Source organism: Ostrinia furnacalis, unplaced genomic scaffold, assembly GCF_004193835.3.
Source record: "Ostrinia furnacalis isolate ACB-3 unplaced genomic scaffold, ASM419383v2 OfSCF6844, whole genome shotgun sequence".
Classification (NCBI taxonomy): Eukaryota; Metazoa; Arthropoda; class Insecta; order Lepidoptera; family Crambidae; genus Ostrinia; species Ostrinia furnacalis.
Window position 1 is genome coordinate 124,454 of NW_021137083.1, and position 119,669 is coordinate 244,122.

At 37.7% G+C, this 119,669-nt stretch overlaps 1 protein-coding gene across 1 annotated transcript; it reads right to left on the reverse strand.

The window, feature by feature from the left end:
• Positions 1-3,937: 3,937 nt before the first annotated feature.
• Positions 3,938-108,945, reverse strand: Dg (Dystroglycan). The gene is made up of 28 exons (XM_028318430.1): positions 108,787-108,945; positions 94,365-94,424; positions 52,483-52,524; positions 35,187-35,258; positions 34,923-35,009; positions 33,976-34,122; positions 31,388-31,555; positions 29,451-29,615; positions 28,416-28,535; positions 27,447-27,602; positions 26,267-26,398; positions 24,068-24,328; positions 22,451-22,603; positions 21,459-21,698; positions 20,557-20,717; positions 19,346-19,486; positions 18,673-19,024; positions 18,020-18,241; positions 16,663-16,833; positions 15,501-15,661; positions 13,291-13,431; positions 12,495-12,846; positions 11,871-12,092; positions 8,455-8,625; positions 6,518-6,759; positions 5,866-6,092; positions 5,305-5,451; positions 3,938-4,283 (listed from the first exon to the last, which is right to left on the reverse strand). Exons 4-28 carry the CDS (start codon positions 35,217-35,219, stop codon positions 3,997-3,999), a joined length of 4,659 nt encoding a protein of 1,552 aa, XP_028174231.1. The 5' UTR covers positions 35,220-35,258; positions 52,483-52,524; positions 94,365-94,424; positions 108,787-108,945; the 3' UTR covers positions 3,938-3,996.
• Between the last annotated feature and the right edge of the window lie 10,724 nt (positions 108,946-119,669).

The window sequence follows — 119,669 nt, forward strand, 5'->3', positions numbered from 1 at the left end:
AAGTATCTTATGGATAATACGGCACTGGCCATAGGAACTCCTAAATGAAACGGCGGAATCGGATCGAATTTGGGTTCGTTGGATTTGTCTTTTCGAGCACTTTAGTGCTAGATGATGTCCAGGGTCCTGATGATGGAGTCAGGAGGTGGCCATAGGAATACCTAAACGAAACTTATCGTGTTTGGGTTTGTTGGATTTGTCTTTTCGAGCACTTTGGTGCTAAATTGTAATTGAACCAAGGCTCTGAGATTGCGATACCTACTAATAATAAAAAGAGTAAAATAAAATTATAATATTAAAAACCTTTTTTTAAAACAAGCTTTTTTATTCTGAAATGCAGTTGTACTAAAACGAAAAAAATAATTGTACTTAATATTATGCAAAGTTCAAATAAATTCGAAAGCTTGTAGCGCAAACTTATAAGAGGAATAAATTCCATGCGCGATACAAGCTTTCGAAACTACACTCGGCATCAAATAAATCACACCTCCCGCGACAAGCACTTATCAAACGTATGCATCCCCACTTCCCACCAACATTGGTACCATTTGAAAGCCTAGTTCTAAACTTTATTTCATTAAAGGAAAGGTTTTTACCCCAAAAATGTGTCTTTACAAGGATCCAGAGTCACTTCTTCAAAAAATAGGTAGTTACGCTATAGTCATTTTTCATGACTATAAAACTGTATATAAACTGACTATAAAAAAGTTGGGATTAATCGCAATCCATCTGTTAAAGAGGACACGTGAGATCTTTATTTGCATTTATAACCATAAAAATTGGTCTAATTGATCCCAGAGGTGAGCCCAAAGTGAGGTCTATTTTCAAGTCACATTTATGGTATATGTTAATCATTTATTTAGAAATGAAATGTATTTTTCTTTAAGGATATTTATTGGGCTTTCAAATAACACCAATATTGTTGGGGTACCATGATTGTGTCAGAAGAAAATCTTTAAAGTTCGCGTCGCAGAAGGTGCGGTTTATTTGATGTTGAGTGTATTTGAACCTTGCATACAATGATTTTTTTCGTTTTATTATCATGTGTTAACTAGGGCTTGCAATATCGGATAGTTTTCAACTCCGGAACTGATTTCCGATATTGGGCACTCAACTCCGGAATTCCGGTTCTAGTTCCGGAGTTGGTTAAAAAAAGAAAGCGCCTCCCAATAAACACGTACACGTATGTGGCCTCCACTTTAGAACCTTGCCCTATCGGCCGTCTGTTCTACGTACTATATGTGCCCTGCCCATTGCCACTTTAGCTTGGTAATCCGATCGCTATATGTCTGGCAACTTTAGTTCGTTTACGAATCTCCTCATTTCTGGTTTGATCTCGAAAAGAAACACCGAGCATTAGCACTCTCCATACCATGGTGTGCAACTTTGAGCTTATTATAAGGCCTTATAGTAAAAGGCCACGTTTCCGAACCGTGTGTCATCACTACTTGTTCGTTCGTTTCAGCCNAATGTAGAAAAAAATACATCCAAATGAAAAAAGATTTTAGCTCATTTCGTTCAGTAGTCCCTATAGTTTACATTTGTTAACCTTACAACTATGGTAATAATTAATTAGACAAGTACAAAATGATATTTCATTCTTAAAAATATCTATTCATAGCCTATAACTAGAGTCAGTTGTATAATTCAATACGATATTAAGTTAATTGTATTTTAATAGTGTACACATCAGCTAATCATTTCGAATAAACCATGCATAGTAAACAGCGATTCGATCCAAACGTCGGCGCTTTGAGAGCCCGCTGGGGACGCTTCTGTACCCAATAACATTATTTATGGAATTTAATAAATGTTTACCACCCCTGAAAAAATATCGTTAGAAACAAGAGACGAGCGAAGCATTTAACAACATATTAATTTGTCAATTGTTTCTTAAGGAGTCGAAATTAGTTATAAAAAAGTTTTAATGGAAATTCGTGTAATTATTGCGTGATTCAAAATTCTTAATAATACTAAAATTCCCACACCAGGCTCTCAAGTATCAAGACTAGCACCTCCCACTACTTATTAACCTTTACACCGCATACACACACGCACTACCTAAACATACATCTCGTATGGAAGATCTACGCTAAAGGCTAACATGTTACATCTTCGATATGTTTAATTTTAAATTATATTAAATAACAATTTTCAAACAATGGCACACGTTTAGCCAAACATCATTATAATTACCTGTTATTTTGGTCTGTTAGGGCTTCACTAGTTATAGAAAGAATACACTACGTTCAGAGTGAAAGAAAATACATGTGGTTAGAATAAGAAATACAGTTCGATAATATTAATATAGAAAATTGTAATTGACAAACATGTCAACATTTACATTATGACAAAATCGTGATTACCATATCTGGTATCTATGTAACCTTAGGACTTTAATTTTGGTGTAATTTGTTAGCATCGTTGGCAGTGGACTTAAGCTGCTATTACTATCAAAAATAAAATATGTAATTAATTGAATATTACGTTTTAAACACTATTTTAACAACTGTGCCTGTAGACAATGTGACATTAGTCGATTTGGGTTCGATAAAGTCACATACATTACTAATATAGGTTGCAGCGAAGCGATCATGAAACCGAATCTGTCGATGTCACATTGTCTAGAGGCTTTCATGCGTTTACCAATCGACTGAACACGAATCATCGTAATATATTGAAATTACGAAGAGGTAAATGCAACATGTAGGTATGTGTCGCCCTCTTTATTATTTTATGTATTGCCGATTTCGCGAATACATAACCTACACTAAAGTAACATCATCTACTTCAACAATAACACTAGGTAGTTATTTCATCGCGAACTCTTCAGTTTGACGTAATTGAATCGACCAACATCTAATCGTACGTTGTTACTAGTTACGAGCTATTTCGTGACAAATACCTTAATAAGAAATTCGTGGTCACTTACCGTGAACAATTCCTTGTTTCGACGAGGTTACTTATTTAATACATTTTCCCTTAATAAATGCACGCTATGTTATTTACGTATGTCTAACAAAAAGCGCCTTGTCTATTTCGAATGCAAGGCTAATACGTTTTGTTTCAATTAAATGCTGCCATAATAAATACAGAATCAAGCGGGTAATAAATTAGGTGATGAGACAAGCTGTAAATGAACTTTACGACTAGTAAGTGGATTTCGTAGATAAAATACAAAACTAAATTTTTAAACGAATTTGTGGACCGGTTTCTCGGTGTCGTTTATATTAGGTTAATGCGACCATTTCCATGTTTTCGAACACCTTAAAAATACATGAAACGACAGCGACAAGTTAGTTGAAGACGCTAAAATTACACATCAGAAAAGGCAAACGTGTAACGCATAGAAATATTTAACATCTATACGTTTTAATAAGAGCAATGATCGCAAAAACATCACAAATGCCTTCCATACGGAGGGAGCACTCGATCTCGGTTTACTCGATCGCAAACGGACCGAGGGGACATCGATACCGAGTTGAAAATTTGAACAATCGAAGCCGGAGGCCGGCGGTTAGGCCTCACTCCTCAGCCTCGAACTTAGCGGGCAGCGGGGCGGGAGCGGCGGCGGCGCGGGAGCGGGGCGGGCAACGCAGACCCGTTCTCGAAACAAGCGGGCAGCTCGCGCGGCGCTTTAGCGGCGAAGTGTTGTGTTCGGGGTTGTGTTGTCGAGATATTTGTTTTTATTCGCAAACGAAATGTCTGAACAACGGCAACAATCTTATTTCGATTCAAAATTCCTAACGCTCGATTTATTGTGAGCAAAAGAAGGAGTGCGGTGCCCGCTCGTTGCCCGCTCCCTCGCCGCTGCCCGCTCGTTCCCCGCTGCCGCGCCGCTCTTTTCGAGAACCGGTCTATTTGATTTTACGCATAAGATCCTGCCGCTCCCGCGCCGCCGCCCCGCTGCCCGCTAAGTTCGAGGCTGGGGCCTTAGGTTCGAACCTCGAAACGCGGTCGTTCTACTTGCTATACTTAATTAAGTGAGGCAGTGTCTTAAGGCGGTACGTACGGGGGAGGTTTCCTGTAAGTGGGCGTGGCCTTGGGCCGAGGGGGCGTGCGGGTGGCGGCGAAGGGCGGCGGGGGGCGGTATGGCGCGTCGTCCCCGGCGCGGTAGTCGGGCGCCGGCGGCAGCAGAGGAGGCTTCTCTTCCCGCATGATGACGGGGCTCTTATGAACGGGTTCGGTGTCCCCACGCTCCTCCAGCTCGTCCTGGAATATCACGGGGATGCCCTTGGAGCGGAAGGCCTGCCTCTCCTCCTCGTCGCCGACGCTCATCTTGCCTGCAAGCGGAACTGTCGTTGTTACATGTTGTAGTATCTGCCAGTGAGTTCTCGTATCGGTGAACGTGCAATGTTACTCGCGCCCAGTAAGGTGACATTTAGCAGGTGTTCAGTTTCGGACAAAATATAAAGGGAACTTTTTCTTGGATTTTAGGAGAAGTATAATGAAGTTTTAATCTAATAGTTTTGTGCAAGATTTAAGTGAATAAATTCTACAATTAAATAGACTTTACGATAGATCGATTCTGATATTTTAGCGCTATTATTATTTCAGTACCTATTTCGTCTTGATCGAATCGTCTTGTGAAGAGCTGAGTGCATTTGTACTTCGACTAGTACAGGTTAAAAGTTACGAATAGCGTTTTAACTGCGCAGGTTAAAATACATAGCGGTGCTTTTTATGGCACACCCAAATAGCGTCTGCGTCTACCACCAATTGATGTTTTTAAAAAGCACTTGTGTTTTAATTAATTCTTTGAATTCACCTTTTTTCAGGGATATTCGCCCCCTACAGAATTAAAACTAATGTTAGTTGTTACTTAACATTTTGTGATTTTTATTGTTTGATCAGCTCACACTTTTTATTGAAAATAATAATAAAGTGGATACCAAACAGCAATACTTTACAATGCTAATAAAAATATAGTAGGTACATGGTTAATAAAATATAGCTTGGTATTTTTTTTATCAAATAATCAACTCATAACGTTGTCTTGCGTTTACAGGATCCAAGCTACATTTTACAATACGAAATATAAGCATAACTCTTTACATCACTGACATAAAATACTAAAAGCAGTTTAAACGCATAGCATAAAATACAGGATGTATTCTGATTGGCATGAATCGACATTATGTCACGGCGACCGAGCTTGAATCAGAATTTAGGCCTTTTAGGGCGTTGTTTTAAAATAGATAATGCTCTGTCCTCTTTTAGTTAGTAAATAAGACGTAGGTCTTATTAAAGCGATCGTAAGCGTGTATCAGAATCAACTGATTATTAAAACAAAAGATATCTCACCTGTACGCCGCCGTCGGTATAGCACGCACGCTATGACGCCAGCCACCAGTATCATACACACGATCACCACCGCTGGTATGATGAACGTCACTAGGTATCCGTTGTCGGCACTCGCTGTTTTACTTCCTTGCTGGTTAGAAGACGACCCTGGAAATTGATTATTTGTCAGAAACAGGTAACAAACAGTAACTGCGCACCTGACGGCCGTGATGTCACCAGAGGTACGGACGGGGCGAATTCGGGGAAGTGCAAGGTAGAGTCGCATTTCAGCGAGTTGCAGTTATGGTCACATTTACATAAAATAGAGTCCATGTTTCGCTCGATTCATCTTAGCAGGCAGGCATTATAAAGGAAACAAGATTACAAGATATTACAATCTTAATTTTGATATTCGGTTACAGAGTAAAACGTTTCTTGAAGCAACCAAGCCTATGTAAATCCTTCTTAAACTGATTTAATAAAAAGCACTTAAGGTTACGTGGCAACCTGATAGACATTTTATGCCTATATAGTAACAATTTTTGGATTAATGTTGTTCTCGTCGCCTAAGCAAATACTAACCTGGATGTACTTGTATAGTCGTCTTGGGTACTTTGGTGCTCTGTTCCGCGCACAGGCCGAGTGGAATGAGCCTTATGGACATGACCTTAAGGTCCTTATCGAAGACGTGGTCGACGTTCTCTTTGAGCGCGCCGCCGGCGGAACCGCGGTAGTCGACGATTATCATCTTTCGGAGTTCCTCGATCTCTTTCTTGGGACACCTGTCCATTGGTAGGCTGGTGTTGTACCTGATGAATGAATGAAATATGTTAGTTGGTTTCCCATTATACAACACTGATTTCATAAGCACTAAGATCTGGAACCTAGGGAAACTGAGACGAAATCTTTAGAAAAAATAAGGAACAAAAAAAAGCAATAAAAATCTTTTTGCTTTTGCATTTCAACAGCATTATAACTATCAGCCGACCTGGGATGCGCGCAACGATATAATCTTATCGTTGATTTTAGACGACAAATAAACGTGTGAGCTTATCTTCAAGTATAAATGTCTCGATAAAACGATATAATGCGCATCCTAGGCTAGCATGGTGTACGGGTTACCGTACACATGTTAATGTATAACTTTGTCTAATGAAATCATGGCATTTGTGTTTAAAGAGCCTAAGATTATCTTGGTATTTTAAATGGTTACACGAAGCTTCAAAACACTCACCAAATAATAGTAGTAGGGTTATTCGTGATGCTGTGTATCCTAATGTTCTCAGTCTCCTTCTGACCAAAGAGCGCTGCCAATTTCTCCACCACCTTCCTCTTGTTATTCGCGTCATACGCTAGCAGCGGGAACGGGTAGTCCATGGTCATTTGGAACTCGACTGTAGGGCGAATGGCTGGTGCTTTCACCACTTCTACTACTAAGCTGTCGTAGGCGCTCTTCTTGCTTGAATCTTCAGCAATCTGTTGAAAGGATTTTGGAGTTAGATCTATGGTTTTATAACATGTTGTAGATTAAAATGTTTAGTTATGGCATTTACATTTCTATGCCAGATCCATTAGTTTGGAGTGGAAAGATGTTCGATTCAAAAGAGATAAGGCCACCACCAGTCAACTTTCACTCAACATTCTTGTGAGCAGTTAATTTAAGTATGACAATGGAAACCTATAAAGTCATAATCTTCTTTACCATCTCAATTAACACAATATTTAATTAATTGAAATCTTATTGGGTTTTGAGGTGAAGAATAAAATATTCTTAAAAAAAATATATTTTCGAGTAGTTGTCTTGGATCATTGATTCAAGGTGTCAACTACCCAATCCGATTTATGAATATCAAAACCAACCAGTTGGTAGTGCACGCGGCCTTCATCGCCCGGCGCGGGTAGTCCGTAGAACTCCTGGTTGCGCGAGTCAAACTGCAGCCAGTGGCCGGCCGGCAGCTCTGAGCGGTCGTTGTAGCATAGACAGGTCTAGCCTTATAGAGGTAGCTACGAGATACACATGGCAACACTGACCAGTTGGTAGTGCACTCGGCCTTCGTCGCCCGGCGCGGGTAGTCCATAGAACTCCTGGTTGCACGAGTCGAATTGCAGCTCTGAGCGGTCGTTGTAGCATAGACAGGTGTAGCCTTATCGAGTTAAGAATAAGATACACATGGCAACACTGACCAGTTGGTAGTGCACGCGGCCTTCATCACCCGGCGCGGGAAGTCCATAGAACTCCTGGTTGCGCGAGTCGAACTGCAGCTCTGAGCGGTCGTTATAGCGGGGACAAGTGTATCTTTATTAAGGTAACAATAATATACACATGGCAACACTGACCAGTTGGTAGTGCACGCGGCCTTCATCGCCCGGCGCGGGTAGTCCGTAGAACTCCAGGTTGCGCGAGTCGAACTGCAGCCAGTGGCCGGCCGGCAGTTAGAGCGGTCGTTGTAGCATAGACAGGTCTAGCCTTATAGAGGTAGCTACGAGATACACATGGCAACACTGACCAGTTAGTCCATAGAAGTCCATAGAACTCCTGGTTGCGCGAGTCGAACGGCAGCTCTGAGCGGTCGTTATAGCGGGGACAAGTGTAGCTTTATTAAGGTAACAATAAGATATAGCAACACTGACCAGTTGGTAGTGCACGCGGCCTTCATCGCCCGGCGCGGGAAGTCCATAGAACTCCTGGTTGCGCGAGTCGAACGGCAGCTCTGAGCGGTCATTATAGCGGGGACAAGTGTAGCTTTATTAAGGTAACAATAATATACACATGGCAACACTGACCAGTTGGTAGTGCACGCGGCCTTCATCGCCCGGCACGGGTAGTCCGTAGAACTCTTGGTTGCGCGAGTCGAACGGCAGCTTTGAGCGGTCGTTGTAGTATAGACAGGTCTAGCCTTATCGAGGTAACAATAAGATACACATTCGAACTGCAGCTCTGAACGGTCGTTATAGCGGGGACAAGTGTAGTTTTATTAAGGTAACAATAATATACACAATACACATGGCAACACTGACCAGTTGGTAGTGCACGCGGCCTTCGTCGCCCGGCGCGGGTAGTCCATAGAACTCCTGGTTGCGCGAGTCGAACGGCAGCTTTGAGCGGTCGTTGTAGTTTAGACAGGTTTAGCCTTATTAAGGTAACAATAAGATACACATGGCAACACTGACCAGTTGGTAGTGCACGCGGCCTTCGTCGCCCGGCGCGGGTAGTCCATAGAACTCCTGGTTGCGCGAGTCGAACTGCAGCCAGTGGCCGGCCGGCAGTTCCGAGCGGTCGTTGTAGCGGAGAGATAGGTGCAGGTTGCGGGTTCCCCCGTCTTCTGGGTCGAAGAATGTGTCCTGGAAAGAGAAAATTATATGTTAATTAAGGTTTTGCGATTAGACATTTGTTTTATTTGTCAATTTTGTGTGATGTGCACAGATTTGTCTGTGATCCGTCTTTGGAAGAGTAAAAAAAGGACCACCCATACTTTCCCGTGGATGTCGAAAGAGACCACTTTTGAGAAATAAGCCAACGCCACGTGAGGAGTGTAGGTCAAGTCCTCCCTTACCTTCTTGTCAATTAAACAGGAACCTCAGTAGAATGGTCACCACACGCCGCTCACCTTTATTTAGCTCAGCTTCAGGTTTTGATTCGGATTTCCTGCTGTACCTAGTTACAAGTATACTGGTGGGCTTACCTCAGGCACTTTATACAGCAGCAGATGGCCAGCGGTCGCCGTGAGGTGGTCGACCTGGTTCGCGAGCTAGACTGGCTGAGCGACTTTCTAAGCTAGCCGATGGACTCTCTAAGATATCTGACGGACTCTCTAAGCTAGCCGACGGATTCTCTAAGCTAGCGACGGTCTCTGGGCGCGTGGGCTTACCTCAGGAACTTTATACAGCAGCAGGTGCCCGGCGGTCGCCGTGAGGTGGTCGACCTGGTTCCTGGTGACCGGCGGGTAGGTGTCGGGCGCGTGGGTGGCGGGCACGCCCGGCGCGCACGGGCCCACGCCGCGCCACGCCACGCCGCTCACTTTGAGCTCGGGAGACATGGCGCGGGCTAGGCTGGCTGAGAGACTGTCTAAGCTAGCTGACAGACTACCTAAGGTAGCTGACTGTCTTCCTAAGCTAGCTGATGATGGACTTTCTAAGCTAGCTGACCGACTCTCTAAGATATCTGATGGACTCTCTAAGCTACCGGTATAGCACGCACGCTATAACACCAGCCACCAGTATCATACACACGATCACCACCGCTGGTATGATGAACGTCACTAGGTATCCGTTGTCGGCACTCGCCGTTTTACTTCCTTGCTGGTTAGAAGACGACCCTGGAAATTGAAATTTATTTAGTTGCCAGGAACAGCTAACATAAATATAGTCACAAAAGGCCCGGTTTCCACAAACGTGGAGCGGAAAAATGTTTTGAATAACCAATCAGATTTCATTCCTCAATAATGAATGAATGCATCAAATCAGAATGGTTATTCAAAATATCCGCTCCGTTGCGCCTTGGTGAAAAACGGGCCTAATGTTACCTAAAATAAAGTCAATGTTTCCCTAAATATATCTTAGCAGGCATGCATTATAAAGGAGACAAGATTACAAGATATTACAATCATCATTGAATCCTTCCTCTTGAATCATTAATTCAAAGTGTCTAAGCAAATTTTGATATTCGGTTACAGAATAAAACGTTTCTTGAAGCAACCAAGTATGTAAATCCTTCTTAAACTGATTTAATGGAAGGAAGTTAATGTTAGGTGGCAACCTATTACACATTTTATGCCTATAGAGTAACAATTTTTGGAATAATATTGTTCTCATCGCCTAAACAAATACTAACCTGGATGTACTTGTATAGTCGTCTTGGGTACTTTGGTGCTCTGTTCCGCGCACAGGCCGAGTGGAATGAGCCTTATGGACATGACCTTAAGGTCCTTATCGAAGACGTGGTCGACGTTCTCTTTGAGCGCGCCGCCGGCTGAACCGCGGTAGTCGACGATTATCATCTTTCGGAGTTCCTCGATCTCTTTCTTGGGACACCTGTCCATTGGTAGGCTGGTGTTGTACCTGATGAATGAATGAAATATGTTAGTTGGTTTCCCATTATACAACACTGATTTCATAAGCACTAAGATCTAGAACCTAGGGAAACTGAGACGAAATCTTTAGAAAAAATAAGGAACAAAAAAAGCAATAAAAATCTTTTTGCTTTTGCATTTCAACAGCATTATAACTATCAGCCGATCTGGGATGCGCGCCACGATATAATCTTATCGTTGATTTTAGACGACAAATAAACGTGTGAGCTTATCTTCAAGATTAAATGTCTCGATAAAACCATATAATGCGCATCTTAGGTTAGCATAGATAGAATGTACTTATAACATAGCTTACTGAAATTATGTAGGGATTTGTGTTTATAAGAGCCTAAGATTATCTTGGTATTTAAATCATGACACGAAGCTCCAATCATAGCCCAATACACTCACCAAATAATAGTAGTAGGGTTATTCGTGATGCTGTGTATCCTAATGTTCTCTGTCTCCTTTTGACCAAAGAGCGCTGCCAATTTCTCCACCACCTTTCTCTTGTTGTTCGCGTCATACGCTAGCAGCGGAAACGGGTAGTCCATGGTCATTTGGAACTCGACTGTAGGCCGGATGGCTGGCGCCTTCACCACTTCGACTACTAAGCTGTCGTAGGCGCTCTTCTTGCTTGAATCTTCAGCAATCTGTTGAAAGGATTTGAGTTAGATCTTTGGTTTTGTAACATGTTGTAGATATAAAATGTTTAGTTATGGCATTTACATTTATACGCAAGCTTCCAAAGCATACAGTGGAAACATGTTCGCTTCGAAAGAGATACGGCAGTTCAGACATTCTTACAGACAGTTAATTTAAGATGATAACCTATTATGTCATATCCTCTTTACCATCTCAATTAAAACAACATTTAAATCATTAGATTAAAAAAATCATATTATACGTAATTGAAATTTTATTGGCTTTTGAGGGCAAGAATAAAATATTCTTTTGGAGCAGTTGTCTTGGATCATTGATTCAAGGTGTCAACTACCCAATCCGATTTAAACTATACTACGAAAACCTAAAAGTTGCTTTTTGAATATCAAAACCAACCAGTTGGTAGTGCACGCGGCCTTCATCACCCGGCGCGGGAAGTCCATAGAACTCCTGGTTGAGCGAGTAGAACGGCAGCTCTGAGCGGTCGTTATAGCGGGGACAAGTGTAGCTTTATTAAGGTAACAATAATATACACATGGCAACACTGACCAGTTAGTCCATAGAAGTCCATAGAACTCCTGGTTGCGCGAGTCGAACGGCAGCTCTGAGCGGTCGTTATAGCGGGGACAAGTGTAGCTTTATAAAGGTAACAATAATATACACATGGCAACACTGACCAGTTAGTCCATATAAGTCCATAGAACTTTGGTTGCGCGAGTCGAACGGCAGCTCTGACCGGTCGTTATAGCGGGGACAAGTGTATCTTTATTAAGGTAACAAAATATACACATGGCAACACTGNCTGGTTGACGGAATCCCTAAGCTAGCTGACGGTCTCTGGGCGCATGGACTTACCTCAGGCACTTTATACAGCAGCAGATGGCCAGCGGTCGCCGTGAGGTGGTCGACCTGGTTCCTGGTGACCGGCGGGTAGGTGTCGGGCGCGTGGGTGGCGGGCACGCCCGGCGCGCACGGGCCCACGCCGCGCCACGCCACGCCGCTCACTTTGAGCTCGGGAGACATGGCGCGAGCTAGGCTGGCTGAGGGACTGCCGGGTTCCGAGTCGGATTCCATGATCTGTAACAATGGCGGTAATGCTGTAGATTCGGGGTACACAGGAGTTGCAGCAGTAGGAACAAGCCGCCAAAAGCCTGTTCAGGACTCGGTCAGGACCCAGGACTTTGTGATTGCTTCGCTAGGTACGTCAAGATCATCAAAGACTCTGGCACCTTATACAGTAAATGCATGTGCTGTCGACTGGATCTCTTCGATCCAAAATCAAGAGCAATGCGACATCATTTTTTAAAAGCTTCTTTGGTCCAGAAAAAGTACACGTGTGTCCGTACTTTTATAGAGCAAATGACCACTGTGATGAATAAGTAATGCCTTTATTCCTAGCCTTAAAAGGTTTTATTGTTATAGCAACATTAGAATGTGCTGTCGTCTTACAATATTAAGAAGAACAAGATACAAACAAACCTTCATAAGCCGCTTGATGTCATCCATCGGACACGCAGGGTCTTTCGGGAGCGTATCATTGGTCCAAACGAATTCGCACGTATCCCCATTCTGGGTCGCGTTCAGAACCGTCAAATGATCCATATCCGTATCTCGGAATAGATTGACCAGTCCTTCCAAAGCCTTGATCTGCCAGTCGATGGTGTTATTATAGTCGCGGAGAAGCTTGAAGGTGATGATGAACTGGTGGTTCACTGTTCGACCACTCTTGTGTTGCTGGACGGTGATGTCGAGAGGACCTCGGGCTAGCAGACCTTCGGAGTCTTGCGCCTCGACTATGAAGTTCCAGCGGGAGACGTGCGATTCCAGCGGCCTGGGAATTGGAACGTATTCTTATGTATCGCATTGCATTTAAATATAATGGCCCGGCTTGGTGTTTATCGTACCAAGCTACAGTGTTGCTGGTTCGATTTCGCGAGTTTGAAAATTGCTTAGTTTGAGGAGCGAAAGAGATTATGATGCCCGTTTTCACCATCTAATTTTTAAGTTACCCCTATGAAAACAAAATTCATAATATGTGTTACCATAAGGGTTTCTTAAAAATTAGGGACTGATGGTGAAAACGGGCATGAGTCTACTTTATAACTTGATATCATGTTTTCAAATGAAGGCAGAAATAAACTCAACCAGATTGATTTCATCCATTCAAAAGTGGTTATGATTTCCCTTGATATGATTTGAAACTTTTACTTTCGAAGTAGGTATATGATTCACTTATTTGAACTTCTAGCTAATTCCAAAGTGTAACCAAACTTACAATCCATAGACTTCCCGTCCCGAGGGAATGAACTGTATCCACGAAGTCTTGCTTAGCGGCACATTCTCTGCCTCGTACATAGTGAACGTGAGATTGCTACCTTCCTCCGGATCCGTGAATAAGTCTGCTGGGATGATGTATCTAGAAATAAGATAATGCCATTTTTATGCAATATTCTGAATTGCATTCAAGGAAGTCTCCATGGCAGTCTAGGGGCAGTTTTTCCAAATTTTAACATACAAAACAATCTGAAAACTATGATATATCCTTGTTTAGGTATTAAAACATGGGGCAGTAGGACAAACTATTTGGTCACAAAAGACGAGCCAAAAAGGGGTGAAACAAAGATTATGTAGTAGAAATCTAAAGTCTCCAATCTCCCTGTCCGAAATATCCAGAAGATATAAATGTCGCAGTCGGATTGTATAATCCGCCGTTTTACATTACCACTAGGCATTTTACATTACAGCTCTGTTTTGTAATACGGCGGTTCAACGTTTAGGCGGATTGTCATTGCGATACGTTCTTCAATACGGCGGCCCACGTTTAGCCGCATCGTACTACTATTTAGATTGTAGGGTGACCAAACTTACAAAATAAAACAATGTTTAAAGAAAATAAATTTTAATAACGCAGATTTCTTCTCACGATATTCCTTAGTTATTTTTGTTACAGTAAATAATACAGTACTTATTATTATTCTGTGGTAATACTAAATTATATATTTGGCTACAGTCATTTTTTTGTATTTTTATATATCACAGGGGACAGCCATCTCAAAACAAATAAACTTTTTTAAAAAGTTAATAATAAATAAAATATTATTTTGGCTTTAGTCATTGTTAAACATAATGAGTAATCACAAGGTAAAAATATCTTAAAAGATATCTCAAAATCTTCACCGGCCACTGTCATAATATCATACTTTTTGCATCAATAATATTGAGTAGGATTCCACCGAACACCAGAATCCATAGCCACTTTAGCGGTTTTAATGTGGGCTATAACCTCCAAAACTCGGTCCCTTGTCCACGGTTTTTTGACTGTTCCACATTTTGAAGAATAGAAATTCTACAATTGCAAGTTAAAATTGTTCTTAAACTCACTGTCGACACACATATTTATAAAGTTTTCTTTATTAAATTCAGAAATAACTTCGTAATTTAGCAACATATTTTCTGCATCCGATGCCATTGTTGTTGTTATGTCAGGCAGCGTCACGGTATTGAAAATGGGAACTAAAAATTGTCAAAGCGGCGGGTAATGACACGCTGTTTTACATTGCGGCTAGCCGTATTGAAGAACGTTTGGCGCCGAATACATTCCGGCGGATTTTCATTCAGCCGTATTCAATCCGCCTAAACGTTGAACCGCTGTATTACAAAACAGAGCTGTAATGTAAAATGCCTAGTGGTAATGTAAAACGGCGGATTATACAATCCGACTGCGACATAAATATACCACAAACAAGTTATTTAAAAAAATATGTATAAATAAATTATGCATACCTGGCAATCAGATACTAGAATCAACCAGAAGAGAGATTATAGACTGTCTAAAACCAGTACACCAGGGACGGTGACCGGCATGGGGTAAGTGACTGTCTCAGTCGTGCGACCGTACGATCGTGCTCAACCTTTCGCTTGAGGATACTGTCCTGGTATTATACGGTGTGTACGTACCTGAAAGCCTTGCCGGCAGTGATGGCGAGCTTCTTCATGTGGTGCTTGAGGGTCGGCGGCTGGTTGACCGGCAGCGGGACGGTGACTTGCATGGAGAAAGTCACCGTCTCAGTCGTGCGACCTACGATCGTGCTCGACCCTGAGATTATTTATATAGTGTGTACCTGAAAGCCTTGCCGGCAGTGATGGCGAGCTTCTTCATGTGGTGCTTGAGGGTCGGCGGCTGGTTGACCGGTAGCGGGACGGTGACTGGCATGGAGAAAGTCACCGTCTCAGTCGTGCGACCCACGATCGTGCTCGACCCTTCACTTGAGGGTAGTCCTGAGATTATTTATATAGTGTGTACCTGAAGGCCTTGCCGGCAGTGATGGCGAGCTTCTTCATGTGGTGCTTGAGGGTCGGCGGCTGGTTGACGGGCAGCGGGACGGTGACCGGCATAGGGAAGGTCACCGTCTCAGTCGTGCGACCTACGATCGTGCTCGACCCTTCACTTGAGGGTAGTCCTGAGATTATTTATATAGTGTGTACCTGAAGGCCTTGCCGGCAGTGATGGCGAGCTTCTTCATGTGGTGCTTGAGGGTCGGCGGCTGGTTGACCGGCAGCGGGACGGTGACCGGCATGGGGAAGGTCACCGTCTCAGTCGTGCGACCTACGATCGTGCTCGACCTTTCGCTTGAAGGTACTATGTCCTGGAAATACGAGTATATTATGATTTTGTTAATTTCTAGCTTTACTAACGAGTAAATAAAACAAATGAATCGTGAGTTTATAATCGTAAAATTTATGTAATATTTCTTTTGACAAAATAGGACTTCTAGATTTTAAACAAACTTGTCAAACCAACTTGGGTTGATACGAGAACGACTTTACCCGGTGCGACCTAAGCCGCGGCGGCGTATTTATGTTGTGTTCGTTAATTTCATTATGTGGTAAAAATATATCTGAATACATGTTTATAATTTTATTTTACTGAATTATGATAGATAATTTTGGAAGCAGAATCACTGCCTTAGAAAATTTATACACAAGATATCTTAAATTGTTACAAAAGAAAAGGTGAAAAGAGTAAAGCCAATTTTTTTAAACAAATATTTTTAATAGCCAAATCCCCAAAAGTATGAATAGATGTTTTATGATAGAAGAAAGATTATGAATTTTCCCTTTTTAGTGTTTTGAAAAACCCGTGAAAGAAAACTTAACTCAATTTCACCACCACATAAATCTAATAAAGAAAAAAATGAAAATATACGGTGAAGCGTGACGAAATCCTGTTAATAAGTGTTTTCTTAAAATAAAGAAACTTTTAGTAAATAACATTAACTTTTTTTAAGTATAAAATGTTAAATCTTTTATGAAAACACTTATGTCACGGAAACACATTGTTTCTGTCACATACAATTTTCCNAAGTCCATAGAACTCCTGGTTGCGCGAGTCGAACGGCAGCTCTGACCGGTCGTTATAGCGGGGACAAGTGTATCTTTATTAAGGTAACAATAATATACACATGGCAACACTGACCAGTTGGTAGTGCACGCGGCCTTCATCGCCCGGCGCGGGTAGTCCGTAGAACTCCTGGTTGCGCGAGTCGAACTGCAGTCAGTGGCCGGCCGGCAGTTCCGAGCGGTCGTTGTAGCATAGACAGGTCTAGCCTTATCGAGGTAACAATAAGATACACATGGCAACACTGACCAGTTGGTAGTGCACGCGGCCTTCATCGCCCGGCGCGGGTAGTCCGTAGAACTCCTGGTTGCGCGAGTCGAACTGCAGCCAGTGGCCGGCCGGCAGTTCCGACCGGTCGTTGTAGCGGAGAGATAGGTGCAGGTTGCGGGTACCGCCGTCTTCTGGGTCGAAGAATGTGTCCTGGAAAGAGAAAATCATATTATGTTAATTAAGATTTTGTGATTAGACATTTGTTTTATTTGTCAATTTTGTGTGATGTGCACAGATTTGTCTGTGAGCCGTCTTTGGAAGAGTAAAAAAAGGACCACCCATACTTTCCCGTGGATGTCGAAAGAGACCACTTTTGAAAAATAACCCAACGTCACCCCTTCATTTGGTCAGCGTGAGGAGTGTAGGTCAAGTCTTCCTTTCCCTCTTGTAAATTAAAGGAGGATCGTCCTCCTGCAGTGGAGTGGCCAGGCCACGCCGGCTCACCTTCAGCGCAACTTCAGGATTTTGAGTCAGGTTCCATTGACGTTAGAAGTATACCGCACACGTGGGCTTACCTCAGGCACTTTATACAGCAGCAGATGACCAGCGGTCGCCGTGAGGTGGTCGACCTGGTTCCTGGTGACCGGCGGGTAGGTGTCGGGCGCGTGGGTGGCGGGCACGCCCGGCGCGCACGGGCCCACGCCGCGCCACGCCACGCCGCTCACTTTGAGCTCGGGCGACATGGCGCGGGCTAGGCTAGCTGAAGGACTGTCTTAGCTAGCTGACAGACTACTAAGGTAGCTGACGGACTCCCTAATCTAGCTGATGGACTCCCTAAGCTAGTTGATGGACTCTCTAAGCTAGTTGATGGACTCTATAAGCCAGCTGGCGGAATCCCTAAGCTAGTTGACGGAGTCTCTAAGCTAGTTGAGGGACTTAGGGCGCGTGGGCTTACCTCAGGCACTTTATACAGCAGCAGGTGCCCAGCGGTGGCCGTGAGGTGGTCGACCTGGTTCCTGGTGACCGGCGGGTAGGTGTCGGGCGCGTGGGTGGCGGGCACGCCCGGCGCGCACGGGCCCACGCCGCGCCACGCCACGCCGCTCACTTTGAGCTCGGGAGACATGGCGCGGGCTAGGCTGGCTGAGGGACTTCCTAAGCTAGCTGATGGACTCCCTAAGCTAGCTGACCGACTCCCTAAGCTAGTTGATGGACTCTCTAAGATATCTGACGGACTCTAAGCTAGCTGATGGACTCTCTAAGCTAGCTGATGGACTCTCTAAGATATCTGATGGACTCTCTAAGCTAGCTGATGGACTCTCTAAGATATCTGACGGACTCTCTAAGCTAGCCGACGGATTCTCTAAGCTAGCGACGGTCTCTGGGCGCGTGGGCTTACCTCAGGCACTTTATACAGCAGCAGATGTCCAGCGGTGGCCGTGAGGTGGTCGACCTGGTTCCTGGTGACCGGCGGGTAGGTGTCGGGCGCGTGGGTGGCGGGCACGCCCGGCGCGCACGGGCCCACGCCGCGCCACGCCACGCCGCTCACTTTGAGCTCGGGCGACATGGCGCGGGCTAGGCTGGCTGAGGGACTGCCGGGTTCTGAGTCGGATTCCATGATCTGTAACAATGGCGGTAATGCTGTAGATTCGGGGTACACAGGATTCGAAGCGGTGAACGAAAGGTGGTTCAGGTCTCAGGACTCATGAGTTTTTGATTTTGTGATCGCTTCGTTGCGTCCGTAAATGTTACACGTGAATATCAACAAAAACTCTGGCTTACAGTTAAAGCATGTCATGTCAACTGGATCTTATAAGAAATCGATAACATTTTTTAAAGTTCTCAAAGCAATGCAGCATATTTTTTACAATCATATCTTTGGCCAAGAAAAGTACACGTACGTTTATTGAATAAATCACCACTATGTTTCAGCCAAATCATAACTGTGATGAATGACTAATGCCTGTATCCCTAGCCTTAAAATGTTTTATTGTTATAGCAACATTAGAATGTTCCATGTTTTACTATATTAAAAACAAGATCCAAACAAACCTTCATAAGCCGCTTGATGTCATCCATCGGACACGCAGGGTCTTTCGGGAGCGTATCGTTGGTCCAAACAAATTCGCACGTATCCCCATTCTGGGTCGCGTTCAGAACCGTCAAATGATCCATATCCGTATCTCTGAAGAGATTAACCAGTCCTTCCAAAGCCTTGATCTGCCAGTCGATGGTGTTATTGTAGTCGCGGAGAAGCTTGAAAGTGATGATGAACTGGTGGTTCACTGTTCTACCACTCTTGTGTTGTTGGACGGTGATGTCGAGAGGACCTCGGGCTAGCAGACCTTCGGAGTCTTGAGCCTCGACTATGAAGTTCCAGCGGGAGACGTGCGATTCCAGCGGCCTGGAAAATGGAATGTATTCTTAAGTATAATTTAAATATAATGGCCTGGCTTGGTGTTTATCGTACTAAGCTATAGTGTAAAAGTTGTGGTTTCTGGTTTGATTTAACGGGATTGAAAATTGAGTAAGTTGGAGAGTGAAACCGATTCTGAGTGTACTTTATGATTTAGGTACCTATAATGTGTTCTAATGCAGAAATAAACTCAACCAGATGGATTTACTCCATTCAAAAGTGGCTATGATTTCCCTTGACTTTTTGAAACTTTGGAAGTATATGATTGAACTTCTAGCTAAATTCCATAGTTGTATGTAACAAACTTACAATCCATAGACTTCCCGTCCCGAGGGAATGAACTGTATCCACGAAGTCTTGCTGAGCGGCACATTCTCTGCCTCGTACATCGTGAACGTGAGATTGCTACCTTCCTCCGGATCGGTGAATAAGTCTGCTGGGATGATGTATCTGGAAATAAGAAGATGCCGTTTTTAATATTCTGAGTTGCGTTATAGGAGCATTGGCGTATCTAGGGTACTTTTCCAGGGCGCGATTAGAAAGAAAGATACATTTATTACAATGCAGCAATGGACATCACACAAATACAGGTAAAAACATAGATACGACGGTGGCACATAATAATGGAAGAAGAAAAAATAAAATACAAGAGTAAACTGAGCAGTGCCACCCATTCACAAACAAGATGCCCACCGCAACGGGACCCCACTCAGCATATGTCGTGGCCCACGCGAAGGCCACGGCGCTGGTTTTCAGTGTGCCCCATTGTGCCCCTTGATTAGTATCATAGCTCATGAGTTAGTACTATCAACTAACATCTTTGAATCAGTAGCCAAGTCCAACATAGAGAGGATCTTGTTCTTATAGTGGAGACTAAATGACCTGACGATACAAAAAAAAACATCCAGCACTTGATCACCAGAACCCCATTCAGACCGAAGAGAGAATTTTTGTATCATATTACATTCTGTATACCTGAAAGCCTTGCCGGCAGTGATGGCGAGCTTCTTCATGTGGTGCTTGAGGGTCGGCGGCTGGTTGACCGGCAGCGGGACGGTGACCGGCATGGGGAAAGTCACCGTCTCAGTCATGCGACCTACGATCGTGCTCGACCCTTCACTTGAGGGTAGTCCTGGGATTATTTATATAGTGTGTACCTGAAGGCCTTGCCGGCAGTGATGGCGAGCTTCTTCATGTGGTGCTTGAGGGTCGGCGGCTGGTTGACCGGCAGCGGGACGGTGACCGGCATGGGGAAGGTCACCGTCTCAGTCGTGCGACCTACGATCGTGCTCGACCCTTCACTTGAGGGTAGTCCTGGGATTATTTATATAGTGTGTACCTGAAGGCCTTTCCGGCAGTGATGGCGAGCTTCTTCATGTGGTGCTTGAGTGTCGGCGGCTGGTTGACCGGCAGCGGGACGGTGACCGGCATAGGGAAGGTCACCGTCTCAGTCGTGCGACCTACGATCGTGCTCGACCCTTAACTTGAGGGTAGTCCTGAGATTATTTATATAGTTCTACCTGAAGGCCTTGCCGGCAGTGATGGCGAGCTTCTTCATGTGGTGCTTGAGGGTCGGCGGCTGGTTGACCGGCAGCGGGACGGTGACCGGCATAGGGAAGGTCACCGTTTCTGTCGTGCGACCTACGATCGTGCTCGACCTTTCGCTTGAAGGTACTATGTCCTGGAAATATTTTTTGATATTGTTAATTTCTAGCTTTAGTAACGAGAAAAAATTCAAATGAATCGTGAGTTTATAATCGTAAAATTTATGTAATACCTATTTCTTTCGACAAAATAGGACTTCTAGATTTTAAACAAACTTGTCAAATCGGTTCCACCATTTTCAACTTGGAGTAGTGATACGAGGAACACTTTACCCGGTGCGCTACCTAGACGGCGGCGTATTTATGTACATGTTCCTTAATTTCATTTTGCGGTAAATATATCTCTGAATATAATATTGTTTTTAATTTTATTTTTCTGAATTTATTATGGTAGATAATTTTGGAAGCAGAATCACTGCCTTAGAAAATGTATACACAAGGTAACTTAAATTATGTTACAAAAGAAAAGGTGAAAAGAGTAAAGCCTACTTTTTGAAATAAATATTTTTAATAGCCAAATCCCCAAAAGTTTGAATAGATGTTTTATGATAGAAGAAAGATTATGAATTTTCCCTTTTTAGTGTTTTGAAAAACCCGTGAAATAAAACTTAACTCAATTTCACCACCACATAAATCTAATAAAGAAAAAATAGGATGAAGCGTGACGAACTCCTGTTAAGTGTTTTCATAAAATAAAGAAACTTTTAGTAAATAACATTAACTTTCTTTTAAGAATAAATGTTAAATCTTTTATGAAAACACTTTACATAATATGTCACAGAAACACATTGTTTTTGTCACATAATTTTCCAACAAACCTGTGTCGTAGTCTCCTGAACGGTAGTGGGCGGGGCAGTGGGCGTGGTCGACGCTTCCGTTGTAGTGGTGGGCACCGTGGTATTAGCCACCGGTGGTATCGGTACCGGTATCGGCACCGTAGTCGGTACCGGTGTGGATGACACCGGTACAGTGGGTACGTCTGGTGACGTCTCCGTGACCGGTAGTTCGGATGAGGAAGGCGGCGGCAGTTTGAACGTCTCGCGAATTGTTATTGTTTGCTGAAAGTGCCATGCGACGCTCACGAAGGTGTTGTGTTACGCGAAGACAACGAGTTTACGACAGTGAAGAGAGCGTGCGATTCGATCGCAGTATTTACATATTTACAAGTAAACTTGAGATAGGTTAAAGATTACTAAGAAATGGCAGGCATAGTTAAGAAAGATGCTATTATCATTTCAAATCATTCAAGTGCTCATATTTTTACATTCTTTCCATTTATCATTATGTATCTTCAATGTTGTAAAATTTAATTAAGTCGTTGTCTTTACGTTAGTGATACATTAGTAAAATGTTTTTATAGCCCAAAAAGGAATAAATCAAAATTGTATCAATTGATCACTATAACATCTTTATAAACAGCAATATTTAACTACAGCAAGTATTTTACTGCCATCACCTCTGAGTAAAGATTGAAGACTAGGGTGGCAATCCAGGATTGAGTTACTTTATGGCGTTAAGTATACCCAGGAATATTTACAAATCTATGTCTTCATAAGTAATTTTTTGATTCCAATTTTAAAGTTGGAAAGCTTTGAAGCTGTATCAATAATTTAAGTTCCAAATCAGGCTATATTCGATCAAGACTTTGTAAAATATGGATGATCTATTCTATATTAGAGTGGTCCACTCCACTAAACTATCCCAGTTAATGTCAAACCCACACTATGAACATTAGTATTAACTCCTCTATCATCTACATGAGTGAGTCAGAAGGTAAGAAGAAGAAAGTAAGTAGAGTAGACATACATACCGTATCAAGTTCTGTGGTAGTTTGAATTATTTCTGGAATCAAGTTGGACGATATACCAATAAGCCTTGGGCTGACAGGCAGTTCTTGAGTATAATTGACATTGTTATTCTCCGATGAGGTTTCCGAGTAAGGAGTTATCTTCACTGGGTGGTCCTGGAAAATGGGAGAAGAAAGCATGATATTATGGACAGTAGTTGAAAATTCGCATCTAGCAAAAACTATGGTGAGAACACATGCTAAGAATCATTCTTAGTTATTCGTAATTTATTGTAATTTCTTCCATGTTCTAAAGTGCAGTAATAACGAGCATTCCAGATCTAGTAAAAGTGGAAGTTATTCAATGTTGTAATTTATTGAAGTGAGCAATTAAATGAATTTTAACAAATAAATCACATGACAATTCTATTTGAGGAACGAGCAAACTACAAAAGTAAATAAATATTGAATCTTAACTACTAGATAGATTCAATCAAAGTTAACAACAACAAGTTTAATCTAAGTCATACATGCAGTAATATTTTATGGAAATATTAATCAAGTGGGTAATATGTAAGAGCAGTAATGTTGGCTACTTTGGCTCTGTTATTTATTTATGTACAAAATGTTTTTAATCATTTATTTTACCAAATCGAATAAAGAAGTACGAAAATAAAAGATAGGTAAATGTAACTAGGTATTTTACCCGGCTATACTTTTCTACGTACATAATGTTATGTATTTTAATGTGAATGTATTGAAGTAACGTAGTCTTGGATAATGGTAGACAATACAAAGTCCGCGGCATTGAAACTGTTCATCCTTTTATACATTTGCAGATGATTATGCACACCAATTTATACACCCTGTATAATCAGTGAATAGTTCCAATACCGAGGATATTATAAATAAAAAAAACATTCAATCATTAGCACACTACACACCGAAAAGTAACACTCAAAGCCGGATAGCTNCTATTCGTAATTTATTGTAATTTCTTCCAAGTTCTAAAGTGCAGTAATAACGAGCATTCCAGATATTTAGTAAAAGTAAAAAGTTATTCAATATTGTAATTTATTGAAGTGAGTAATTAAATTAATTTTAACAAATAAATCACATGACATTTCTATTTGAGGAACGAGCAAACTACAAAACTAATTAAAGTATTGAATTTTAACTACTAGACAGATTCAATTAAAGTAAAAACAATAAGTTCAATCTAAGTCATACATGCAGTAATATTTTATGGAAATATTAATCAAATGGGTAATAGGTATGTAAGAGCAGTGACATTTTACCAAATCGAATAAAGAAGTATGAAAATAAAAGATAAATGTAACTAGGTATTTTACCCGGCTATACTTTTCTATGTATATAATGTTATGTATTTTAATGTGAATGTATTGAAGTAACGTTGTCTTGGATAATGGTAGATAATATAAAGTCCGTGGCATTGAAACTGTTCATCCTTTTATACATTTGCAGATGATTATACACACCAATTTATACACCATGTATAATCAGTGAACAATTCCAATACCGAGGATATTATAAATAAAAAAAACATTCAATCATTAGCACACTACACACCGAAACATGCGACAAGTAACACTCAAAGCCGGATAGCTGGTTACGACAAACCTCCGTGGTATACATATTAGTAGAGGCGACCTCGGGAGTGGTTTCCTCGCGCGCGGTGGTTTCTTCGAGGGTTGTTGGGGGTGGGGGGGTTGTGGGCGTGGTTTGGGTGGTGAGGAGAGGGGTAGAAGAGGGCGGGGCGGGGGTGGGAGTGTCAGTAGTCTTAGTCGTAGTCTCCCGGGGCTCGGTCTGAAACGTGTCGGTGGTGGTGTGTGGCGGCTCGCCGTGGTGGTGGCGGTGTGGATGCGAGGAGGGAGGGGCCACCTGGGCGCGCGGCCGCGACATACACACTAGGTTAGTACTGCCACCCGATGTGCGTTACCCTAGCGAGCATTGTCTGTGGTTATTAGGCGACGGCGGTTAGGTTTAGGCGATGGTAAGTATTTTGGGTAGTTTCCGATTTAGAAAAACCCCTCGTGTGTTAAATGTCATTAAAAAATTCGTCAAATGTAAGGGGATTGCGAATAGCGTCTTTGCTCACACAGTACGAAGTGAGCAAGAGGTTTTACAATTTGCATTTTTGTTTTTTTTTGCGCAAGTTAGGTAAGTATACATATTTGTCCTTGTCAGTTGTTTGTAGATTTGTAGTTAATGTGTACTGTCTTTGACGAAATAATTAACATTACGAGGTAATCATCAAGTATGTGCAGTGTAGGCAAACTCAGATGTTATTTGGCAAACAGTGCGCCGTTAAAACCATATTTACAGATGCACTAAGCAGTTCCGAAGCACAATGTTGAATAACCACACACAAAGCTCACATTTTAAAAACATTATTCCTTTATTTGTAAAGGCTTGATGAGAACGTGACCGAGGGATGAGCTCGAGTGACATGGATGTAGAATGTCATGAATATTGTTAATTTAGCGGCAAATTGATGTTTTGTTCCCATATTTATGATAAGTTACTTGATTTTTGAATTTGATAATTCTCCCTAAGTTTGATATGGGGTGTCTGGTAGGTATATTGAGGTATTCTGATAGTGGAAATAGTATACACAGAATATACAATCATAAAAAACAATTAGAGCTTTTTCACATTTGAAAGTGAAATGTTTTATTTAGCGACTCAAAACAAGATTTAACTTTGTTACAAAGTGTTAAGGATTAAAATAAAATAAGCTATTTTATGACTTCTTTTGCGGATTCTGTGTACACTATTAGCTAGTGAAGGTAGGTAGAGAAACCAACCCTTTAATAGACATAGATGAGTATACGAGATCATTCGCATTCCATGCTATATGTGGTCCCCAACAAATGCTGCTATGACGAGACAAGTGCAAGATATGCATTCCATGTCGATGGGATGGCTATGGTATTCTTTCATTGGAAACAGATATCATATCTTCATAAGCCTTAAAGAAACGAATGAGGAAGCCAAAAACCCCATATTATTAAGGCACTAAAATATACATTTATCATGAAGATTCAATGTTGAATTGAATCCATTTGTGAGCGCTATTTTATATTTTACGGGCTTAAAAGTTTCTTTACTATGATGTTGATCTATTTCCAATGAATGAAAAGATGAGAAGGTTCTAAGATTGCAATGGGTGATTTCATAGCAGGGCGACATGATACCGATATTTATCCTACGCATAGCTACTGTGACAAAAATATTAGATCATCAGTAAAAAAATAACTCAAAGGAATAAAGAACTTGTTGTAGTAATAACTATGTTTGTCTCAGTAACTAGCGCAGGCACACATTATATTTTATATGTTTGAATTTGCAAGACGACAATTACCTATGAACTGAAAGGTACTTTTAGATTTTTAGTTTGGAAACCTTTTAATAAAGAGTAGACTACCAACGAAACGAAGTGACATTTTAATAGTTTTTAATGAAATTATTATGATTTAATGATGTAATGTGTCGTCATCGTTGTTTTCAATTACAAAGTGAGTCAACTAATAAAAAGATCGCGCGGACCAATTGACTTAAAAATAAGTCGACTTATTAAAAAAACACGCTCTTATTTTTTTATGAAACATGACTCAGTTAACAAAGCTCGTTTACACATCTCGTGGCGTCGTATTTTAGTCGTGATCGTCTACTTATAAAACAAGTACGCCTTTTATTTTCAATGAGACATTAGTCAATTATCAAAGCCCGTTTACAAATAACGCGTCGTATCGTGAATCGGTTATTAAAGCCCGTTTACACATCGCGTCGTGTCGCATAGAGATCGTGTGCACTCACCAGGTCGGGCACGGGTCCGATGTCGATATGGCTGTAGTCGTCGTCGTCGGCATCCTCGTCGTAGCCGCTGTAGTCGCCGTCGTCTTCGTCGTCGTAGGTGTCGTCGATGCCGGAGCCTTCGTCGAGGTTCGACTGGCGGATAATAAAGAAAGTAGTTTATTAAACTTCAAAAATTCCGTTGCCTCAGGTAGGAATGTTTGAGCTTTACGTCTTTGAAGCCTCAATGAGACCGGTGGTTTAATACCGATACAAGGGGCTAGAGTGACTCATGATTGTCGCCACCAGAACCTCATGCCTCGTTCAGGTTCTCTTGGCAGTTAGTACACAAGGTCAAAAGGTTAGGAGACCGTAATTTTATAGTTACACATCGGAGTATCTAAGCTTGGGTTACATAGCATAACTACTAAACTATTCTTCTAAGACCTTATGCCACGCTCAGAGCTGCTTACAGCACGAGTCTGCCACCAGGAAATTTCACCTCACAATAGAGATAGCAGCATCCACTAATGCAGTGTGCACTCCCTCTTACATGTTTCGCCTGGGCAGCGGTTTAACAGCATTTGCCACTAGGATCTTGTATCTTCTCACAACAGAGCAGCAATATCAGCCAGTGACGTCATACAGTGTGTGCTCTCTCACCTGTCTCTTAAGCCTGGGCAGCGGTTTAACAGCAGTCAGACGCCAGCCAAGGACCGGCAGCCGTAGTACGTGAGCCAGGGTCCCGTCGCGCGACTGCTCGCGGATGCCTGCCATAAGGACCTTTCTCCTCACAATAGATAGCAGTATTGGCTGGTGACGTCATACAGTGTGTGCTCTCTCACCTGTCTCTTAAGCCTGGGCAGCGGTTTAACAGCAGTCAGGCGCCAGCCAAGGACTGGCAGCCTTAGTACGTGAGCCAGGGTCCCGTCGCGCGACTGCTCGCGGATGTCTGCCACCAGGACCTTTCTCCTCACAATAGAGACAGCAGTATCGGCTAGTGACGTCATATAGTGTCTCTCACCTGTCTCTTAAGCCTGGGCAGCGGTTTAACAGCAGTCAGGCGCCAGCCAAGGACCGGCAGCCTTAGTACGTGAGCCAGGGTCCCGTCGCGCGACTGCTCGCGGATGCCTGCCATAAGGACCTTTCTCCTCACAATAGATAGCAGTATTGGCTGGTGACGTCATACAGTGTGTACTCTCACCTGTCTCTTAAGCCTGGGCAGCGGTTTAACAGCAGTCAGCCGCCAGCCGAGGACCGGCAGCCTTAGTACGTGAGCCAGGGTCCCGTCGCGCGACTGTTCGCGGATGCCTGCTACCAGGACCTTGTGTCGGGCCCAGAGCTTCTCTTCACAACCAACCTGGAAAGAAAAAGAAGCATTTAAATCAAATTTAAATTCATTATTAGTATGCAGTGACTTTTCAGTGTTAAGGATGCGCGGTTAGTTTATAGGCCAGGGTTTCCCAAACTATGAGTCGCGACCCAATGGTGGGTCGCGAGCAAACATTGAGTGGGCCTTGCCTGTAGAACGACACACCACCTTACCGATCCAACCACTGGGCAGCGAGCGACTGTCAGCCGCCCGGACGGATTGTAAATTGAAAAGTCCTTTATTCAGTTAGGTATATTGGTAACGGTTAATTAAATTATCCTTTAGGTGGGTCCCGAGTTTGGGAACTTGTATTTGATGAGTCGTAGCCCAGACAACTTTGGGAACCACTGTTATAGGCTATTTATGAAGCACTAATACACTTCCCAAAAACTTTCATACGAAGTGCTAGTCGGGACAACAAGTATTGCCCTACCGCTACTTCGGAACTTAAGAGAAGTGGCAAAGGAAACCTTAGTCACCTCTGTCATCTTTTTGTTTATCTTATTCCAGGAAACACAATTTACAAGTAGGTAAGTGAGAGCTACTTTCCCTTATCTTAATTTGAAACCTCATTACTTGCTAAGAACAATAATTCCGAGCTTCTAAAGACATGTTAAGACCTGTTCCGTCCAAGCATAATATTGTCATACTGTAAATCTTGGCTAAACAGGAGTTGCAGCAGTGGGAACGAGAGATGGGAATAGTAAAAACATTGACATTTTCATCAGCTATCTTCAGACCTAATAAGGTCGTAATAGTAGAATATAATAGGTCTAATAGAAGAATTCAAGATTCACTTACATTCAGATAAATAGCAGTAGTTGCGTCTCCACGCCTCCTCTGAGTTGTTCCCGGGCCCGTCATGAGCGTGGTCTGGGTCTGTGCCAACTCTGTCTTGTATGGCTCCATCCAGAATTCGTCCTGAAAACAAACAATATAAATGTTAGTATGTAGTAGCTTTCGTAAAACACCGTTTTATTTTCCCTTCACAAGAAAATTTAAGTATTTGACTGGCTTTTAACTACATTCTTAGGTTATTAGGACGTAATGTTTTTGGAACCCACATTTTGTGGATTAGGTTCGTGCTAGACTTTAGCCTTATTAACCTGTGGCTGTGGGTAAATCAGGCCCTGCTCACAAAAAATATTTTAAGATCCTATTTGACAAAACCAAGAAGGAGCAGTAAGGCGACGCATTAGCGTATTTTATTTAGTGATTTATTAATTTTTGCTTTATTATTAATTTGTCATAATAGTCTATAACCGCTAGACAGGGTCAATCAATCTGGAGATTGCGTATTACTCAACAAGTGTCTGTGATAGATAGTATGCGATCGAGCGAGTGATCGACGGCGGGCAGCAGCCGCTGGAATATTAATGACTTCAGTAAATGATATTCTATACCAGCGGTGAGTCATGATTAATGAGAGTCTTAAGACGAACATTGAAGAGCGTTTACTCACTTAAGGCCATAAAATTAACGAGTTCGCTACCGCATTGCAATCTGCTGTACTGTAAGCTACATCAATAGCTAGGTCCATCGCAATCCGATTGCGCGAAGAACTTAAGACTCGATCCAATGCGGACACCACGTGTCCGGTGCGAATACTAGCTGGATTGGGTCACAAGGACCAGTCGCTTGTTGTTGCTGTGGCTAATACATTTCCATGTGAAGAGCCTTATTCCTCCGGCTATGAATACAGGGCCATGACGTTTGCGAGTTCCAAACATCACGCGTCCTTTGATGTTGCGCGTTTGCTAGAAGACATGGTCGATCAGGATCATAAGTACCAGTAGCTTTGTATTCCGTGGTCATCATAACTCCTTGAAGACTCACCCAGTCAAGGGCCATGAAGTTGGCGAGCTCCATGAGCGCGCGTATCCGCTGCCGCGGCGCGATCTGGTGGAAGGCGCCGTCGATGAGGATCACGAGGACCAGGCGCCTCTCGTTGCCTTTACACGTGCCGTATTTGGAGTGGGGCTTGTCTTCCGCTTTCTTCACCTAGAAATTCATGGAATGCCATTAATACAAAAGTCTATAGATAATGTAAATCGAGCCATGGATGTAGCCAAACACTGGGTAAAATCAATTTGAGTTTGTTAAAGGTAACTTGTTTGCTAAAAATTTGCCATTTGCCAACATAAACTTCCTTAAAATAATTGTATTGATACAATGAAACCTAAAACAATAGCCTGTATTAATTGCCGAAAATTAGAGGATAATGAAATGCCGGTCGCATTACATAAATCTTCCCCAATTTTGTGCTACAATTAATTTCCGAGACACAATAAATTGCCATAAGCCTGAATCTTATTTGTTTCAACTAAGACCTTTAAAACTTCCGTTCTAAAGGAATCTTATGGCGTTTCGACGAAAATCTCCATTTACATCCTAAAATTATGTATATCCCATTGAAAATTTCATTCGAGAACGTAATAACTTCATTCGCTTCTATAACGAGCCTAATTTGTAATCTGATTTTATATGATTTGAAGCTGAATTTTTAACAAGGTGCTTAATATATGAGCTTCAGCGTCAATTTGTTTACCGCTCACAGACAGTCTGGTTTCATCTCACTAAATCAATTAGCGGTTGATGTGGAACTATCACAAATTGAGTTCAATTGATATGCGATGTTTTGTCCCTGGTGACTGACATACTGTAGGTATACTCGTAGTATGATGAATAAATAACATGCAAATATTATTGAAATGTGCCTATTGTTTTCGTGCATATGTAAGAACAACGGTATTATCGCTTACACTCAGGTTTTTTGAGTCACATGCTGGGTTACTTATCAGTATTGTCTAATGTCAAGGGTAGCGATAGTTCTGCGTTGCTGCAAACCTGGTGACTTACTTACATGCATTTAGTACCTAATAGATACGAGACCAACCAACGACGATTTGTGAAGGTCATCTAAAGCACCTGGATGCGGGCAGCGCAGGATCAGTCGTTTTGGAAATCCTTGGGGAAGGCTTTTGTCCAGCAGTGGACGTCATTTGGTGGAAACGAACGTTCTCCTGCAGTGGAACTGGAAACCAGATGACATTATGATGAATCCGACCTCGATGGCAGCGAGGCCTCTGGTGATCAGGCCGTGCTTCGAGTCCACGGCCAGCCAGGGTCGTTCTCCTGCAGTGGAGACTAAGTGACCTGATGATGATGAACAGTAAGTTTTCCTACCTCGATGGTAAACGCGTCAGTAGCAGTAAGGCCTCTGGTGCGGCCGTGCGCGGTGACGGTGAAGGAGTGCGGGCCGAGGTCCGTCTGCTGCGGAATGCCGCTGATCAGGCGGAACTTTGAGTCCACGAACTACCAGGTTCTTTCTCCTGCAGTGGAGACTAAGTGATCTGATGATGATGAGTATAAAGTGCTCGTACCTCGATGGTAAACGCGTCAGTAGCAGTAAGGCCTCTGGTGCGGCCGTGGGCGGTGACGGTGAAGGAATGCGGGCCGAGGTCCGTCTGCTGCGGAATGCCGCTGATCAGGCGGAACTTTGAGTCCACGTACTACCAGATTCTTTCTCCTGCAGTGGAGACTAAGTGTTCTGATGATGATGAGTATAAAGTGCTCGTACCTCGATGGTAAACGCGTCGGTGGCGGTAAGGCCTCTGGTGCGGCCGTGCGCGGTGACGGTGAAGGAGTGCGGGCCGAGGTCCGTCTGCTGCGGAATGCCGCTGATCAGGCCGTGCTTCGAGTCCAAGGCCAGTAAGGGTCGTTCTCCAGTAGTGGAAACTAAGTGACTTGATGATGATGATAAGTTTTCCTACCTCGATGGTGAACGCGTCGGTGGCGGTAAGGCCTCTGGTGCGGCCGTGCGCGGTGACGGTGAAGGAGTGCGGTCCGAGGTCCGTCTGCTGCGGAATGCCGCTGATCAGGCCGTGCTTCGAGTCCACGGCCAGCCAGGTCGGCATGCGTCGGCCATCCTCGCGGCGGACCTGTGGAAATAATGATAGATAAGAACAGGGAAACAGACTCCATTCTCAGATGGTCTACCATTAACGATGTGGCGAAATAGACCTGGTATTTTACAGCAACAGACCAGTCTGATGAATCAAGATGTATCCGGGGGTTTGCGTCGCAATCTTGAAGTCAGGCATAAATGTCACCGTCTGACATTGCACTATTACGTTCTCCAAAGCAAGGAATCGATATTTAGAGGCATATTACTTTACTGAAATCAGTGGGTCTAGACAAAGTGCAAATTATAATCGCAAACCAGTCGAAAAGTGGTCGAAAAGCCCCTTTTTTGTATGGAGTTTTGACGGATTCGATTTTCGATTCGATCAAAAAGTGCGTTTTGTCTAAGGGGGCAGGTCGATTCAAGCTTGTCATTAGGTAGGTACATGTACCATCTAGAAATCTAATTACACTTTCAATCTAGTCCAGAACCCGTAAAAGGAGTGAAGAATAAGGAAACAAGTAGAAAATATAAACATATCTTGAATTAGAAATTGTGTTTACAATATTGCTTTCTATATTCTACGTAATTTAGATTTACATAGTGAGTATGACCGTGATTCAAGGATTTCCAAGAATAATCTTTTACAGAAATCGCAAACAAACTTCAAAATTCGTATTGACTCATTTGCGCCAACAAACATTATTTGTGTAAACTGGCATAAGCAAAAAGTTGGAGCTTGCAACGAAATTCATGAGTGAAAAAGGAATAGGAAATGTGACCGGCTCTATTGATTTCACTGACAACTTTAACCATTCAACTTTACCCATATCGGGGAGAAACGGGAAGTTTAAAATAGAGAGGTTAGTTTTCCATAAGTAAAATAGGGAGTAACTTCATTGGCATTGATCAATGAGGGCTATCGTTTTTGCGCTCACCAGTTGGCGCCACTGTTGAGTAAGGTCTTGTCACTTGCTAGTGGCGAAGACAGTGGCACCAACTTGTGAGCGCTAAAGTGGTAGGAGGACTATCGCATTTGCACTCATCAAGATGGCGCCACTGTAGAGTAAGGTCCTGTCAATCGCCAGTGGTGCCAACTGTTAAGTATAAATACGATAGCCCTCATTGCAGACGATTATTTTTTATTGGGTAAATAACAATACCTTGGACTTTGCATCTTCAATAAGTAAACAGCTGCACATCTAAAGCGTCAACAAGTTCAATGAGCACCAATACCATTGCATTTGGGAAAACATTTTTACAAGCTTTTTTAACTCGCAATGTAACTATGCAAGTTTACGCGAGTAGCTTTGCTTTTAGTCATATAAATTGAGTAAATTAATGAGTTTGATAGAATTTATTTTATTTTCGTCTTTTTAGAACATTAAAAGCTTGTTCTTACTTTTTTTTCTTTTAATATAATTGGGAATTCAGCGTATAATTTTATTACGACTATTTCGTCCATTACTCTCCTTGCCTCCCCCTTTTATGTACGCGGAACCAATTGTGCTCTTACTCGGAAAAGGGTAGACGTGCGATTTCATGGAGATTAGCCGAACAGTTCAGACGTGAAAGTGGAACAAGAAAACAAAGGAATAAACAAACAAAAGAAGTCACTTTCGCAGGCTGTATATAGCAGGGGTTCTCAAGCAGTGGTCCTCGGACCACCGGTTGTCCGCAGGAGTTGAAATATGATCCGCGAACGATTTTAAATTTCGCGAGCGATTGACTTTCTCGTGTCATGAGAATATACTGAACTTGTACAGAAGAATGCACGCTTAAAAAATATTACATCATTAATACGAATGTATCGTATTTGATTTTCTAAATCAAGATGTCTTCTTTTAAATGATGCTTATTTTAGACAGACTTTTTTTTTCACTTTAATTACCTACGGATTTTAAATGGTTCCTGCAAACATCAATAATAATCAAAGTGGTCCTTAGTCCAGAAAAGGTTGGCAACCACTGGTATATAGAAATAAAACGGCTTTGTATAGGTACACGTCCATTACTTAAGCCACTACGGTGACAGCGCCACAACCCCTTTCAACGGTCTGCTTCAATTTAGTCGCAAACCAAAATCACGACAGATGCGCCCTGAACTTTAAATTGGGTCGGTCCGCAAATAGAACAATGTCCTTATTGTAAGAATACATTTTAATATAAAATTCAGCGTGGAAATGTAGCCTGTCTTTTGAGTACTATGTCTATAATTTTAGTCAGTATTTGGGTCATTTAGCTATTGTAAATATTTATTATAAAGATACTTATTTCTTACTTCATTGTTAAGTTTGTAAAGGTTTGGAATTAATATTTGAAAAGAGGTAGAGGTGTATAAAATTTACACAGGTATTCATACTTATAACGTACGTACGTCGTATAACAAGACCTTACTCGTAATACGAAGTAAGTAATACTTGTAGTCGCTTTAATTCTGCGAAAGTAAGAGCTTTACCTTATAAGCCGATACTTCGCCGGAGAACGCCTCCTTAGGTATCTCCATGCGGAACAGATGTCCCACGTAGGCCGATGTGTCAGGAACACCCCATAACCTTCTTAGGCCGTTTTTTGCTATTTCTGAATGGTTTGCTGTTAGCTCGACCTGAAAGAAAATAATACAAATCAGTAATTTGTTAGCTGAAAGGAATGAAAACCTTTGGGCTTACATTTATAGGAATTTATGAAGGCGAATTACTACGAGTACCTATTACGTGGAAGGTAAAAATAATTTCTTCATATACCGAATAGGTAACATTATGGGCATAGAATTCCTTTTAGTTTTCTTTACATTCTAGACGAGCGTAAATGTACTTCGAAAGAAATACAAGATTGATTGGAAAAATGTTCATAGCGTTTCGCAAATTACTACGTCTTATTATAGCTATAATTTATATGTAACAAAGAAATGCTTTGCGTGTCGAATTGTCCACTCTACTAACCTATTCTCTTCACCGTGGTGTCGTGTCGAAGCGTTAGTAGTTTGGCACGCGTCGTATGTCACGGATAAAGCGATTGAAACTATACAAACGTACATAGTAGTTTCGGATTGGATTTAAGATGCAATATTTACGTAAAATTTTGCATTAGTTGAACGGTAAATCCAAGTTTCATACGAAGGTAGGTGGCCACAATCGCAATAAGGAGGAATGTCAACCTCGTTCTCCTCACGGCTTTCCTTACCGCCTCTCTCGTAATTAGCAACAGTCTAAATACTGGCCTGAAGGTTTACTGTCATTGAAAGCGAAGTTGTTAGCATATCGATACCGTAGAGTCAACTATCACAGAATCAATAGGGACTAGGGAGCACGTTATGTACTGCACGCGCTCAATAGTCGCCGCTCCCATAGTTGGCAACAACTTTCACTCATATTAGAAGTACAGATGAACACAAACTCTACTGACCTGAAACTCCTCGCTGTTGTCGAAGGCGAAGTCGTCATCGTGCCGACTGAGCGCCAGAGGACACAGTAGCAGCAGCGCGCACGTTATGTACCGTGCGCGCTCCATAGTCGCCTCTCCCATAGTTGGCAACAACTGTCACTCACTTTAAAAGTACAGATGAACACAAACTCTACTGACCTGAAACTCCTCGCTGTTGTCGAAGGCGAAGTCGTCATCGTGCCGACTGAGCGCCAGAGGACACAGTAGCAGCAGCGCGCACGTTATGTACCGCGCGCGCTCCATAGTCGCCACTCCCATAGTTGGCAACTGGCGGTCTCATAAGCTCATCATATTCATCTGAGGACAATGGGAAGGGATTGTTTAGCAAACATCATGTAAATTGTATTGGATGACCCGCAAACATGTCTGTGGTGATTGAACAAACAACAATAATGATGCCATTGGTTTTGTTTGGCTCATGATTGTGGTTTAATTAAGTCATTGTCTAATATTAAGTATTTAATGTCATTGTTTGATGTTTTATTAATAAGATTTAAAATACAAAATACTTCAACTTTAATGGAGTTCCTTAATGCAATTTCAGCGTTCATTAAATTAAAAAAGAACAGTATAAAAGTAATTACGGAAAGTAGAAAATTCAGCGCACCTAATAGAATGAATATTTGCACAAATTTGTAAGATACAAAGCGGAGGCACACGAGAGGAGGCTAAATGAGATGAGACCGTTAATTTAGTCATTGTTCCTTCCCCTTTGAGCCCGTGAGAACACGTGTAAATATAGGCAGAAATTTGTTACGATACGAATACGATACGATGCTATAGCGGGACGACAGACGGAAATGGGCACTGTTACACAGTTAGCGGCGCGTGCTGCCGCATAACGATTGGACTCGAATAAAATAGCTTTCGAGCTGCCTCTTTTGGACTGTCGCGAAAACCACTTGGGGGATAGCATTATGCTCCTTTTGGATAGTGTGCCAATATAACGTAGCCGCTTGAGTTGTTACTCTTTGAGAAAATGCATAAAATAGTTTTCGAACCCGTTTCGACACCAATATAGCTGAGAGAAATAGACACGTATTCAAAGACCAATCGTCGTAGTATTAATCTATCCAAAACTTTAAACTCATAATAGCAAATCATTCAAGATTGTTGTTAATGATAATACACGTACAAGGCTTTACAAGTATATTGGAAATCGGTAGAGTTGATTTGGTGCGTACTTTTTTTTACAAAAAGAGCAAATTTAAATACGATGATATAAAAATATATTCAAAGGACTTTTAAGCGTGATTAATGAGGTGGGATGAAGAAGGGAATGATAAGAATTCGAGTGATTTGCACTTACAGCCTCCGAGAGTAAACTCTAACGCAACATTAATTTCCTGACAAAATATTTTTAGTCGTTTAGGAAGAAATACGTCCGTCTGGAATGTTGTGATGCAAATTGTTTAACACAGCATAGGTAACATGTAAATTTTATCGTTTGGTCTTTATAATGTCTACTGTAATTTTGAAATTATACGAGTAGTATACTATCAACTAGTAAATTATGTTAGATCAATCTAAGCATTTTGATCAACAAGACAACGGAAATATTAAATAAATAAATGAAACACAAAGATTTCACATCTGAAAACGTTCTGTGAATGACTTAGCATAATTCCATAAATTCCGGGCACAGTTGAACCTCTCCAATTATTTTCAAGACGCAAGACGAGAAACATTAAGAACAAAGTACCTACTCGAGAATAAACGGCTTCCTAGGCGCTATAAGGAAAACTGGTACTAAGTATAATTTTTGTAGGTAGGCTGGGAGAGCCACGTTCCACTTATTTTTCTAGTTTATTACGAAAAGTTTACCTCTATAGCCTAGCGTACGGCTATAAGGATTTTATTAGTCGTAAAAACAGTTCCTGGGGGCTATAGCCAGGGCAGCCAGGGTCTAATCTACCGCTATGTGGGCACGCCCATCATAATAGCAATTACACTGGTCAACAGTGGTTTTGGTGCCAAGGAACTGTATATATTTTTTGATTGAGGACCTTTTGCTGGTTGCTTTAGTAGCAAATTTGTTGATTTCTTACGTGTGGTTTTCAAGATTTTGACGTGTATAGAAAAATACAAAATTTGACCAAAATCAGCGTTTTAATATTTTTAAATGCTTAAAAACTTTATTTTCCACGACTTTTGTGAATGAGGTGTAATGGAACTATCACGTTACATCCTCCAGCAGTAATCAGCCATCATAAACCGATCCCATCTGCCTTGGTACCTCTCTTCCAATGGTTTTTAGGTCTTGATAGCATCGCTCTCCCTATTCTTAGCTATAGCATGCTATAGTGACCCAAGATTCTCTGGGAATTGGTCAAGATGACTGTAGAGGTAGTGCTCTTTGATGAAAATTATGACATCCTGAGTTTTTAAGGAATGTCTCACAATTTCAGAGTAGTTACTGGGCTAGTGATTTCCGAAAAAAAAATTGTAATTTTAATTAACAAAATCTATGCAAATCGTTCCAAATAGTCCATGGAACTTAAGAAATCAGTACCTTGATTTTTATAGACCATTAAAAATTAGTTACTTTATAAATTAATTTAAAAAAAAAATATGCTTAAACTAGGATTTTTTTTTGTTCTTTCCTCACTTTCTCCACTCTGAACTTCATGTTACGGCTTCTTTGACCATTGTAATATGGCCTTAAGTGTTCACAGCAGATTATACAAACAATTTTGGGTATCCACGACTTGAATACAACCACAATTTCCGACTTAAAGTAAGAAAAATAAGCACTTTTAATAAAATATTGCCTGAATTTTTGAACTTTTTAACTGTGTACACACCACAAATGTAACAAAAGTACATTTTGATTATTGAGACAACTTCTTGGCAATGTAGACATGATATTAAAATAAATGCATTTATAAAAATGTACCGATAACACTACAAACTGTGCAACCAAAGTACCAATTAAAGCTAAATTTTAAAACTGAGGGTAGATCCAAAACTACACGTAGGAAAAAAAAAAGAAAAATATTTTTATTATTACTAATACACACCTAATAATAAACTATCAACAGAATCTCGGCACCATTTTCATTTTGATTTTTTGTTGACCAGTGTTATTACACAGGCGTGTATCGGTTTACAAGTCAAATATGACCTCGGCGGAATGTAAACTTGGTGAAATTTGGAATGCTTCTCGGATATTACGGAAAATGTTTTAACTTTAGGGGCGTTACCGGGTAACTTGCGCATTCCAATCAAGTTATTTTGCAGGTCATTGTCGAAAGTTCGCGATTCTGCGGCATCAAACGAACCGGTAAATATATCATCCGATGTAGCGGTAACGTGTTAACTAATTTCAATAGTTGTAATTTATTCATACCACGCCTCTTATGAGATAATACTACACACACTTGCTACAGCACTTGTATCTAAGATTGGAACTAAATAATGGTTCCAGTTGTACACAGGACAATGTGCCTACTTGAATAACAAATGTCAAATACACCTTGAGTAATAGTTCTATTATACGGAATCGAAAGCCATAAAAAAGGTAATTTTTCATGGACACCTCATTGATAGCTTATGGATAAAGCATTTTATCTACGTAATAGGCTTGTCCCACCTTGTGTTTGATAGCATATTATAAGATAATGAAGTACAATGTTTTATAGGCTTTTGTTTTTATGATGATAGGAAAGGGGAAACCATGCATCCATGATGATTAAGCTATAATCGAGTGACCGCTGCTTATTTATTTAGGCAATTTATTTGACATTTATGACTATTTTCAAACCGATAAAAGCTTCAGATACAAGAAGTGAAATGGCAATGCAAATCTAGGCCGCGCACTCGCACAGTTTTTTCAAACAAACGACATTTTCATTGTGAGGTTGCGTAAAAATAGGCAGAATCTTTTTTCGCAAGTGACTTTGACGTTAGTCATAAACGTTTATTTTGGGTCCTCTGCGTCCTGATTTACCTACGTAAAGAAAATAGTGTGGTTTCCAGTGACAGTATTTTCTAGTATGTAGTTGCCATATTGTGAGAAATTAATTTCGGTAGCTTTGGCTAAAACTTTTTGAAAAGTCACTAAGGACGTATCCTATATCTCTCGTTCGCATTTACAAGTTACTTTAAAAGACAACCTAGCTCCGTGTACAAGTTCATTTCTTTCCTCGGCATATTTTGTTTTTTTATTATCAATATCGATTTTATGTATTAAGCAGAACTAACTACATTTTATTACAATACATCACGCTAGAAGTATTGTTATTTAATTCACGTAACTCGAATCACTTTGCTGAATTAGAATATTTTTATTATGTAATTTACATTGCATTGTTTGTTACGTTGAATCGATTGATTACAATAGCCAATATACTAACAACCAAATAAGCGAAGGTAATAAAGCCATACCAGGCGTGATCCCAACTATCCCAACTAATCCCAACTAATATTATAAATGCGAAAGTAACTCTGTCTGTCTGTCTGTCTGTCTGTCTGTTACGCTTTCCCGCTTAAACCTCGCAACCGATTTTGATGAAATTTGGCATAGAGATAGTTTGAGTCCCGAGAAAGAACATAGGATAGTTTTTATCCCGGTTTTTGAAACAGGGACGCGCGCGATAAAGTTTTTCTGTGACAGACAAAATTCCACGCGGGCGAAGCCGCGGGCGGAAAGCTAGTTAAATATAAAGTTATGTTAAGCAGCACTCAGTTGGCAAGTTTGTAAGCGAGTTAGACGCTAACCGCTCCAGCTTACCCTTGGTTGGAGGGGCGGTAAGAGGGTTAGCACAATGGAGCCTTCCCTCGGCGAAATCTCGGCTATACAATCGCGTACTATCTACATAGGCTTACTGTTCTATCATAATATTGCGACGGAAAAACCTACACTTCGGCTTTTTATTTGGCCACGCAGCGAAATGGTTTACGCCAGTTTTATTTGCTGGGAAGTTTGTTTTGTCCCGACGCACACTAAAAGTAGAAAAATAACGCGTAGAAACTAAAATTCTGACTTCGTAGAACAGGAACCCAATGTGCTTGGAACTCAGCCCCTAATTTTAATTGTGTGTAAATTTGTTTTCTTAGTTCGCACAACAAAACCAATCTAGAAGTTAATTTAGTTTCTATTTACATAATTACAAATTGTTTGTAAGATAAACAAAGAAAAAATATGGGAACGAAGGGATCAGTCGAGTGGGGTGGAGAGGTTATAATTGAAATTCGCTCAAAGGCAGCTCAGGGCCCCTGTATTCGCGAAGCAAATAACCTATTGAAACTTGGCAAAAGTAATTTAGGCAAAGTCAAAGGACTGAAGTACGAATAAAATGTTATGAGAACATACGTTATTTAGTATTTAATAAGACCCCCTGCTGCTAGAGGTACATTTGTTATTTTATTTCTACACGCAATGCGGTACAGCAACCCTCGAATAAAGTCAACATAATAATGTATTCCCGTAATCTTTTATAAGTTTTCTAGTTTTACATTTTACGCAGCACAAAAAAGGCTAGAAGAATCCATGGTTGACTGCTTATAAAATAAAAACTCAAGTGTCTACCGTCAGGGCGTCAAATGTCGATCAATAACTATCCCAGCTTTAGAGTACTCTACTTTTTTCCCCTCACTTTTCCACTTTCATAAAGCTAGGGGGCGAAAGCCATGGTGCAAATGTATCTTCATCTCTTTTTAATGCTTGCTGTTTTTCAACCTGTCAGGTTAAACAAATTATTTCTTTACGCAGGCACGTGGCATAGTCACATTTTAATGTAGTTTGCATTGCATTGCTAGGTAATTTAACTAATGCAGTTAATGTTTCATATTGTAGGCTTCAACCATTTCGTAAGATTGTGCTAGGAATTTTGGTTGATTAAACAGCCTATGCAAAACGACATGGGCCATGAGCGCAGAACAGAGTACAGAACAACCACCAACAACACAATACAGCAAAGTTTCCAATGGATTTTGAACTCTGTTCCTTCAAAATACAGTTCATAAATCAATTGAGGTTTGTCATTTGGGAGCTCGATGTGCTTTCGACTGTACATTGGCCAGTAAACACGCATGGCGGTACCAGCGGTTCAGCCGTATTTGGGTCACCCGGCAATCAGGCTCGTCATAAACCAGAATAATTCACGACCCACCAGTGAAACTTGACGCTGATTTCGTTTATATGGACGACATTGTGTACGGACAGTCACAATGTTGATCGTAACTTGTGAATATAATAATCTTGTTGGATTTTAGTGCATTGTAAAATGACTGACCTGAATGTAGGGGATCTAAATGGGTAGCAGGTGGGTATAATAAATAACTAAGTCATTCCTGAACACAGTCATCCTGGCTACAATATTTGAAGAAAAGTTATCTCGTGATCGTGAATGAAAATCTCTTATGGGAAAATAAAGCATGGTATGGCATAATGGTGTGACTTTTAAGCCCGCTGCCGAACATTTGGGAAACTTAATATTGCGGATGAAATGTATACTTCCGCGATGGAAAGGACACATTCTGTGAAGGCATTTAAAAGCCTTGACTAATATTTTAGACTCCCTTCAAAGTAATTTTCATACAATGTACTTGAAACACAAAATATGAAGTCTTAGAACTTCGCTCCAGATAAGTTACCGTTAGGTTTAGTCCCTGGGGGAGATGAAAGAGTACAGGAGTACAGTAATTTCAACTCCCAGTAAGATTACTCACAGTTCTTGCGAGATTGCAAAAGCTACAAAACAATGTTAAACAAATCCCTCGTAAACTTGCGAGACTCAGCGACATGTCTAGTACCCAACTCGTTAGGAAGTTCATTTGAAGCTTCAGTGTGTAAGTAAATGATAGTTTTCGAAGTAGCTGTAGCAAAATTTCATAAGCTTGTGTTTTGAAGACTTGCATCAGAATTAGAAGGAAAACTAGCTTTTGCTTTATAAATTAAAGTAGGCTGCCCTCAACTCAATATTGATCGGTTATTATGGATACTACCGAAATAGAACAGAGATAAAACAGTTCTTACCATTCTCAAGTGAATAACAAAGGATCCGATCGTTGAAACCTCTAGTAGGAAGTGCCCCTGTCAATCTATTTCAACGTCGGAAATAGATACGAATGTCCTTTGTACTATTGATAAAATGACATTTTATATAGAAGGTTTTTGAGTGTTTTAAAGTATCGCCACATTTTTATTTCTTGCATTTACCTACGTAGGTATCGCTTTACGAGGTCGTGCAATGGTAGTATCGATGTCATTCAATTTGTTTTTCACTCGGAAAGAAAGTTGTTAGGAAAGAGACAAGAACGTGCAATGTACATAGGTGAAGATGCAAATAAAAATAATGATCTTCTATTCTATTCATCTGAAGAACACATAAAATGGAATAGGGATTCATGTCGGTAATTTTCAAGTACGGCAACATGAACACTATTCTATTTTGACGTTTAATGATGATTGCGTGCGCTCTTTACGACAATCGAGATCTCAAGAGAATCGAGTCAAGATTCTTCTCGGTGTAGTGAGGCGGCGTGCACACTGCGTCTATTTCGACAGCGGAAGTCACGTGCAGCGCGTGCGCCGGTGTGTGCATACATGTCATACTCAGTTCGTGGTACTAGGATATAAATATCCATGGGTCGTCGATCACGGCGCGCATAGATGCAGACATTAGCTTTTGTTTCTGTGCAACTGATTGCTTTACGGTATTTTCAAAGTTAAAATATTCTTTAAGGTCAGAGTTCGCCAAATTGTTGACGTCATTTCATGAGGTGATCGCAGTGACTTTGCAAGCTTTATGTTTTTAGTAAACGACAGCATTAAAATTAATTCATTTTATATGTGAAGATGACTTCACGCGTCTACAAAATAAATTAAAGTCCTTACGTCTTCAAATTGGGCGGAGTTTTCATTTTATTAGTTCTAGGTTTTGTTACATATTTACGTATGTAGACCGTTTTAGACTCAACTTTTGCCTGTAGGTACATTAAGTACGTACCTACATTGATACGTCAGTCCAGAAGAATAAAATTTTGTATAAAATACATTAACTTCTACTTGCCTATAAGAAAACTAGGTCATAATCACAACCTACTTGATAGTGTGGGCTGTTAGAACGTGGTGCTTATGGCCGGCATAATTTTAGAGCCATTTAGGCCCACATATTTGTTTAACTACTTATCATGGCTGGAAAGTCGTTAAAGCAATGCATACATGTGAAGTTCTGTTGCTAAGCACTAACTAATGTGAAGTAAAGTAATTCAGCTGCAAGTATAACAAAATCAGTTATTTTCGAACTTCACTTGTTTTTGTAATCGACGGAAATCTGTGTAGATTTTTGAAGTGTTCGTTGTTTCTAGTCATTGATCGATGCAGTAGTAGCATTGGCCAGCTGTACCTATTGTCAGGGTTATTACAATTTCTCCTTGTCACGTTGACGCCGAGTCCCCTCTATCTCCATAGGTTAAGTCCGCAGTCGATAGGGGCCACCCATGCAGGCATTGTGTGTAATGTTAGGACTCACACGACACAGTAAGAATAAATTAGTCAGACCACTCGGAATTCAGTGTTTGCCAAGAGTCCAAGAGTAAAAGAATGAAAATCTGACACAGTATACCGGTGCTCAACAGCAAAGTTTTGTAGCAAAAAAATAATGTCCAGCGCACTAGGGACTTAATATTTTCAATCTCAATTCATTAAAATAATTCCCTAATGAAGGATCCATCATTCATTATGTAACGCTTTCATTAGCGAGACTAAATAGATATGACCGTAAATGAGGAAAGCACTTCGAGGAGTAGACCCACTGTAATCAGGCTGGCTGTCATCGTTATTAATTAAAGCTTCAATTTCACAATATATCAAATCAAAGCATAGTAACGTTACACAGCGAGATGTTTGTTATAATTGGGCTATGATGAAATGTCGGAGCAAAAAGGGCAAGGACTTGGTCAATTGGTCACATGCTGTGGAGAGCAATTTCGCCGTGCAAGTGACGTTAAATATGTAGGTCTGGACCCTGGGGGAACGGGAATAAATCGAATTTATATGTAAAATGGAATGCTTTATGGACAAAAGAAGCAGTACGATTATACACACTCGTACATATTATAGTTATCTACATTGCAAAACGATCAGATTTTTTAACTTCACTAATATGTATGAAAAGATGTATTTAGCAACTTCGTTTCAGCCGAAAGACGTCCACTGCTGGACAAAGGCCTCCCCAAAGGTTTTCTACAAAGAGCGGTCCTGCGCAATTTAGCAACTTACTGTTTGTAAAACTAACGTGTTGTAGATCTCATAAATGGAACAAACTATAATAAAGTTGTTGGCGTGACATTTAGGTCCCAGGAGTGAAAGTCACACCTATGGCAGTAGTATAGGTCCCAGGAGTGAAAGTCACACCTATGGCAGTAGTACATTGAGCCTATTTTACCCGAAGTTGGGTACCTAATCATAGTATACAGTATACAGGTTTCTTTAGTTAGAACCAGCGGAGGGGCTAAAAGGGGAAACTTCTTTACGGGTCCCCCGAGCCTGCGTCTAGACAGGCCCAAGTAGAGCAATTTTCAGAATTAAAAACTTTTTTACCGCAATGGTGAATTAAAAAGTAACTTGCGATTTTAATTCACTTTTTAATGTATGAAACATCTCTCCGAGGAGTTAATTTACACTAGTTTTCAGTAATTGGACAACTTTTTATTTATTTTATTATTAACTTTTTTGTAGTGACAAACCTCTTTCAAACAACAATCTAATGAGACTCCACAACTTATTTACAGGAAAAGGAATGCCTATTGTGGAAAAATTATTTTATCAAAATACCGATTAGCTACTTTTATACAGAAGATTAATGTGGTGAGTGAACCACCAAACACAAATGTTAAGGAAGTTGAGGAACACATACGTGACAGAAGCAAACTGTTTTGTAACATTAGTAAATCGTCAAGGTATTGAAACTGATCCTATTTGGTATAGAGGCTTAGATGTCAATTTGAGCGAGTTTAATTCTCACGCCTGAAGTCTTTAAGTTTGATAACGCGGCCTACCTACAGATTGGCGGTCGCGGCAGTCAAGGCTGGCACGCTTTACGATCGCACTTAATTGAGTTTGGGAAGACGAGCCCGTCGACTATTACGTCAGGTAATATGGGATTAGTAAACGTGCGTCTGGAAGGCGACGGTAACGTGTCAAAATTATACATAGTTACATTACGAGACACTCATGTTAGAGCTTGATTTATTGTGTATTGTTAAGATACTGAAGCTAGGGTTGTGACTTTGCATAATGAGACGCGCGTAGTAATGACTCTGGTAGCCTTGACCTCTGCTAAGATGGAGTCTGAACAATATTAGGCATGCTTTTTCATATCATTATATAAAAGTTCAAAAATTTTAAAAAGTGACAATACCGGATGAAAACCCGACCACCAACTTGCATGCGGAGAAAGTACTTTCCAGTTTCTTCGGTACAATATAATTATGAGTGACAGGGATTCACTATCACTCAAAATTGTAATAACAAATATGTAGAGTCAATCATGCGTTACAGGCCTCTGGTGGAATGCAGATTTCCTGAATATTTAGATGTATTAACCGAGCGTTGAATAGACAGGAGGAATTTAATTAAAATCTTCGATGCAGCAGTTAGCGATGTTTTATGAGAAAAAACTTCGTTGCGAGAGAAAAATATTATTATGAGTAGAAAGCGTGCTTTGCGCATTGCGTAGCGACAATAAAACTGATGCAACACAGATATAATTATTATGGATCACAGATTAATTGCTCGTGATCGCGCATAATTGTACATTATGTGCTGTTACGACAAAGTTGTTCCTTAAGAAAAAGTTGTTTTATTGGTTGTCCATTCGCTGTGACGGTGGTTGACTCTTACCCGTACTAGAGTTGTAAGTGTAGACAGAGGGGTGGGACTGAAAATTTGAATCGGCTGTTCCAGAAAGTATCTACTGGGCATATTTTGATACTAGCTGACCCAGCAAATTTCGTACCGCCTATATTCAACAGAGATAATGTAGTTAAAGAATTTTTCAAATCAGTCCAGTAGTTTCGGAGCCTATTCAATATACAACAACAATGAAATATTTCCTATATTAGAGTCAGATAACTAGGTATTTGGCTATTTAACTTACATAATATAAAACGTTTCATAAAATTACTTGTCAATACAAGACAAGAACATCTATTTCTACACCGTGTTTACCGTTCGTCGTAAATTATCTCCGTTGTATTGGTTTTACGACCGTTTTCCGAATCGCCTCCGGTAAATGTATGAAATAACATTAGGCACAAGCACGTGAATTACAATGAAAAACAAAGCTTTGTTTTCAGACAAAAGTTTATTTACATTTCTTGGTATTTTGAGGCAAAACACTTCCAATTCATTATAATTTTCCTACCTTCGTTTATTTAAATTTATTGTTTGAAGCTTCGTGTGTAGAAATCATTTTACAAAGTAGAGCTTTTATATTCACGGTTGCATTACTTTTCAGTCAACAAATCTTTCATTTTTATAGAAGTTAGTGCTGAAGAGGTGCTATAAGTGGAATAGGTGCTCTTCGTGCAAGTGCTATTTGGCTCTAAGTGGAATACCTCCGTCCTGAAGAGGAGTTCGAGTGCTTAAATTTTTTTACAACTTTACTTTCTTAATACAAAATTTAATATAATAAAGCTTATATAGTAGTTTTTAAGTAAGTAGGTTATAAACATACTGCTTATCTCATTTCTATAATAAAACTATATTTTATGGACTTCCCTGCATTAAATTGGTCCCTGCCACATTTTTTTTATTCGTCTAGCAAAAATCCATGAATAACAAACTACTTGCTATGTGTAAAGTTACTCGGCACGGCAAATACGAGCACTTTTTCAATCATAGTTGATGTATTCGCCGTATAACTAAGTAAACTAGTGTGGCTGTTTGAGTTGCTCACAAAAACCGGCCAAGTGCGAGTCGGACTCGCGCAAGAAGGGTTCCGTACGACGCTTTTGTTGCCCCCTTTAAATATTTGTTTTATTGAAATTTTTAAAGAGAAGATTATACAAGTAAATATTCTGTGAACATTTCTAACGTTTACCTGTTGCCGTTATTAATATCGAGAAAAAAAACAGCAAAAACACGTTTGTTGTTTCGGAGCCTCCCTTAAATATTTATTTTATTCAGTTTAGTATTTGTTGTTATACAGCAACAGAAATACATCGTCTGTAAAAATTGTCTATCTGTCACGATTCATGAGATACAGCCTGGTGACAGACTGGCAGCGAAGTCTTAGTAATAGGGTCCCGTTTTTACCGTTTTTTTGGGGTAGAGAACCCTAAACACGGGCGGCGCAAAGAGCTCGACATAAATATGAGAGCAGTTCACTGGCTCTAACGTAAGTACGCCAGAACGACCAATGTTCTAGACGCGGCACACTTCGGGGAGTTTTATGTCATGTGTAATGCTGAAATATGTATGTGTTCCTGTTGGCGACTTCGCCAACGTAAATACGTGGTGTTGAGATTTAGTAGCCTAATTTGACTGGGTCAAAAATCTTCATATCATTACAGTTGAGGCCCTGTTAACAATTTTCAAGGGAGCCGACCCTCATCGTCATCACCAACATGCACTCCGATTTAGTAGCTTAGTTTGACTAGGTCAAACACGGTCAAAGGTCATCCTAACAATAATGAAATTCTTATAACAATCTTGTAGTTAGCCGATCCTCATCAGTCATCACATCATTATGGTCTCAGATTTAGTAGCTTATTTTGACTAGGTCAAAAACCATCCATACACGTCTTCTTTTAATTTAAAAATCTTATTGCGAGTCGATCATTATCCATGCACTGTTATTAATTTAGTAGGTAGCATAATTTAACTAAATCTTAACATCTGCAGTCTACACAGTCAAATTATTGTCTTAACCATCTTGAACCGAGCGGATCCATATTTCTGGCTACAGCAAAACGTAAAACGAAACATTTTTTAATTCAATGCAAACCGGGAATTTATGTGTCGCAATAAAGTCAGCGGCGCATGTTCTTTTTCTCCATATTCGCGTACACAAATTGGAGGAATGGCAAGAGAGAGAATTTTGGTCGGTCATTGCCACCATGTGCACTGTAAAGCATGGCGTATTTGAATAAACGTTTGTGATGGCTCAAGGCATGAGAGTGCTACTACAAACTTTGTTTTAGGATTTGCCACACTGCTGCACTGGATGCGGTTAGGTCAAAGTGAACGCAGCCCGCATGATGTATTGTCGGTCTCTATACTCTCTATACATTTTGTATTGATAGAATCTGACAGTGAAGGCACGAGCAAAGAACACAAACTGGCAGGTGCGGGCTGCGTTCATTTGACCTGACCGCAGACCGCATTTAGAGTGACAAATTCAGGCAAACTGTTCGCAATGATAGATACTAGGACTATTGAAATAGAACAGCTGGTCAATAAAAAAATGGGAGTGCTGTAATAAACTATGTTAAAACAACTAGTACTATTGGGTTTAATTACTCTTTTATCGAGGTTAATTAGAATATAGTAGGTACTATTAAACAAGATGAGAAAAGAAATGGCTTCAAGCTTTTTAATCATGCGAGAACGCGCGGACAAACCCTTGACACGGTTTTTTCTCCTTGAAAAAGTAATCTTTGTCTCAATATAAAGCAACCATAGTAGCTACCAGTCCAGTTTTAATTATAGATAGTAAATTGACATTTAATCTAAAGACAACGATCAATAGATATCGTCGAAGATTTAAGTTAATCGAAATCGTAGTTTAGGTGACCTAGAAATTTATTAAAAACTATACTAAAGGTTTAGTTTCTTTCAAAAGGTTATTTCTTTCTATGCCTTTGACAAGTTACGATACAAGGGCCGATAAAGCTTGCTATGTAAATGTTAATTGGTGCAATTTCCTGGCCATTAGCGTACATTACTTACCTTACATAGGTAATAATTTGTTAATTCATTGCTCCGTGGTGTGACTTACGCTATTAATGAATGTCGCTAACCCGATTTGTACTGTGTGACCTATAAGGGGTTAAAACGCCAGGTGACAGTATTGGTGTTAGAATATGAGACCTATGTCTTTTAGATAAGGTCCAAATATGTATTTAGAGATATGACAGCTGTACGTCCCATAAGTGGCGTGGTGTTTAATAAAGTACGGATTAGTATCGGGACGCTGTTATTAGGGTCTGTAGCAGTTTTATTGCTGCGGATTTCTTTGTCAGAATCGTGTTTTGTATTACGATATTTTCTGGTTTTACGAATGTCATTTTTATGTTCAATAACAATACAAATACGAAATTAGCATTTTCCACGTAATAATATGATATCATGTAGGTAGAGTCAAGGTAATAGTTTTCAAAGAACAGTGTACCTATTTAAGTGTGTATTTATTTATAAATTTTACAGTAAAAAATTAAGGATATTTTCATCTAGTAAGTACCAAAGAAAAATTTCCGCTCGACAAAAAATCCAACTCCGGTGAAAGAGGTCCTATAGCTAGAGCATCTCTGCAGAGTCCTTTTATTTTCTTTGACTTCTCTCATTCGCTTTTAACAGCACTCCCAGCGTTCACGTTGAAAAGCGAATCTTCGCTCATCGATTGTGGCACAACCACTCACGATATTGTATCGATACATCGACCGTGATATATCTACGCGCGGCGCGACACACCTCCCGAGTCCCGACGCATTTCGGGGCCTGCAATTTATCTGTCTGCGTTTGAAACGATTATTGTTAACGAATGTTGAGGGGTTGCCAACTCTGGTGATAATTGCCGCAAATTGAGCTTGCTGTAGCACTTCAAATTTTGGTTATGTTTCAACGGGAACAAGGTGAATTTTAGCTAGTCTATGAAAATTGCCTTTAGCTTTCTAAGTTCGCTTTGTCTTAGTGGCGTTAAATATCTTCGCTGATGGATGTACGTCTAGTGTTGATTGATAAGTAAGGGGTATTTGAAACTTCAAACCTTAATGGCTTCTTAATCACCGCTACACTGCTTGATCCCTAACTTTTCACTTTCAGTCAGACACGTTAGGTTAGTTTGAAACTAGAACGAACCAAGTAAATGAGAACGGAAGGTGTTATGCTAGCTATGGATTCACGACCTACGCAGTACCTTGTAGATTAAACTATAGTAGGTTACGCTGCGGTGTCCAAAGTTAACGCATAGTTAATATTATGACGTTGCTAATCATTTGTTTCATTGAAATTCCATATATTGCAATAAGACCAATAAATATGTATTATTTATCAGATGTTCCGCCAAAAGGAAGTAGCTCGCTAAGTGCGATACCATTAATCTCAGGGGCAGAAAATGAGTCACATCTTCGGGGAATTTGCTAACAAGAACGGAAGTACAATCCCTCATAAATGTAACATATAATATATGTATTTATTATTATAAGTCCTGCCTCAGTCTGTCTAGACGGGTCGGTAAACTCTGTGCAGACTGCAGATTGCGTTTAGTGGTTCTAAGAAGATGGGTTATAATAGTCTGTGCTTTGCGTGAACAATGTACGAGATCGTCGGAGATTAGTCCTACATAATGGTATTAAAATGTATTGAGTCCGACAGTTAGAAGGATGGTGTTAAATGAAATCGTGCCGTGTGCAATACCATTGTGGACCGCTGAATGAATACTTTGAATCTTTAAGGAGCTAGGCTGAAATCTTGAATTAAACATAAGAACACGAGCATTTTCTACGCATTCTGAACAGCGTTTAGCGATTCTTACTTAATAGATATTGGACAATGGAAAACATCTACCGAAAAACATTTATGTACTTACACTGCTCTGCGTGTGTCACTTTATTCAGAATTATTATCTCTTCTCTGTTAATAGGTATTTATTTATAGAAAATTACTCGTAATTTCTATTTCTGGATATGGCTCGGGCATTTCGCTAAAATATTTTTTTTCTCATTTAATAAAGCAAAAAGTTATGACAACTTGACTGCTGTACCATAATTATAATTAGCTTTATGCCTTCCTTCTCTCTTTTGCTTGGAATAAACATCATTATTTCGGAATTAAGGTCTGCAGATTTTTTTGATATCACGTAGGAGTTGAAATATTTGAATATTTTATACAACTTACGGCACATCAAATTCAACACAATGACATCTTACTTGTAGTTCTGTTTGGAGCAATTTTGCAGTAAGTAGGAACCTAGAGTCGACATAATTTATTGATTTTTCAATCTCACCTAATACTAATAACTCATAAATATGTACTAGTAAAATTGGCATGCAGATGGGGATGGTATTAATTGAGAACTTTAGTTTTACTAAAAAAAAGAGTTTTGTGTAACAATCTTTTGCAATTTGTTTATCACTTTATTAACATTCTCATAATCCATTGCAATGTGGAATTTAGCTTTAATCATTTCTCGTAATGAGTCTGAATAAAAAATACCGTGAATACCTACATTTACATGGAGTAGGAAATTAAAAGTTGGCAGCTTTTCAAATGAGTAGGATACGGCGTCGAGTACCGAGTGTATACAGCCATAGTGCCAGATATTGCTTTGATATTCCTATATCGAGTTGGTATTGGGCGTTGAATTGCCCACTTTTTTTCGTTGATGGTTTTCCAGTTCTGCTGGCAAAATCACACCTATTAAAACAACTGCCTTAAAGCAGTAATAGAGCGGTAGTGAAGCTAAACCGACGACTGTATTATTATTATAACTATTTTAGCTTTAGATTTGCCTGCATTTTTTCGTACAATTGATTCTTAATTGTATCAGCAGAAACGTCGCGTCTCTTGTAAAAGATTTTTAAACAAACAAAACTGGCCAATTAGAAAATAACACGGTTTTCATTAATATATTAATAAATTCGAGTTAATTTGGCGGCTGTGTTAATTAATGAGCATTTATTTGCTGTGAACATGACAGTAGTTATGAAAGCGGATCACATTTAGAAAGTTATTACTATTTTTGCTTAGAAATGTACGAAGTTTAAGTGCACGCTTAATAATTTTATGTTAAACAGTTGCGCAATAGAAAGTTAATTATTTAATTATCTTTATTATCTAATGTATTTGCTGTACTTTTATATTTATTTACATCAAAAGGCGTAGATCTACGTTACATCTATGTTACTTAATGTTATAACATTGAAAATACAGTTATACATATTTGCGTATACATTTATGTATAAAATTTATGTTAATTTATTAGGTAATTTTAGGTAACGGACCATAAACTATATTTGCATCGCCTACTCTAATGACGTTCTGCTTGGCTTACAGGTTGACTGGAGGTGATTGCCATATAGCAACATGTTCGCCTTTTGCACCTTGAATTGTTGAATGTGCAAGATTTAAATAAATTAACAATCAGTTTAGGATACAAAAGGATAAAAAAAAATAGCTCCTAGTAAAGTGTTTTTCAATAACAATACTTTAATTAAACGTAAACTAGGTGTAATTCATGTACCTTGTCAAGTACCTAATTTTATTATGAATTTTAAATACTTACACATGTTATAACTATCATTAAGCCTAAAATCGCGTGTTTGATTTTTTAAATGACAAATAGATACTCACTTGTTTTATTAATAAGCCGCGTAGGACGGCAGGAACTTCCACCTGAAACAGAGAGATAGCAAAGTTAGTTTGAATCACACAAAATTCTTTATGACAAAGTTGTAATCAGGATTTTATTAATGAACCTTTAAAAAAAGACTGAACTAATTGGTCCACATTAATAAACCTTTTAACATTTATTGACATTAAAAATAGGTAATAGAGCATTTTCTAAGTTTCTTTTTATTGCTTTATTTTTGTAATTTGTTGTTCTTATTGGTAAATGTAAAGCAGTTCACGGACACGAAATTAAAACTGAACTTCATGTGACGTACTTATGTTACAAAAGGGCGTATTTAACGAATAAGTAAATCTCTTGTCTAAGATTTTAACAATGTATCCTGTTTTGTTAATTGATGCATAATAATAAGGAAGGATACAATGACGCATTCATGATCGTTATTACACGCGTAGTACAATCATTTATTGATGCTAAATTCCTATTATAAAGCGCCCTCTAAGCGCCTGCCGAGTGATGTCACCGTAGACTTGAACAATCCAACGTTCAACAAAGCCGTTCATTATTACCACTCATAATTCCATTATCCCTCGTTTCTAGCTTTGTTCGACTCCGAGGTTTGTTCGATTATCCACGTTTGTTCGAACCGGTCGACTTCAGCCCACATCCGTGGTAACTTTATCCTTGCTCTGACTATCTGACCCACTTCGCCAGCCACGGGATAAATGTTTGTAATACTGTTCTAGTCACGTACGTTTCTATTATAAAAGTTGTTGCGTCATGTTTAGACGTATCTCCCATTGTGTTATAGATTTCGATACTGTGAAACGTTTGATTTACTCACGAGCTTTTTGGTGATAAGTGATAACTGAAACATTTTCCAGGCAACCGCTTGTTTACAATAGAATAGCCCGATAAAAAAAGGTATTATGATGACATAATTGGATAACCAACAATACAAATAGCTGTATTGTACCAGACCTTGTTATGCCATACACATAATAACATTCGTACTAATTAGTTCTGCTTTCCCTAGAGAGCTATAAAATCGTTTCCGAACCGTACATTCATATCATACTCTGGGTAAGGCTGAGGTCAAATATTGGCCTTACACAATTTTAGACCTTAATTGAAGGAAGGAACTAGTACTTGGAAAAGCGTTCCAGAAAGTCCTTACCAGAAACACCTTATGCAGATGAAGACTAGTTTCGCTTAGCAGTTTTATCTTGAGTGCGTCCGCCGGAATTCAAGTGCAGTCTTTTCACTTTTGACGCGATTCGAAAGCGCTCTTCTCTTTCGCATGTTATGCAAAAGCGGCGTGTAAGAAAGAGATAGATCTTGAGATACATTTAGTGCAGCAGATATGGCCTGGGAATCTGGATTAACATAATGCACGTACTCACTGTTTAAGGTGAATCACCCCGCTTATCGCTTACGCCCGAACTACCGTTTAAAAGCTTTTCGCATATTCATTTGCAAACTTTCGCAAACTTTCGTTGGCAGTCTCGTGAAATTTATGTTAAACGCTTTCTAGTTTCAGTAGCAGTTTTTCAAGCATAATAATTATACAGTTTTAAAAGTATGTATTGATTGAAAAAGGGCTGAAAGAGTAGGTACGGGAAATATTTTGATCGGAGCCGGGTTTAGGGACAGCTACTTATCCGAATTCGTTTGGAGAGGGTATTATAATTCAAAGGGAGGTTTAAAATAACACCATTAACATCAAATAACAATGTGAGTGCTTGCAAATTTTTATCTTCTATGTAGGTAAGTATAAGTCTGTGCTTAAACACACAACTTGTTTGAATAATTTTTGAGTTTTTTTAGTGAAGATAGTCCAAATGATAATGGCTTACGCAACAAGAAGGTATATTGTAGGTACTCTATTACTGCACTTTCTTGAAAGTTAAAGAACATAATTAATAGTCCATGCTTGGGCAACAGTGAATGTTAGGAAGGAACTGTCCAAGTTAATGAAGTATAACTTTACCAATAAAATGTAATGAATAAAGGTAAATGCAACTTTAATTTAAAAGGTTTTATTTTATAATATTGCAAGCGGACGTAAACTATAATTACCGTACATCGTTGGATATCTGCAAAATAAAAGCGGATCATCTGGATATTTTATAAATATAAAATATTTGCAGCTTATTTTCAACTCCAGTTGCAGAATAACCATAAATTAATTGATACAATTAATTTCAGTAGATTGCTTTAATTATTCCGGGCGATCGGGCAACCGTTATCGAAATGAATTTAACAGGCCATTAGAAAGAAATTGAATAGGGATATATTATGAGGGTCCTTTGATGTCCTATGGGTCCCTAATAAAATAGAGCAATAACTAAACTTAATGGACATAATTTTATACCCCTCTCTTATTGATTTTAAATAGATATAGCTCCTTAAAAATAGTTTAGATTATATGAGGGAAGTTTTTTTTATGTTATTACACAAGATGGTACCTACCTAATTAATTACCGCCAATCTGAATAATTTGTACTCTTATGTAATATGCAATTGGAATAGTACTACTATTGGCGGCCATTGGACATGGAAATACGAGTACCTACATATAAGAAAGCCGCTTACTTCAAAAGACATTTATGATTTTGTTCCCAGAAAATATGTTAAGATTAGCAAAAAATTAAGTATTTTATTTTTATTAATTAGGGTTTACAAAGTTACATTCAAAGGTTTCGTTCCAGGAATTCGCAACGATGTTAAAAGGAAACCGACGATACGCCCGACTCTTAAATTAATAAAGACGCCGCGTTATTTATACTTCTTACATATTATAACTGGACCATTTTAAATGGGTTTTTATGGTTACTTGTTTGTCAACAATACCCTAACTAAAGCAAATTCTAATAGCGCACGAATCCCACAATTGAATTTCAAAGCAATTGCATCATACTGATCATTATGCTGACTATTCCGCCAAATTGGTGTAGAGAGCTATTAATTAATACCATCCCATTGCAATTGTGGTTTCCTCGAGATATTGCTACAATACAGAATAGATTACCTAGGTACGGTATTCTGTGTATTTCATTAGTTGATTTTATTCGTCTTATCACGTTTGATAAATGGTGGTAGAGTTTTGTTCCCATAATTTTATCCCATTACCATTTACGATTTCGGCACTAGTGGCCTGTAACAGAACTGTGTGGTGGTCAGTGGAGTCAAACAATATACCCGCAACACGCAGTGATGTCATCTGGGTCGGCGGTCACTTGTCACTACGAGTTTGCGTAATGGGTAAACTAATATGACACTGCCTTTCACACAACTATGAAATGACATCTATTCATTCAAAATTACATTTTCAGTTTTATGTTTTAAGCAAATAACATTTTCATTTCTTTTTAGGATAAATAAAGGAGCAATAAGTTACGAACTCTAGAACAGATGGCAACAACTTTGCATGTTGATTTAAATTATGAGCATTTTAAACAATTTCACATTTATTTCAGGAACCAGTAAATGGCCTCTCTCTAGTTACTCTCAAAGGAAGAATACCCACATTAGATCCATCATTTACGTACATCGTAAGTTTGGGAAAGTTATAGGAGTTTTTGGCTTAAGTGTCAAAAGAATTACAAACTGTTTCATACCTCTTCCATATTGATCAACGATAGATGACACTGTTCAAGCAATTTTGTTTCCGCCACTCCTTGCTTAAAAGAAGCCCTAACGACGAATTTGCTAAATCAATAGACTTATTATTGAAAGAATTGCTGTTTGATCTTTAAATCAATACAGTTAAGATTGTATTTTAAACATGATCTTAAATGCTGTTTTTGGCCTACATATTAGATATCCGAGATTTACTTCAATGCCACTGTTGACAAAGAGCCGAAGTAATATGAACTCAACGTAAAATTAGACGGAGGTAAGGCTATTGGCAGACGTTGATTGACAGAATGGGAATATGTATATGAACAAAACAAGAGCAAGATGAAATGTGATTTCAAAGGGCATAATATGAAAAAATAGAACCTTGTGATATTCAGAAGTAGAGAAGCACAAGTATAACTGTATAACTAAATTGGGTATTTCTTATCTATCACTTAATATCGGGAATAAAAGAGCTTTTCTTAGTAGCATTACGCTCAACTCCAATTGTTCAGAGCAGTAATGTCTGTTTCCTGCGTATTATAATAATATAATAACGGTATTAATAAAACAAAATACGGACATGGGTATATGAATGGCGAAGTTTTATCGCCGCTCAATATTCATGCAGTCGTTCGAGGGACTAAGCGGAGTCGTGTTATTGTTATTGCGACTTGGCACAGGATAAGAACTGGTCCCTTCACATCACCGGCCGGGGCAAGTCATACGTGGGTGTGCGTGGTCACGAAGATTGCTCGATATACCCGTCTCTAAGACGCACACATACATAAAGGAACCACTACAGATTTTAGAATTAGTATCAATGACTATGAATTACATTTAAAACATTGCAACAAATATTACGCAAACAAACAGGCTAAAGTTATTAATTTCAGCATTCCTAGTAATCCTATTAATTCAAAACTGTTTCAATTGAGTCGCTAACTGAAGTGGGCGTCTTAACTGACCTACTTTAAATTATATCTCCTAGTTGGATCAACAAACGCCTAAAAGGAATTTGAATTCCTTTGATAATGGGACAGTGAATTGCCAGACACAAGTGGAGCAAAAAGTGCTTATTGAACAACTTTCCCGTCGTAACTCCAGTGTGTATTTCATAGTTAATCAGTAGGTGGCGCGGAAGGCACGGCGCCGTCACGCATCGATGGTTCGCTGGTCTCCCGTGCGTTAACTTGTGTCCAGGGCCACTGTTGCTTTCCTCACTTAGTAATTGACAGCTTGACAGATTTATTTGAAGCTTATGAGTCAGAACAAAAATATTTCTGTAAATAAATGGACCAAGCTGGATCTTGCGGTAAAAAACGATCAAGTAAGCTCACAGTGTATATTGAGGTGAGTTAGAGATTATGGATGCAAAACTATTCGAAAGCTGCAGTGTACAAAGTCAATAATAAAACATAGTTTAACAAAGACACAGATGTGAGTAGCCCTGCGGTGGGTGGGACTGTCTTGGTGATTCGTCACATATAATGCATTAAGCCGTCCCTAACTGTCTCCGACCTCTTTACGACGCTTTGTTAACTTTAGTTATGGCATATGACGGACTCAGTTGATGCTTCATAATCGCGTTATCTACTTTATTAACCGTTTATATGACTTCCATCACTTCAAAAATACTTGGTCCAAGTCTTAGTTTGTCACGAGTTCGTAAATTATGTTTCTCATTACCTCGCATGTCTTCGCGACTGTTCGTTCAAACAAATATTTGGTTTTTAACGCCATTTTGTACACAAGAAGACATCTAACGTACACTTTACGTGGGCAAACGTTTCTTCCAACATTACGTTTATAGAGGCATGTCACGACAAAGATCGTTAAGGCACATTACTAAAGTGCATAGCGAATGGTAAAGTTTATAAGATAATTAAACTTCAGTTCATGGAGGTTAATCGGGTTAGCGTGCTCGTGATACCATTGTAACGTGGGGCAAATGGTGCGTGGAAGTATAATGCACCATCTATCTATATGTACCTAACTACCAATCAGACAGCTTATAACACAAACTTATACTCGTACAATATTGGGCTAATAAGTTTTCTTGATTTTATCATACTTTTTGATGACCTAAATAAATTAAGTGTTTGGTGTCTAGTCTGAAGTGATAATAAGACGTAAACTATTTTTCATACCCCTAGGTGCAATAAAGTTTGCCGGGTCAGCTAGTAACGTTTAAAATGCCTTGGTCTAAAAGTAGTTAGAATATGATATCGTTAAATAGTTAATGCTTTATTTAATTTAAATCGTGATTCGCTTCAAAAGGCGCTAATGCTTATTTCATTAAATATTTTTTATTGATAATTGTTTAATATATTATTCCTAATTGTTTTGACACGAAATAATAACTTTGTTAAGCAGTCTTAAACGAATTAGAAATTGAAATATTAGGATATAAATTATACATTTATGTAATTAATTAATTTGTAGGTCGGTTAACAACTAATTCTTTGACAGTTTTAATTAAATATTGGATAATTATAAAGAATAATGAAACCTAAGCTGCAATGAAAATTTAAAATTATTCGTATACTCATGTGTGAATGTGAATCGTGGGAATTTGATTGTTTAAACTCACTAGACTGTTAAAATCAATTTTGCAAAAGTTATGTCTAGAGTAAAGTTAAATGAGTAAAGGCTGGCTATTGAAAAAAATAACGAGAAGATAAAATAATATTTGAAATAGCAGGAATCTGCTTCGATATTTGTTTTCATTTGCACCGTTATCAGACGAATGCAGGCTGCAGACAATTTTTCATAGTATTTATTGAAACTACCGTATAGTTTAGACTTTAGACTTATCAATCCGTCATTTATTCTCTACAGATTACCTACCATGGTTTTTTCTGTCACGTAATTTACTGTTGACTCATGTATAGCCAAGAATAGGTATAATGACGGTCGCACCGAAATTATGCAGTCGTCTAGACGGGGTAATGTCGCACATAGTCGAGATGTAATTAGTATGTTGCGACAACGTTCTCGGGATAATGCGATTACATCTAACCTGTTTAGCGGATAACATGGACTAGACGTGGCACTAAGTAATTATTTTCATTTATGCATTACTGTTCTTCCGTGGTTTTGTTGTGGCATGTTAGATATCTATACCAGGGGTCGCGAACCTTTATCAATGTTCAATTTCTTCTTAAAAAACAATACGTTGGTTCGCCATCTCTGATCTCTACTAGTAATGACTTCACGAAACAATGACGCTTCATATCTTTTAAGTCATCAGTCTATTAGTCATGCGGACTTCACACATGTCATTTTATGAGCTTATATTATTTATTTTGTTAGTGCCAATGTCTACAAGGAAAAAATCAACGCAAAATAAGTTTGACCATTTTAAAGAACTGCGACTTATTCACACTTTGACACGTTCTTATAAATCAACTTATTAATATCAAGATGTCAGTTGTCAATGTCGATAGCAAATTATGTAACTTATATTCCTGTGATAGCAATATTGTTTTCGGCATATTGGCATATTTACGATACAATAATAAGCCAATAAATCACCACATAACATTTTAATGAGTTCCAACACGTTTAAAAACAAACAAATTAAGTAATGTGCGATTACAGTTACGGATACGATTAATTTAATAACCAGTTAATTGTTATTGTTCGATACTTTTAACTGGCGTCGCTAACGAAATTGCCAATTAAGATAAAAACTGTGTTCGCGCTTTATGTTCGGACTGTTTGATAATAACATTGTTCTGGCAACACCAATAACTGTATTCGGATTTCGGCCAGAAAAAATGGAACATTTCTGCATTTTGAATCAATAATACTGAAACTGAAAATGAACCCCGGATTACTTAACGTTAAAACTTTTTCATTCACTTCTATTCATTTAATAGTTCAGACGGCTGTTCAAATCTTGTACGCTGGCCGAGAGTCCTAAGATTTCATCCCAAGATATCAATTTTTATATCAATCAAAAGCGTCTAGACAGTGTACCTACTCAATAGAATACTTTCTTCAGCTAAACAGCTGGTCTTGATGATGCATTTAGTTTTTATTTCGATTTGGAGTTCATATCTTATGGTCCACTCTGATAATCTGCGTAATTGATTGTTAATTATACTTTAAGACACTTGAGTATCTCTTTCTGTATGTATCTATGTCTAGCCTACTTGTATACCTTTCTTTCAAATAAAAAGTTTTCTAGTCTATATTACTTACTAAGTAGTCTAGTTATAAAGCGCACTGCACAGGAGAAATTTTAAGGAAGACGGTCGCATATGATTACAACACAACGTATCGCGTGCTCACAAAACTTGTATGTGTACGCAGATTGGGCACTCTACTTTTTCAGTTTCGAATCGAAAACAAAGTTTAATCGAGTTCACAAACAATCGGAACATCGCGATGTTTTGTGAAGAAATCGCCGACGGGCCACGTACGAATCGTGGATCCTTTGTGGCGCGGACCGTGAATAAACAAGCAAGGCCACCTGTTCCGAAATAAAATAGAATATTTAGCCGGGCACAATCGATACTGCCGCGTATATGCGCACCTCCCAGGGATGCCGGTTTCAGAAACATTTATGGAATTTATACAAACTTCTGGATTCCAAAATCCTCGAAAGATTCATCTAAAGATATGAAATTACTCTTTATGTCTAAAATTTAAATCAAAAATAACTCCATTTACCAGATTTATTCCAGTTATGCTGATTGCCCTCGTAGCCCCCGTTGTTAATAAAAATCGAAACAATTCTGAGTCAAGTAAATTACGTTCTTAGAATTTGTAGGTACCACCAAAACCTCACAATGGCTTGATTCGATTCCTGAGGGGAATGCCGAGTGCTCCACTTTAAAATTTGCCGGGAGGAAATTTTAAAAGAAGAGCTCGAAGACTAGTTCGAGAAATCCCGGGAGACTGTGGCCTAAATGCAATTAGGTACCTTTAACCTGTCTGCGCCATGATGGTAATATCAGATGATAAGTCAGGACGAAGGATAATGAAAAAAAAAAGAAGATAGCGACAGTGATTGAGGATGCAGGTTAGGTAGCGGCTTGGCACAATATTTGTTTGTATTGATCGGGATATAAATTACGCTAATATTAAAAAGAATGGAACCCCAAGAGTTGGTAGCCCTGTTACCGGTTTTACGTGCCGGAAGACGTCCAGATTTTTACGGAGCTCCCATTAATGTGATGTGGATATGTTTCACTATCGGACGTTCGTTTGTACAATAAACGATGCCAGGTAATAAACATACAACAGTACAGTCCAAAACATAATTTTCCATTTTATGAATCATTTCTATTCAGGTATTTGGATAGACTTAGGACCAGTTTGGATTAAATTAGTTTTTACAGGCAGCAACTTCTTCAGAATTCGACTCACTCCAAATTAAAAGAAAAAGCATATAATTTATAGCTCGCTTAAGTAAAAGAACGGATTTGAAAGAAAATTTATGCCAAACGAGTGTAGACCATACACAATGAGAAATTAGCATTACAATCGCTCCATGCGATTGCGTTGGCAGCTAACGCGAGTCCCTAATTCAAAGGATATTACATTCTAAGTAATCGATTTGTCACCAAATATACGAAATAAATCTCAGACATACTGTAAACAGACAAATGAAAACAGACGGCTCGTGGCAATCCTTAATACTATTTACAGTTCGACTGTTTGTCCAAAATAAATGAATGTTATCATTGTGTTTGTAAATATTTGTACAATGTAATGAAATGAAATCGTGCAAAATGATATGTTTGTTATTTTATCAAGAGACTGATCAAAAAGATTTCCTTTCCAATAAGTGTCTGCCAAAGCGCCCGGAGCGGGAGGAATTGTTGATATTCAATAACCTGCTTTGTTGCCCCGTGTCGACAAAATGGTGAAATTCACTTTTACTTTTATATTTTCCAAGTACCTAGATGGAATCTTTGCGACTACTTTTATTATAGGTAGTCTGAAGCATAAAACTATATTAGAAATTCCAGAGCACTTTACTAACTGTAACTATTTCGTTTGGTATTACATAAATATAAGTTTGCATACGTAAAGTAGAAGCTTGGCGCGTCGACTTTAACAAGAAACGTGATGCCGAGGAAAAATGCAAGTGAAAATGTATGGGCCTTAAAAATTTCCTCATAACGTTGGTGCAGAATGTTAAACATTCATTCATAAGCATTACGTTCCCCGTTTATGTCGCAGATTAAAATCATTCATGAATCAATCTTCTAGTGAAATCGAATGAAAATGGACATTATCGATCAGAGCAATTAACACATTCACGTCTCATAAACGAGTAAGTTACAGGAGATGGTGTGTTACTGACTGACATGTTTATGACAGCAAAAACAATGCAATAAGCACTGTAAGGTAATGCAACATTGTAAATGCTACACGCATAAAGTGCGTAAAATACAAAGAATTTCTCGGATGTGTGTCCGTTTTACATTATGGTATTAAATATTAAAGCACGAAAAGAACTTCTTGAATAGATAGACTTGGAGACGCAAATGCGACTGAAGAATCAGAAACAGTGCTCTGTTATTTATGCGTGGATATGTAAAATCCATCAGTTAAAGAGTTACAATTTGAATACGTGTAACACGCTAGTAATGAGAAATAGCTACTTGGCATTCCCCATGAAAGTATCGCAGTGCTATGCGGTTAGTGTTTTATACATTAATGATTTGTCTAAAATTATATTCATACGTATCACTTGATATGAACTTACAAGTTGTTAGTTTAATAGCTTTCCATCTGCGGGAACTCTCAAAAACAATCTTGAGTAAAGTGAATTTGCCTTGAAAAAAACAATTGTTTTTCCAAATAAATTGGTCTCTAGTTAAGACGTTTTCTCGAAGAGAATAAACAAGTACTAACCCCTAACCAATTACCATAAGTTTAAAGGCACAACTGCGCCAGGCTGTAGCTAAGGTGGTCTTAGATATTACTACATAGGTATTGTGGGACTTAAATGTTGATAAATATTTATTGCAGTTTAACTTTTATTACTTACGTGAATAGAAAGTAAGCTTTTTAAAGCTACATAATATTATTTATATTAGCTGGCTAATACAAAATTTCGAATTAATGCTATGTGGGTCTACCTACACAGCAGTTGGTTTTGCAGAACTATAGTATTTGCGTGTCCAAATATCTACTCACTTAAAGTACGACTACAAAGGCGCCCTTGCAGGTTTTCATGTCACGTCAACCCTTTGAATATGGATTTTCGAACCCTTTCGTGGCAGTGCACGAAACAATTTTCTTCCCTTTTCCAGACTGGATAGTGGGTTTGGCAAAGACTGTATTCCCCCTCGGGTGCTTATAGTGAGTGACGAGGAGTGAGGAGGGCTTACAAGAATTCTAGCTGGAGTGGCTTGACGATTCGAGTCGAGTTTAGAAACATTCGGTTTCGATTCGAGATCGTAATCTCTTCGACTTTATTTATCGGATATAAATCTATAAGGATTGTCAAATCCTACAGACATTTGGGCGACAGACAGGTGGATAAACAAGCGTTAAAAAGTGTATGGTGTTAGCGGGACATTTTTATGAAAATGCGGAAAGGCCCAAACATGCATGGGTCCATGTTTCATACAAAATTACAAATGCGACATTTGTGTAACTTTGGATAGGTTGTTTCATACAAATGTCACAGTCCCCGCACGCCACATAAATGTTAAATATAGCTTTAGTCACTGAAAAAGCGGCAGTGTCACCAGTGACAAAAATGCGCGTGCACGCAGAAGCGTTGGACACAATTCCTTTTGTTTTTAATATCACTGAATATGGATGATGCCGCAATTGATTTATTCATTAGGTTAATTTGAGGTTCATAGCGTGAATTAGCCAAGCCATGTTATCCATTTTGCTTCCTTTAAATTTGAATAATTATGGTAATATGCGTTCCTGGCATGCGAAGTTCCTTGTCTTACATGCCCATAGAATATGAAGTTGATCATATTATGTTTTCCTGCATATTAATATAATGTAAACTAAAAGTTTTGTTATAGGGAATTGTTTTGTCATGCAACGGTAGGCATTTTAGCATGTTCTGTAAGCGAACGGAAATGCCTAGCTGGCAAAACGATAATGGCGAATGGGAACATGCAAGACGTGCTTTGAACTCAGGCCGGCAGTTACTAAGCAGTTCAATATGTTACATATTAAATCACCGGAGTAAGATTTAGTGCGGGGTTATTAAGATAATTTACATCGATGACATTTTAATACTTGTAAAACTAGGTTAATATTCTTATAGTGGAGATAGTACAGTCACGGAATGAAAAGGTTCGTCAGTTTTCAAATTGATTCCTTCAACGAATCGCGAGCACATATTACCTTTTGAAACTATGTTACAGAATAATCTCGAGTTAGAGAAAATGATATTTAACTGTTCGTCAGTAAAGTTCAAAATTATTCAGATCAAAGTTGTTTGACGATTCATCTTGTCAAGAAGATTATTATGATTGATAAACTAAAACCTTCTTGTTGGTTCAACAGGCCATTATTATTTCTATTAAATAAAATAAAAAACTACATTTTGTGACATTGCACTGTTGGGATAGAAAAATAAACAAGCAAAAACCTTATTCGTTAGCAAACGTCATAGTTATTTATTTCAATGTTAGCAGCACTGTTTCTTGCACGCTTATGTTGGCAGGTTTGATTCTTACAGTACCTAGTGCAAGCGAAAACCGACACTAAGGTGACGAACCTTTTCATTCCGCGACTGTACATTGTTATATCAATTCAATAATGTTTTCTAATTCTGAAAAGGTAATGTTAATATTAGTAACATAGAACGATTCCAATATAAGAATCGGCCAATCAGCGATGAATCCGAGATTTGAAAATTAAAGGACCTTCCATTTAAATCTATTCAGATATTCTATTGGAGTAAACAGGTTGGATGTCAAAGGTTCGGGCATTATTTCAATAGCGTCCTACGGGAATAAATCTATTGAATTTGTTATTCATGTAGGCAGAGTACGATAAAATATCATTAATTAATATGACCATCCAATGCAGACTCCAAACTTCAATCACACCGTCTCTATAATTTTTCATGACTACACAAGATAATTGGAAACAATACCACTTAAACCTTGACAACTGGAGCAAAACCTCATAACTTTTTCTAACGCGCGAAGAATTCGTGATTGGCAGTGAAATTTTGGCGTAGAGATTCCTGAATTCTTATGAGGAAACGCATGTGAAAATGCTTCAGCGACGCGGAAGCGTAAATGAAGTAGTTTTAACATTGGCGCTTCTCTTAGCAATTGGTCTTGGTGCAACAGAACTCGGTGGCGCCGGAGCATGACCGGTTGCGTGCTCTGTGATGTTGATACCTTCTCGACGGTTTCTAACGCACTCTTCACGCTGCGGTACGTAAAGGATTAATGCCCGAGCTATATTTAAATTGATGCTGTCTGTTTAGATGGCATCCTTATCGTATTATGCCGATCTGTTTAGACAAGCCAGTGGTGTGGATAGCTTCTGGGTATCACTGAGACACATTAGTGATTTTAAGATAATCGTCATTAGGTTAAGATACTGTAACGGATAGTTAAAATTACCAAATCTATATTACTAGCAAGATTATCAAGTCATTAAGCCTGTTCCACCTTTTTTCCCAGCAATGAGATTTTTCGCGGAAGATTCATCAAACTAAACACTTTGGCATATCAAGTAGTTATAAAGGGGCTATTTTGCAACAAAAATGTGTAGTCTAACTGTGCTGTCGACTGTTCTTTTATTTATATCGTCTAGTGTTTATCCCAAAGCTTTTTCCCAACAATAATGTAGATTTATCCAATAGTCGATTCGAAATAACGATAACGTGCGTGAACTGCGTCACGTATTTCCGTGAAGTGGTAGTCGGTGCCTATTCTAATGCCCGATTGATATTCCGTTTCCGAACGTTCACCGGCTACCATAAGATTTTATGGTACTGACGTGACATATTTGATTTCATTTCCATTTACATATTGATTATATTATCGCCATCTTAAGAGTATATTGTTTTCCATAGACATTACGGATAATGTTCGGAAGTCCACTTGTCTAAAGTACGTTTTTTTTGTAAAAGGGGAGAATCGGGAGTGTGGATCCATAGAATTTGGCGCTTTAGTTTTTGTATAAATTTATGGGTACTTACAAAGTATTGATATAGGTCAGTTCCCCTAGCACATAGTTAAGATATTTGTTTACATAGACGCTACATAGTTTATCAGCGTCAATATTACTCAATGTTTGATTGAGATAGCGTTGCGGGAGTCATTTTATCTACTTTATATTGTATGCGATGTGATGCAATGTCAAAGTTAAGGTAATTTTAAGTTCTACTTGGGAATGTAATAAGAAGTAAGTTGGTGATTCCACTCTTGTGAAACTATTGAGGCGGTTAAAACTAGATATTGATCAAAGTTATAATAATGTTATGATGATTATAGCTGGCCAGCTGTGCATATCATGCGTGATCACATGAATCCAAGCCATGGTATTTTAACTGTGGAATGTAATGTACTTATACTCTATGTTTAACGTTGTTTATGGCCACTTTGTCCAGTTTTCTTAAGGTGCTGTTTACGTTTCATGAGACAGTTGATTTGTTAATTTCGCTTTTTTTTATTATGAGTTCCTCCTACATAGTCATTGGCTGCATTATGGAAACTAGAATGTCTTTTTATATGTTTAAACTTTAATTAGGGGCTACAGAATCACATCTCTATGATGTAGGGGAGTTTGGGGTTACATGAAACTGTAAAAAATATTATTTTTGTCTTATTGGGTAGTTGTTTATTTTGAGTAATAAGTAGTAGATCACGAATAGTTTGATTCATATATTAGTAATACGAATAAGCATTAGACAGGATTAACAGAATCTTATCTATGTACTATATCTGGTACCACTGAAAAAATTTTTTTACTCGAATCATTCTCCTATACCCACGTGATCTATGAGAAACCAATCCCATTATCGTTTACTATCAACTTGTGGAATAAAAATGATGTTAGACGAGTCAAAATCAATATCCCATAATATCCTGCCCCTAGATTGACTGATCTCACTTTTCTCCCCTAGGTAAGTACAGCGATCCCTTTCGCCATATTATACCATCTCGCAACACGCGAATTTTATTGGGGTTGCGAATCAATACACTGGCAGACAGATATGGGCCCCTTTTAATGTTTATAAAACCATATATGACCACTTTCTTGCTGATGTAGTAAAGTTTTAAGAAACAAAAAACAAACTACTTACTGTTGGTCTAGAATTCCGAAATGTAAACGTTAACGGTGCAAAGGCCTAGATTTCTCTACATGTCTTTTCCAAATTATTTCAATCAAACTTGCTCCAGTAACAAAACCGCATCGAGATCAACGCAGCGATATCAAACGATGCGTAAAACTGACACACAAAACGTTGTTTTGATTACTAAGCAATACAAAAGAGACCCTGCCTATGTATTGAATTCATAAAAACATAGGGGTCCATACATGAACAGGTTTGGTCCAAAACTCCGAAAGTAATATCACGCATGTTATTTTTCGTTAGCGTCGCTTGTTGGATTACTTCAAATATTTATTTAATCATCTCAAAATTAACCGAACGCGTGACTGTTCTCAAAACAACGTTGTTTTCTTATTCGCTACTTGACGTTTACAATAGCTCTTCAATTTACCTTTGAGCCAGCCGGCAAGGTCCTTTTTCAAAAATTAAATTTCGAACACAGAACACTTTCAAATCCAATGAGAATCACAGAGTAGCTGTCACTTGATCACTTTTTTAATAAGTTAGGCAAAGGCGCGAGAGAGCGTGGCGTCAACCGGAGGCGGTGACGCGGCGTTGCCGACTGCAGGCCGAGTTTCGGCGTCGGAGCGCGCTCGCTGGAGCCAACCCGCCCCTCGGTGCACATCTGGACTTCAGACGCAAGATCAGCTGACGTTTGTTGCATTTGAGATGAATTGGACTCGTGTTATTTTGAATATTATGTAATACATAGTTAGTAACAAGACAGTATGTTTGATTTTGAAAGAGTAGTTCACGGAATTAATATTACTATATCAGGTCAAGAAAGTTTACTACTCTTATCTACTAATCAAAGCTTAAAAAATGATGTTGAAATTATAACAAATTATTGTTTTTGAAATCCGAATAATGTTTAAACTTACAAACAACGATATTGTTTACAACAATGATTTAATTTTAACAATGAATCATTATAAGGTATGGTTATAAGGCAGTTAGGAAGCCTAAACTTCCTGCATTTGCAATTTCGTCAATGCACGTTCGAAATTCAAATCATGAACAGTTCATTGAATCCATTTATTCAAATACAATAGGCAGAACGACATGACAGGGCAGTAAAGAATGATGTAGTACAGCTACAATTTAACATAACAGTGGTCTTATGAATAGAAGAGGTGCAATGCGATTACAAAGGACTTTCGGGAATAACAAAGAGAATATTCCTTGATGACTTCCTTCGGTGAATTGTACAATGAAAATTGGAAAGGTGGTTTTGGTACGATTCCTGTGTCGCACACTTCAATAGCCTAACGAGGACAGACAGCGCTCGTGAAATTTCAGGACTTTACACACACAATTCTGAGGGTGATCAGAAAATGTAATACCGCTTGTAGCTACGAGTAAGTCAGAAATGGTCTTATTGTCAAATGAATTGACCCGAGCGACTCATGATGATTCATACAATTGGAACGCATTGTCAATAAAAGTGGTATTAACATTTTTAAAAAGTTCCTAAATTGGTTTGTTTGATAACCAAACCATGTTGAATGCAGTCGTGCAAATAACATTATATTAGTTTTGTGGTTTGGTTTGGCCGTTAAATTTTGTATTTTTGGTGTGTCATCAATCACTGACACCAAAGCACCGACTCAGGGGACGGACCTTCGAATAAAAAATATGGCCACGGTCATTATGGATTTTGTTTTATTTCAATGGCTGCGTTTTGTGTGGTTTTGTTTTATGACTAAAAATGAGGTGGACGACGTCTAGCGGTTAATTTTGGAAGTTACAAATTTTCAAGAATCTATTTACTGTAACTAGTAACCATGCTATTCAAGAAATACGTCATCGCCCAAAAGAAGGACCCCATGTTCCACGCAATCATAGCCTCGCCTAAATTGCACCATCATTAGTAGAAAAGGCCCAAATTGAAGCGAATGTAGAGACGAAAACACGAAACAGACGAGCCGGGGCTTTCGTGTGTAATCGTATGAGGCAACGCTTTTCATTATCTCGACGCGAAAATTTTGAAAGGCAACGCAAACAAGCACTGTCTGAAGATACTTTTTTGTGAGGACCTCGTAATTTCACTTTGAGATGACATGATTAAGCTGCAAAGAAATGCGTGTCTTGTTCGAAATACACATCAAAGTAAATGACAGCGCGGCCACTGCAAGCGTTATTGAATGGATGAATAAAAACTTATATTTGACACACAACACATCTCTTAGCCGTTCTGTTTCTACGTCACACTGTGTGTAGTGCTCTCTAATAATATGTATCCTTTGATGTTTTGAACTATTTCTTGGAATAACATGCGTACAAATCGAATAATTTGCAAAACAAGCATAAAATTTACAACGGTGAGAATAGCTCACAAATAAATGACACAATACTGGCGAAATAAGGAATGATTAAAGGGAAAAGAAGGCAAAACAAAACACTGCCAGAGATTTGGCAATTGACACGTCTTGGAATTGATAGACAAGCCAACACTGTGAGTACAAATATCAAGTTTTGCAAACAGTATTACGGCAGGGTGCAACAGGTCGTAAATGTTGCGGTTGGAACTGAAATTACATCTCTTTGTTTTCTTAATACGTAACTCAATATGTTTGGTTTGAGCAGGTCAGAATCAACCATAGAAGCACAAGGGGAATGGCAAGCTCTTTATTACGAGTTATCAAGACAAAAGACATACGCAGTATTACGCAGACATACTTATTATTATACTAATAGGTGAAGTCGTTGCACTCAAACACAAATGTTTAGACAATCATGATGTCACATTTGAGTGTTTTATTCTTTGTGATCTAACAATGCGTGCCGTATCATCGTCACCGCGAAAATATTGCGTTTAATCTTCAGTAAGTAATGCACGAACATTACCAATAACAATAATTCAATTACCGCAGTGCTGACAGTATCAACATATGTTAATTATAAAAGCAAAAAAGTATATAAAAATAAGCCAATTTAAATTATCATCAATGTCGCATGCAGTGAGGGCAAAGTTTAATAAACATGCCAGATACGGGAATGCGATTTACGTTTCAAATATGTATTCAAAAGATTGGGATTTAATACTGATCTCCAAAGTCAATTAAAGTAAGTGGGTAATAATTTGAGGAACTAATATCAAAACTAGAGGAACGCTATCGTCCAATTTGCGAGTTGCGAAGTTGTTTACAATGTCAAAGAGCTCATTGCCGTTCAGGTGTTGAATAAACAGAGAGGCATCTCAGACGCCTAATAATCAGCTCGCAAAGTTTGCAAGGAAAATTAATTTGTCTGTTTGACAAGGTACGGAGATCCGTAGACATTCATAGTTTCCAGTGAAATCCAATTAACAGAATAATATTCAATTTGTGAATTTGAGAGAGCAGCTGCATTGTGAGCGTTTGAGCACGGTTGGCTTAGCTTCATTCGGAATGTCTCGGTCGTTATTAATTGTGTTTGCTATGACAATTGCTTCTGATTTGTTTTATTTCAGCTCCAATATGTTGGCTTTAAAGTAATCATCAAGGGAAAGGGAAATAATGTTTAAACATAAGAGCGAAGATAGATTCTATTAGTATTTTTTTGATAAGATTAATTTTTAAATCAGCTCATTTGTTTACACCTAGTTCTAATCAATGTGACAACGTTCAACTAAAATATAGCTATCGGTTTCAACAGTTCACGGAATTATAACTCTATCATCAAACAACGATAGAAAGCTCCGATTTCGTTCATCCGAATTTCCAATTATTAACAATGTGCTAGTAAAACAATTTCCTCATAATCAATCAAAAACAACCTAGAATCTTTGAAACCGTTCAAATAAACCGTTCCTTCACGCTTCAAAGATCAAAGACGCTGCGGAAATTAGAGATAGTTTTAATTAATTCTGCTTTCGTAGGATCAGTCGAGTTCAAGGAATTTTTCGGAACTTATTTTTTACTTGAGATAAAAGGATTTAGGTCAAGTATTTCATCGATAGTTGGTTTCTTTCAACCCTAACGCAATATGATTACACAGAGTAGAGTTTACTGTTAATGCAACAGATAATTATATTATTCTCATTAATGGGTGAGACGGTCAAAGTTCAGTAGTGGCTCAGATGAATTTGATAAGCCCTATTGCTGGTAGATGAAGGTGTGGCGCCTAGTGCACGATGACGGTTTTGGTTACCAACATACAGGGTAAATTCAGAGCTATGTGAGCCTCGAGTTACTACTTCAGTCAGACGTCTGTAAGTACAGACCTCTGAAATGTACTCATATTTTGAATTCTGAGTGGTCTAAATACACAATACAGGCTCGAATCTTCGATGCTTGAGTCTGAATCGAGTTAATTCGAGTTGTAACGGTAGTTTCATAATACGACACCCAGTATTCGTAAACTTGGTTATGTAGTAGTATTCCATCCAAGTAATATTTATTTTGTTTTACAATTTACTCATTAGATGTTTGATATTTGTTTCTCATTAGATTCGTGTTTAAGAACGTTCATTAAATTAAAATAAAGATAAACTTGTTCATGATGAAAAACCTTTCCACATATAAACAGACAGGTAAAACAGAAATGATGTCTGTTGAAATGCCTTGGGCATGTGCGAAACATACGGGGTGCGTTACAAAAGGATAATAATATCTAAAAAGTTGGATTTATTACTCTGAATACGGAGAGACTTTGTATTATAATAGAAATTTCTCTGCCTCGAGGTAAATCAATACTCGTGCGGGAACGCCGAACCAAAAGCAGTCCGCTTTTAGGGCTGCCAAATCTAATATGTACCAGGAAAATACGAATCTCAAATTAGATGTTTACGCAATTAGACGTATTATTTGCCGCTCAAAGAGTATCTTTTACGTTTATATTTTTCTTTTTGGAAAAGATTGAACGCAAATAAGAAATGTCAGATGATTATGAATAAGAATATTTGTATAAAAACGGGTTTTTAAATAACAATCATAAGCAAAGTTACTGAACATGATGAGGTCAAGTAAGTATTAAAGTATCCACAGCCCTACATACATTTCAAAAGTAAGAATAAACTGACGGCTTTCCCAAACATTGTCGGCTCGTTCACCAACGCCGACAAATTCAAACTTGGTTATTAAATGATTTGGGGAAACAACTTTGGATCCAATGAGAAAGCTGGAAAATAGCTTCGCACGTCCATTTATTGATACAGTTCACGTATCTTTACAAACACACTCTGCATCTGAGCATTCTAGGTTTTATGAAATTAAAATATTAAAACAAGTTGTGTAAACGTCAAATATTGCATAATTAACATTGTTAGAAATAGTGATATAATTAACACGACATGTGTCGAAATAGAAACGAACTCTAAAATCACCATCAAAAATATGGCCCGCTTAGAAGCCATAAATTGTCCCCACGAACAATTGCAGATGGAGCATATTGTGTCCAAACAATAGACACATGGGTCCCGGGCCGACCTCTGACGGATGAAACGCTTTTGTATCCAAACAAACTGTGACATATATGGCACGCAATAACGAAAATACGGAGAACGAGATACATTACATCCGAGAAGATTCAGAGAAAGTCAATACACAATACCGCTCCTGCATCGATGCAAAGGAGCAGGTCAACGTCTTCAACCAGAAATAGATCGTGGCGAGAGATCCGCCCCTGGCCCATGTCTGTCATCACAACCGCTTAGCGATTCGTTCCGACATCTCATCAATATGTCAACAAGGTTATCGGTGTACAATATCCACGGTCTCCCACTGAACTACTGTTTACATTTGATATAGTTGAGGGTACATTTAACTCATCGCTTTTGCTTCAGTGGACACAATAGGCGTGGGTCGTCGACCGACTGATGGCGACCTATTTTTACAAATTAAATAGGCGGTAACAATCGACTCGTCAACCCATTTGCCTCCGATGATATTCAGTGCGCTGCGCATTCCTTTCAGCTATCTTTTATTATGAAACTAAGCCTGCAGTGTTTTCCACGATACACAATTGAAACTGAAAACTAACTGGATCAAACAAATATTAACAACGTTGACACTTGACAGTTACATCAAGTTATAATTGCGTGTTTTTCTATTTATTTTCATCGCCCCACGTATCTTAGACGGCTTAGAGCACAGAATAAGTAATAGTACAGGTACAGAAGGATTACTCCGCACGACGATTTAAATAAATGCGAGTCTTGCTGCGACGCGATACAGTGGAATTCAGCTCGCACAGCACTACGTACCTACAATTTTATTCACCTACAAGTTTTGTCTCTTTCTATCGCGTGCCTCTGAACTCTTCTTACGCTGTTAGGGTTGCTGTCTAGTGAAAAAATAATTAATCTACTTATTTGTAATGAGGTACTATCGGGGACTCTTCCGCCTGACCACTTTGTAGAAATTTTAGCGTAAGCGCATCGCTCCGGTCACGTGCTCACCCCGTCTCTAATTGGTTACGCATTTTACTATATTTTTACTACGACCAATAAGAGACAATCAGGGCTTAGGTTGCAATACGAAATACCATTGTGCACTTTATTGTCATACGGTTAAGGTTTAAAACGAAATGTTTCTTTTTCTTCAATCTTTCTTAGTTTTAGGCTGAGTTGCACCACCTAACTTTGACCGTAGCTGATATGTGCCCCGCCCACTGCCACTTCATTTTAGCGATTCTGTGGGCTATGTCAGTCACTTTGTCCTCCTGCGTCTTTCGTCCTCAATTAGCGTAGTAGGAATCAATCTTCTACTTTGAACTTGAGGAGGGTAAGCGGAAACATGGCGGTCAATTCCTCAGATAGTCAAGTACAAAGATATCCAGAAGCAGCATACGAAAAGATGCAAAATGAGCCCTCTCAAATCACAATGGGAAGGTTTGGCAGCACAGCACCCTAGAATGGCGGGAGATTGTGTTGTGTAGAGGCGAGTCCGCGAATTCAACAAGCAGCGCACAACTGAACTCGACGCAAAACGCGATGATGTAAATCCCGTCCATCTGCCGTCATTCACTATAAATCTATAAGTATATTGGCGGCGGGTAATTACTCTCAATGTGTGAGGAGTTTGCCGCGAAGATCGGCTATGTAAGCCATCTTCGGGCGCACCAGCGCCGCTAAGACAGCTAAGTCGAAGTGGTCACCATGACCGAAATCGGTCGGATGAATCGTCATCATCAGTAGGAATCAAAGGCAGGTATAGCTGCAAGTCTCGGATCAAGTCCAATGCTTGATCTTATTTTTTTATTGAATTGTGGATTTTTTGGATTATCCGTGTCAATGGGTTTAAATAAACCGGCAAGGTCTAAGATTTTTCTTGTCAGTTCGCACTCATGTATAACCGGACCTAATAAGTGGTGAACACTTTGAGGGAGGTACTTTGTTACCTTCCAGAGGTTGTGGTTCCCATTTGCATTCCGAGACATATTTGCCAATCTCTGTGTGAGTGATTCGCTTAAAGTATAGTCCAATAGTGTGGGTTATCTGCCAGATGAAGGCGGGGATTTTTTTCTTGACAGCAAGAGGGACCGGCGCCTCTCGCGATCAATTATTTATTAGACGAAGCAGTAACTTGAATAATGTACTTGATTAACTGTTAATATAGTTAGTATTAAGTTATTCAATCAATTTTTAGTATATCAACGGCAGTAAGTTCGCCTTGTGTACCAATTTATATGGCATTAAAGAATAAATATTATAGTTAGTTCTTCTGTTATATGGTTTACTGATGGGTCAAAAATGGGCCCTAACGTAGGCTTTGGCGTGTATGGAGAGCAGCCGAAGCTTAGGCTATCTCAAAGCCTGGGTAAATTTGCCTCTATCTTTTAGAAGTCTACGCCATTATTGAATGTGCGGAAGCTATTCTGCGAAAAAATTATGCCAACCACTTAATTTACATTAACTCAGACAGTCAGGCCGCGCTGATGGCCTTAAACTCCAACTTAATCACCTCAAAGTTGGTAGAAAACTGCATGAGTCGACTGAGTACCCTAGGAAAACGTAACAGTAACGCTGAGATGGGTTGCAGGTCACGCGGGAATCGTGGACAATGAAAATGCCGACGAACTGGCCAGAGCGAGAGCGGAGGGAACACAATATGGTCCAGAACCCTTTTGTGGCATTCCCAAAAGTCTCGCTCGAATGACCCTGAATCCTTTAAGGCATGGTCAGACACGCTAGGATTAACTCATTCCAAAGCTCTTATAAAAGCCTATGACCGAAAATGCTCTAAGCAGATCATAGGACTGAGTAGGATCAAAATGCGCATCTTAGTTCGAGCCTTCACTGGACACAGCAGCTTAAACAAGCACTTGTCGTCCACCATGGGACTGTCCGAATCAAGAACGTGCAGGATGTGCCAAGAGGCAGATGAAACGCCACTACACATTCTCACGGACTGCGGACCTTTGATGCGCAAGCAGAGCTTACACCTGGGCAAACACATCCTAAGCCCACAAGATGTAAAACATATCGCCCCCCCCAAAAGATACTGCAATTCCTAATGGATGCAGGACTCGGAGGCGAACTGTAAGGAAAATAGCGGCGATCACAATAGATCGGTACCGGTCGCAGTGATACTAGGACTTTATTGAACTAGAATAGCCGCTCAACTCAATAAAAAAATAGTTATTCTGCGTTTGAAACACAAATTAGTACAGTATAGGAGAGGAATAAATTTAAAATAGTTTGTACAGTATCAGTATCGGCGCGCCGACAGCTGGTCGTCGGCGGCGGCGGCGTGAAAAAATTCGCGGCGGCGGCGGCGCGCCGGCGTGGCGCCCACCTCTACGCTTTATTAATGAAAACTACAGATTGTTACAGCGCGCGAATTCGAATGGGGGCGGGGCGACTGTCCCGAATTTTTAACAAAATATGTATGCAAACCAATGATATTATATAAAAACAAAAGCAGATATGTTATAAGCGCTCGCGCTGTGAATACTCAAATACGTCCCAATTGGGACGTCTTGTGTTTAGTCTTCGTGTGGCCTGCGTCGTGCGCAATCGCGTGCGTACCACACCGTAAGTTCCTGTATTATTACCAAAATAAATAAAAAATGCCATCGTGTGTGTTTCGAAAGTGTACCAATTATGACTCTAAAGTAAACAAAATACAAGGGATCTCTTACCACATGTGATTATGCAAAATTATTTAGTATTTATATTTTCAATTATTTATGCAAACAATCAAGACGCCATGCGCCATGTTCAAGTTAAGAAAGAGAAAGCGATCTTGTTTTGACGTTAGAGCGATAAGGATGGGTGCGCTGCGGACATAGATTAGTTAGTGCAGAATCGTTAAAACTATAGCTATCTCTTTCATTTGCGTGCTATTTCGTATCTTTTGTTTCACTTATCAGTTACATTCGTCAATGTGTGCAATTTGGAATAGCTCGGCACGGATTAAAATCGTAATTTCTATGAACGTAACATATCTATAGTTCTGTAATATCATTGATGCAAACACGTTTTGGGTCTAGCAATTCAGCTCAAACTAACAACACCGCCACACTGGAAGCAAAACTGATACCTATTGGACAAAAAAGAAAATGAGGCCGGCCCGCTAAGTCCAAGCCAGCACTTATCATACAGTGACGATGAGTAGGTAGAGCTCCTCAATCCTCATAGGTACCAATCAATGAACCTTATTAATAAGATTACTTTTTTTGGGTTGACAGAAGCGACTTATTTTATTTTGTTTTTTTTTGTTGATTCGATTTAAGAAAATACAAAATTTCATTTTTCGTAATACATTGTTTCATTTGATTACCTACCCTTAAATTTTAATGATTTATTTTTTTCGCTACTAGAATAGTGTTCCGTCAAATATTTATTTCATAAGATAATTTTTTATTTAAATTTGGGCTCATAATACGCTGCTCATAATAGTATTTTTCAAAGTAGTTTTTGCATTCGAAACACTTCATTAAAGTTAAAAATACCGCTCAGTATAAAAAAAGCATTTGCCAATTATTGAAAAAAATGCAGGACCTAACGTTGACACTCAATCAAATATTAGGTCGCTCAAATATTATGAAGCTTCTCATTTTGTATTTTAAGGAACTCAATTTTTTTTTTGTAAGTTGCTGTTATTTTGATTTTTCGTCACTCGCACTCAGTCGCTCACTTGGTAATTCTTTAGCCCACATTAATTATTTTTGACACTTACAACATAAAGGACAATGTTCGTTCTCCATACATTGTTCGCCTAAAGAACCAACAATTTTGACATATTACTACCCGAAAGCGAAATAATACGATTCTGTGTGTAAGAACAATGATTCCTGATGGACACTTGCCATAAAATTAATGATTAAGAATATTAAATCACAGCGATTTTATAATATGTCGTTTATGACAACATGGCGTCTAATGTATTGTGTGAATGTATGAACACCGATTCGCGAAAAATGTTTTGTATTGTCGTCACGCCGAGTCGCAGCCAAATAGTATAAAATAATAGAACAAGTTTTAGAAATACAACTCGGCATTCCACTTTTACAATATGCCCACATATTGCACGTAAATAAACAACATGAATCGTAGGTTGTTTCCACCCTTGTCATCTGACACATGAAATAAACTCCTATTGTATTATAGATATCGAAGCCGAATCGTATATAATAATAGAATGGGTTTTGGAGATCACTCGGGGTTCCACTTTTATAAAATACCTACATATTACATAAAAATACCACGAATCATGAGTTTTCTTTTCACCATTTACATCTGACACGAGATAACAAACTCCTATCTCCATGACTACCATCGTAGTCTATGCCAAAGACTACAATATTTTAAGCAAGAAGTTTCAAACCTTAGCGGCTACAAAAAAAAAGAATCCTATACTATCCTAAGAATTTTATTATTGATTACCTACATGGCCAACATACCTTTCAGCATCTTTGGGAAGCGAAAAAAAAAGATAAATCCGGTAATTTCTTTTCGAATTTAAACACCCGAACGCCGCACAATATTTCTTTCTCTTTATGTCCATTTTTAAATAATACTTCGATCATAGAATTATAATCATACTAAAACGCACGCCAGCGTCCTGACGGGCGAGCGCGTGACACTCGACTGATATAATACCCGCCGGCGGGGCGCTTCGCTGTAGGTAATTATCGGATGTACCGCGTGGAGTGAGCCAGGCCTGCTTAGAGTAAATACCTAATGTCAAGTGTGTGAGTGAGCTTTTAGAGGTTAAATTGTGCCCGGGACAAAGAATACCCTCTGGGTGTTACAACTGGACATGGTTGATGGTGTAAAAACGAATACTAGTTACTTCCAGCCAACAAGAACAAATCTCATTCGGTTTTTGTTTAGTAAAAGGGTACAAACAAAACATTTGAAATGTGTTGTTTGTCTGTTGTTTCAGAGAAGTTGAGCTATTAATCTCATTAGTAGAGATTAAAGATTTAAAGGAATGCTTGATCTACTGAAGTTTTACGTTGAAAGCTAAGCTTAAGCCGAAGAACAGAAATACTTAGCAAATCTCGTATTAAAACAAATAAGTGAAACAAAAGTCGAATACAAACAATGAATGAAGTCAGCGCCGGATCGTGAATTTGTGGGGCCCTGGGCTGAAACTACTTGGGGGCCTATCTTAGTACTCAACTAATAGCCATGCCAAAAAACTGTTTCTACACTCGCGAGCAAAAGTATGGAATCACTTACATGAAGTTGTTTCCACGCAATCTTGTGTACTAATGAATTTGTAGTAACAAAAAATTTAAAGATTGTAAAGATTAAACTTTTAACTTTAAATTGATACCAAATTCATTTATATCACACCAGTATTTAAAAAGATATCCCGCCTGATGTGAAGAAGTAAGGAAAAAGACATGTATCAACTGTTTGATACGTCGCGAGTTGCGGCCTATTTACCCCCTATAAAAGCACGTGTTTTCGGATTTTTGTTTTCACACGTTGATCCAAATCGAAACTGACGGCAGGTCACCGATAAGCACGCTTTCAATTTGCTCGTACACATCTTGATGGAAAGTCGAGCAAGCCACCCACCCCCATAAGCCACTGTTTAAGCGAACCAGCACTGCACAAATCGCTCCTCAGGCCGCCTATAGACCCGACCTCTTCGACTGCTGCACTGCAAACACAATCTGCATTCATCGGAGAACAAAACTCACCTCCATTATTCGCCTTCCCATCAAAATAAGTGCGAGCTAATTGAAAGCGTGCTTATCGGTGACCTGCCGTCAGTTTCGAGCCTGTGGCAGGCCTTTTTGGAGTCAAATTCTATTGCTTATATCTTAGACGAACTGTCCACTCGCTAACAGCTATCCTACGAACATTTCTGAGGTCTTGCTGGACGTCGATACCAGTCAAATGACGATTTCATAGAGAGGTTGACATGAAAAAAACTGTCATCCCTCTGCAATGTGCACCGGCGCTGTTTAGAACTTGGTCTCGGGATAAAGCCACCAGTCTCCCAAAAGCATCTTAAAACTTTCGAAACCCAGGACTGGTTTATGTGGGGCTGACGTGCGACAGCCCGCTGGCTAAGCCCTTCTTGCAATAGTGCAACGATTTGTGCTGCTTCTGAAAGTGTAGAATCCCAGGTAAAGTGTCAAAAGAAGCGGAGATGTGTATAGATCAACGTGTGAAAGCAAAAATCCGAAAACACGTGCTTTTATAGGCGGTAAATAGGCCGCAACTCGCGACGTATCAAACAGTTGATACATGTCTTTTTCCTTACTTCTTCACATCAGGCGGGATATTTTTTTAAACACTGGTGTGATTTAAATGAATTTGGTATCAATTTAAAGTTAAAAGTTTAATCTTTAAAATGGTGCCACTTTTTTGTTATTAACAAATTCGTTAGTACACAAGATCGCGTGGAAACAACTTCATGTAAGTGATTCCATACTTTTGCTCGCGAGTGTATAATGATATATTATTCTTATACATACAGTGTGAGTCACGATAAAGTGCACATATGAAAATAGTTTTTATCGACAAAAAGAGGTCAAAAAAATTTTGAGTTTTTTTTTTATTTTTTTTCTGCCAATTACTTACGTTAGGTAACGTAAGGGCCCCGGGGTTACAAGGGGCCTCAGATCCCGCTAAAAAGTAGGCAATAATTTGAAAAAAAAAAATATTTGTCTGTAGAGTCGCGTCGTTTTACGGACGATATTTTTACGTGACAACGTCATAAGAAAATATTGATTAAAAACTTTTTTTTTTTTTTAGTATCTTTGGACAATCTCACACAGCGCCATCTAGCCCCAAAGTAAGCAATTAATATGCTTGTGTTATGGGTGCTAGATTAACGGATATACTAGTTATATACTTTTTTTTTTAAATACATACATATTATACATAGTAACACCCAGACCCGTCACAGAAATTAAAATTCATCATTTCAATTTCTGCCCGGTCGGGAATCGAACCCGGGACCTCCCGGCATAGTAGTCCGTTCTGAACCACTACACCAAACGGCCGACAAACTGCATACATTTTTTTTCTGCCAATTAATACTTCTTGTAAAGAAAACGTAATAAATTTTAAACTAATAGGTATATCCTGATAAATTAAAAACAGTAACAATGCTAAATAACAGGCGGTACTAAAAAAATACATAAAATGCCAACAAATAATTAAAAAAAATATACTTTTTGAAAGACGAGCTGGAAGACGTAGCGTGGACAGGCCTCCCATTAGGTGGACCGACGATCTGATGAAGATCGCGGGAGGTACCTGGATGCAAGCGGCGCAGGACCGGTCTTTGTGGAAATCCTTGGGGGAGGCCTTTGTCCAGCAGTGGACGTCTTTCGGCTGAAACGAACGAACGAACGAACTTTTTGAAAAAAATCTGCTTTTAAATTCGTGTTTTTTTGGTTATTTGATAAATTTATCCAAAAAATGCTCCCATAACAGGTGGTTTTTATTACTTTGTATTATTCTCTATCGTATTTATTTATTTATTTATTCATGAATAGAACAGTAATAATGCTTAATCAGCCGTGTGGTGACGGCAGAGTAGAATACATTTGTCACCAACCCCTACTCTTCCCGCGGGTGTCGTAAGAGGCGACTTAGGGACTACACATCAAACAGAGAATGGGCAGCAGCGCTCTCTGAAAAACATCAATCTTTTAAACTGCGATCTCCAACCCGCCTGCCAAGCGTGGAGATTATGGCAAAACCCTCCACTATAGTGGAGGAGGCTCATAGTCCAGCAGTGGACTGTAAAGGGCTGTTGATGAATGCTTAATAACCGGCGATACTAAAAAAATACATAAAATACTCAGCAAATCATAAAATGACAACAAATAATAAAAAATGATACATTTTGAGAAAAATCTGCATTTTTATTCGTGTTTTTTTGGTTATTTGATAAATTTTTCCAAATAATGCCCCCATAACAGATTGTTTTTATTACTTTGTGTTATTCTTTATCGTATTAATTTTGTAAAACCAAAAATCGGAAGTATCTATCCCTATCACAACATTTGCTATGATCGTTTGAACAAAGGCCTGCCACCACATTATTCTCCGCTACAGGTAGAGACAATTTTAATTTTAACTTAATGCTTATTTTACTTCGAAATCTTTTGTTTTTATTTGAAATGTAACTTGTTTTTATCAAAATTACAAATCTAGAGCCACTTTCAGTTTCGTTGTTAACGAAGCGTTGAATGGCGCGCCCGGAGAGGCTTAGTTCAAACGATCATTGCAAACATTGTGATAGGGATAGAGACATGGTATTTTTAGGTTTACAAAATTAATACGATAAAGAATAACACAAAGTAATAAAAACAATCTGTTATGGGGGCATTATTTGGAAAAATTTATCAAATAACCAAAAAAACACGAATTAAAATGCAGATTTTTCTCAAAATGTATCATTTTTTTATTATTTGTTGCCATTTTATGATTTGCTGAGTATTTTATGTATTTTTTTAGTATCGCCGGTTATTTAGCATTATTACTGTTTTTATTTTATCAGGATGCCTACCTCTTAATTTAAAAATTATTACGTTTTCTTTACAAGAAGTAATTGGAAGAAAAAAAAATTAAAAAAATCTCAATTTATAATCAATATTTTTTTATGACGTTGTCACGTAAAAATATCGTCCGTAAACCGACTTTACAGACCTTTTTTTTTTTTCAAATTATTGCCTACTTTTTAGCGGGATCTGGGGGCCCCTTGTAACCCCGGGGCCCTGGGCTGCAGCCCAATCAGCCCATAGGTAGATCCGGCCCTGAATGAAGTATATTTAATATGAAAGCCGTGATACACCAAGCTGTGTAATCTAACAGTTTCTAGAGATATCTGTACCTATTAGCAGATTAAACGTTCTCGTAACCGATCGATTTCCCTCGGGAGAGAATGGATGAGCCAAGGATCTTGCTTGAGCAATGATGTAGGATCCCGCACTGCCCCGACCGAATCCGTAAATTGAAAATGTAAGGTATGTGAGAGCATAGAGTTTGCGGAACGTGATCTTACTTCACTAGTATTTGTTTTCTTCACTCATCATATTTACCAGATATTCTAATAAGTTAACGTTTACCAAAGATGCAATGAATTGACGATAGACTATCTTCAGGATTATTAAATCAAATTAGCTAATGAAGAAATTTAATAAAGCTCGTAGAATGTAGCTCCAGTGTTTGGAAACCGAAATTGAATTTAAAATGAAATAATTCCATAAATGTTGGCTTATGATAGTGTTTCGCTTTGTGATCTTATTTGCATTTGTTAATTAATGGATGTTTTCATTTGAAACACGTCAAGAAACGAAAATCATTGACGTATATTAGATTAATATGAATGTAAGGAGTCGCCGTGGCTTGACACAATTTTATTGGGTAATTGGATTCATCTTTCGAACGGTAATCACTGTTGATCTAATTAGTACGGCATTGTGTACACACGCCGTAATAAATTAAGCTTATCAAGACAGTTTGTCTATATGGCTTCAATTCATCACTGTCACCACACGGGCATGTGTGCATTAGCGAAAGTGAATATTGTTGCAAAATAATGATGTTCAACAATATTAATTCACAAGGATCAATCAACTTACTTTTAACTATTGCTTACTAAGATTCTTCTAATCTTTGTCGTCAAGTACTTCAATTTTAAGACAATTTCTTAGTGAACATAATTTGTATTTGTTAGAAAAACATATTGATTACTAAAGTCTCAGTCTTCTCAGTATTATATTACAATAATACCAATTCAAAGAACGCAAATATTATCACGGAGCTTTCGAGTTGAATGTTGACTAAGAACTATGGAGAGCCTGTTTTCACAAAGCCTTGAATTATGGATAATACCCCGAACAAACACAGATTAGGGCTAACAACAATGGGAACAATAGTGAACAAAACACTGATCAAACCAACTTAGATAATTGGGTGTTCAAGCAAACCGTTGAACGAGAATTTCCCTTAAGATTTTCATTTATGATGAATTTTATTCTATTGAACCTTTTCAATTTACATCCTGTCAGCGCGGCAGCGTTATGTTTCACATCGATTTGTGTGTGTCATGAAACTTCATAAAACGGATAAATTCACAACAGTTGGAGTATGGTAACATGAGAAACCTCCATATGCCTAGCCCGCAAAACGGTGGTGTTGTGCGAATAGAATATGCCATTATCCCAACACGGCTCTAAGCTATTACTCGAAACGATTCACACGCTTCACGCTGTTAGGTTAATACCAGTGCGATTGTAAATTCGTTTATGTGAAACTTGGAGGGCCGTCTTTCAGGTTATTTCCGAGTGACGTTCGCTCGTTTATTTCCGTTCTCGCTCGTAACAAATTAAATTCTTTCCTCAGTTCGTGTTCGGGTGCACAATGTGTGGGAAATCGTCACGTGACTTTAGAATGGAAGTGTAATTCCTCCCTCGTAGAGACAAGGAGCCACGTAGCGCGCCTTCACAGCCGGTTATTGTATGCAAATTGAGCCGGGACATTTTTCAGTGCAGGATTAGTATTTGCCGCCGCCCGTTCACTTAATGTTTTCTGCTTCTATTTGGTTCGTTTAGAGAGATTTTTGCAGTACGCGAACGTAATCCCAGATTAGGCAAAACAAACGGAAGCGCTGATATAAGAGATTGGAGGAATTCAGAGAGAATTTCCACTACGTTTTTGGGGAGCAACTTGGTAGTAAATTTTCAGGAGATTACGGTTTTTGTTTTTAATTCACGCAACTTCTGTTTCGTGCATCTTCAGTGTTGAAATGGAAAACTGGTTTAACTCTTCTTGAAAGAGTCGCAGTCGCAGATTCTATGCTATCTATTTTTTTTAAAGTGTTATCTGAGTTTAACATCTTTCCGCATTTTTTGGGCAAAGTTGTGACCGTTTTTTATTCAGAACTTTTTGATTGTTATAACAGTTCTGTGACCTAAATCAGATAGTAATGTGAAAACCAGTTCAAAGGTAGAAAAGACATCTGATATCTGCACAAAGGAGTACCGCGAGCATTTCGCTAGGAGCCGGGCATTGCACCAATCACGGCGACCTAAATACGGGCCAGCCACGCTATTCATTATTACAGCACTTTGTATCTTCCTTCACAACAACAAAATCATCATTGAAACAACTGTTATTATCTATCATTCGAGCTAGCTTTCTTATTTCTGTGTTAAAATTATTATTGATAACTGCCATGGACTTTGTTGTATTGCCCTCAATATTGATCAAAGTTAGATCGTCGATCATGTAAATAGATTAAGACCATTAATTGTGCATATTTTTTTGTTTAGTGCATTAAATATTGCAGCATTACTCTAATAGGCCAGTAGAATTAAACACAAAAATTGATTAAATCGGAAATAATTCAAACAAAAGATTTACTTGCTTTAACGGCTTCATTGGTTGCCCATTAAGACTCTCCTAGGTTTTCGACTTCGACGGAGTTGTGCTTAAGTGGTGGGGGCCCCGGAAAGGGGCGCTTTTTCGGTTTTCCGGTTATACCGCGTAAAGGACTTACCCTATCGAAAAGTGGTCTTCCTGACGGTTGAAGGGCATTTAATCCTGCATTAAATAAGACCAAATTCATATGTTTTGAACAAACCGTTCTCGTGCAAATGTTCGGCAAAGTAGAAAATATGTGTATAATTAATTACCCTCTCCACGTCCAATGGCTCGTTACCCACAGGCTTCCAAGTCTTGAAAAGGAGCGCCTCAACCAGTGTAACCCTATCAAGGCTTACGAGCTGNCGCAAGATCGACAAATTCCTAAGTGATTTGACAGCTCCACTGACAGCCGCTCTGTCATAGACATCGCGATACGTTTCGTTTCGCCGTTTGAAAAAGTAGGTAAATACTGCTAAAAACCATGAATCTCCTGAACACTGAAAATATTCTATTAAAAAATAGAATAATCAAAACAAAAACATTAGGAAATGTTTCAATAAAATACATTTGAATTGACTGAGCAAAAAGCGCCATCTATTGCAAATTAATTCTAAATCACGCCAATAGATGTCGCTAGTGGTATCCTAAATCCAAATATCGAGAAGAAATATCAATTTGTGAAAACAGCCAAAATTGCAACGTTACAAGTTCTGTGACCTAAATCAGATAGTAATGTGAAAACCAGTTCAAAGGTAGAAAAGACATCTGATATCTGCACAAAGGAGTACCGCGAGCATTTCGCTAGGAGCCGGGCATTGCACCAATCACGGCGACCTAAATACGGGCCAGGCACGCTATTCATTATTACAGCACTTTGTATCTTCCTTCACAACAACAAAATCATCATTGAAACAACTGTTATTATCTATCATTCGAGCTAGCTTTCTTATTTCTGTGTTAAAATTATTAGTGATAACTGCCATGGACTTTGTTGTATTGCCCTCAATATTGATCAAAGTTAGATCTTCGATCATGTAAATAGATTAAGACCATTAATTGTGCATATTTTTTTGTTTAGTGCATTAAATATTGCAGCATTACTCTAACTAATTGATGGAATGTTTCTTTTAATATCTGTTTATTTCGTTTCTATCATCATAAGTCATGCATGACTCATTCATAACACAACGAATGCATTGAGTTAGCATCATGATTTTCAATTTCATCGACTACTCAGCGTACCTACTTGGCTATAGCTAATCCAAGTAAGAAGTATTGCTAATTCCGATACATCGCCGCCACACCTAATTAGCACAACTGTAGCGTGCGCATTAGCAACTTTATGTAACCAGTAGCACTGGTCTAATGTCATTGACCTCGGTTCAGTTACTCGCGATCAAATTGATTAAACGATATTATGATACTTTTCACGAGCGTTGACTCTGTCGATGCTCTTTAATTGGCTTAATTGATACAAACGGAGTCTGAGCGTTCCGCCTCCAGTACATTAGATAGGTTATTTGGAGGATGCCAATGACTCTTGGGCTTGATCTGTTTCAGAACCGCTGGAATGTTGCGTGAATTAGCCGCGGTAACACTTTCCAAGAGCAGTTAGAGCCAAAGTACACGATGCTTTGCACCGCACATCAAAGATTTCGCCGTATCGCGCGGCGCGTCACCGCACCGCATCGTATGCCCGCAACAGATACTTTTATGTAAGACGACGCAGCGACACCGCTCCGCCACGGCGTCGCACCGTCGATGCAACGCATCGTGTGCATTGGCTTTTAACGTTACGGCCGGCCCGGCGTCAGCGCATCAAAGAGCTTAAAATAACGCCTGACTCACCCTCTGCAACTGACTCTGCCGCAGGATCGGCATTTAAAATAAGCTCGCGTCCAGTTAAATCAAGAACTTGCATTGTAACTTAAAATAGACTTATTAGTCACGCCCGTTAATTTATTCACAATTACTCACACAGGAAGACTATGTGCCGTATTGAATAGTTATCTAATTCTAATACAAAATGCAACGGACGGATATGTTGGTGGTACGTGAAATTATAAGTCATACATACGGTAAAGCCTAATGGGTCTTGATGCCTTATTTGTCCAAGTGCACAGATGCCGGCCTAACCTTAAATGGAAGAAAACGTTCTTAACGAGCAACGGGCGGACTAAGGACCAAACCCTTGCAAATAAAAACAATTTCTAGTTTTTAGTCCCATCCTATTTATGGGCAGGAAATAATAAAGAATCCGTCCAGTAGCACGAGTTACTAAACCTCTATCTCTACGTGACTTGGCTTTAGAAGAGTCATTAGTGGAACAATTTCAAGTTAAAAAGTTCAAGCAAGCCATAAATCATAATTAACGAATATTTTGATGAGTTAGAAATAGATCATCGTATAATTTAATAAATTATTCAAAATATGTATTGGGAAAATTGCCATTTAACTGGTTAGTTGTGTTATTAAATATTCTTTTTTTTTTTCAGTTATTATCTGTTGTGCAGTTAGAATAACATAAATGGGTCATTCCACAAAAATATGTCAACTCTTAGTCCGCGCCACATTTCACATGAAATATTTGTTAATATTTTATTCCAAAATTGTTAAATAACAGCTCGCAATGTGCTTTATTCATCGCCCATTTATATTTTTTGAAACTGTTTTTAAAACATCTTAAATTCCTTTTGAATGACCCAAAACGTCATTCCCTAGGCATGTCCGTACTCCAAAAGTTTGTGTTTTGGGACCCACATTTATAAAAATATCAACTTTATCCTTTGTTTTAATTAAGGAATAATCTATTTAAATGTATATTACACCAAATTCTATTAATATTTTGCGGTTTCAATAAACAATAATTTGATTTTCTTTAGTTGAAAAAGAGTCTACAGCTTTTAGCGTCATTCCCTCGCCACGGACTGATTTTATAATTTTGCGCTTTAATATGTATTTAGAGTGAATGACATTTAGTTGAGTTTAAAGTACGATACGAAGTTATCCTCAGACCATACTGGCTTTGCGGTAGCCGTTTTTTGAATTAGTGCAAACGTGCCAGTTGTTGCGGAAAAATGTGTTAATCCAGTCACTTCGTCAGTCCCTAGTTGAGTAGCTTTATTGATTACAATAAGAAATTGTATATAATTTAATTAGTATTTACGTGTGGTTTTTTGGCTATTTTCGGCACATCGTATTAAGCATCTTATAATATAAAGTTAATCTGCATTTGTGTTAAGTTTTACTCCAAATCGTCAGTCCCTAGAGCGTCAGGCCCTAGCTTTAAACGGCACTTGGGACTAAATTACTAGTTAGGGAATGATGTTTTTTATATAGTGATAATAACAAAACAACTACATTATGTGTATTAACTTATCTATAAATGTTAAGGTTAAAAGTTTTATACTTTATTAGAAGTCATATAGGAGTAATGTAGTATGAAAAAATTGAAAATTATGATTTCTCCTAAAAGAAAGCATAAAGTGACTGGCCCTTTTAGACATAACATAATTAATTAATAAACTATAATTTACACTAATAAAGTATTCAAAAGCATCTTAAAAAAGTTACGGACAAAATGACGTCGAAAATATACAGATTTTTATGGAATGACCCAAATATGCTGGTAATCTCTAGGCACTTTTAATTCGTAATTTAATACACCTATTCGTAGTTTATCTGACTTATTTATAGCAATATGGCACGCAGTTTGCTTATCTGCTGTAGGATAGCGCGGGCCGCAGGCGACCCGGCGTATCAATGTCAAGCTACCCTCTCTAGGTCTGGCCTCTACGAGTAGAGGAGTATTTTGATTAATTTTGCTATACATTCTCAATGAGTTGAGAAAATTAATCAAAATTGTTATTATTCAAGAATTTCACTAACCGTTATCCATCACTGTAATTAGGCTCAGCTCAGCTAAGGTACTCTTTAATAGTCTTTATCCCTGTATTATCCAGAGCTATTTTCTATCTGGGTAAGCTAGTTTAGTAGATATCAATTTAATTTACGACCTAATTAAACTGACAAAAAGTCTAATTACAATTAATACTTTATTAATTACGATGTATGACGTAAATTTTACATTTTTGACGTTCAATGGAAAGTTTGTTACACAGATTTGCTTTTTTATCGTTACAAAACAACTTGAAATAACAATTCTATTCCTCCTTTCGCATTTTGTTAATACAGACTTGCCAATAAAGCCAATTAGCAAACGAGGTACAGTTCGATGTTCCACAATAAGTCGCCAAGACTCATTTTTATTTAGGTTCTTATGATAAGTCCGCGGGGACTTTCATCGGTTCAACGGCTGTATCGTTTTCCATTATTTCGTAGGAAGGGGCACGAGTTTTTTGGGGTTTTTGTTTACATACCCTGGAGAATTCCATGTCTAAATTGGAACAGACATATTTTTATTCTTTGTTAAGACGAATAAAGGATGTTCCAAAAATGGCACACCTGACTGACACAGAAGCGTCTCAGCAACTACAAACCTCTCAAATAAGCATACCATGTTTCTAGTAAATATCGCATAGTTTAGCTAAGGTTCCATGTCAGTCAGACGTGCCACCTTTGGGACAAACTGTATTTTTTTAAATAATTTGGTACTTACCTATTATAACAATAAAACTTAGTTATCGGCGTTTTGTTTTACCATTTATACATATTTCCTGGTAGATAGATCAAGACATTGATATTAAGATCTACGTTCGCGGATAGAATAAGCGAACGAACGTGATCAGACGCCCATGTCCATATCCGTTGCCGACACGTGGCGCCGCCTATAATGTTTAGCAAGCTCGGATTAACTATTTAAATATTTACTTTTACGCTAATAAATCTCAATTTTTTTTTCGTTTTCCACACGCCATTTATTTGTGAGAAGTAAATAATGAAGGCAGAAATTATACTTCGCATTTTGTTTCTGTAAAAAAGGAACGTTTGTAACAACGCGCCGGAATTTGTGAATCTGATTATTTTAAATGGGCTAGCAAAACGAAAGCCATAATAGGTCTGTGGGGGTCCTAAATTCGTAATCTTTATTTATTGACTTAGGCGTCGTGTCTGGGCCATTCAGATTTATTACCATGAAGAAAATCACGCTAAAGCTAAGTACTACCTTATTCAGATACGGCTTTCACTAATCATTTGCCATCTGAGTCTTCAATCAATTATGTGTATAAAGGCAAAGTTTCCTACTTGAGCTGTAAATCAAAATCAGGACGTAACTAACAAACAGGCAAACTTATACGTGATGCGAGCAAGAAATAACTAGGCAGAACGTAAATGGAAGTTGCTGAAGCTAACTGGCGGGAACTAGGGAAGTTTTTGTCCGTTAATCTAGAGGTTGGATGATTCAGGAGTTGTTGCGTGTTGGGAACTCACGGCCGTAGGCTTATTATGCTTTAGGGCAGGGTTCGAAAATATCCGATATTTATTATAAATATCAAAATATCGGATATTTATGATATATATCCGATATATATCAACTTTGATATATATCAATTTTGTATGAAAGCCATAGTGTTATTTTATTGTATTACTCATGAATACTATTGCATATGTGTTACATAAACATGTTTTTAATGTTAATAAAGTAAAAACATTTAATATCTTTGAAATATGGCAAAATCAACTAAAAAAATAAAAATCTTATGTCAAAAAGTACAAATACAGTAACAAATTTGAAAAGTTGATATATATCATCAAAACCGGCTTGATATATATCGGATATATATCCGATATATATCCGATATATATCTTGATATATATCCCTTGATATATATCCTCGAACCCTGCTTTAGGGACCCGTGCTTGAGCAGTAAAAACGATTTTTAGTCGAGTAAAATACTGAGAAAACAGCGGGTTTGGTGCACTTAGTAAAATGTCAAAGGTCCTTTAAAAAGTGTTCCTGTCATGGCACATGATAAATCAAAACGTATTACTTCTAATACGAAAACCGTATAGAAATACTGTTAACTACTAGTTAACTCAAACCTTCGCGTGGTTAGAGATTTGAACCCACGAAAGTTGGTTTAGTAGGCGGAGGTGGCACCAACGTACTCTAGTTGATAGCACATGGGAATTTGTAACCAACGCCCACCGCACAGCTGTCTGTAAATCGAAATCTAACCAAAAGGTTAAAAGATTAAGAGATATTAATCTTTTAGAAATAAATACTTTTAGACTTTACTAGATTTTTCCCGCGGCTTTAACCGCGTGAAATTTAGTTTATCACAGATCGTCGTAAATTATACCCTGTATGTTATTCTGGGTTCTAAACAAGACAGTCTAAAGTTTCATCAAAATCCGTTCAGTAATTTTTGCGTGAAAGAGTAACAAAAATCCAGACGTCCATACAAACTTTCGCATTTATAATATTAGTAGGAGTAGGATTTTAGTAGGCGTTAGCGGGAATTTTAGTAATACATATTTGTATTAAAACTTGTTTAAATAATAAATCTTCAACACACACTTGCCCGTTTTTTTACATAATGCGTCAATGTAGCTAACAAAAGGACATTAGTGTTCGCCGATATGGTCTAAACTGGGACGTGAGTGGTTCTAACATAATGCCTCAACTTGACCTCAAATTTCCTGTAGCATAATCAAGTATGGTTACATAATCATAAATCATGCTATTTTTGAAAGGAACATGAAAATGACATAATTATGTACCTATGTAGACTATGACATAGTTAGTTAGACACAGCCTTAGATAGTTAAGACAAAACAAAGTATTACATTAATGATCCTATAATTAGTCAGTAGCATGATTACATGGAAATACATAATTACACATACAATTTTGGAAATTATATCAATGCTGATGTTTTTGCTTGATATCATTTGTTTAGTAGTCTATTTTGTTAATAACTAAAGTTCCTGAACTTTAAGTTAAGTAAACCCTGAAAATACCACTTAGCGGTTTTACATATTCATAACCGAAGCAGTACAGAGATTTCAAGGAATCGTCAAGTCCATTAAAGTCCGATAAAAAGTGGGAACGGGAAAATTCGTTTCTCACAGTCCATTAGACACGTAACTGTAATCTTGAAATGTAGAGCGAATTCAACAGCAAGCTCTGAAATCTATCAGCACATGAAAACTTTGGCCACATAACGTTTCGATATTTCACAAATGACATCTAGGTTCATTCAGACGACAACACATAAAGCTACTGTTGGATGGATCCCATAGTAGTATTAGGTGCTATTTATTGCCAAAAATATGTTGTCTGATATGCTGTTGACTATACAATTTGAAAATTGCAAAAAAATGGCAAAAATATGTATAAAGGTAAACCAAATAAATTACAAAATATTTACACATGGGCCTTGTTCTGTCTTTCTCTACTTATTTTAATAGCATGACTTTTTCTATCTAGGATTACATTTTACACATGTTACAGGCGGAGCACTCGCTCCGAGTTACATGAGTATGTAGCTGTTTAAAAAGTAGAAGGGTTGTTTTTATAAGGCTCTTTTGGACATGCTGTTGTATTTGGACTGTGCTCACCATTCAAAGTTCGATAACGCGGGTAACAGCGTCTCAAGGTTTAGGTGTACCAACTTTCAGCCGACTTTGCAAGTTTTAAGGGAACTTATAGTTCGAGTTGCGAAATTTAAAGGCGCACGGAGTAGTTCAGCCCAAATTATTGGCGTAAAGTGCTTTCGAAGTTCGAAACGACAGTTCATTCTATATTGTCTCGTCACCCTCGAATGCAGATGGAGGGTGGCAGATACGTATTTATACGATTTATATTCAGCTTCAGTTAAATGAGTTTTCTCTCGCTCGTTTGGTGAAGATATCGTGAAGATTCCATTTTTATATCACCTTTTCACAGAAAGAAAGTGTCATACCCGTTTTCACCATCAATCCTTAATAAAATGTAAATAAGTTTTAAGTGAACCCCTATGAAAACAAAAAAGAACCATCACTTGAAAAAAAATCATAACCCTCCTTTTGCTTTGCCGTCGTAGTCGGGTAATTAATTAGGGATTGATGGTGAAAACGGGCATCAGTCTTTTCATTATACAATAGTAAACTTAGGATTAGGACCCAACTCATTACTTCGCATTATATTAATATTTGTAATTATCTAACTAATTAGAACAGTAGAATACATTATACCAGATTGCGATACTAAAATGGGTTTAGCTACACGCTATTTCCGGAAATTAAATTTCCATCTCTCGGTGCGTCGGCCCGTGTTTGATTTAGTTGCCGTCGTGCGGCGTGCTCTAATATTCGTTTAGGTACTAAATTTCAGAGAGCCTCAACCGACAATTGTTTTGAAGTCTAAAATTAGACTAAAGCCTAATATTGACGTTACAACTTTAGACTCTACGCTACATGCTAAAAGGTTTGATAAAATGTGAGCATTTTTGTCTTTTCAGTTCCTTACTGCATAACATTTTAAATATAAATGTTTTATTAAGAGTTTCTACAAACTGCCTGAATAGTGTAGACTAGAGCTTCCTTAGTAGAAGGTTTCTAGTAAAGATTAGTACATAATTCCAGTAAAAAAAGTCAAAATTTCTTTATTTGTTTAGACTAATAAATAGTTCTTACAAATCGTCATTTTGCTCTTAAGGAGCCTCTACATGTCTCATAATCTTTTTACCCTACCAGCGCTTCGAGACCAACATTTGGCAAGTGCTGAGAAGAAGCGCCGCAACAAACTCAGTCACCACTGTCTGCCGGTTAATAAGTAAGATACTATAAAAAGTAAGATACTGATATCTTACAACATGCGAATTTATTTAACAAATTCGGGAATACTACCAGTTCTCACAAGTCAATAAAACATGAAATAGATACTGGTAAGTATGAGGTTTTACAACCCTCCTGAGTGGAATGCTTAGAGAGGACCCAATGCTTCTAAGAGGGATGAGATCTGTTAATAATTTAACATAGCTCTTAGGGTGACTATCGACAGAGTACAAACGACGACGGCACTTCAAGCTAAACATAGTGGCTTCTTATTTCCTTAGTGATAGAGGCGATTTTTGCAAGAAAAATGTATAGTCTCATGTGTGCTTTTATCTGTACATTAAGATGGCTCGTCTTTTAATCAAAAGTTCGTAACATTAAATATTTTCTAGGGACAAGGGTGCCACCGCATCGTCAGATTTTAAGGACCCCTGGAAGAATGAAAATTGTTTGTACTAAAAAGTGTGACTTACCTTTTAAATGTTGTGTAAAGTTTTATACCTCAGGAACATTAGGATGTGCGTTGTATTGACCTGTAACAATGAGATTATTGTTAAAGATAGAGTAATAAGAATCATTCGAATCATCAGCTAAAACAGAAATTGGTGCAATCTTTTATTTCGATCATAGATATTGTATTAAACTCTACTATTGCGAAAAGCTCGTGTGTAGTAGGTACTTAGTCTCTGCTATTTATGTCTTCTTCCCCGAACAATAAAATTCAAGGCAAGAATAAACAGGCATCTACTAGACAGGTAAAGTACCACTCTAGATAACATCTACAATTTATATGAATTGCTGCATGAAACTCCTAAATGTATTTAAAACATATCTTTTGGCACATTTATTGCATATTTTTGGTGAATCCAACACTTGTTACCGATGGATGATCGCGTTAAAATACAACCGTTATAGAATCATATAAGTCTCTAAGATATATATCACCTCATTATAAAATTATTATGCACAGATTGATTCCCACTGTAACGGGGTTTCTACGTAAGTATGATTACCGCTATCCTCAATTACTTTAGCTTATTTATACCGATATGCTGACGTGAACGGACGCTTCTTACTCTATTGTATGTAAATGCCGGATTATGATGCGCTAGAGCACTTTGGAAGTATTTGAAGATGTATTTGCAAATTTTAACCTCACATCTGTTGGAAAATATCCATTGAATTATTTATCATTAGGTTTAAAATTGATTAAACTCATTATGTATAATTAGCATTGTTATTAAGTTAGTAAATTAATGATTATTTATTTTGTTGTACTATAACTCGAAACTCTGTGTTTTCCTTATACGATAAAATTACAAACATTTATTGTCAAATTATAATATGAAAAGCCTAACCAAACAATAGGATTAATCAATTGAGCAATTAATTAATGAAATTGTTAGCCGCCGGTTCAAATTATCGGGTTCATGTGACCGAACGGGAAATTAATTTCGTATTCATTTACCTGTAGTGTACACAGTATGAAGCAACAAATTACATATTAGGTTTGTATTTTATTATCAAATAAAGGAAATGTGAGTTGTTTGTGTACAGTATGGTGATTAAGGTACGTACCAACCTACCTACACATATTTATATTAACTTAAGAGTGTAAACTAGAAAATTAAAGCACTTTCGGTTGCGTTGAGACAACAAGTACCAACACAGCAGCCTTCGAGCTTTATTACAAGAGAATAAGGTTCAATATTTAACAAAAATATTCCTGTGCAAGCTGGCTTTTAACGAAGTTGCCTTAGATAATAAAATATATCCCCTGGGCTTAACTCACCTCCAGTAAACATTTAAAATTCCTATGAAAGTGTCGCAAAAATAAAACAGGTGAAAGCCGTTAAAAAGGCGAGATTTTAATAGTCTTGTTAACTAGGGAAAGTGTTATAAGTACATGGTTAACGTGTAATTTTATCAGGCAATTAAATGGTGTTAAATACATTCTATAATTATTGAAATAGGTTAATGAAATAATCTTTCAGTCAAAGAGTAAAGAACACCTTTGATATTCACGTTTGACCCTTCGACCGGCAATCGATTTGCTATTAAAAACTTATAGTAGACACGACACACGCAGTACTAGCAGTACTAGCACTGAGGACAGAATTTAAATAGACCTTGACTTGACGACAATCATCAACAAATGTAAAATAAGGTAGGTACACCTATTCAACAAATTAATCTATCGTCAATTAAATTATAAAGTATTTTATTTGAATTATGTAGCTTCTATGAATGAAGAGACAATTAACTCTCTAGGTCCAATATGTCTCTACATCAAAATTCATCAAAAATTGGTTGTGAAAACGTAACAAACAAGATAATTTCTCGTTTATAATATAGTAAGAGCAGAAGCATACATGTGCTTTCAAACAAATTTCCCGTATAATCTCATTTGTAAGCTTGCAAGACTCGCAAAATTCTTCCCCACTTTTCTCACATCAAGGGAAGTGCTTTTACGTTGGAGGTGCGAAGTCGAAGCGCTGCATGAGTTATGATTATAAATGATGCAGAAGGTCGAGGTAAAGAGCAGAATGCCTTAAGGAATAATAACACACAAATTCGCCGACATACAGCCCGACGATTTGGTGTCGGCGGCTTTATTTCAAAAGTATCATATCGACGACTTGTGGTCCGCCGACTTCGGAGTCATAACTTGCCCGCCGACACTCAAGAAATAGAACACACGTCACATTTCTACACGGTTTTGACAGTAATTTCCAAAAAAAGTTGCTGATGTTGCGTGATCAACAAAGTTTTCCAATTTGAACGAGATGTGAAATCGTCGTCTAAACTGCCGCCACAAAAGTCGACGACTCATGTCACCAGGTTGGGGGTTAGGTGTGTAGACTGTATTAGCTTATTGGATATAGCGCTGAGCTGCCTAGAGCCAACTCCGGTAATCTTACACATTACCCTGTAATCCCTTGAATATTCGATCGTGAACGCGTGACTCGAATAGATAGTTCAAAAATGTAATGCATTTTTTTTTTTAAATTATGAGTGATGGCAAAGGCATAAAGTTAAAAATATTCAAATCAGTAATGAATGAGATAGTGATCGCCATTAGGGATAAGAGGCCGGGGTTCATAATTGCGGCCCTCATTAGTCGGCGCGCTCAGCGAAATTAGACTATATTTACGATGGAATTCCTGGATGGGTATTATGACCTGATTCAATTTTGGTAAATGCGCGAGCTTTCGACGACGAATCGTTATGACGCTGTTATCGCCGTTTTGGCGACAGGGCAGGATTCATTTAAACGATTTCATTTGAATAGCTTTTAGGTAATGTGACGTCGTTTAGAGAAGTCCCGATTGAATCAATTCATGTGACTTACCGAACTAGAACGATATCGCGTAATAATAGACTTAACTAACATCACCAAGCAGTCCTACGTTTATTCATTAAAAATCGCATAAATAACCAAGCGCGCACCAAGCCTAACTTTCTTACAAAAAGAAAGACGAAAAATACACTCTCATGTGATGTAATTAACATTGAGGATACTCTCATCGTCGTGCCCACTTGCTCGACGCTATCTCGCGTATTTAGGCCGAGCCACCGTGTTGGCATAACATTATGAATAATCTAACTGGTGCAGAAAGCTCTGATAACAATCTTGGCATTCACACGGCTGGATTTTATCTAATCTCCTTCTCTGGCACGTACACACACTACCGAGATTAATAAAGGCGAGTTCAAACCATGTCATTCATTAGACTATGAGCGAGCGTTAGGGCAGATTGCTTTGCCATATTCCATTATTTAAGATTATTTACACCGCACCGATGATAGGCGATTTGTAGCTTTCTATCTGGACGCTGGTTTATGTAGAGACAGCAAATTATAAGCACAATGATAATGAGAAACGCGGTCTGATACTGGGGTTCTGGTCACAGCGAATAAGTGGTCGATGACTGATAAAATTCTATTNTTATCAGTCATGAAAGAGAGAGACATGAAACGTATGAAATAGAATCTGACAGATTCTATTTCATACGTTTCATGTCTCTCTCTTCAGTCGTCATTGTTGACAATTGTGACACATCCTCCAGTCGCCGGTTTGTCGAGAGCAATGTTGCTTAGGATACCAAACTGCTGTGTCACTTAGCTTAGCTTCGGACTCGGCCTTTAGTTTTTTATCCTCGATTTTACAAGTCACCCAGGATTTCACTATTTCTGTGAGCTAAGTGACTGAAGTATTAAAGGTCTTTTGAACAAGACTGATGTAAACACAGCCTATTAATGGAAGCACGCCCGTTATATCCAACGATTTAGCGCCTATTAGTTAGCTCCGGCCTCTTAAGCTTAAATTGCTAACTCAGCCTCGATTCGCAATTAGTATGGAAGGAACTATGGAACTCAAACAACGGTATCAGCTGAAAATGTAGTAACTATTCAATACGATCCGCCGACTGGAACAAAACGTTCGCATGCAAACTAATCAAAAAGTTTCCGTCAGCGTAATATTACTAGAACAACAAACACGAATTTTGCCGACCTCATTTTTTTGCGTATTCTGCGACACGCTACTATACATATTTTCAGAGTTAGTAGACAATTTGCATTGACATAAAAACAGTAACTCAACCTTTAGGTATACTACATTACGTAATCAGCTCCGAAAAGCTTAATAACAATATTGACATAACATCTAACTATCAGTTGGTAATGATTTCGGATGGGTTAGTCTAAAAATGTTGATGATGCCTTATAAGTGAAGATCGCACACCAACTGACTCATGCGCGCGTGTGGTCCGACCGCTAACGTTGTTTGTTTAAGGCCTTTTAAAATATCCTCACAATAACCAAAAACCTTGGCTGGTGATTTACAAGATGCTTGTATGGCATAAAAAGTGCCAATTAGCAGAAGGAGTGGGTGTTTACTTTTTTGTTATGCTTTTCAAAATTGCAGTTTGAAACTTTAAATAATCCTTCAGAGGGCACATGTTTAAATAAGAATGCTTTTGCAAAAGATCCACAACATACGAGTACGTTTACGTAAATATACGACACATATTTTATTATCACTATTCTTTTACTAATAAATGGCCGGCGCCAATTTTATGATTTTCAGTTATCGGTTTGTCAGTTATTAAGTAGGTTACCTATTTTAATTGTACGATTGTATATTACGATACTAAAAGAAATCATATTTTATAACGTACTCGTAGAGACATACCTACACAATTATGAAGGTTTCTCAGTTAACTTATTCTAAGCACAATAAAACGAGTTTTCTTTTAATTGTGTAGGCGTACTTACGTAATATGATACATGGTAACGAAGTACCTACTTAATTACGGTACTTATGGTATGATTTATTAAGTCTGAAAGCAAAGCAAGAAAACATGTGTTGGACAAACGCTAAATTTCTCTTGCCTTGAATGAATTACTTTGAACTTTTTACTTTATGTAAAGGAGTTCTTAAATAATGTAATTTTTTACTTTATTTTGCTACAGTTCAGAGCTACGACTGTAGGATTATTCAGTTAGGTTTTCTTGAAGATCTTAATAGTAATATCAGTTTTAACATACAATATTTACACTCATTTAACGAGAAAGTAGTAAAAGTACATATTATGTAAAAATACCATTCTCTTACATTTCCAAAACGAGTTGTATCTCGTAAACACAAAAGAATGAAAGTTATAATTATTTCAATTCTTTTAGACGTCTACACTGAAGCATTTAACACCAGAGAATAAGTAATTTTGGTGACATTTACACTTGTCTTAAGCAATATTGGAATTTTAGTACCTAGTTTTGAAATCAATTTAGGGTGCTTTGGTGCTGCTATCTACGAGTATACCTACTTACTTACACAAAAGCTGATGAATTTGGTTGTATGCGCTAATCTCAGGAACTAATAAACCGATCTGAAAGATTTTTTTTGTGTTGGACATGGCCCATCTTAGCTGGCGTTAGCTTCTGGCCTAGGAGGGCCGATGGTGTTAGATAGCCCATTTTTATCGAGAAAGGCTGTAGATAGGATTTAAACAATCACGCTACGAACAAGAGGGGCGGAGCAGCAATGAAGAGCTAGTCCAGTTATAAAACAGAATTGTTTTTAAATCTAAACGCGTGTGAAATTGTTTAAACATTGCCAATTTTCCAGCTTTAACCTTCCACTCGTTCAGAGAATACCACGGTCGACCCACTCGCACGAGCCAACAATTTTCCGGCAAGTAGGTATTTCAAAACGAATTAAATTATCTCATGGCGTTTTATTTGGTTAATTATATTTAAAACAAACGCTTTTAAGGCAGCTTTAAGTAATATGAATACATAATTTATTATAAACAACTTTTTAATGAAAACAGTGGTAGTTCTAACTGGAGTAAATATTTTTGTTACAATTTTTCCAGCCGGCTATGTAGTTGTAATAATAAAAGATTGAATTATCTTCTTTTGGTTCCAAAGGAAGATTGTTTTACTTAAAATTATGTTTTTTCCAGAATTAGTCCAGAAGCCACGTAGCTAGATCGTGACACCCAAAGTGGTCAAAAGTGGTAACAATTTGTAACAAAGAAGTGTTGTATTTTATTTATTTATTAAATTATGATAACTGACAACATACTTTAATTATGAGCTCAGCAATATCTAAACTGTAACCATAATTATAATAGTTTCTAAGAATCAAAAGTGCACGCAAGCCTTTCTCCACAATCTTCATCTTTAAACAATAAATTGGTTCTATTTTGGAGCACTATCAATATACGATCTGTGGTATCATATTGGATTTCCACGTGGCTTCTATGAATTCGTTTTATTAGATTGCCCTCGTTTCGAAATGTTCTAAACGTACGCCTGTTAACGTAAATATTATGCAGTATTTATTATCTTTCGTTACGTATTATAATATTTAAAGCCAAAGAATGGGTAATGTAGCATTATTAAAATGTTATCTAATACTTATATCAAAGCTCGAAAGTTTTGAGATGATTGGATGGATGTTTGTAGGTACATGTTCACACAATAACTACTGGATGACTTTGAATGAAACTGAAGTGTTAAAATAGCTTATAATACGTCTATGTTAATCACGTTTTAAAAAAAATATCAATAGATTCGGCGAATAAGTGACGTGTGCGATCGTATTACGTAAATCTTTCGATAAAATGTTGTGTTGATATCTTATAAAAAATTGTTGTACTTATTTATTAGTTTCAATTAATTCAGTAATGTATTTTTCTTTACACCTAAATTGTGTTTTCATTGATGATTTCAGAATTATAATTAAATGACCAGTTTAAATGTGAATTTATTACCTTTTTAAAACTTAAACTTCAGAATTAGTCTCCAAGTCGTAGCAATTAATTTAAATCAAATGCAATCAACTGAAGAGACAAGAAGAGTGGAATGCACTAGCTAGGGGGATTCATATGTGCGTGTACAGTCAGCCTCAGAAATATCCCACATACCTAATGTGAAAGACATTAACCAGTGAACTCTACATAAAGACAACTTAGTTGTTTGATTTTCATTTTAGCTTTCTTCAAAGCTGTACGACCACAGGAGAACATAAAAAACGTAAAAAGAAAACTTATAAATAAAGAGTATGGATGGTGTAATAAATGGTAACATTCCTAAAATAGTATCTTTACACATATTAATTCTGATAGTGACTGTACAAAAACTAACAAAACTGATTAATATCGTGTCAACTCGAGTCACATCTGTGCCTGCGCAATGACACATGATTTGTTTTTACACACGCATGTAATATCTCGACACGTTTATTACGTGCCAGTGTGTGGATTATCCTGATGACTTGTCGTGCGATGGGATCATATTCCAAATTTGAAAGATTTACTAGTTAGGGAGCTTGCTTTCTCCAAATATGTCAGTTGAGTAATCCCTTTAAAATGACGTACGCTGGATCTTGCGGTGATGCAATGTGTGATACCAGCTTAGGCTGAGTTACACTTCCTAACTTTAACAGTAACTATAGCGATAACCGGTGTTTTTTGTATGGAGTTCGACAGATTTGTGACTTTTGTTATTGTTAAAGTAAGATGGTGCAACCTAGCCTGTTAAATAACAGTTTTGGTTTTAAATTAAGAGTATAATACTATTTTTTACTTAAAACTTTTTTAAACAAAGTTTATGAAAAAAGCACACCTAATAGGTATCTAAAGTACCTAGCCCAATGTAATTTTTCGAGAATAAGTAGGAAGTTTTCAAAATATCACTTGTTTCACTATCGGTATAAGATAGTGGTGATATGGGTTATTTATTACTACGCATCTAAGTAGGTACGTAAGTATTTAACATACGAAATCGTGAGAAGCTATTTAAGTGATAGTAGGTACCTATTACCTTACCGGTTAATATGTAATTAACCGGTTTTTACTAATATTATAACAAAACATTTATAAATAAATAACACTGTTCTCGGTCCGTGTCCGTTACTTACATTAATTTGTTAGAAATAGTACGTAAATATGTAATCTATACTTATAAAAAATCTGTAGAGAGGTCAATTCTGTACATGAAATATATTTTCAAAATAACTATCAGGGGGTAATTAGTGATCGATACTGATGACAAAAATGCAATCAGTAAAATTTTTGTCTGTCTGTCTGTATGTTCCTTATAGAAACAAAAACTACTCGACGGATTTTAACGAAACTTGGTACAATTATTCTTCATACTCCTGGGCAGGTTATAGTACACTTAGGAATTCCCACGGGAGCGGGAATTATCGGGAAAATCCTTTTGTATGAAAAATCTAAACCGCTTAAGTTAGACGCTTGAAATTTGGCATGCAGGTACCTTAGTAAACTTAAAGCTTAGTTACAACAGGATATTGCAAAATTCCCATGGGAACGGGAGTTAGCGGGAAAAAACATTTGTATGAAAAAATCTAAACCGCGTAGGTAAGATAGATGAAGGGGGTAAAACGGGATCCACGCGTACGAAGTCGCGGGCGGCCGCTAGTAGTTAATAAACCAATCAATGACTGATGGCAACAAAGACTATAATTATTAGCAATGGGGTGGCAATGAATGTCGTAATTTGTGACAGATTTATTCAATACAGAATTCGCTTTCACGCATCATAATAATCACAAGACTGTAAATTCTCGGATCCATCATCTAATCAATGTGCCCATAAAACAATTTGATGCTTTGACAATCATTAATGATGTCCAATTAGACCGCATCAATAAACTCCACTTGACAAAATGTGCAGCTGATAGAAACCGTTAAATCGACCGATCAATAACTCTTATTTACAAATGGTGTTTTATCAAACTTGAATTTTAATACAAATTGATAAAACTCAAATTCCTATGTTAACTCAATGTCAGTTAGGCATTGATACTCCATCATCGAAATTTTATTTCATACTGATGAGGTTATTGGCTATCAAGATTGGATCGAGTTTCAGATAATGCCCATTTTATCCCCCTTTTTAACTCAGGCTCATGAGACCGGAATTTTAAATTAAATATATCACAATCTTCAATAAAAACGAGTGAAATGATAATCTCTCTCATTATTTTTAGTGTTTATGAGTTATCTTGTTTTGACTGGTTTTAGTGTTATTACATAAGTAGTAATGTTGCTTTCGGCATGTGCTAGAAATCAGACAAGCTGGTCGCAGCGTGGGCGGAGGCAGTGGGCTTGCTGTCATAGATCAAAGGGTTTCTGAAATATTGTTTTATGCCTATAAATTCCACGACAAGTAATAGTGACGAAACATTATTATATTATCACTGTTTGAATACAATTATTTACTTAAGATTATGACTATATTTACTTCAAAGCTGTACAATCTAATTAAGACGAGACCTTTGTCTTTTAAATCAAATTAATCTCACTCTTTTTTCAGTCTCAACTGAGCCAAAACGTTTGCAAGAAGGGAGAAATCTAGGATTAATAGCCGCGAAAACTAATTAGTAGATACGGTTCAAAATGTGGAGAAAAATATGTCCCAAAGAATCGAATATTACGACTGCAAGTAGGCATTTCATTCTATGAAAAATTTGTTGACTCTATGTCTGCTCTGTTTTGAATAGTTATAATCTATGATAGTTGCAAGCGCAGTCGGCTTATCCGGAACCCTTACAAGGTTCATTGCACTCATTGTCACTCGTTGAAGATAAGTTAATGTGAGAAAATACACATTCTCCAAATACAGTTATGATAACTTGTCTGGTCTACTAATGATGAATAATGGTGTTTTCGTTGTTTGTCCTAAGGAGATACTAATTGAAGGACAGTAGGTTGAAGGTTAAATGGAAGTAATGTGTACCTACTTTAAAAGAAATGCTATGATGAAGCCACGAAAGAAAGGGAAATGACTGTGTGTGGAATACCAATCGGTGCTAGAGATAATTTGTCTGTTCCGATATATCTGTAAAATCAACGAAAGAAGAATCGGAATCCCGATTTTTTTCCGATTAGTCGTCGTGATAGGGAAAAGGCGTAAACAACTTCATTATCTCGTACTGAAAATTGGGCTCGTCCCAATTAATGACCAGTAATCGACCCGACCAATCCCACTTCATATTGTCGCCGACCGTTGCGGCCAATAGTGATTAATGCGGGCCTAGATGTGTCCGCCGATCCATTATGAATTAGGGTCATCTGCTGGTTGTTGCATCAGGCAATTGTGTATGGTAGATGTGGTACATTGGACAAATGGGACAATTTATTATTTTTGAATGTAAGTGGGCTCGATTTATGGGATAAAGGCATCTGTTAACATACATGTCCCTTAACCGTGCAATACTTTAGGAACATTACAGTGAATGCGTGACGTAGGTACCCATGTGTTTAACGTCTTTTGTTTTATCTTAATTATTTTTCCAAATAAATTGATTAACATGAATTAATGCGACAAACTTTTGGTTTAGTTTTAGACAGATACCTACCAAAATACCTAGATTCAGATTCAGCACCTAAAGAATAAACAAACCCTTGATAACAAAAATATTTTACTGGTTAGTTAAATACACCGGGGTCGACCAATACGTTCAATGGAGTTTAGTAGACTATTTTCGTATTGAAGGAAAAATAGGCGATGCCTATCTAACAAATGTGTGGACGGTGGGCTGCGCAATCACCTTTTTCCCTTATGTGAGAATTTTTTGTTTATGTTGGGAGATTATTTAGGTTGGGAGGTGGTACCTTCCAAGTAGGTACTTCGTTACAAATGGTTTGCTTATTTTTCTTGTTTACACAGCCGTTGATGTTTGAGTTAGGTTAGAAAATACAATCACTATAAAAGTAAAAGTAACGCTATTTTTCCCAAATATTATTTACACTTCAGACCTACAAAAGGTCAGGTTTTGGGTAATAAATAAGAGGAACATCTAAAAATACATCTTAAAAATAATCTACACAGATTAACGTTAACAGAACATCAACTGATCGTTGATCAAACGTCAATACTGGCAGATGATGACACACATTGTGAATCAGGTTCGGAACGGTTCCCTTTGAACAGTTTCCATCAGGCATTGCGGCCATCGCACTTTGGCGCCGAAAACAAAAACAAAAAACGAGCTTTTTATCAATCGACGGCGAGTTTGTTCATCGTTAGCAACTTTTTGTTACTTTTTTCAAATATCGAACATTTTTTTCGTCCAGCAGTTTTCGTATTCGATATCAATTAAAATTTTCTGTAATAAATTGCTGTAATATTGAATAGACCAATCGATCACAATCGAATGACGCATGAGTACACTTTCGCTGAGTTACTGCAATCTGATGCAAAAAGTAAGTCAACAAAAAGTGACGCCGTTACTCAACACTCTTGTCAGCAAAAAACAGTATCAATGTCCTTTAGACAGCAGTACACCCATTTAGTTTTTAATTTGAATCAGTAAAATGACACTTGAGCTATCACTTTCTGCGGTTCCTATTGTTAACTACTTTAGTTCACTTCTTTTTATTTAGTTTTCTTCTATCGCTGTGGACCTTGGCTACATGATTGTGTGTGATCTGTTTTTATTAAGTAGTAGGTAGGTACAAAAAATAACTTAATCCCTGAAGACGTCATGGATGAGAAAATAAAGTTCTTCGACCTACTATGATGAAATGAAAAGCATTAAGATCATGTGCCCTTCATTGAACATTTCCAATCAATACAGGTAATTTATTTGAAACCTTTTCAAGCAACAAATTGAGTAAACGTGTTGCAAGTTGCAACTTTGTAAGGCATTGAAAGGCTCCAATGTAATTATTAAGCAAGGAGTCCTAAATATGTAAATGAAAAAAGTGGGTCAAGCTGCTTTCGAGAATCGAGACGAAAGCCAGACGCACAAGCCGATCGAGACTGGTGTAGGGTTGCCATGTGGAAATATGAGAGCCCGCCAAAAAAGGAAGACATTCGGAAGAGTTTCGACAATCAAAACCGAAGCACGATGATCACGATCTGTTTTTTTTTCCATTCCAAAAATTCGTAGTCCCAAAGGATGGTAACCCTAATCTCGTGGTCTGTCGCCCAATCGATGGACCCTTTTCATTTCATCATGGCTCGGGATCTCGGTGGGGCAATTTTTGTAACTTAGGTTACTTCGAGGTTCATATCAAAAGATAAGGACTTCGAAAAGAGAGTGTACCTTTTTGGGAATCGTGGTTTTATTTAAGCAAAAATAATTTATTAGGTTTATTCGACATAACATAATTAGGTACCTAGGTCAAGTTTTAAGTATCGTGTAATATTACACACGGTCGGTGCTTCGCCAGTTCTGTTACTTGAACTTGGCTGGACACGCTACCGCGTGTCTAGATTTTACTTCTGTGTTTGATAGTAGGACTAGGTCTAAAGAAATACGCACATAAGTAGGTACCTACATAACTGTTGAATTACAAATTATGCCATGACTTCACACTCATATTAACTACCTATTTACTGTGCAGGAAGTGTGCAGGTAAAATTTGTGGAAGTCAATAATATGGTGTAATTAAACAAACAGGTAAAGTAGGATGAATGTAATAAATTAATATTACTTACGACGCAATGATTACCTACCTACTAGGTAGAGCAACGTTTTATAAAACTCGCCTAGTAGACAAGCGCGTGTTATAGGCGATAGCCCCATAAATATAATACCTACCTACTTAATTACTTGAGTAGGTATAAGATAGAAAAGCGGGAGATTATAAGGAAAGCGGACCTCGATCAGCGAGAAAAGTCAGAAAATAAGTTTAGAATTCCTTAAATAGGGTCTTTAAAGGCAATTTTACCTTATATGGAGAAAAAAGAAAAAAAGACTGGAGGTTACGAAAAAATACCTTTAAAAAAAATTCTAAGTAAACTTTATCATAGGAAAAGATAAAAAATAATACTGTTAGAACTTATGAGAAATTAAAAAAAAATACAAAAGTAAGTACCTAGTAAGTTGGTACCTATCTACATTGTTTTAAAAACGAATACAATATGATTAGCAACAGTATTGCTAGGTGTGACCCATTTTCGTGCACTGACATTTATACATTTGTGCCAACACATGGCAAATAATAAATTCTCCTCGGAATCGTTTATTTCAGGTGGTGTCGTCGACCTCGAATGAATCATGGATACAATAATAGCTTACAGTTACGCTATTGCTGCATAACACCATCCTTTATATGACACTGGCATAGGAACTACATGTATGGAAGTGATAGTATTTACTTACCTTTACCTGTTAAGTCAGATTGCATGATAGTACACCTATGCTAGCTATATATAAATATAATTATAAAAAAGACCAAAGTAAAGTTTTTTTTCTTTTTAAAAAATAGGAATCAATGGTACCTACTTACTTACCATTGAATATGTAAAGACATTATACCTAATATTATAACCCATAACATTGTCCAAAAATATAAAAATATTAATAACATTAAATCCCAAAGCAACAATAAAATAATTATTATAAAAAAAGCTAGGTTTCTATAAGCTACAAATCAAATATAGTTCATAATTCATAAATCAGATGCATGCAGTCCTATGACTTTAATTTATTTTGTAGGAATATTCCTACAAAATAAAAATAAAGTCATAGGACTGCATGCATCTATCATGCATACATCTATCCTATATGTAAATTAATTACACATACTTATTATTTTTTCTATTGACTCCGCTTACTCATGCATGACCATAATTTTTTTAATCTAATCATTAATTAGGAAAAATAAGACTAAAATTAAGTGGAATCGAATAATGTAAAAACTAAAATTCTAACGAAAAAATAGTAATCCTTGCCTTGTAGATAAGAGCTAGAGGTCCTGGTATCTTTTGACCGCAGCTTGGCCTATGATATCACCATCATGAGTCAGGGGCTAAATACATGGATTTTATTAAATTTTTAAAAGTAAAACAATGTCTAAGTGCCTGTAATAATGAAATAGATTTTACTGTAATTATAAAAAGTTTTACTTACTAATGAGTACCTAGGTAAACACTGCCCCAGGGTTAAGTGTTAGAACCATTGGATAAGAAGTGCAGGCAATTTAGTTAAGCTTTTGCAGTAAGCATCTAATTTTTTCAATAAGATTGCTCTTGAACTGATAAATAAAGTTTATTTTTACCTAGATTGCTCTAAAAAAATTGTATTTTATCATGTTCTAAAACCAAACTATGTCAATATGAAAAGTCAGCTGATGCCTCAAATCATGGCTTCAAAATGCTACGTTTACCTGTGTTTACACAGAACTGATAATAAACATGTTCAATCAGATCGAAGGAAACACGTTTCTTTTAGGAGTTTATCAAGAATACGTATAATTACAGTGATTTCTGAAATAGTTTCCAAGTTAGCAAGTTATAAGATAGATAATTTCACTTGAACACTCATCACATTTGTGTTCATCTGGCTTGAAAGATTCGCACGATGTAAAGTTATGACATTAATGAAGTGAAATGAGAACTTACCCCAAACTTCTTATCAGCTCTAACTTAGAAGATAAATAATAAGAAATTAAATGAGTTTTAATTTATAAACAAAACACTACACTTAACACACACAACACTATTCATTCCCTGAATCCACAGTCCACTCCTCACCACGAACCCTGCGCTGCGAAGCGAGGCGAAGGCCGGTCGAGCCAAAATGTGTATAAGAGAGCGCGATGGAAGCGCCCCTAACCAAAAAAATCTGAAACTTTGAGCGAGCCACTCCCTGACGTATTAATTGATATGGCAACACATTAAGTTTTGTCTGTGGTCAAAGCATTGTCTGAGTTCTGAATTTTGTTGAGTAGTGACATCTATTGATGAGTAGTTGAACATTTTTCATAACAGTTTTAGCGACATCTAGAGGTTAGTAGAATAGTTACAAATAGCCTGACTGCTTAGTAAGTGTTAACTTTTATAAATAATAGATGGCGTTTTTTACAAGTTTTAAATGCAAATAAGGAGGTTGCAAGATAGCGACATCTAGTGGTGAGTAGAATAGTTACTTACAACCTAACTGTTTAGTAGATGTTAACATTTAGAAATAATAGATGGCGCTTTTTGAAAGTTTTAAATGCAAATAAGGAAGTCGAAGTTTAGCGACATCTAGTGGTGAATAGAATAGTTACAAACAGCCTGACTGCTTAGTAAGTGTTAACTTTTAGAAATAATAGATGGCGCTTTTTGCTAATTTTAAATGCAAATAAGGTCGAAATTTAGCGACATCTAGTAGGGAGTAGAATAGTTACATACAGCCTGACTGGTTAGTAGGTGCCAATTGTTATAAATAATAGATGGCGTTTTTTACAAGTTCAAATAAAAATAGGGTTCCCCGTACTATCACAATAAATAGAATATTGAACACCCTTAATGGGTGTTTGTGAATGTTTTATTTTTTCTAATCATAAAATAATATAATCTTTACTGTGTTAAAATAAATGACACAAAAATATTGCGCAATTGTTAAGTATAATTATGAATACATAAAATATGAATTCTATATGAATAAATATAAAATAGGGTCAGATGTTCAACAATGAAACAATTGTACACAATAAAACACTGCAATATTTCTTAAATGCTGCGTTGCCATATCGTGCACTATATCGCGTAAGGATACTTTCGACAATACCCCGCGCCGCCACACCTTCGTGTCGGCGCGCCACGTGTGAGAAGACGTGTCTGTGGAGCATTTTTTTTTTTCCAAAATGTAAATATTTTTGTCGTTATTAAAAGATTTTTGGTAAAAATATGGTTGGCAAATTTATATTTTTCATGATTACCTAGCATTACACATATATCATAGACTAAGTGGAACTAAATTATAAGTTAAAAGTGTTACAAATTAGTGATTTTTTTTGGGTTATTAAAATAAACCCTATGTAGTCAACAATGAAACAGTTGCATGATGGACACAATGAAACAATGTTTCATTGTATAATACCATATTATACCAAACAAAATCTACAGTCCGTGCAAATAATCATTTTTAAGGCTATAAATTACTAGGTTATCCAAAAATTTGATGTTTATTTTTCATTTAACGTGGCGCGAACTAAATCTCTAAAGGGGTCATTCCACAAAAATATGTCAACTCTTAGTCCGCGCCACATTTCACAAGAAATGTTTGTTAATATTTTATTCCAAAATTGTTAAATAACAGCAGCAATGGTNAAGCTGGCAACTCCGCTAATTGGACGAGAACCAACGTACTTACCCTACCTACATAACTGTTGAATTACAAATTATGCCATGACTTCACACTCATATTAATTCTAAACTCATACCTATTTACTGTGCAGGAAGTGTGCAGGTAAAATTTGTGGAAGTCAATAATATGGTGTAATTAAACAAACAGGTAAAGTAGGATGAATGTAATAAATTAATTAATATTACTTACGACGCGGCGACGCAATGATTACCTACCTACTAGGTATAGAGCAAGGTTTTATAAAACTCGCCTAGTAGACAGGCGCGTGTTATAGGCGATAGCCCCATAGATAATATAATGTAGGTATGAGATAGAAAAGCGGGAGGATTTTACGGAAAGCGGACCTCGATCAGCGAGAAAAGTCAGAAAATAAGTTAAGAATTCCTTTTAAAAAAAAATTCTAAGTAAACTTTATCATAGGAAAAGATAAAAAATAATACTGTTAGAACTTATGAGAAATTAAAAAAAATTACAAAAGTAAGTAGTACCTAAGTTGGTACCTATCTACATTGTTTTAAAAACGAATACAGTATGATTAGCTACGGTATTGCTAGGTGCGACCCATTTTCGTGCACTGACATTTATACATTTGTGCCAACACATGGCAAATAATAAATTCTCCTCGGAATCGTTTATTTCAGGTGGTGTCGTCGACCTCGAATGAATCATGGATACAATAATAGCTTACAGTTACGCTATTGCTGCATAACACCATCCTTTATATGACACTGGCATAGGAACTACATGTATGGAAGTGATAGTATACTTACCTTTAATAATAAAAAAAAAAGACCAAAGTAAAGTGTTTTTTCTTTTTAAAAAATAGGAATCAATGGTACCTACTTACCATTGAATATGTAAAGACATTATAATATTATAACCCATAACATTGTCCAAAAATATAAAAATATTAATAATAACATTAAATCCCAAAGCAACAATAAAATAATTATTATAAAAAAAGCTAGGTTTCTATAAGCTACAAATAAAGCACTCAAATAAAATATAGTTCATAATTCATAAATCAGATGCATGCAGTCCTATGACTTTATTTTTATTTTGTAGGAATATTCCTAAAACAAAATAAAAATAAAGTCATAGGACTGCATGCATCTATCATGCATATTATCTATCCTATATGTAAATTAATTACACATACTTATTATTTTTTCTATTGACTCCGCTTACTCATGCATGACCATATTTTTTTTAATCTAATCATTAATTAGGAAAAATAAGACTAAAATTAAGTGGAATCGAATAATATAAAAACTAAAATTCTAACGAAAAAATAGTAATCCTTGCCTTGTAGATAAGAGCTAGAGGTCCTGGTATCTTTTGACCGCAGCTTGGCCTATGATATCACCATCATGAGTCAGGGGCTAAATACATGGATTTTATTAAATTTTTAAAAGTAAAACCACATCTAAGTGCCTGTACTATTGAAATAGATTTTACTGTAATTATAAAAAGTTTTACTTACTAATGAGTACCTAGGTAAACACTGCCCTAGAGTTAAGTGTTAGAACCATTGGTTAAGAAGTGCAGACAATTTAGTTAAGCTTTTGCAGTAAGCATCACATTTTTTCAATAAGATTGCTCTTGAACTGAGAATGGTGGATGTATAAATAAAGTTTATTTTTACCTAGATTGCTCTAAAAAAATAGTATCATGTTCTAAAACCAAACTATGTCAATATGAAAAGTCAGCTGATGCCTCAAATCATGGCTTCAAAATGCTACGTTTACCTGTGTTTACACAGAACTGATAATAAACATGTTCAATCAGATCGAAGAAAACACGTTTCTTTTAGGAGTTTATCAAGAATACGTATAATTACAGTGATTTCTGAAATAGTTTCCAAGTCAGCAAGTTTAAGATAGATAATTTCACTTGAACACTCATCACGTTTGTGTTCATCTGGCTTGAAAGATTCGCACGATGTAAAGTTATGACATTAATGAAGTGAAATGAGAACTTACCCCAAACTTCTTATCAGCTCTAACTTAGAAGATAAATAATAAGAAATTAAATGAGTTTTAATTTATAAACAAAACACTACACTTAACACACACAACACTATTCATTGCCTGAATCCACAGTCCACTCCTCACCGCGAACCCTGCGAAGCGAGGCGAAGGCCGGTCGAGCCAAAATGTGTATAAGAGAGCGCGATGGAGGCGCCCCTAACCAAAAAAATCTGAAACTTTGAGCGAGCCACTCCCTGACGTATTAATTGATATGGCAACACATTAAGGTTTTGTCTGTGGTCAAAGCATTGTCTGAGTTCTGAATTTTGTTGAGTAGTGACATCTATTGATGAGTAGTTGAACATTTTTCATAACAGTTTTAGCGACATCTAGAGGTTAGTAGAATAGTTACAAATAGCCTGACTGCTTAGTAAGTGTTAACTTTTAGAAATAATAGATGGCGTTTTTTACAAGTTTTAAATACAAATAAGGAGGTTGCGAGATAGCGACATCTAGTGGTGAGTAGAATAGTTACTTACAACCTAACTAGTAGGTGTTAACATTTAGAAATAATAGATGGCGCTTTTTGAAAGTTTTAAATGCAAATAAGGAAGTCGGAGTTTAGCGACATCTAGTGGTGAGTAGAAAAGTTACAAACAGCCTGACTGCTTAGTAAGTGTTAACTTTTAGAAATAATAGATGGCGCTTTTTGCTAGTTTTAAATGCAAATAAGGAGGTCGAAATTTAGCGACATCTAGTAGTGAGTAGAATAGTTACATACAGCCTGACTGGTTAGTAGGTGCCAATTGTTATAAATAATAGATGGCGGTTTTTACAAGTTTTTAATGTAAATAAGGAGGGTGATCAAATAAAAATAGGGTTCCCCCGTACTATCACAATAAATAGAATGTTGAACACCCTTAATGGGTGTTTCTGAATGTTTTATTTTTGCTAATCATAATTTATAATCTTTACTGTGTTAAAATAAATGACACAAAAATATTGCGCAATTGTTAAGTATATTATGAATACATAAAATATGAATTCTATATGAATAAATATAAAATAAATATAAATACATTATGAATTCGATTTAATAAACTGCTTCTTGACACAAGTTATTAAAGTTATTACCTTACTTACGCCCGTATTCACAAACATTACTATGAAGTCTCTCAGTTCGCGTGGACGCACAGAGTTACACATGAACCAATCACAGAGCTCTATTTAACGCTGTGCGTTCGATTTGCTGCGTCACTTTAGCAAGCATCGTTTGTGTTATAGGTATCTTTTAAGAAATTATGCTTTGGCATTTTGGTATGTTAAGTCGAAATATTAAGTAATTCTAGGATCTACATTCATAGTTTATAAATGGAAGGAATTAATTATGGACATGCCGTTGTCCATAATTAAATCAAAACAGTGTGTAAGCACTACTTAGGTACTAAAAACAATACGTTTTAAAAAACATTAGCAACTTACAACGCTCAAAAACCTAACAGATCGACTGATATAAAAATAATGAAACAACCGAAGGGTCCTGTACCTCTAGTACGAAAAACTTTCGAGTTCGTTTCGTTGCGTATTCAAAGTGTCATCGAAAAATTTTGTATGAAAAATTAAACAGCGCCCCCTAGGGCGGCTATAATATAGGGGGCGCTGTTTAATTTTTCATACAAAATTTTTCGATGACACTTTGAATACGCAACGAAACGAACTCGAAAGTTTTTCGTACTAGAGGTACTGATGAAAGCAGAGATACTGTCATCATTGCGATGGCGGACGACGGGACCTCGCCGTGACAGTATCACAGTAGTGACAGGTCTGACAGGTCGTTACGGGGCCAGTGGGAACAGCCGCGTGCATATGCCGCCTGTCACGGGTGACAACTGAGAATAACACATATTGATATGACAGTAGATTGTGGTTGAATAAATGCATTGGATTATTTTAGAAAATTACATACCTACAAACTTATCTTGATGAATGTCTTCTTTACATTTAAATTCAACGCTTCTGTGACTTAGTAGCTGACTGAATCTTTATTGGACGTCGGTTCGATTGAAAAACAAGCAGATTCTATAAATCAGTATAATTGCTCAAATGTGAAACAAAATATGGTCCTTCGAAAGCTAAATTAAGTAATTACAAGGTTTCAATCCAAGGCTGGGACGTAGAGTATACTATAAAATATGCAAAACGACTTTAGTAACAGTGTTGTCCCATACATTTTGTTAACAATAATCACAAGGATCATTTGCATCCTATTTCCACGTACAGTAACACATCCTTATCCAACACACGATTATGCTTGTTGTTTATTGAAATAACATTTTTATCTACTTTAAAATACAGCTTAGTTTTGTTTGTGTTTAAAACACAATTTAGGCTCGTCTGGTCCTGCTATGGCATAATAGACTTGTCAAAAGCACGCTAGATGGCGCCCGCTGGACTGACGCGTATACGTTCCGACTGCTTGCGTTTATTTTATTGCGCATGTTTTAATATTAATTGTAAGTTTTCCGCTCCGGTGGACAGGCGACAAATTCAAATGTACAGCTTGTCAAAACGTTTAGAGAAAATGGGTGGTTCGGTCGGTAGGTACCTCGCGCAATTTCCCTTATAAAATAGTCGTGAATCCTTGTAAAGTGTATTGTTTTACATAAACTCCGGTCTCTTGCGTAAAGTTTGCTTTGGATAGCTTTGAATGGGGGTTCCGAGGGAAAATTGTGAAAACGAGTGGGCTTTGTTCGGTGGGTGGGGTCGCTGATAGTCCACGCGTGCAAATTATTAGGGATTTTCCCAATTTAGCAGTTAAAAGTGGCAGGTGGGATGGATGTAAGAAGGCTAGATGGAAATAGAAAAGTATGTAGGATGGAAATCTTTCTGAAGAAGGGCTTAGAGTCTGCTATAAACTGTAGGCGTAGGTATTACCGTTTTAAGCACCTACTTAGTACAGTCAGCATGAAAAGCAGAGGGGAAAATTTTATTACAGATGAAGTACATGATACAAGGACAGTTGATAAATTATTGAAAAATCCTGAAGATACAGCGTTATACAGTGTGAGTCACGTTAAAGTGTACATATGAAAATAGATAAAACTAGACCTATTTTTATCGACAAAAAAGAGGTCAAAAATTTTTTGAGTTTTTTTTTAAATTTTTTGTAGATTTTTTTTCTTCCAATTGCTTATTGTAAAGAAAACGTAATAACTTTTAAACTAAGCGGTATATTCTGATAAAATAAAAACAGTAATAATTCTAAATAACAGGCGATACTAAAAAAAACATAAAATACACAAAAAAGGCCAACAAATAATAAAAAATGATACTTTTTGAAAATAATCTGCTTTTAAATTCGTGTTTTTTCCAAAAAATGCCCCTATAACCGGTGGTTTTTATTACTTTGTATTATTCTCTATCGTATTACCTTCGTAAAACCAAAAATCGCCTGTCTCTATCCCTATCACAACATTTGCAATGATCGTTTGAACTAAGCCTCTCCGGGCGCGCCATTCAACGCTTCGTTAACAACAAAACTGAAAATGGCTCTAGATTTGTAATTTTGATAAAGACAAGTTAGATTTCAAATAAAAACAAAAGATTTAGAAGTAAAATAAGCATTTTATTTAAAATTAAAATTGTCTCTACCTGTAGCGGAGTATAATGTTGTGGCAGGCCTTTGTTCAAACGATCATAGCAAATGTTGTGATAGGGATAGAGACATGCAATTTTTGGTTTTACAAAGATAATACAATAGACAATAATACAAAATAATAAAAACTACCTGTTATAGGGGCATTTTTTGGAGAAATTTATCAAATAACCAAAAAAACACGAATTTAAAAGCAGATTTTTTTAAAAAAGTACCATTTTTTATTATTTGTTGGCATTTTTTGTGTATTTTATGTATTTTTTTAGAATCGCCTGCTATTTAGCATTATAACTGTTTTTATTTTATCAGGATATACCGCTTAGTTTAAAAGTTATTACGTTTTCTTTATAATTAGGAATTGGAAGGAAAAAAAATCTATAAAAAATTTAAAAAAAATTTAAAAAAAAATTTGACCTCTTTTTTGTCGATAAAAATAGGTCTAGTTTCATCTATTTTCATATGTACACTTTAACGTGACTCACACTGTATATTGAATGGCGCTTACGATGTTTAGTTACGAGCTCTTTGATGGACACAGATATTATAGATAACGTTTAAAAAATGGCACGCTCGTTTTCATACATTTCATTCTATTTATTTAACCTATCCATATTTATGTGCGGAAACGTCACAAAATCAGAATAAATTTTAATTTTTCCATCCCGCATCATAAAAACTAAAAAGTCAAAAGTAAAATTTAAATAGTAAATATTTTTCATAAACAAGCTTTTGATGCTGTAAAAAGAATAAAATAAAACATAAATTCTTTCAAACCCATCAACTTATTACTTTACTCAATTTAAAGATTAAAAACTTGTCGCGGGATTTACTAGTGTAAAAAATACATTAATTACGTAACTTGATTTTGCTAAAAGTCTAATCTGAGAAAAAATCAAATAGGTAAATTATATATTATTTCTTTATTATTATGTATGTATGTATTGTCTTAGGTACGATACAACTACGGATTAAGATCGTTTAGTCGACGCAGCGTTGAAATTGTACAGATAAATGCAGTTTGCGCACTCACTACGCGACGTCAAGCAATAAAAACCTAAAATTCGAACGCCAACTTTTTGCTACAACGCTCTTAATGGACTGACCCTTACGCATTACTTTCTTCGAGAAAGTTGAGAATGTCCCAGAAAACCCCAGAACCATGCAGTAATTTAATACGAGTTCCGATCATAATTTTTATTTCAAAATAAAGGTGTTTCTATATCCTGACTTAAAATTGGTACTTCTTATCTCATATAATTTTGACTTAAAATACTATTTGTCTCCAACCCATCTGGGCAGAGTAGGGAGTGTATGCTAAATCCATTTTGACTTTGCCGGTGGCCGGTGGTTGATAAAAGAGGGTCATGTATATGTTATCGATTATTGTATCTGGCTGGTAATCGCTGTTCCAATGCCTTAACGTTTTTTATGATTAAAAATATATTTTGAAGTTTCTCTGTGGTCTATTGAAAATAAAAGAATGGCGGCGATTGCCTTCGTAAAATCGTAAAAACTGTGTTTAATTTAATATCACAAAGTAAAACTTAAAACTCATATTCGCTACATGGTAGCAGAGCGTAGTTGCTCAAAATGNTTATGGAATACATATAAAAGACTTTTATTATTTCATTTTCTAATCCTCAAGTGTCCGTTACAATCTAATTAATATTTAAGTATTCAGAAAGTAAGAGATTAATTTTGATACTTTACTGCTGTGCCCAGGAATCTAAGGCGGTTTCTGACAATGTCCTTTTAGTGTTTCATTGTTGAACACATGACCCTAACTATAAATATATGTATTATGAATTCGATTTCATCAACTGCTTCTTGACACAAGTTATTACCTTACTTACGCCCGTATTCACAAACATTACTATGAAGTCTTTCAGTTCGCGTGGACGCACAGGGTTACACACGAACCAATCACAGAGCTCTATTGAACGCTGTGCGTTCGATTTGCTGCGTCACTTTAGCAAGCATCGTTTGTGTTATTGTAGGTATCTTTTAAGAAATTAGCTTTGGCATTTTGGTATCTTAAGTCGAAATATTAAGTAATTCTAGGATCTACATTCATAGTTTATAAATGGATGGAATTAATTATGGACATGCCGTTGTCCATAATTAATTCAAAACAGTGTGTAAGTACTACTTAGGTACTAAAAACAATACGTTTTAAAAAAACATTAGCAACTTACACCGCTCAAAAACTTAACAGATCGACTGATATAAAAATAATGAAACAACTGAAGGGTCCTGATGAAAGCAGAGATACTGTCATCATTGCGATGGCGGACGACGGGACCTCGCGCCGTGACAGTATCACAGTAGTGACAGGTCTGACAGCTCGTTACGGGGCCAGGGAACAGCCGCGTGCATATGCCGCCTGTCACGGGTGACAACTGAGAATAACACATATTGATATGACAGTAGATTGTGGTTGAATAGATGCATTGGATTAAGTATTTTAGAAAATTACATACAAACTTATCTTATGAATGTCAACGCTTCTGTGACTTAGTAGCTGACTGAATCTTTATTGGACGGTTCGATTCTCTGGTGAGGCTATAGACATTGAAAATCAAGCAGATTCTATAAATCAGTATAATAGGCTAGATGACAAAATTTCAATTATTTGTCCGTCCGATTAACTCAAAAGTGACGTCACGCGACATTTCAACTCAATATAATACTGTAGGTAATTATTGGATTATGGAAAAAAAATATGAGTCTAACATTTTCTAATTATCTGTCTGACGGAATAAATGGAATTTCGATTTAATTACCCAGTCATCATCCCTATTGCCCAAATGTGAAATAAAATATGGTCCTTCGAAAGCTAAATTAATAATTACAAGGTTTCAATGCAAGGTTGGGACTTAGAGAATACTATAAAGTATGCAAAACGACTTTAATAACAGTGTTGTCCCATACATTTTGTTAACAATAATCAAAAGGATCATTTGCACGTACAGTAACACATCCTTATCCAACACACGATTATGCTTGTTGTTTTTTGAAATAAGATTTTTATGTACTCTAAAATACAGCTTAGTTTTGTTTGTGTTTAAAACGCAATTTTAGGCTCGTCTGGTCCTGCTATGGCATAATAGACTTGTCAAAAGCACGCTAGATGGCGCCCACTGGACTGACGCGTATACTTTCCGACTGCTTGCGTTTATTTTATTGCGCATGTTTTAATATTAATTGTAAGTTTTCCGCTCCGGTGGACAGGCGACAAATTCAAATGTACAGCTTGTCAAAACGTTTAGAGAAAATGGGTGGTTCGGTCGGTAGGTACCTCGCGCAATTTCCCTTATAAAATAGTCGTGAATCCTTGTAAAGTGTATTGTTTTACATAAACTCCGGTCTCTTGCGTAAAGTTTGCTTTGGATAGCTTTGAATGGGGGTTCCAAGGGAAAATTGTGAAAACGAGTGGGCTTTGTTCGGTGGGTGGGGTCGCTGATAGTCCACGCGTGCAAATTATTAGGGATTTTCCCAATTTAGCAGTTAAAAGTGGCAGGTGGGA

What these genes read in the sequence shown, in the direction of transcription:
- Dg (XM_028318430.1), bottom strand. Translation starts at nt 35,219, where the DNA reads ATGGGAGTGGCGACTATGGAGCGCGCGCGGTAC. An exon ending in ACAACAGCGAGGAGTTTCAG is followed by an intron (nt 34,123 to 34,922) that starts GTCAGTAGAGTT and finishes ATTTTCTTTCAG; the next exon opens with GTCGAGCTAACAGCAAACCA. An exon ending in GGACGGGAAGTCTATGGATT is followed by an intron (nt 19,025 to 19,345) that starts GTAAGTTTGTTA and finishes TCCATTTTCCAG; the next exon opens with GCCGCTGGAATCGCACGTCT.